Source organism: Aphelocoma coerulescens, chromosome 1A (assembly GCF_041296385.1).
Source record: "Aphelocoma coerulescens isolate FSJ_1873_10779 chromosome 1A, UR_Acoe_1.0, whole genome shotgun sequence".
Classification (NCBI taxonomy): Eukaryota; Metazoa; Chordata; class Aves; order Passeriformes; family Corvidae; genus Aphelocoma; species Aphelocoma coerulescens.
This window is the reverse complement of record NC_091014.1, coordinates 71,796,834-71,941,012: the sequence shown is the minus strand read 5'-3', so window position 1 is coordinate 71,941,012 and position 144,179 is coordinate 71,796,834. Positions and strand designations below refer to the sequence as shown.

The 144,179-nt window shown below is 42.8% G+C and overlaps 1 protein-coding gene and 1 long non-coding RNA gene across 5 annotated transcripts; both read left to right on the top strand.

The window, feature by feature from the left end:
• The first annotated feature begins 32,645 nt into the window (after positions 1-32,645).
• Positions 32,646-135,383, top strand: PRR5 (proline rich 5). 4 transcript variants are annotated; one of them, XM_069003487.1, is made up of 10 exons: positions 32,646-32,752; positions 71,195-71,333; positions 86,431-86,544; positions 94,779-94,859; positions 100,333-100,381; positions 101,032-101,089; positions 106,207-106,298; positions 108,261-108,401; positions 131,367-131,505; positions 134,233-135,383. In XM_069003487.1, exons 3-10 carry the CDS (start codon positions 86,441-86,443, stop codon positions 134,781-134,783), a joined length of 1,215 nt encoding a protein of 404 aa, XP_068859588.1. In that variant the 5' UTR covers positions 32,646-32,752; positions 71,195-71,333; positions 86,431-86,440; the 3' UTR covers positions 134,784-135,383. The 4 variants fall into 4 exon arrangements, with proteins under 4 accessions (XP_068859588.1, XP_068859586.1, XP_068859587.1 ...); XM_069003485.1 differs by lacking the exons at positions 32,646-32,752; positions 71,195-71,333 and adding an exon at positions 86,193-86,220 and having other exon boundaries at positions 86,301-86,544; XM_069003486.1 differs by lacking the exons at positions 32,646-32,752; positions 71,195-71,333 and adding an exon at positions 86,234-86,354.
• LOC138104337 (uncharacterized) lies at positions 114,390-118,236 on the top strand. Its single transcript, XR_011148018.1, has 3 exons — positions 114,390-114,427; positions 114,809-114,841; positions 118,210-118,236. It is a non-coding gene; the product is annotated as an uncharacterized lncRNA (long non-coding RNA).
• Positions 135,384-144,179: the final 8,796 nt, after the last annotated feature.

Sequence of the window (144,179 nt, the reverse complement as noted above, 5' to 3'; positions counted from 1 at the left end):
CCCTTTTGTCTTCTCTTAAGTACGGCCATCTTCTCTTAAGTACGGCCATTTATCTCCTAGCAACATGCATATGGGAAAAATTCCTTTAACAGAAAAAAAACTAGGACTAAACTAAAACCCCAACACCAGAAAAAATACTTTTAAATTTAGGGAAACCAAAAAGTAAAGGCCTGGTTTCTTGAGGTATCCGATTTAACTAAGAAAAAATTGATTTTGGGCTTTCCAAAAGCACATTGCAGGGGTGAGGGCATGGCACAGCCTATGCTGGACTCAGCCTCACACCAGGCTGCTTCCTGAACCCTCAGGGTCCATCCTTGGACCAGGGACCATTAGTGTCTTTGGTCGTGAACTTCAAGATGGTAGGGGATGACCCTAAGCAAGAGTCCCTGACCCCCTCAAGGAGCCCGAGAGCACTTTTCTGCAGGAGCAGCCTTTCTGGAAGGTGCCATGGCCTAGGAGAAAGGTCCCCAGGAAAACAGCTGTCAGCCCCCACTCCCAGTGACGGGCACTCATTGGCCTTGAGCATGTTCCCATGGGGCAGAGTTCAGGAGGATCTCCCTGGAGCTGGGTGACCAAGCCAGGTATGACACACCCATGGCCTCCCTGTGTCACTGCTTTTCCAGAGCTTTTACCAGTGCCTGTAGTGAGAGAGGGCTACCAGTGTCCATTATTCTTAGCTTGTAGTTACTTAATGTGTTCTGAGAGCCTGCTTGCTCCGGTACTGGCAAGCCAGACTGTGTCCTGGAATTGGCTATGCACAATATGCATCTGACTTTAATGCTGTGCAAGGACAGATCTCCCCCTGTGGAAGAGTTAAGAGCATTAGAGTTAAAGGAAAAGGAACAGAAAATTTATGGAACAACTAAGGCTGCAAGTATAGTTTGATTCTTTTTGGAATCAGAATGACTGAACAGTGGTGTGAAATTGTTTATCCAGATCACAAGGCACATGTAAGAATGGAGAGAAAAGAGTGGGACTTCATGCACTGTAAGCAATTTTGTGTTTTCAGAGGAGTTGTTCAGATGTTTGCAAACACAAGAATAGGTTTTATTGTGGATTGCTCTGTTACTAAAAGTGAATAAGTGAGAAAGAATATCTTGTCTTTGTATTAATAGTGACAGAGGCTCAATTTATTTCCATTAGAGTTATGATCCTTTTTTTTCCCCAACTCGTTAATATGATTCCAGTCTGAATAACACAAATGTGCATTTACTTCCAGTGTTCAGTAAATAAAAATGCAATGAATATCACTGGGACAATTTGAAGTTAAGAGCCTTCATGTGTCACCTGGTCTGAATTAACACCATGTAAAAGCAAGGCTGCAGGAATGAGAGGGCTTCCCCAGACACAGTCGGTCATGGGAGGTCACCTCATTGAATCATTTCAGAAGGAGGGAAATTGGGAAAAGGACTTGAGCAATGAGTTAACTTTTACCTTTACTGGAAAAAGATAGTCACACCCTGGTGAGAATGGTGACCCAGACTGGCAGCCGTCCAAAGCCGAGCTGTTCCAGTTTCTGTCTCTTGCTCCAGCAGTCAAAGGGATTGGAAAGCAAGGGGGTCCTGCTAACCTGCATTTCCTTTGCCTCTGTCTGTTAGAAAAACAGCTGTGTGTGTGTGTCCCTGCCAAACACAGCCCAAATGCAAAAGACAGGCTGCCTTTGTCTCAGCATATCCTGAAAAATAAACCTGGGGCAGTAGGAGGGAGAAGGAGGAAGATTCAAAAGCACAGCCCTAAATGACAAAATTAAATGGCCTGGAGTAACATGGTGCTTTACACTGGAACTGGGCATCAGGGGAGGGAAGAAACATTCCACTCAGCATTTGCTGCTGTGGTGTACAGGAGTGAGGACACAGCAGTGTTCTCAACCAAGAGACATGGCCCAAGGACTCATCTGAAAAAAGACCTTCCTGTACCACCTCAGTGGGACTCAGAAAGAGGGACTGGAGCTCCTGGGTCTTTATGTGGGTCTGGTAAAGCAAAGAGCATCAATACCTCCATCAGGCTATGTGTGCAGTGCTTACCATTTTGTCTACCCTAACACTGAGACAAGTGTTTGGCATTCAGAGAATTTCCTTGTTTGGTTCTCGTATAATTTCACACTCGCCTCTTTTCCTCCAAACATTTGCACTGCTCCTGGATGCAGATGCAGCAAGTGAGGCATCTGTGCTGAGGCTTGTACCTGACAGACTCACAGTGTTTTTGCTTTGCAGGACAAAGCTACCTGTTCTTTGTTGGAGTTGTAGGCGGACATGGCCCAGGAGGGACCTGAAAGTAACCCAGCCAGTGTGTTGGGCTCATGTCGTGTGCCACCTCCCTGTGTAAACATCAGGGCTCCAACCTTAGTCTCAGTGTTGGTATGGCCATAAGGCCAGGTTGCTACATGAGGATAGATGGGCTTGTTGTGGCCATGGCTGGCAAATATTTCAAGCCACAGAGCTTGGCAGTCCCACAGGTCCCACAGGCAGTGCCAGCAGTGCATGTTGGGCCAAGGGAAGGTGATCCCCAACCAAAGGCAAGGGCTGAGGAGGGCAAGGCAGTAACAACAAAGAGTTACTTGGGAGAGCCTGGACAACCCCAATCATAAGTGTCCATGATGGCATTCACCTTGGGGTAGCAACTGATATGAGATGCTGCCTTGGTTTTTTTCAGAGCCCAGCAACTGCCTCACAGTACGGCAGCTTGTGCCTCGTATTCCCTTAGAGGGGAAAAATCAAAACTGGGTAGGATGCTGGCATGCTTTGGAGATAACAAAGAGGCCTGACTATGGGCTTAGAAAAAGAACTTGGCACAGATGAAGAAACTCGGTGACACCAGTTTTTTGTAAAAAATTCATCAATTTGGTAACCGATTTTGATTTGAAGCTTGGCAGTAGTGCAGAGAATAGGATTTATTATACTTCCAATCCCTGGAGAAAATGGGATAGGAATGTGTTATTTTGCTCTTTTTGTTGGAGTCTGGTAGTGACCAGTTCCCTTTGGCTGCTCTTTGATAGACTCTCATTTGCCAGCTATGGCAGCCTGTGGCTTTCACGCCTCTTTTTCTTCCTCTGCAGCAAGCAGTGTGTCTTCTAGCTCCCTGCTACTACCCTGCAGTTCCTGTTTTTTTTTTTTTTGTTCAGTGGCTGTGGGTTTATTCTGACACTGGAAGGGATTTCAAAATGTCCAAGGCCTCCTGCCAGAAAGCTGTAAAGCTTTTCCCTACTGGCCCTATTCCAGTATTTCATCCTAAAGACAATTATGACACCCCTGTTGACAGAGGCAGGGTTTTCTCAGCTGGATAGACTGGTATGAGCTTGAACCTTACACATTATGGGATCAAGAAGGAGTTTAGACTACTGCAAAATGTACCTCTGTAAACTCACAATGACAATAGCTCATATTTTTGTTCTCAGCAGTAACACTTGCTTTTCTTCTGTATATGTTGTAATAGCTTGTGCAGGTGAGTTATCCCAAGGCAAATACAGCTAAGACAATCCTGAGTTTATTCAGCAATGCTTCCAGAATAGGAGAATCCAGGAAGATACACAGACCAATATCAAATACTTGTCCTACAGCAGTGAGGCAATGGAAGGATGATTTTTTGTGATCACAATTACTTCTGAACCCTCTGAGCCATCATATAAAGTGATGCAAGGAGCCATGGCAAAAGCCAAACTGCTTCACATTTATGCTCAACTTTCTGGTCATTTCAATTTGGTATTGTGTGAGAACATGATAAACAAGACTGACCACATTTAAAAGCATACACATGATTTGGACACTTGTTTGGGATTTAAGGAAAATACAGAAAGAATTTAACATTCCTGTGTGTCTTTCAAAGCCTATAATGACTCTTGCTTCCTAAATACTTGTTTTAATATTTTCACTTCTAAATGAAAAGCATTTCTGTGCCCATGGCTAGATTACCCATCTTTCCCTGGAAATCATCTTTATCTCCATTTTCAGAGTGGTACCTTCAGTCATGTGTTGCTGTTTGTTTAGTACATGGCTTGAGCTCTATGACTTTATCTTTCTGGCATCCTTTTTCAAGCATGGTCAATGTTCCTAGGGCTAAAACCATACCTTCTCTTCAACATCTTTCTCATATATTTGCTTTTTCCCTGTTTGCTGAAACACTTCAGTTTGGACTAAAGACTGACTTTCTTACTTTTATGCCCTATTTTTGTGTTCAAGTGTGGCTGTGCCTCTTTTGGTCAAACACAGACTGTACAAAATCTGGAAAAATAACTTAGCAACTATGATGTCTTTGATGTCTTTCTCCTTCCCTTTTCTCACTTCCAGTAATCCTTTCACTTGTCCTGAAAGGACAGGCATCCACTTGTGCATCCACTGTTTCACTGTCTCCAGAAGAAGAACCAGCTGAGAAACCTAGATCTCAGCAACTAAGGGGAGGTAGATCATAGCTTATCAAGATAGGAAAAGTAAGTTGTTTAGGACAGAACCATGAAGCCAGTATCACAGAAGAAAATACTGGAGTATATCAATTGAATGCACCAGAATCACATCTGATGGCTGAAGATGAGCAGACCTAGATCTTGAATGAAAGACCCTCCTTAATCTTTGGGACCCAGGGCAGTAGTTAAAAACTTGCAGACAAACATGGCAAATGCCACTCCACACAAATCAAATCTGTTGAATCAACATGGAGCTGCTGTGGGAAAAGGGAGAAGGAATTGCATACCTCCAGCTGGGAAAAATATCCAATTCTGAGTTGTCTAATGATATGCATCCATTTTTGTCACAGCCAAGTGTCCTTGGCTACTTTGCATGTAAGCTGCTTTCCCCACCTGTAGGAATTCATTTGGTGCTTCTCATGGCTTGTGCCTACACAAAAAATACACTCAGCCTTTTGATGCCTGTTAAAATGTTGTCTCAAATTTGGTTTAAATATAGCAATTGTAGTTAAACAAAAATTTGAATTAGAACTCAAATGAGACTGAAAAACCAGAGCAATCCTTTTAGTAAGGAAAAGAATACATTTGTTTACTCTGCTGCTCCGTTTAGCTTCAATTAGCTTTCATTCCAAAGCCTTTTATGCAATTCTGTATGAATGGCAGTAATCCATGTTAAAAGGTCTCAGCCACACACATTAAATTTCAGATGTTCCGTTGCTGTTCCAGTAGTAATGGCAGTGTCAGGCAAACCTGCTCTGCAGTTTCTCAGCAGATTAGCTTGGACTTGCCTACTGTTCAGGTGGCTTCTTTTTCATTTACAAGCTCAGGAGAGTCCAGTTTTCATTCCTTTATCCCTGGAAGCCTCCCTTCTCAGAAGACCATAATAATTTAGGGACCAATTGATGCTATTTGTTATACCATTTAATATCTTTTGTGTTGAAAGGTCCTGAAGCACACAGAAGGCAGGACTGTCACAACTGACCATAGAGCTCAGACCTGTGGATAATCCTGTGTCAACTGGGATGAGTCAGTAGGGCTACAAATAAAGGCAAAAGTGCATCTGTGCAGAGCCCTGTGCACATTTCCTTACCCTCACCTGACACCAGCAGGACTATGACATGTGTGCAGCAAAATGTGACTTTAATTATTGACATCAGATACATTTTTAACAACAGAGTTAAATACAGCAGGAGACTCAGTGTAAGGTGACAGGGGTCACAGTGGTTTGGCTCACACCTGACTTCTTAATAAATGTCCTGAGGAATGTTTAAGGAGCACAAACCACAGGAACTTTATTTCATGTGTCTTCAGAAGATTTGGAAGTCCTGAATCACAGCGTAGCTCTTTGTGCAGAAATATGACAACATGCTAGAACTGCAGACAGAAAATTTCAGCTTATTCATTCTTCATAAAAATACTGGTCACACAGTCTGTGATAAGATCTGACACAACTCCGTTTATTGCAAGGATGCAGCTCTATTTATGCTGCTTGAGGCTCTAGGCCTTTTAAACAAGTTTCATGTGTCAAAGATTCTTTGAACATGCCTTGATGCAAAGAGAAGAAATATATACTTGGTATTCATGGTGTAACTCTGCATGATAATATTGATTTCCATCGTAATATAACTCATACTGCTTTCATGTACCTTAATGCTGGTTTATTAAAAAAATGTAACTGCCTTCATGGTACCCCTTCTTTACTTGTTGCAACGCAGTATTTCACATGAATTGGTTATATTCAAAAGTAACCAAGTGATTATTTCACCTCCTTTACTATTCTTGTATTTCACACCCTGTAAGACTTGATCTGAGACATGTTTATTAAAAGTGACAGCTGGGAACATAAGAACTGGAGCACAATGAAGACATTATCTACCTTTCTCAGAAGTTCTGATAAGATGAGGCTGCTTCTCACAGGATTTTATCACTTGAAAAGTCATTATTACACAAATGCATCCCTGGAAACATTGGTAACAAAATTGGTAGAAAATAATAAATATTTTTAAAATGAGGTATTTTTAAAGTCCTGTTCAGTCTACAGATTTTGAAAGGAAGTAATTTTGTGGGTCCATCACACTTGGCAAAAATTTTCATGTGAAACGGTCTTTTGTCTTCTGTCTAGTATTCCCTCTCTCATATGCTTTGTATCTCTCCATATATCTTTTCCCTATCTTAGCACACTGCTAAACAAAGGGAAAAAATAAGGGGAGAAAAACTTAAAAGGTGTAGAAAAACTTAAAAGGTACAGAAAACAGGGTTTTAAAGGAAAGGAATGATGACAAAAACTGCACATTTTTCTCCTCTCCTGCTACAGAAAAGGCAGAAAATTGAGATGGAAAAGAGATAAACCACTTCTTTTTAAAAGGTCTTTAACCAATAATCTGCACAATAATGGTAATTAGTTCCTCCCAGCACCACCGCTGTCTTACAGGCACACTATCTTTCATCTCAGCATTAGAGTTAAACTCTTCTTCCCCATTCACAGTGGTCAGGAAGGCAGATTAGGGATTGGTAGCATTTTCAGCTGAGGGACATCCTTCACCTGCTGCCCTGTTTTCCCACCAGTGACAGTACCAGCAGTTCTGTGGCCAGAGGGACTCCTGCCCAAATGTCAGCTTTTTAGGTACAAAGGCAGTCACAACAGAGGGACTACTACTACTGGACTACTACTGCATCCAGGGACAGGCTATGTCTGGAGGAGATGAAGGGGATCATCAAGGGGATCCCACAGGGATGCACCAAGGACATGGGTTGTCCTGCTGCATTAGGAAGGGACAAAGTGATTCATGCTCTAAATGCAAATGCTTCAGTCATGTTTTGGATGGTGCTGTACTCTGACTAGTCCTGGTGACAGAAGTAGGTCTAAATCTGAAACAGAGCAGCAGCCCATAGGAAAAGGACTAATGCTTCTCATCCAGTTAGAATTGGGCACTAGCAGTACAGTCCATCTGCTCCTGTACTCCATGTCCAGCAGCACTCTCTTTGCAGCACTTCAGAGGAGAAAGAAATGTACCTTAGAGCTGGTTGCTTTGGAATTACATGTCAGCATATGGGGAACATTTTCAATTTCACCTTCTCTCAATGAGAATTACTAGTCCATTGCTAAGCACTACCAATAATTTCTAAAACATATGAACACAGATCTATGGATGGTAGGATGGACAAAAATGTGAATATTCCTCAGCGGACGCCTAAACTAGAAGTGATGTCCTCTTCATGCGCCCAAAATTGAACAGGTTTCCAGTTGAAGGAAGATAGGAAAATCTGAAATGTTACTGTACTGGAGAAGATTTCTGTAAGGGCACTGGAGACAGAAATAGACCTTAATTACGCTGATCAGTCTCCCCTAGGGCCTCCACCTACTCCCTTGGGTGCTATTTAAACTCAGCTCTGAGGCCTTTGTTCCCACCTGAACTATACTGGAGAAGTGCTGATCCACAGTTACTGCTACAGCCACCCCAAGTCTGGATCTCAACTCATGAACTGAATTCCTGGCCTGGTCTGGGACCTGCTTTTTCTCTGTGGATATGCAGCTGGTGGTGCTCCTGGGAGAGATGGGCTAGCAGAATAAGGAGTGAGTAACACAGGAGAAATAGCTCACGCCACCAGACCAGTGGTATCTTGGATCAGGTCTCGATACCAAGTGCCTGTTGATAGCCCCAAACAATAGAGCACTTAGTTCCCACAGGTGAGGTTGGGAAAAGGAAACAGCCTGATCCCAACAGCTGTCTCTCCAGAGGAGAGAAGTGTGGGATGCTTACAGCTGTACTCGAGGAATTAGGTGTTCTATATCAGGCTGTTTGGTCTCCTTGGGGGCATGGAGGCTGGGACTGGCTCTCAAGTAAAACATGAAAGCATTAGAACTAGAATGCTCAGCTGAACTTTTCCAGATCTCTGGGTGAGACTTGAACCACTGTTGTATTAGTGATGCTTTAAAACTTGATCTACAGCTGTTGTCTCAAATGAAGTCCTGGCAAAAACTTGTGTTAAGTGTGTTAAGAGTACAGCTTACAAAGCTTATTCTACAAATTATTTTCCTTCAGGGGAAGGCTTTCAACAGTGACTGTGGCAAGTTTTTAAACAATTTATCGAGAAAAGAATGGTCACAGGTGTTAAGGGTGGTTAGGAGCTGTTGGGGTTTTAGTTTTGTCCTAGTTTTTTTTTCTCTTAGAGGAATTTTCTCCCATATGCATGTTGCTAGGGGACAAATGACTGTACTTAAGAAAGACAAAAGCAGCAGAGCAGCCCGTTTTGGGGGTGGGGTGGGCCTGGCTACTCTTTGTTTCACCTGGGCATGTTGGGAGTTCGCTCTCAGCATCTGGAGAGAGAAGCCACGGAGAGAAGAGCTGCTGGTTCCCGTTTTCGGCTTCTTTCCTTTCTGCTGGAAACAACATCGGGATCCCAAGGCTGCTTTCCCTGCCCTGCTGGAGGCTGGGGCTGTGGCCGCCCTGCACCGCTGCTGTTTCGAGCCTTCGCTACGCTGTAGCCGTGCTCACCCTGCCTGCCTGGAGCCCCGGGGGGTTCCCCTTTTGGATACATCTCGTCTGCCACCCGGGATTTGTGTTTGTGCCTGCTGCTCCAGCCTGCCATTCCAGCCCGCTGTTCCGGGAGTCCAGGACCGGCTGCCCAGCGGTTTGTGAAGTTTTTTTTGTTCCATCCTTCCCCGGGATCCCAGGGCACCAGAGCAGCTGCGTGCTCCCTGAGCTCGCTCCGGAGCGCCCCCTGCAGCCGCGGGGGAACCATCGCACCTGCCCTGCTCACCGGGAGCCACCAGCGATCCCTGCCGGCTGCGAGCGGAACTGCACCCGAGGGGAAAGGGCCTGACAGCCGAGAAGGCTGGGACTGGGTTTGTGTTTGCTGTTACTGTCATAGTTGTTGTTGTTTTGTTCGACTGGTTATCTATCTATCTATCTATCTATCTAGTAAAGAACTGTTATTCCTATTTCCCACATCTTTGCCTAAAGACCCTTGATTTCAAAATCATAATAACTCAGAGGGAAAGGGGTTATATCTGCCACTTCAAGGGGGGCTTCTGCCTTCCTTAGCAGACACCTGTCTTTCAAACCGAGACAGGAGCCAAGCACCTCATGAACAATGAAGCATTTGCAAACTGGTTATGTTGATCATTATTAGCTCCCACTTTTCTCCTATAAACTCGCCAGCTTCAGTCATGTTTAGTACTGTTTACTCCGGTTTCAGTCATCTTTAGTACTGTGGCCTAACCAGCCTGCATTCCCTCTGCAACCAATTCCTCCTTACAGAGAGGCTCTGGAGAATCAGTCCATGTAATACTCCTAATTTTTATTTGAAGATGGTATGTCATGGTGAGCTTGGCTGTGAACACCAGCAACTTCTGTAAATGTTAACTCGTGGCATGATGAAACTTCAAAGCATCTTACATTTACTATCATGTTAGAAAAAAGATTAATGCCTGAGTGATGGACTTGTCAGCTGTTTTCACTGTGATAGCTCCCTTCCCACACTTATTTCTACTCAAGTCATCTCTGCTGAGTATTGCTGACTAACTCTTACAAAGGTGACTCAGAAGAACTCATCCTGGTTCAATATTTAAGGGTACCAATGTTGTTATTAATGTTGATGCAATGCAAAAATACTCTCTCCATTCTCCATATTCAGCTAGAACAAATGTTATTGCTACAAATGACATTACTGTACCAAGTCACACAACCACAGTGTTTCTCATGCCACTGCTGTTCATTTTTGTCTTCCAAGTAACTGTTTACACTTTAGAAGATGGAATGAATCCATCTGTGTGTTGCAAGTAACAGGCCCGTGTGTGGTGGAGGTCAGCCATAGGTATGATGTGAAACCATGGGAGTCAAGATGAGCAGTGAAAGCAGCAGCCACTGTGCTGTCTCAGTGATGGCAGACACTAAATCTGATGTATAGCCAAATGCTTTTCCAGATATTTTTTTGGAGGAAGCGACAATGACTGTTGGAGACATTGTCCGAAAGGCAGAATGCTCCACTCAAATGAATGCTGGGAATACTTCATTACTTGCTGTAAATATAGGAATAAAGGGAGTGTTAGAGAAGGGAAGTGTGATGATGTACTGAAATGAACAAAAGGGTGAGGCAGAGCCACACTTGTGCTAGCTTGCAGGATTCTAAATTTCATACAAACAAAATCCAGGTTTTCTTCTCCCTTATGCAGACTGAAGTCTACTTTCACTCAGTAGGGCTGTAACTGAAATAGTTTTTACCTCCTGAACTTCTCTATTCCTCACTTTCTCCACTGAGTCAAGCAGTGTGGTCATCACTTACAATCCCTTCATCATCCAAGTGTTGCATTTTATTTGGCTTTTGTCTTGGGGAGCTTACTGAGCCTATGGCCAGACTTTCTGTCCTGACATCTTTGTTTTTTGCCATTGAAGAGATGGACTAAATGATTTCTAGTCCACTGTTCCTCTACACAGTATAAAGTAACATTCACAAATTCAACAGAGAGCTATGTCCCGTCAGCCAACTCCAAAACTTTCATCCATAGCCTGATCACCCTCACAGAGCACAGGAAGCTGGAAAATGTGTGAGCACCCTCACAGAAACTGGAAAATGTTTGAGGGAAAAATGAGAATTTGAGGTCTCCCAGATACTTATCACCAGTCAAAAATTCAATGAAATAGATTTACCCTTGGAGCATATATTTTGTAGATAATCTACAGGCTTTGCATATTGGCCCAGTGGTTCTCACAGTGCTAGTGTTCATTCCTTCTCATGGGTACAGATACAGGAAAATACAGGAAAGAAATCTGATGTAGTTGATGCAATCACAGCCATACTAGCATGCCATTCATACCTTTCTATGTCCTGGGAATACTTTTCTTATGATGAAGTATCATCATTCTGTGGGATGCAGCCAGGCCACCCATTCAGAATCATCTGAATTTCAGCCAAGGCAGTAAACTTGAATTATTGATGAATGCAAGTTACCAGGCTTGCTTTGTTTTTTTTAAAGAAAAGTGGATAAAATCTCTTTGCTTTCTTCAGCACTCTAACTTTGGACAGCTGGAAATCTCCAGTGCAAATCAGCAATAATTAATGCAAGTCACAGACTAGACAATCATGTGGAATTTATCAGGTACATATGGGTGTCTATTGTCAGGGTGTCTTTGTGCTTTATATGGGAGTTTTCAGAATGTCCGTGGTCAGCAATAATGAACAGAAAAATCAGTCTGAAAAGAAAAAGGCATTTCCAGAAAGTTGTTTTTTTTTTTTTTTTTTTTTTTAATAAAAGAAAAAACTGCATATATTGCATTCAGGTCATTCATAAAACCAATGTAGCAATTCACTTTTAATGCAACTCTTCTGAAATGCACTGGACCCATAATTATATTTCAATTTATAAATGAATGACATTGGAATTCATCATCAATATTATGGATTTATTATAACCATCATTTCTGTGACCCAAACCAGGGTATTTAATACTTTTATTATAAGTCACAGTCTCTATTAGTGTATTTCCTAGGTGTGTTGTAGCTCAGAGTGGCAGCCAGATGAATATAGGTTTGGATCACAGATTGCAGTTCAAAAACCTTCAGAATATGTGTATTGGTAAATATATGCATAAAGGCATCCCTATTAACCCTGCCAAATTAAGGCCTATCAGATTTGCTATTCCTCAGCAGTTACATATTACTGTGAATAAAATAGGCTATTTATTCAATCTCATTAATTTCAATTTCATAGTGTTTTAAAACATGTTGGCATTTTACATGGGAGACATGCCTGTCTTTGAGTTGTCCCTGACAACCTACCTGCAGTTATTTCATTTTTTATTTCTTTGCAATTACAGTTGTTATTCCAGTCTAGTTTACTCATAGCTTTAATGTCATGCTCATCATTTAGGTATTGTTGAAAGCTAATAGCATGATCACCACTCTCTTGTAAATAGGACAAGACATATGAGATGTCTTAAGGAATTTATAATTGAAAATAGGTTGACAATCATAGTCACTGTGTTGCATGCCAAAGTAATCCTCCCTGGCTTTGGTTTTTTTTTTTTCTCTTCTGGCTTCCAAATATTTCACAAACTGAATTCAGTTTAGAGTGCTGGCTCTGTGGTTCATAACTGCTCACCAAATCCCTTCTGCAGCTTTTGCTGCCTTGCCTTTACTGGGTGTTGATGGAAGGTTTGTACCTGGGTTTTACGTTGCTACTTTCATGGGGATAAAAAAATGTGATAACCAGGCCACATAATTTCCATTCCCTCCCTGGATGTCCACCCTCTAATTTGATGTGCTGAGGAGAAGGGCAGCCTTGTCCTCATTGGCCTCTCTACATCCCATGTGCTGGTCAGCAGCCTCACTGGCAGGACATCACTTATCTCAAAGACAATGAGGTTTTTTCTTGTTTCTGCAAACTGATCTGATTCAGCTCATGGACACAAAATCTGTATTAGATCCAATTAAAATAGTGCGAGGATACAGCCAAGAGAGGAAAGACAAGGTGAGGAATAGTATTAAACTACACCACTGAGTCCCAGAGAAATCATTGGTAGGCTTAAAGGCAGTTGTTCTGAGGAGTTGCTCCTAAATCCTTGAATAGGGGACTAGAATATGGAAAAAGAATTAATTACAAGTGACTAATGTAATTATTTACTTACAAGTTTTCCAGAATGCAAGTTGAAGTCAAAGACACAAGTAGACAATAACAGGAAAGACTGTGTAAAGTGTATGCCATTTCTTTTGGAGAGCTCATTGTATGAAAAATGTATATTTTATAATTTTAATTTCAAACAGGGAACGTAATACTTTCTTCATTTTGTAAAAAGCAATACTTTCTTGTGGAATTTTTGGAAGTTTTGTATCAGCCAGTATTTTTATTGCTATCTAGATTTCATTTATCTCAAACTTGCCTCTCTTCAGGTAAGGACGCATGTCCTCAGGTCATGTCTGCATCCCAAGGCATGAACAGTACAATTATGCAAGCAGATCAATGTCAGTATTCCCATTCATGATCGTATTTCTTTTTTGCTTTTCTCAGTTTGTTTTTTTTGCCTAATCTAATGCCAAACAGCTTAGATGAAGAATGCATTGACTTGAGAGCTTGGAGGAGCCCTGCATGAAGTGATGTAGGTCTCTTAAAAATATATATCCTGTTTCTTTCATCTGCAAATCTGTCTGAAAGAGGGCTGCCTCAGAGAATGTCTGTGAATAGAGCAAAAAGCAAAACCTGGCACATGTAAAGAACTGGTAAGTGTGGCAAAGATTTAGGATTGTCACTTGCCATATGGGCATGCCAAGTAAAGAAATGCAGCGAAGTGTTTCTGCCTTCTTTGCTGTGGGGGAGGCTTAGGACAAATACCTTAATTGGTTTTTCTTCTGTTGCATTTGAGTTTTCAAGCATGAAGATTCATTTATTTATTGATTTGTTTGTGTTAGAAAATTATTTCTGAAGCCCCACCACCCTCACTATTTACTTGTCTCCTTCTTTAAGAGAGAGAAATGCAGGTAAATATGGAGCAAATGATTATTTCACTGGGATATCATTAGAATTTCCACCCTGGCTGCAGATGGCTTAAGTTCTTGTAGCCTGATTTTTGGCAGCAAGAGAATGGATCAAAAGGCCTCTTCTTTCACATCCACAGCTAATACTTCAATAGTCTAAGCAGCTTCTCCCATGTGATTTTTTTTCAGTTTGTGATGAGCATCATATCCTCAGACTAGCAGAAGGAAAAAAACTAGAAAAGTATCCTGTATGTTCAATGCAATTCTTTCTGAGGCCAAAGAGATGTAAAGATTAGACATATATGAGGAATGCCAGCAGGAATCTGTCTTCATCTTGTGCCCAAAATTGCCTGAAGAGAAATGAAATGGAACACCATAGATTCTCTCTTCAACTTCTTCTTTGCTTGGAATTGTAAATGCAAGCTAAGATAAACAGAATTGCCCAATCAAAATTTATAAAGAAATGACATTTATTATGCGACTGAAATATCGGTTTCAAAAGCCATGATCGAGAAAAGCAGCACCGAGCCCAGGGTCGGAGCTGGGTGAACACGCATAGATCTGATCTCTATCGCACCAGACCTCCCAAGTTCATGAATGCTGCTTTGGCTGGTCCTTTCTTGTACAGTTTTTGGGCAGAGTCCAAATTAATTCTATTCTTCTCGTATTCATGAAGTTTTCTTGTCCCGGAGTTGGGCTGCACAAAGCCTTTCCTGGGTCCAATGAATTGTCCATCCTGGGTGATGAGTGGGTCATTTCTGCTGATGGATGGGCCATCTCTGGTTCCTGGGACAGTTATTTTTAGTTCCCAGAATGTCCGATTCCTTATCAGATGAGATGTAGATACCAGAAGGTGGTGATCAAGTCATCATGGTGCAAATGTCCCGGTGATAAGATCCAACCCCACCTAGGTGGAATCCTCACTTACTGTGAAAGAAATACTTTTAGTGTTGTGAAATTTTTCTCTCAGCCAGGCCGGTGAAGGGATTTTGAAACTTGGTCTCTGTAGGGTCTGATTACATTCTAGTTTTATACATAATAGCACGAATTACATACTTTATTTATAACACAATTGCATTTCTAGTATTTTTGTACAGAATTGTGTAGATTCTTGAAGAGGGAGAGGGTATGATGAAGGAAGAGAAAAAGCCCTGCAGAATTTAAGAGGCGAGAGTTAAGGAATCGCAAGTGATGGGACAAGGTGAGATCTCAGTTAATGCTACAGTACATGGAGGAAGCTCCAGGAGAGCTGGATCCTTCTGTGCATCATTTTACTCCCCAAAAGGGGAAAGGTTCATGTTTATCAAGTGCACGATATTCACCATCCCCTTAGGCCCTGGACAAAGCCCTGTTTGGTTTACAGATGTATCTCTTGCAGTTATACTAATCTTTGAAGTAAACTTGTATTTTTTATGCTAAGGTTTAATGAGTAGTTTATATTGGTATGATGTTTTTGCTTGTGCGTTTTACAGGGCCAAAGTGCAAAGTCTGCAGCAGGTATTATGATAACATTAGGACCAGCGAATGTGGCAGGGCATATCACCCCTCTCCCTACCACAGGTGGCCAGTGCAGATAGAAGAGATAACCCAGGTGGGCAAGGCCCAGTAGGTATCATCTCCTGGTGCCAAAAGGTCTGCCAGCTTAACAGATGTGGGAAGAGATAAAAAAGCAGAGGTGACCAAAGGGCCTGTTTTACACTATAAAAGATTATCACAGATTATCACTACAGATTATCACAGAGACAGAAGCCTTCTACCCACACACCCTGAAAGTGTGCAAGACTTCTACCTGGAGGCTGGACGCAGGTTCCATGGTTACTTTCCTGGGAATTGAGGGAAAGGATTTCTATGTGTGCTCCATCAGGAATTGGATGTTAAGAAACACTGGTCCTAAATTATATTATTTCTTTGCTAGCTGTAAAATTAATAGGTACATTTAACCCCGTGTGTATAATACTAGTATTCCCTTTTGTCTTATTCCTGTGTAGTAATAGTCTGTTTTAAGTCTTATATCTGTCAGTTTTGTGTCTATTAAATAAATAATTCATTCTATAATAGACTGAATCAGCCTATTAAAGAACTTATGAATGCGAGTGGGTCTTGGGGTGCTGGCTGCCTCAAAAAAGCTACTGCATGCTGCCAGAGGCCTGGGCAAAAGGCAGTGACTTATTTAAACCCACATCATCCATTCATAGCAGTGAATCAGCTGATGGGAGCAAGGTGTGGAATGTGTAATCGATTTATGTTCAGATTGCTACAATGCCCACCCTTAGAAAGATGAAAAGGTCTCCAGTGTTTGTACTCTTTCCCGTCAAATTAATGACCTCAATGATCAGAAATTTGTGTCAACAGACAATACATTGAATAAAATAAAAATTCCCTGGGTTGAATTCCCTGGCTTTTGCCACTGATTTTGCCAGAGGACCTGGAATACTCAGATGAAAGAGAAGAACAAAGGGTCAAAAGAAAACATTTGAATAGGAGATCCTGGGTCCCAACTAAAGAACAAGAGAGAGCAAGGAAATGAGGCAAGGGTAGTTATGGGGTTTATTACTTTGTCTAGACCATTTATTTCTTGGCTAGAGCTAGACCAGGAGTCTTGCAAGGTTCATGTGGCAGTTCTGGGTATGTACTTATGTGACTGCACTCATATATTTACGCCTACAATGCATCCAAAAAGGTAACTAAGCCAAAAAAACCAGTTGTGTGTCTGGGCTTGCAGTGTGTTTAGGTCACTGCAGAGCTGGACCTGGGAAGTGTTGCTAGTGTAGTAGCTCCCTTATTGGTCACCATTTTAATGGTGTGATACCTCAAAAAAAGAGATGTCTTTCATCTAGCTATGAACTTTTTCAACTTCCAATCAATGTGTTTTGTAGAACTATTTGCAAATAGCTTAATTATCCATTTAGTATCACAGATCTCCTCTGTTGGAGATTGGTAGAGCTCTATCAGGTCTGCTCAAGTGTTTATCTTTTGTGATGGAATGAGGACAGGCTTTCCAGTCCTCAAGTTATACATTTCATCGTTACACCTTATTTTGGCTTCTTTGAAACGTGGTCACTGGGAGATATACTGCTGCCTTGTAAATGGGAAAGGGAAAAGTTGAGAGACCATGATCTTTGAGCCTTTTCAGTTTCGCTATTGAATTTGTCTTTTCCTGGAGTCTGGGTATTTGGAAAATACCAGACTTAGACTAGAAATATCCATGGTTCTTAGACTTGTGTCTAAGAACCACATACATACAATGCAGGTATGTTTTTCTAAGAAGATTTTTTTCTACAAAAAGTAGGAACTTTCTAGGTCTATTTAGTGCCTTAAAAGTTCCTGGTCTTTCACAGCACTTTAGATGAATGTTTCTAGGAAAGTTTAATCAAATTGGCTGCTTTTGGCACGAAAAGTCAGTGCTTTGAGTCATCCCTTCCCCACCAGGAAATGCAGCCTCTGTTACTCACTAGCTGCATAGGCAATATAAAGATTACTCTGAATAGGGAAGCAGCTTAAGCTGAATGCTTGAGGAAGCTGGTGTGAATTTTCCTTTCTGGATATGGAATGATGCAGTGCTGTGTAAATATTCTTATTTCAATGCAGAGTCCCACTGTAGTCAGTGGGTTTGTATTAACACACTGTTTGAAACATCAGGTCCCAAGCTTTGGCTGTTAAAAGCATGGATATTCATTATAGGCTAGGCTGAAGCATTTATTAATATTTTTATATGTGCACAATAATGCAGCTGGACTTCATTCTTCTGAGTTCTTCTACATGTACGCATTTCTCTGTCAATATAAACTACAACAGAAACCCACTGGAGCAGCTGCAGAGCATGAAAATATTAGAAATACGTCAAACTATACATTTCTATCCTAAAGCTTTAATATATGATGTGCTGTATGTTCTAAATAAAGTATGTAATTCCTGCTATTATGTATAAAACTAGAATATAATCAGACCATGTAGAGACAGTTTCAAAATCCCTCCACCAGCCTGGCTGAGAGAACAATTTCACAACACTAAAAGAAGTTGTCTCACAATAAGTGAGGATTTCACCTAGGTGGGGCTGGATCTTATCACCGGGACATTTGCACCATGATGACTTGATTACCACCTTCTGGTATCTACATCTCATCTGATAAGGAATCGGACATTCTGGGAACTAAAAATAACTGTTCCAGGAACCAGAGATGGCCCATTCATCATCAGAGATGGCCTTTCCATCACCAGAAATGACCCACTCATCACCCAGGATGGACAATTCATTGGACCCAGGAAAGGCTTTGTGCAGCCCAACTCCGGGACAAGAAAACTTCATGAATATGCTAAAATTACGAGAAGAATAGAATTAATTCGGACTCTGCCCAAAAACTGTATAAGAAAGGACCAGCCAAAGCAGCATTCATGAACTTGGGAGGTCTGGTGCGATAGAGATCAGATCTATGCGTGTTCACCCAGCTCCGACCCTGGGCTCGGTGCTGCTTTTCTCGATCATGGCTTTCTGTGTGACCGATCTTTCGGTCGCAGAATAAAATCTATTTATTTATTAAATTTAATTTGGCTGAATTTCTTTACCTCACTGTGTATTTGGAAAATGAGGTATTGTGATTTAAGGCCTATCCTCCTTAAGTTAAATTGCTGTGAGAAAGAAAAAACAAGAACTGAGAATGAAGAATTAAAATTGGCTTTTCTGAAGCACTTCTGAGCTGGAATGTGCATCAGCAATATGATACCTGGAGTAGAGAATTGCCAGGATCTGCCTTATTGGAGTAGAGGAACTTCACAAAAAAATCTCTCATGAATTTCACAAAAGTTATATTTACTATTCTGGTATATTGTCATGATTGTGCCTTAGATGCAAAAATCCTATTTGTTCTCTCCATTTTCTCTGCAGAGTCACTGTGGTGGGAGTAGGATCAGGCATTCGTCAGATATTTTGTTCTGTGCTCTGTCTGTCTGCACCTCCCTCTCTCATGTTCCCTTTAATCTTTCTAAACAATTTTCTCTCTTCTTGCAGGGGTGATTGAAATGATCCTTTGAAGCAACCAGCTTTGAAGTTTGGAAAAAAAATTCAAAAACAAAATAATGCTATAATTAAGGAAAACATCAATTAAAACTCAAGCAGAAATCTAAGATTTTGATCAGTTCTTTCATGTATGCCTGAGAACTGCACAGCATTAGCCGAGAGGCTCATTAGAGGGTGCTTACCCAAAGTCCAGATCAAGGAGCAGAAACACCCATGAGTGATATGCAAGACTGCTGTGTGGAGGACAATTAAATATTTGCCGCCCTTCGCATAACTCAGGTTGTGATCTACTGCTTAAGTAGTTCAGGAAAAGAGAACTTCTCTTTACAGTGGGGCTATTAAACACTGTTTCAGAAGTGAAAATGGGCTCAAAAGGGTGTGTATGTTCTCCACTGTTGATTTCACTGAGAATCAAACCCTCTGCGTCCATGTGCTTGCCCATGTGTGTGCTTAATTGTACCTGCGTGACTTAACAAATATATAGCAAGATTAAGAAAAAGGTTTTTCTTCTTTGTTCAAGTTTTTTGTTCTTCCCCAGTGTTATCCCTGTTGTAGAGGCTAATACTGATACCTTGATGCTCACAGTGTGATAGGCTAAGGAAGTTCTGAAAATACAAACTTCACCTTGTGTCTCCGTGTTTTGTGGCCACCTGCCACAAAATGCTGAATTTGGATGTCGTGAGAGCTGAGTCAGCACTTCTGCACACAGGATTCCCTAAACGCATTGCTCCAGCTGTGGTGCCATTGTGGATAAGCAATCACTTTTATTATGAAAATTATACACATTGTAATGAGATTTTGTGAAGGGTCTCTGCAGGGCTGGGGAAGATATCAGGGGCCAGCAGTGCCTCAGCCAGACAGTTCACAAAATTCATAACAGTAGTGAGATAGTTAAAAAATGAATAATTGTGGCATGCCCACACACCGCCCTTTGAAAAGCTGTTCAAGTGGAATGATATAAATAACTTGTATTGTTTTACTCACTTTACTTTTTTCTGCTGAGTGAGGAATAATTTTCTGCAGTGAGATTGTGTGCTGCTGAGGCTTTTTTCAGATACTTTCTTAATTTAGTGGTGTTGGGTGAAAATGCTAGCAAGATGGGTGGAACTCACAGAAGACCCTGGTTTCAGCCAATTTTGGGGGTGTCCAGTTCCTGGCATGAATGGTCTTCATTAAGTTATAGGGTTTCTTGCTCTGGGCCTGTAGACAGTTAACTGCATCTTTAAAAATACAACCACAAGCCCTCCTACTGGAAAGCTGCACACCCACAGGAGGCACAGTGCGTTAAATGAACACAGAGGCAGAAGGTGGCAGCACTTTGGCAGTCAGAGGAGTTTATTGCCTGCATTAATAATGTGCCTGTGCAGAAGAAATAAATTTTGAGAAGTGATGGCTTGTGAGGGTGGTACTATGGTGTGAAGTCTTTTCCTGCGAGAATCCATAGGCTTTATCATTCAGTGGCTGTCATCAAACAGCATCCCTGTTGTCAAACAGCATGTCCTGTTGACAGCTTTTGCCTGGCTGCTTCAGGTGCTTCTCTTCAGATTTTGCTGACCTTGCCTGGTTTGCACATGGTTGTAACATGCTCTCCCCATGGACTGCAGAAGGAGCCTCCTCAGTGTGGAAAGACTCTTGACTGTTGGGGGAGCATTGACGAGTTCTGGTGTCTTCCTGCTCCTTCAAGGGCACCTTGCAGAAGTAGCACTGCTGGGGTTGAGCAAGAACATTTTCCCCTGGGCAGAAAGATCTTTTTATGGACGATATTGCTTTTCTGGGGACAACAGATGAGAGAATTCCTGACCACTCTGGTCATGAGACAACAGTGCGTGTGCAAGTGCAACAGCTTCTACCCACTTTGCACTTATCATGGTGGTGCTCCAGAGATCTCCATAGTGTGGTTGAGATGTGGATGCCTGCATGGGAATTATTTTCTCATGCACAACTACAGCATAGGTTAAATAAAGGTGCTTTCTAGAAAAAAATGTGCTCTGAAGTACTGAAATCCTGACCTGCTAGCAGAACAAGGAAGAGCCTGTTCTTTACTCCTTCAGTCATCAGGCTTTTGCTGACAATTATTTTGTCATGCATAACACACACACACACACAGAGACACACACACACACACACACACTGACTGACCATACATTTATGCAACCTCCTGAAAAGATGAGGATTGGTGCTGGTGTGTGATTCTGCAGCCTTATCTGATGCCCACTGTGATAGAAAATAAGATCTAATAGAATAAGTCGTTTTTGTTTTATAGCACTCTCCCAGAAAATTTACTGGCAGCAGATATGGTGATACCATTTTGAAGTTGACTCCTTTGATATCTTCCATCAGATCTGAAAAAGAAGTCTGTTCCCAACAGATATTTGTTGGGGCTTCTTGGCTGAAGAATCTTCCAATCTTGACAACTTCAGTGTCTCAACACTCTGAATCTAACACCCACCACCCCTAAAATACTTTCAAAGCAAGCAGCTTTCTTTAGAAATGCCCTTTTTCCAAGTTTGTGATGCTGTAAAATCCTCTTCAGATGCATTAAGTCTAGCTTGTGGGAGGATCTGATGCTGTCCTCTCTTTTTATCTTCATCTGTAGCATATCAATTGTTCCTGCCATGTAGTCTTGATGGCTGATCCCCCTCTGCACACATCCCTCTGGCCTGCCTATGGGTATTAATGAGGCTGGAAAATGAGTTTCTTGGTGTTGGAGCTGGTCCTGGAAGCTGCCGCAAGCAAAGGCTGGAAAGCCAAGTCATGTCACCTATTACCGCAGGCCTGGGCCCTAGGGTATATCACCGCGTCCCGCAGCCATAGGGAGGAGGAGGAGAGAAGATCCAGCAGGCAGGAATTGTGCAGCAAGATTGATTTATTTAATTATTTTACAAACTCTTTTATAGACTTTTTTCTTCATAGTCTAATTGGACAAAGGATCAGGATTGGCTAAAACCCTAAAACATCCATTGTCAAAATATTTTTCTAGTATACCATAAACAAGACTTTTCAAGGTTGCAGGTGGCTTGGTTGTTTACCTTCCCTGCTACCTTTTCTGTGAGAGAGAAAAGTCTCTCACAGACTTAGAAAATAGCAAGAGAATCCTCGCTAGCAGCATTTTTCTATCTACAGTCACCAGATCACATGGTGATCAGAGAGTAACAAATATTATTACCATCTGCTGACTAAGTGTGACAGTTCTGTAGACAGTATCTACTTTGATTGTCCTTGCTTTGTAGACTATATTGCTGTAAGAGGAGAGTAGGTGGGTAAAGAGGTCTTTGAAAAAGAAAGGATGCTCCTTCCCTTGGGGAGCAATTGAATCTGGCCAAGGGAGAGAGATATTTGGAACCTGGGATAGATCAGAGGAAGCAGCAGCAAAGCAGCAATTTGCAGCACAGTGGGGAAATGAAAGGCTGCTGAGTGTAGCTGTGAGTACACTCCAAGCTCTGCTTATGTAAGAGAAAATGTCTTAATGAGCTGAGTGTTCATAGCTGCAACCCACCAAAAGACCCTAAAAGACAGTTTGAGAACAATTGTCTGTTTCTAGGACAGAATGGACACGGAGAGATTTGTTTATAAACCTCTTAAATTATTCCTCTGTCCAAGTGACTCCTAGACACTTGGCATTGTCTGATCTAAAAAGTCAACAAGTCAGGTTTTTGGTGTACTGAAGGCTAAATTTGAACACCTTCTAGCTTGTCTTTGAGGAACTCCCTATGAAAGAAAAAGTCAACGGATTTGTATAAAAGCTAGGTCTTGTCTGGAATTCCATCACACAACCCGGTGGTTTTCATAAAATGAATTAGCAATCTGACCAAATTGACAGTCATTTTTAGTAGTAAATGACACTTTGTTCTCATGTTACCAAACTTGTTGGAAAATCCTGGGACTGAATCATCAGCTGATCACAAAGATAAGGTGCTTTTCCATCCTCTGTGCCTGGGCTCTGAAGATCTGCTTGATCTTTGCACAGCAGTTGACATCTAATTATCTCCTCCATCACAGTATTGTACACCTCAAACACTGAGAATCTGCCTCCCCAAAATCTTTCGTCTCATTTTACAATATTTTGGGGGAGGGTTATGCTTTCCTCTGTCCTGGGGGTAGAGGGCACTGGCAAGTGCCTGGAGAAGTGGTCACATTAAGTGTGTGAACCTTTCCTTGTATGGCTTTTCTCCTCTCTATCTCTGTTCCACTGGCACTTCTTGGGGCAAGAACTGTCTTGCACTGTGAGAAAGAACCACAGTAAAGGGAAAATAGGTACTTCCCAGAGGAAAAAAACCCAACATTAATAGTACACAGCTGAACTTGAAAAATATTATACAAATCACTTTGAAACACTTCGGTGGATATGTAGCTGTTCCAATCAGTCTTCTAAATAATGGAATCTTCCCTTACATACTGTTCATTAACAAAGGTCTTAATTAGAGCAGCATGTGGCACATGTGTAGAGGAAAAAAGCTCTAACTAAAGAGTCTTTAGAACACACCTAGCTTTTGTGTGAATGGCAGGTACAACATACATCTGAGGAGTAGGTACAGAATTCCCACCATGGGAGCAGGTAGGAGCCAGCAAATGCCCTACATCTGCTCCCACCCACCTAATTAATTTCTGGCTGTTGTTCTTGGGATGCTTTTCTACCTTGTTTTTCTTGGATGCTCTATGCAGCAAAGTTCCAGCTGCTCCTCGAGGACAGCTTTTTAAATCAGTGCCTTTCACTTCTTTTCTTGAGGGCTCCTGACTGTCTCTGATTTTCAGGGGTCCACCCAAAGGTACAAACACAAAAGCCATCCTCCTGGCAGGTAGGTTTATGTTCAGCTGTAGGAGGCTGTAGAGTCACTTGGAAGATGTTTCAATTGGAAAGCTGAAAGGAGGTCGAAAAACCCAGTTTAGATAAGAGCAGGAAGGTTATACTCGTAATCTTGCATGTTTTGGCTGCCAGAAAATGGTCATATTGGAGCAAAGGCCTCCTCCAAAGAAACAGAATTACACAGGCAGCATTTCTGATGACACACAGGCCTTTCCTTCAGATATTTGCATAGGTTGTTCATTTTTCAGTACTGATAAGCATTTTTCTCTCTTAAATTTCTTTGAACTATCTGTCCTCAGGATATCAGCATGAAAAAATGCCTTAAGGACTGTACCTTGCTCCATGATGAAGGATGTTTCTCTCACACAATGATGTTCTTTGCAAATGTTCTGATGTTTTGACCAGGGAGCTGAGTTGCTCATGATGGCGAAGTTGTCCTTTAGGCAGGAATGCTACATTCCTATCTCTGTATGCACTTATCTGCATGGATATGACTTGGCCTTTTGAAAATATAAAACCTATAGACTTTCGATCTTGATCGAGTATTAAGCTACTTACTGACATTTTGTTTTGTACAACTTCCAAAGTATTCAGCTGTTTCCGGAAGGAAGTAATGCTCATGAACAGCTGGAATTTTCTCCATCTTCCATTATTGCTCCTCTCCCTCACAGTGAGTTGTTCAAAGGTGTCTGTGCTCATGCCTCACTGCTTTATGAAGCCAGTAGTGGCCAGCAGCTTAAACTCGAAAAACTTCACCTACAAATATGTAAGATTTGTATTTGCTGTTGGAGAAAGGTCAGCTACAGGTGCTGCTGCAAACAAGTGTTAGCCAAAGGATAAATGAGGTGGAACAGATCTGAACAGTCCTGGGCAGCCAGTCATTATGGGAGCAATATATCTGGATACATTGAGAGATCAAACACTATATATTTTTTTTTTAATTTGGAAAAAGTGGTGGATGTTCAAAGACAAACAGGATATGCTGTTGAAGTCTTAAAGAAATTTCAGATCTTTTATGCTAATTTTTTGAAAAAAATGTTTCAACAAACAGCAAATATGTAAGGATTTATGATTTCATTGCTTTTAGTTTAGCATTAGAGTCATAATGTTATTTATTAAGGTCATTTTGGTGAATGGATTTTAAAGAAGATACTATTATTCCCTACACCATTACTAGCATGCTGCTATTAATATTTAAAATATATTATATAGGGCTACTGTGAGTTTGTTCTTCAGGGCATTAGAAACAATACTTAAAAAAAAACCAGACTCCCTTAAGGAAGAACCCCAGCAGCAATAAACAAATTGTTCAAAAAACAAATCAGAAAATATAAAATGAAAAACATTAAAATTAAAGTATTTTGTAGAAACTTGAAATCCCTGCCTGTGTGTCATCAGAAATGCTGCCTGTGTAATTCTGTTTCTTTGGAGGAGGCCTTTGCTCCAATATGACCATTTTCTGGCAGCCAAAACATGCAAGATTACGAGTATAACCTTCCTGCTCTTATCTAAACTGGGTTTTTCGACCTCCTTTCAGCTTTCCAATTGAAACATCTTCCAAGTGACTCTACAGCCTCCTACAGCTGAACATAAACCTACCTGCCAGGAGGATGGCTTTTGTGTTTGTACCTTTGGGTGGACCCCTGAAAATCAGAGACAGTCAGGAGCCCTCAAGAAAAGAAGTGAAAGGCACTGATTTAAAAAGCTGTCCTCGAGGAGCAGCTGGAACTTTGCTGCATAGAGCATCCAAGAAAAACAAGGTAGAAAAGCATCCCAAGAACAACAGCCAGAAATTAATTAGGTGGGTGGGAGCAGATGTAGGGCATTTGCTGGCTCCTACCTGCTCCCATGGTGGGAATTCTGTACCTACTCCTCAGATGTATGTTGTACCTGCTATTCACACAAAAGCTAGGTGTGTTCTAAAGACTCTTTAGTTAGAGCTTAGTGGCAAATCCCTGCAAATGATACATGTGGGCTCTTTAGCTGAAGAGACCACTAGCACTTAAACTTTTAATGATACGAGATGTAAGAATCCCTTTTTGTAATCAGGGAAATGCAGCCAACACTGGCATGGAATGTGGCAGCCCCTTAGTAGCAAGGCAAACAGCAGTCCCAATTTATTAATCACCTAAAATCTTAGGAAGATGCCCAGAGAAATTCTATAACCAATTCCCTGGACCAGAGTAAGTGCTTCAGAAGGGCAAGAGTATGACAGCAAGAAACTACCTGCATCAGTACATGAAGCAGAGAACTGCAGAAATGGCTCTTACTTCCTGCAACACTTCAAGATTCAAATGCTTATCTTTTGTTAGTTTTGATTGGGGATTTTTTTTTTTGTTTGTTTGTTTGTTTTTGTTAGAGCTACTCTGCTTTTGAGGAGATTGTGAGACAGTGCCTTGGCGGCAGAGCCCCAGTACCTGCTGACCAGGGAGAGGCAAGGACAGTGTAGACCTATGTGGAACACGAGGGAGGTTTGGGAAATGAAAGGACAAGGAGACAGTGGTATGTGCAGCCCTATTGCAGGGTGAGGGAGAGTGACTCTTTCTCCACAGGCCCTGCCAGAATGGGTGGGAATGGGGTGAGAGGGCAGCAATAGCTTCTTTGGTACATTCCTTTCACTGATGGATCTTGTGCTAGGGATTGTCCCAGGATTCATGTTGTCACTGTGCAGTTTCCTCATGTAACGCAGTACTTGTGTTCGAGGCACGAGCTCTGGCATGCCCTAGGTCAGAGAGAGTCCAGCTGTGTTACCTCTGTGCATCGCTGGAGCGACTTTGGCATCAAGAAAAGGTGCTGCTGGCTGAGCTAGCTAGCTGGCTTCTTTGCACAGGAAACACGGCAGGAGCCCTTAGTACAGGCTCGTGTTAGCTCAGATACAAAGGAAGAATGAGGCTGTTCTGGTCTGGCTCCTAACAGGCTTATTGTCAGAAGTTTCGCAACCCGAACAAGCTTGGAAGGGATGGAATGCGATGGGACCCTCCCCTGAGGCTTCTCCTCAGTTTTATAGGGAATTTGAAAACCGTAGGGAAAGGGTAAAACAACCAATGAGTTACAAGCCAGGGGGAGGATACAATTTAAAAAGAACCACTGGGGGAAACTGAGAGGCGGGAGTTATAACAAAGAACCAGTGAACAACCGAGTAACCGAGAATTTTCCCGAACCAGGGAAGGCAGCTTGTACCCGGGCACCGCCCAGGGGGGGTGTGGCTTAGGCTTCTGAGCCACCCCTCGACCCACCCTCTGAGTCTGCCTTTTCGGGAAACTTGATCCAGGGGATGGGCTGGGATTGATTGGCATCACGCTGCCCCAGCCCCGCAGTGGGCTGGGTCACAGCAACACTCATGTCCCCCTTTTTTATTACCTTGAAATGAGGGGGAAGGCTTAAGGGATTTCAAAACCAAACACTTAAAAATGGGAAGGGCTAATAAAATTTACAACACTATAAACAAAACCCAAACAATGTCCTTTAGTGTAGTGGTTTGGTCCACAATACTCATTACTGTTTACCTTCTGTGAGATAAGAATTAGGAGAAATGCAAAGCAGGCACCAATCTTGAAAGAATATAAAGAAGTTTATTAACAGACTAAAAGAAGAAAAAAAAAAATCATACCACACGTTCAGAACTCTTCTCCTCCCCCCACCTTCCTCCCTCCTCCCACTGACAATGTAAAAAGACAACCCTCAAGATGTTCAGTCTGTTTATCACTTCCATAACAATCTTGTTCAGTCCATTTAGGAAGAGTGTCTCTGCTCGCATGTGAGTCCCTTCCCCCAACTTGCAGCTTTTCCCACAACTGCTTTCGAGGGTCCACTCTTGAAGTTTTTTGGGGTACCATTTTAAGGTTGAGCCGTTCAGAAACAAAGGTTCTCTTCACCCATCTCTGGGAGCATTTCACCTCTAAGAAATCTTTGGGAGCATCTCTAGGAACTGAGGTTTTCTCCTTTCCCATTTGGAGCAAAAGTCCTCATCGCTTCCATCTCTCCCTGTTCAACTTCTCATGAAATTACAGCTGCGTCAGCATCTGCCTATCTCAGCGCAGGTGCTTTTGCTTACAAGTTGAACACTCCACCCCCCATATCTTCATGAAATTACAACGGATACTCTGATATATCATAGCTTTACAACAGAATTTCAGCTTTAAGCATCTCCTCTTTCTCTTCCCTCAGGTTTTCAGCTCTTCACAACACTAAAAGGGTTAATCTACCCCGTCGGAAACCCCAGGAGAATTCCTAAAACCCCAACATTCCTACACACACTGTGTGAGACCTGGCTGCAAACTCAGCAGTTGAATCAAAGCAGGACCTTGGTTCCCTGGCATTCTCGACAGGCATTTTCAGTCCTCAGGTGCACTGTGTATTCTCAAGGCACTGACTGGGATCAAAAATTTCAGATTTTCCTAATGAATGCTTCACTCAAAAATTACCCAATCCTGACAAGACAAGATTGAACACAAGGAGGAGCTCTCTCCCCACTGTGGTTCATAGTCAACTCCTCTCTGGGATGGTGGGCTTGTGGCTGTGGGCCCCTGCCAGACTTCACCCAAGGGGGTGTTTAAGCAACACTAAATGCAAAAATAGCAGAGATCCCAGCGAGCATCTCTGCAGAGCACTACAGTGCTGTTACAAGGAGTTTTGCTCAGGCTGACACTGCACTGAATTGCATCGTCTACGGTGCTGGGTTTTGAAATGTTAGCTGAACCGCAGTTTCTTTTCCTTTTCTGCTGACTCTCAAGTTGAAACTTCTGGCTTATTTCATATAGCCTCCAATGCTGGCCAAAACAACTCAAAAATAAAAAGTGTTTCTAATGTTCAAACCTGTTTGTGCTGAACCCTTGGTGGCAGCCATCTACTGCTATACTTATGCATAACTTGCCAGGACACCTGGAGATACTTTGACACTGGAAAGTTCTTGGACCTCTGAGAAGCAATATGAGATGCAATATAGGATGTCTCAGACACATCAGTGGTACATCACTGATTTGCTACATACCCTTCAGCAAGTCATGCCATCTCTTCTGTTTTAAGTAACGGTACATGCATTTTGGTGTTTTAGCTATTGCAGCTATTTTGCAAAATAGTTATCAGCATCTCAGCTAGATGCTATGACAGAGCCAATTAATTAATGTTAGTGAAGCATTTGATATTATTGGATAAAAGACACTACAGAAAAACAAGTTATTATCCCTTTGCAAATCAAAATCCCACTCTATTCCTAAATACTTCTATTATCTTTAGCTGATTGCAAAAACCGACAAGCTCATAAAGAAAAAAAATTAAGACAGAGTTGCCTGAAGGCATCCTTAATCAGAGATTTTTCCTTTTCAGATGAAAAAAACAGACTTCTGAAGTGAACAGTTTCACTAGCCAAGAAACAATAGAGAGGGTTCCATGCTAAGGTGGTAATTACTTTCTGGCTAGAGAAGGGAAGAAGCCTGAGACAAGCATCCAACTTCTAAGATATTCAGGCTGTGGAAGAAACCAAAGGCCTACAGCTCCATTAAGAACTAGAAGTTAGAGGTTGTCCTACAGCTGAGAAAGTTATTTAACCACTTATTTGGGCCTTGGTTGCCTCGGTGAGTTCCCTTTTCCAACTCATTGTCACTGTACCTTTGTACTACAAGCCCTATTTAAAACATTGTGATTATAGTTCGTCATGATATCCCTTGAGCTTCCCATCTTCAACTTCCCTGACAACAATCCCTTTGGTCATTTGAGGAGATGCAACAGTAGGGACATGTAGAACAAGTATGCACACCAACATTGTAACTGTGTCCAATAAAATAAATTTGGCCTCATATTAATTTTAACCAGCTGGTGGAAAATGAGCTGTCTCTGCTTTTACTTCAGGAGTTTAAAAAAATGACTGGTTGTGAGTTATTGTTCTTGCAGATGGAGGGAAATATCTGTCTCCAGTAATACCTGTGGAATGAAGTTGCCTGGAGTGGGCATGCTATGGCTTAACTGAGGCCACTCTGGCAGTCATATTCTTCCACAGTGTGAGATGGCACTTTTCCACAGCCTTTCCCCAGTATCAGGACATCAAACTTTTTTCCATTAATTCATCCTTTCTGCAGGTCTGTGGTTTCCTGTGCTTGTTCTGGTGTGAATTTCCTTCCATCCACAACTTTGTTAGGCAGCTTTTACTTCAGGAGGCAAGACATTTGTCTTTGTTTTCATAGTTGGGAACTGCTGAGGACACAAAAATCGCCTCCCAGCTATCACCCTTCATTTCCCAAAGCCCTAAAAACTCTTCCTGATGCCATAGCTGAGACATCTGAAAAATGTGCACCTCAGCATACGAGGCATCAGGAAACATTTGCTTAAAATTAACTTTACCAATCTCCTGTCTCTTTGGCAGCCTGAGAATATGAGCACCAAGGTCTCCAACAATGCATGGATGACCATGTTTCTTGAAGAGCGGCCTTGAGCTTGGCAGTCCAACCCAGCATGACTTCTACAGATGTTCTCACTGCTCACCTTGGACTTTACTGCTGCCACTCAGGCTGCCCTGGTGATGAACATGGTTGGCAGGGGAAGAATTAATATTTGGTTCCTATGTACAGATAACTCTCCACCAGGCAGTTTTGCGGTCCTGGGAACTGGGTCTGACTGCAGTTACAGCACTCCTAGTCTGCTTCCTGATGCACTTATACCTGTGTGGAACTGACAGGGAGCAACAAAATCGGTTGATGTTTTCTCTGAACCATGCTCTCTGTGTTAGAACTGTTTCTGGTGTAGCTCTGCTGTACTAAACTCTGCCCATCATCTCCTGCACTTACACTACCAAGAAGTGTAAACATGCAGATTAGACTCAAGTAGGAAGATGTTGCTAGTGATGCGTTTTTTCTAATGCAGCTGGATTCATTTGACTGTTAGCAAAGTACTCTGACGGATGTGACTCCATCTGGCAACAAGATTTATTTGAATTCTTTAGTGTTTTTTCCTGCTGTGAAAACTAAATATTTCTCACACCAAGATACCATATTGGGGTGGTATTTCACCCACCTAGCATAATCACAAATTAATCCAGCAAAGTGAGGCTCTGATCCCATAAGAGGTTCCTAACAGAAGTTTAGTGACCATGCTAGTTTTGATGGAAGCCAGCTGAGCTGCGGAAAAGTACAGAGCTCATTCAGCTCTAGCTATGATCCTCTAGTCATCACTAAAGTTCATTGTAAGCACCAATTTCTCTTGGGTTTTTGTTTACTTGTAGTTTTTAAAGCAAAGCTTTTGGAAAACTTCCAGAAAGAATGTAACCTGTGCATTTTTGATTTGTTGAATAAACAAATGAATGTATTTGGGGCTTCTGATGGCAAATTCAGATACCCTTTCCTACCAAAAAAGGATGAACCAATAGCGATTCTGTAACACTTGGATCAAAGACCCAACTCAGGTTCCTTTGCATGATACATAATTGTGTTTTAATCATTTGGTTTAGATTTTATTAAACAGAGATAACTTAAAAGAAAACAGACAGTGATGAAAATGTCTCTTCCACGGGCTTCAGTTTGTCCTAGGGGCCTACTGTTTGAAAAAAATGCCAGATTTGGAGAAGAAACTGCTACCCAATTCTAAGATTAACTCTTCCTTGCATTCAGGGACAAGGGCAACTGGGGAAATTCCTCTCATTCCTCCACTGAAGATTTAGAAGGGCAAAGCTGTCTTTCTCAGATTTTTGGGTCACTTAAGATGATGAAAAACCATAGCTTACTTTTATGCTGGATTGTAGCTTTATGGCTTACATGACTCTTGGACTACGTAGTCATGAACTTGGTTGTTTCATAATTTAATCATGAAAGACATAATTAATTTGGCTGGTATATATGACAATATAACTCATACACTGCTGCTGTTTTTTTTGCAGTCAGGAAATAGACAAAAATTGCTTTTAAAGTGTAATAATTTGCCCAGAACATTGCCAAGGAGGACTTCTTTGTATGATCCTTACTTCTCCTCTATTAGATTCCTTCATATACTGTCACTGTTTAAAGTCGTTCTAGTTCAAATGCAAACTGGATTAAATTGTTACAGTAAGTGGTGATGTCCAGCTTCCACTGAAGTGGAAAACTGTGAAGCACTAGCAGTCCCTAAGACCACGTAGGTTGAAACCTATGGTACTGTGACATGGCACTAATACGCAAACACAGGTGTCATTTGAACTTGCTTTTTGGCACTGTCATTCCCTCAAGGAGGACAGCTGAAGTGGGTATGAGTGCCTGCTAGATACCCCAACCAAGCTATGATTTGATGTGGGTGAAAGTCAAGCTGGAATTGATTTTATAAAAACTCCTTTGGTTCAAATCCCTGCAAGGTTCACCTACAATCCCATAATTCAGATCAAAACTACCCCTTCCAGCCCTGGCGAAACCACCAGTTTTGGCTGATCAGGGGCCGCGAAGCACACTCAGTCCCAAGCTGCACCACATGCTCCAGCAAAACTCCCACAAGGACCGCTGCACACCCTGGTCTGTGTGTCAGTGGAAAAAGGTGTGATGCTTTCCAAGTGGCTTTCCAGCTCCTCCAACACTGGAGCACCGTGAGCAGCATAATTTCTCCTTGACACGCGTGAATGTGCTGCTGCCTCCACGTGCACCTTTCTCCTAGGCACGAAGTGTCGGTGTCGCTGCCTGGCCGCTACTCCCTTGTTTCTCTGTGGCTGGAGCAGGGAAGGGGCCCATTGGCCGGGCTTATTCCGCAGGACAACCCGGGGACTGCACAACAAGCCCAGCGGTGCCTGGCCGGCCGAAGCACAGGACCCGCGGTGACCCCCCGGAGTGGGGGGTGGTGCCCCAGACGGCCCTGCCGGGCTGAGGTTGGGTGGGTCTAGTGGTTCTGAGGTCCTGGTGTATAGCCGGGTTTCTCCCTGCCGCCCCTCCCGGCGGCGCGGGGCCGTCCCCCAGCCCTCCCGTCCCCGCCCCGCCGGCGTGGCTGCCGCGGCCGCGCATTGTGCGCCAGCCGCTGCCCCAGGCGGAGCTCGGGGAGTGGCTGCGGCAGCTCAGCACCCCTGACCCTCTTGGGCTTGGCCTCGACTCTGGCTCTTCTCTCGGGGGCACCGTCCGAGGCTGACGGTGAGTGGGGTCGTGCGGTCCGGGGTAACCGGGTGATGCCGCCGCCGAGTCTTATCAGCCCGGGGCTCTCCCCAGAGAGCTGGGCGAAGGGAGAGTAGGTCTGTGCCCGGCCCCTACTGCGGCGGGCGTGGGGTGCGGTGCCGGGGGCTCGGGGAGGGGCTCCGAGCACCCCCCGGGCCGGGCGGCGGCGGAAGGTCGGGGGCTCTTATAGAGAGCAGTAGGCTCGGGAGGCTCCTGGCTTTGTTTATGGCTGTGAGCTGCGGTGAGACATAGCCCTGGTAGTCGTTCGGATGGTCCCTGGGACTGCTGGAGCTCGGGCTCGCAGATTTTACTCCCTGCGTGAATATTCAGTGTTTTTGCAGACACTGCTCTCCTTCTCTTCCAGTCTGGAATAGGGATCTCAGGTAACTGGAGTTGGCTGTAAATGTGATTCCTGTAGGCTGACTGCTGTAAGCTTTATTCACACAAGTAAGACCTCCATGCATGGGTAGAACACTTTTTGCAGAATGATTTTGCATGTTTCCACCCTCAAGTACACAGTCTCCGATGGCTCCTGCAGGAGATGAGCTTGTCCCTTTCTCTGTGTGTGTGTGTGTGTGTGTGTGTGCGGTTGCTGTTAGTTTTGGCAGCTCGTAAGTGATCATTGGTAAAGGTCGGGTGTCTTCATGTTCTTCAGGAATGCATTAGGCTGGATGTGTGCCTGTGTTTTGATACTGCAGAAGCAACAAGAGAGAGCAGCCTTAAAAAAAGGTTAAAGGAAATTGTTTATATTTCGTAATGCTTATAATTTCCAGCTAGCATACTTGTAAGCAAGTCACAGTAAATTGCAGGAAACAATCAGGTTTCGTGTTTACTAGCATGTTGATGAATAATGAAAAGATAGGTCTAAAGCTGAATTTTGATGCTTCATTCAAAAAAAATTCTTGTAATTTCTTCCATCTCTTGCACCTGTTAGCTTTTAGGAAAAGACAACTATTACATGATTATTAGGCACCTTTCTTACAACTTTATTTAAAGGAATAGTTTGCTATAGGCCAGCTATAGAATAATGGACCCACTTGTCATCTAGTACATAGTTTAATGTAGAGCTGTGGTACTGCCTGGCAAAACTGTTCTTTGCCTGTAACTTCTCCCATAGCCAAAGCAGAGCTAAAACTTCATTCTGGGAGTCAGGTGAATACAGTGTGTAAATCTAGTTTTTCTGTGGTAGGCTACTGAGAAGTGGCTTACTATGAAACATGTATTGACAGGGATTTCATATCTGTAATATACATTGTTGATTGAGTGACTGAATGCTTCATTTCTCTGTTTCTTATTAATAATCTAATTAGGGGAAATCTCTAGAAGGAATATGGAATTAAGACACAGTCCCAGTGGAACTCAGTAAAAAAGACATTGCAGAAAAGACTGAGCGTAAGAGGAATTTCCAGAAGTACTTACTCATCACCCAAGACAGAGACAGATTTTGAACACTTCTAGCTTGTCTTTAGGCTCCAGAGTTAATTGCTAGATGTTCAGGTATTTCTTTTCAGTATTCAAACTTTTATATCCAGAGTGCTTTGGGGGACAGTGAGGGAGATGTGTCTGTGTAAGCCAAATTCTCAATCTTCAGTGCATAATAAAATCACACTTGGAGCACTTAAAAAAATCTGATCCTTGGGTTGCAGTCATAACTCCTACTACTTCCATTCTGAAGGCACTTCCATTTAATTTTTACAACAGATGGAATTACAGCTGTAAAATCTAGCAACGATAAGGCACGCCAGTAAAATACTTCGGTTTTTTTGTAATGTAGAAACCATCGGGGTTGATGAAAAGCTCTGTAAATACAGTAATAAACTGTATGTGGCACTTAATCTCTGAACAAAATAATAGGTAACAGTTAAAAATAGTATTTTCTCTTTCAACAGTAGAGTTAAATATGGATATTAACTGCAGCATGGTAGAGTGGTCCAGAGCTGGAGACTCAGATCATTCATGCTTGCTGACCTGTCCTATTTCTTTGTTTTCCTTTAAAGTATCACTTTTGTGTGTATGATAATAAATCCCAAATGCAAATCAAAAGCTGTTCTTTAAAGCAAAAATTGGAGCTTGTTTTGCTGCACCATAAAGGCACTGCAATTTCTAGAATGTGTTCTGATCCCTTGTAGCTTAGCACAAGCTACTGAGCTGTGTTGAGGCTGTGCCTCTGTTTACACAAGTGGCTGTTCTCACAAGTGAGCAAAAACATCTTTGCACTAGGGGAGAACTATTAGGTCTGGTTCTGATCATTTAACACTCTTTGAAGTGGTTCAATGTCACTGCTCAATAAATGCCTTCATAAAAAGGTCACTTAAAATTTTGCCTCTCTAATAGCCCTGTCACAGCCTCTGAAGGAAGTGTTGAATTATGAGAGCTGGTGATTATCTGCCTACGTCTGTGGCCCAGGACTCATTGACACTGAGCACAAAGAAGAGAAAAAAGATGACAAATGCTTGTCCAGGCAGCACATCCTCTTGGAGATGTTTGCTTTCCCCTGGTTTCTTAGGATAAGACCGGTGAGTTTGAGGTGTGGCTAAAAGAGATCAATTAGCTAGTGCATATTTAGCCCTTGGAAGATGGAAAATAACGTATGGGGATGATTTGAATTAAGTGCTGTTATTCCCTGCTATTAAAGAAGTTTCTTGCCTTCTCTGTGTCTCAGGTTGGAGCTGTAGGCAATTTTAAAGCTTTATTTAAGCTGTGGTTTAGGTTTGTTTAAATACAAGGGTGAGGGAAAGCCTTTCAATAGGAAAAAATAGTAGGTAAAAATTTTCTTGTTTAAGCCTTTTTTTTCCAGTAGCAGCAAATCTGTGTATATGGGAACGAGGAAAAGGGAGTTGAATGGAACTGAGCAAGGAGCTGTCATGTGAGGTGAAATTCTGGTATTGTTTTCTTATGCCATCCTGGAAATACATTTGCATTTAAAATTTCCAGGTGAACCAAGCTGTAGGACTACTGCAGAATGCTAAATGAAACCTGACAGCTAACTGAAAATGCCACACAGTGGTGCTCGGCATTCCTCTGCTCAGACAATTGAGTTGAAGATGGTTTCTTTTAATGATTATGGATCTGAAATGAAGACTGGTTCTGAAAACAAATGGGATGTCAATTTTATTATGAGATATTTTCACTTGAAAGATGTTTACTTTCTGTCACGTTACCCCAGGAGTGCTTGAAAACTCACAGAAACTGTAAAGCCCAAATCCCTTTCTGTCCATCAGATGGCCACAATATACTCCTTTGTGTTGCTCAGGCTGAAATTCAGTCTCCTTGGGGGGCTGATGAGTGGTCTGGGGCACAGTTGTGATCCCAAAGATACTGGGTTATCACCACAGATGTACCTTTATGTTGCTTGTTGGAGCAGGCAAAGTAGTAGTTCTTTCAGGGAATGTGGTAATGCATTTCCTGTACAAGAGTAAAACATGTTTCTGCTCAGGAGCAGTGTGATGTAGAAGCCAGGATGATGGCAACTGGGGAAGGAACATGAAAGGCACCGTGAAATGCATCAGAAGAGACTGGTGGGTTTTACGTTTTCATGTGTCAAACTTGGGTGCCTGCAGTTATTGGCAATAAACTGTACCTGTGCAGACAGACCAATGATGCAGAACAATCTGAGGAGACTGAGGGTTGGAAAGGGAGAAGAAAATGAGTGATAGGTTAATGTGTGTATTGGGTGTGAAAGTGCACCTGCAGTCACAGGGCAGGAACAAATCAAGGGCCCATGCTTGGCTGTGGCTGCTGCACTGCAGCAGTAGTAGGAGACAGCACAGTGGTCTGTGATATCCCAGTTATGAATGGAAGAATAACAGGCTTTGCACATGCAGTGTGGATGCATTTGGCTCTCTGACATAAACGTAAGGTACTTGCCCTTGGAAAGTTTCTGAGGAAAGAGAAAGAGCTGATCAGGAGAGCAAAGGGACTGATTTCTGAGGAATGATTAAAAATGCTTAATATAGATTATCTGAGAAGCAAAGACTTCATTGATTTAAGGTATGATTACTCAAGAGACATAATCCCTTAGCGTTTGCAAGAGGGTGTGATTAGACATAATGGGCTGCAAAAGGTGACTTGATCATCAAGAAAAGCGGCTTGCAATGAAGCTAAATAATCTTCCATGAAAAGTGGCAGTAGCATTTTTGTTTGGTGTTGTGTAATGCTGACATAGAGCTGGCAAAAATGTTCTGCAGGGCTGGTGACTTGGAGTCACATCTTCCCTGTCTGAGCTGTGTCTGGGGATTAGGGTGGAGATTTTGGAAACACAACTCTCTAGTCTGCCAGGTCAGCTCCTCTGCTGGGAGTCGGATGCTAAGCCCTGCTCTGTAGTCTGCTGGAAGGGCAGTCATTCTGTGGTAGCTTGGATTTGTAAGGATGAATTAATAGGTTTCATTCTATATTTAGCCTCTGATCCAGGAAATACATAAACATTTGCTGGCAGCTGACATGTCTGCTGTTATTCTGTAAAACAAACACTAGAGCATCTTGAATGCTGTTCTGATCATGCGGTGAGGGAATATGGAAGGAGGAAAGTGATGAAAGGTGCTCCAGTGCTGAGCACAGCAGGCTGGGCTAGAAATCTTACTGGGTTTGCATTGACTTTGTTAAATTGTGTTCTTAATTTTTCTCTTAAATAAAAGCTGAAAACCAACAGGCTTGGGGTGTTTTCCTGTTTTAAGTTTCAGCCATTACTGGCAAAAAAACCTAATGGATAGTTGTCGGGGTCTCCTCCCCCCCGCCATGTAGCCCTGGGAGAGGGGCCCTGAGGGGACAGACACGGGATTTCCCTGCCCCTGGTTAGCCTCGTTCCTCATTGGTTGGTTTGTGTTTCCCTGTGCGGGCAAGGACCCTTGGGCCCGGGATGGTGAGGGTTCCTCGGCAGAGCTCCGGCCATGTGGCTGGGGAAATAAACATCTCTGAAACATCTACCAAGAATCCATCCATATATATTTCTTTTCCACGGGACTCCTGGTTTGATATATGCGTGTTACAGTAATCCCCGCTGTAACAAATGGTGGAGAATTGTGAGCAGAACGATCCCCGATCCCTAAGCGACTTATGTGTGTGTGAGTAAACCCTAGAAACTTTGGATTCCTCCTCTTGGTTTTGTTTTGCTATTCCATATCTAAACTATGGAGGAACCGTGGGAAGACTCTTGGCTCTCAGAGCCTCATATCGACATCTGTCTTAAAATGATTCTTGAACAACAATTTGTAAATTTTAGCTTGATTCAAGCTCAAAAAGAACTGAAGCACTTCCTGGCATGGTTGTTTAAGAACTTTTTCTCTGTTTCTTGGGACTTAATTCTTACCAAAGACTTTTGGAACACCATTTGGACACAATTACATTTTGAGTCAAAAAATATGCCAATGGAAGAATATTTTCGTGAATATTATTTAATTACCGAGACTGTTGAGCAATGTCAGCTGTGTCCTGGTGAAGGGAAGCCTGGCTCAGAGACTGTGTGGGTTCGGCCACGTGCACCAAGCGCTCTGCAAGCAGCAGCGAGGCAGTTTCCGTGCACGGGCAGAGCTACGCAAGCTGCAGTGTCAGCGGCAGAGCCAGGTGTGGCGGGAGCGGCCCAACCCGGCGGTGCCCGCCTGGCCCCGCGCAGCATGTGGTGGAGCAAGCCCCGTGAATGCCCGACCGAGAGGGGCGGCGCGCGGGCGGCAGCTGGCGGCGGTTGCGGTGAAGCGGAGCCACGCCCAGCCGAAACGTGTGCTGGAGCAGGGTCCAGGGGAGTCATCGCTTGGGAGACCGGCTGAGACGTGGCTGCAGCATCTGGCATCAGCAGTGAAGCTGCGACCAGAGGAGGCGACGCATGGAGAACTGAGTGGCGCGGCCCGGCCCGGCCCGCGTGGCCATGAATGCAACCCCGGGAAGAGCGCGCAGGCAGGAGCAGCCCTGACAATTCCAACATGGGAGCGACCGAAAGAGAGAGCAAAGACTCAGCGAGACAGAAAACAGCAGCCATTTGAAAAAAGGAAAATACCATTGTAGCTAAGATTTTAGGAATAGTAAAATGGTATAATGTTAAACAAAATTATGGTTTTATAATGAGATGTGACAACCAGGAAGACATATTCGTGCATAGAACTGCTATTAAAAAGAATAACCCTGAAAAATGCATCCCAAGCTTGGGAGATGGAGAGGTGGTGGAATTCAAAATTATACAAGGTAGAAAAGGGTTACAAGCATCGCAGGTCACTGGGCCTGATGGTGTTATATATAAGGCAGTATATATGCAAAAAATAGTAGTCATGTTAGACAATATCTCCATTATAAGCCCCCCCCTACAGTCTCCCTTTCCTAATCCCACCTTTCCCTTTTACCCTATGTCCTATTACCCCCAGTGTATTCCCAATCTGTTTTTTCATCCATGGTTTCCCTCACAAAACCATACCTTTGCCAATTGTTTCCCCCAAAATCCCTTTCCAATGCTGAGTGGGGATGAAAAGAGGGAGGGAAGAAATTAAACCCTCTCCTGCCTCAGTTTCCTCACAAAACATGCTCAGAGAGTTCTGTCTCCCTTCTGTCAGCCTTAAGATGTTCCACAGAATCTGTTTGGACATTCAAAGACTCAGGAGGATGGCTTGTTTTGTTTTGAAACTGTCCTTCTTGTTTTCAATGTTAAGTTTTACATCTCTTTTGTTAAAAATAAACGGGTGAAATGTTGGGGTCTCCTCCCCTCTGCCGTGTAGCCCTGGGAGAGGGGCCCTGAGGGGACAGACACGGGGTTTCCCTGCCCCTGGTCAGCCTCGTTCCTCATTGGTTGGTTTGTGTTTCCCTGTGCGGGCAAGGACCCTTGGGCCCGGGATGGTGAGGGTTCCTCGGCAGAGCTCCGGCCATGTGGCTGGGGAAATAAACATCTCTGAAACATCTACCAAGAATCCATCCATATATATTTCTTTTCCACGGGACTCCTGGTTTGATATATGCGTGTTACAGTAATCCCCGCTGTAACAGATAGTCTTGCCAGTAGTTGCCTCTTCCTTTGCTGAGCCCAGTAATAGGCACAACTCTATTCTTGCAAAAATGTGAAGAGCCATTTCAGAGGGTTGTGCAGCTCTGGGTTTTATGATACTGTAGTATCATACTGTAGTGTAGTAGTGATACTGTTCTGTTTCTCTCTTCAGATACAAGGTGGATTGGTTAATGAAAAGCTTGATCAGACCACTGAGAAGTACAATGTATGATAACTTATGTCTCCTGAGTGGTTTGATATTGTAACAGGCAATCTTTCCTACACTAAATTTTTTGTATCTCACAATGAACTAGAGTTTATATAAATTAGACATGCTTTTCCTGCAGAACAGGTGGAGTTATAGGGGCTTCAAGATAGTATGTTGTTGCTAGATAGGGAGGAGTATGTTTATTCTGATTCATAGTGCCTGCTTTAAAAATTGGAGACAATTTGTCTGTCTTCAGCATGAATGGTTTATTGGAGGGCATGCAGGAAATATACAGACAAGCATTTACAACGCTGGTTTAAGAATGTGCTTCTTTTAATTAAGTGCAACTTGAGTCACAAAAGTTCCTCACCCGGTGACCTGGTGTAAGTCACTTCCTGCATCATCCATTTGTAGTGAAGATTTAGAAGAAAAGAAACTCTGAAATGTCATTGTTTTGGTTGCAAAGGAAATCAGAAAGGTGAGAGAAGTTAAGCAACTTCCAGAAAGTGTGTTAACCCAGCTTGGATGTGCTCATCCAGCCCCTCTGAAAGCCAGTACTGCTGGTTTTCCTGTCATCACTATATTAACTTTTCCTTCTGTAAAATACTGTTAAGGCTTTCTTCAGGAAGAGCGGAGGGCCACTTCTTATCCTTTGTTTAACTACTGTATCCCGATCTAGAGAAATATCAGAAAACTGATTGGATTTGGCGATTATCAGTGATTCCAACACTGTAAATAAATTTTGCTTCCAAATTTCCCTTTAAAAGGAATACCCATTGTTGTCTGCATAGGTATGACTTGGGTTTATAATACCAGTTAGTTTTTAAAACAAGGGCCGTAAGAACTTCAATGCAGAGTTGAAATGAACGGTCAGTCACCTGAACAGGTTTAACTGATTTGTTAAACAAAACACAAACAACAACTGGAAGTGGGGACCCAGGATAGACCCAGGACCCCAATGACAAAGCAGAAAGGATCAGCACTCTCGGGGGCTGGGTGCTCCCTGTATGCAAAGGTAATGGAAGGAGGATGTGGGGTGAAAGCCCACAAGAGTTCTTACAGTCTCTGGTTCACCATGATTGGTTCATTTTTCAATCCGCTTTCCCATCGGTCCTTTTAGAGTCTTCTCATTGGCTCATTTTGGGAAGGCTTCTTGTCTAATCATTTCCTTCATTCTCCTTCCCGTTGGTTGAGTCCACCAATCATGTCCCAGGATGTTAGGGTGATGTAAGACACTTCATAGGCTATTGCCATCTAGTGGTTACATGGGAGCATTACACCCGTACACCTTGAATGCTGACATTAATTAACTCTTATAATTAACTGGTTAGAAAATCCAGCCCCAACATAACCAATTAACAATATAACATTTAACAACTGCGAATGCGTTTATTACTATTCCCCCCTCTAATCCTTTGATTGGGTTGTTTTAACCATCATCAACCATCGTACTCTTCATAATCCTGTACAACTTTCTTAACCTTTGGTACTTTTTGTATGTTTCCTTGTCTGTATCAGGAGTCTACTTCTGTTTGTCAGTTTTCAGCATCATTATCTTTTCTTCTGTTAATTTTTCCAGGGAACTTTGCACAATTCTCGTAATCAATTGAATTAAACAAGGTAAAACACAGGGGAGAAAAATGATGCCTGTTAATGCACACAAACCAAAAAATAAAATCTTATTCCACCAATTCCCTCCAAATAAATTGTCCCACCAATTGGCCTTAAAATGTGGGGTCCACCTCTGGGCAGGTACATGGGCTAATTTTCTAGTGTTGTTAGTGATGTTTTTTATGGCCTTGCCATGATCATCAATTCCCACACAATATTGTGATGAGTTGAACTTCCTGCAAACACCTCCCTCCTCTGCGAGAAGATAATCAAGGGCCAGTCTGTTTTGATAAATTGCTGCGCTCAAGTGCCTCTGTTGAGAAGAAATCAAGTTCAAGGCGAGGGCTGTCTGATTTGTTATTATCTCCAGGACAGCTTGTAATCTAATAACTCTGTTTAACATATAAATTTGAGTTCTGTCCCCCCATGAGATGTCCTGGGCCCAGGTGGCAGGGCCATAAGTCTCGATGATCCTCTCAGGGGGCCACTCATCATCCTGCCATTTCTGGGTTCCCCCAATCAAATTTCATTTTTTTTCATACCAGTTCATCATATAGGGGCACCCCTAGTTCTTGACCCAAGTTCTGGGGAAGTAAAAAGAAAGAGGGGCAAATAATCCCCAGGGTATACAACTCCCAGCCCATTCCCCAGGTAGAGTAACATAAGCTGTTTCCCCTCATAACCAAAATAAACCCTCGGGACCCTCCCAAAAATTTGGTCCCCTCTATCCAATTTGTCGCCACAACTTAGAGATTCCAGGGATACCTAAGAATGGGTTGGTATTTTGGGTGATACATTCTTGTTCTCCATCCCAACTCTTACCAACCCAGTTATCTCCTTTTCTTTGATTATGCCTAGTTCTGAGATCTTTCCTTTTATAACTTTGTCACCGGGATCTTGCTCGGCGCGTATCCATGCTGCCTTAATAGGGCATTCCTCTTCTAATTTTTGCTTAAAATTTCCTATATTTTGTACTAGCCAGTAAGTTTTCCCATCTTCAGTGCAAGTTTGAACTTTACTGGGTTGATACACTTACTATTCAGATTAGCGTGAATTCTAGAGTCTCCCACATAACGGGGTAATAGTACCTATTGCAGGGGCCAGCCTGGTTCCTCTGGATACAGAATATTCACAGTATCCACCACAGTATCCACAGGGGTCCTGTACCATATACTCTCCCAGCTCTTATAGCTGCATAAGTATTACACATGGTAAGAGTAGAACCTGGCCCGGTCTTTCCCCCTGTGATGCCCCTTCCTCCAGTCTGCCACGGCAATTCATCTTTCTAGTCCCTTGCATATTGACCTTGGATGTTTCTTTTGGAGCCAGATTACTAAACAGATGAGGAATGTTCTACCTTTCCCAAGGTGTGGACTTTTAAACGTATCTAAAATAGGATAGAAAATATACCAAAGGTTAAGATTATTAATTAATAACAATTAAATAAAATAACATTTAAACAATAACTCATAGATGTCAAACTTTATCTTAAATTGAGCCTGGGCCACTGTGAGGTAGATTAATTGTGATGATGAGGTCTCTTTCTGAGGGTTATTTTTGTGTCAGCTCGGTCTACTACTGTCCATTCTGTTGGCTCCGGTACAGGTCCTTTGACTCTGGTGAAATGGGTCCACCCTTTTTCCTGAGTTCTTACTGCAGTCTCGGTGGTGAGGAGGACCTGGAAGGGGCCCTCCCATTTTGAGGTTAATGGGGTTTCCTTCTATACCCTGATCAACACCCAGTCTCTTGGTTGGAAAGGATGGATTTTAAAGTCTGTGGGTGTGCTCTGAGGGAGGTACCCCTTCTTTCTGAGGTCTTCCAAGGTTTTGGCTATGGTTTGCATATAAGTTCTGATACCTTGCTCCCCTTCTTCATAGGATCCTGATTGGTTCATGGTGGTTAAAAATGGTAGGCCAAACATAGTCTCGTAGGGTGACACTCCCATATCTGATCTTGGTTTTGTTCTGATTCTTAGCAAGGCTAAAGGGAGACATTTTATCCAGTTCAACTTGGTTTCAAGCACTAATTTGGAGAGTACTGATTTCAGGGTTTGGTTCATTTGTTCGACCTTACCCGAACTTTGTGATCGCCATGGCGTGTGGAACCTCCACCTTATATCCAGTACTGTCATTGTCTGTTGTAGTACTTTTGCTGTGAAGTGGGAGCCTCGATCTGAATCTATGGTGTTGACAATGCCATACTGGGTATGATCTGCTCCAACAGTGTTTTACTGACTATGTTGCCTGTAGCACTTACAGTTGGAAATGCCTCCACCCACTGGGTCAAAGGGTCTATGATGACCAACAAATATTTAAATCTTTTTACTGGGGGAAGCTCTGTAAAATTGAAAGTTTTGAAATGGTCTTCTCACCAATTCTCTCCCCCCTTGTGTAGTTTTCCTCATTCCCTTTTTATTTATTTTCTGGCAGATCATACAGTTTTTAGTTATGGCCCGGGCAATTTCGAAGGCCCCCACACACCTGTAGCTATGCATATAGCCTGCATCCCCCAATGTGTAGACTGATGGAGGTTTTCCAGAATCCGTTTTGTCAGTATCTTATTTAAGACCTGTTTCCCATCCGGTAGTATCCATTGGCCTTTTTCATTTTCTTTCCCCCACCATTTTTTGAGTTCCTCCTGTTCTTTTTCATTGAAGATCGGGATATCTTCCTGTTTCTCATCCTTGTCTTGTCCTTTTCCAAAGCTGCCTGCTTTGCTTGTCTATCGGCCAGATTATTACCATCTATTTCAACTAAGATCCCTTTTTGATGTCCTTTTATATGCACTACTGCGATACCTTCTGGTCTCATCAATGCCTCCAGAACTTCTCTTACCAACTTCTCCTGCGCTCAGGTTTTTCCCTTTGAATTTAGGTAGCCTCTTTCACTCCAAATCTTTCCAAATGTATATACTATGCCATATGCCTACCTTGAATCTGTATACATGGTCCCCTTTTTTCCTTCTAGTAACTCAAGTCCTCTTTTCAATGCGTAGCCCTCGCAGCACTGGGCAGACCATTTTGCGGGTAATTTTCCTTTTCCAGGACCTGCATATGTTTGCCATCCACTACAGCGTAGCCTGAAGCTTGTTTTCCAGCTGTTACCCTGGAGGAGCCATCCACAAAAATTCTCTCTCCATCAGGCAAAGGTTGCTCCTGGAGGTCTTCTCTCACCTTTGTCTGTAAATCAATTATTTCTAGACAATGATGCTCTAGATCTCCTGCCGGTTCACCATATAAAAATTGGGCAGAGTTCTGGGTCTTTGCAGTATTTAGTTCAAGGTTCTCAGTTCCCATCAAGACCAGTTCATATTTTAATATTCGGCTGTCAGAGAGCCACTGGCCGGCTTTTTGGCTTAATATTGTTTTCATGTCATGCGGGGTGTGTACTCTTATTTTCGCCCCAAAAATCAACTTAAAGCCTTCTTCTATTAGTGCCACTGTGGCTGCTATAGGCTGCAGACAAGTTGGCCAGCCTCTGACCACCGGGTCTAGTAGTTTTGATAGGTGTGCTATGGGCTTCCTGATCCCACCCCAGTCCTGGGTGAGAACCCTGCAAGCCACTCCCTCTCCAACATCGGTGAACATACCAAAAAGTTTCTCCAAATTTGGTAAACTTAAAACCGGGGCTCTAATTAATTCCTCTTTCAGATTTGTGAGCTGTTTTTATCTTCATCACTCCGATTAAAAGGCTCTGATTCCCCTAACTTATTGTTTAAGAATTTAACCAATTTAGTGTATTCCCGTATCCACAATTTACAATATCCAGTTAATCCCAATAATTTTCTTATATCCCTTTTTGGTTTTGGTGCTGGCGAGGATATTATTCCCTGAATGCGGTCTGGGCTTAGTCTTTTATATTCACTCCCAATTATGTGTCCTAGATAGGTGACCTCTTTCTCTACAAATTGTAATTTTTCCTTCGACACTCTCCAAAAAGTTCAACAATCCAATAGTCATTCTCCTAACTGGTTCTTCCCTCTCTCCAGATATTAACAAATCATCTACATACTGTAGGATCTGCACATTGTCTGATGGTTGAAATTGTTGTAATAGCTTTTCTATGGCCTGTCCAAATAGATTCAGGGATTCAGTGAACCCTCGCGGCAGACGGGTCCACCAAAGCTGTTGTTTTCTCCCTGAATCCGAATCTTCCCATTCGAAGACAAACCAATTTTGGCTGTCCTCTGCCAATGGACAGGCCCAAAAAGCGTCTTTAAAATCAATTACTGAGAACCAGTTATGATCAGATGGTAATTTACTTAATAGACTGTAGGGGTTTGCCACCACTGGATACCTGGATAAGGTGTGTTTATTTATTTCTTTCAGGTCTTGTACTAAACGGTAGTTCCATTTGGCTTTTTCATAGGTATTACTGGAGTGTTATAGGGTGACATGCAGGGTTCCAGTATCCCTTCCTGTATTAAGTTTCTTATTATTGGTGTTAGTCCCCTCCTCCTTTCAGCTAATATGGGATATTGCTTTACTCTAATCGGTGGAATCCCTGTCTCCATTTCCACCTTTATTGGCCGTATGTCTAACAAACCCCTATTTCCCTCTTCTGCCCATACACCTCCTTCTATCTCACTTTTGTTTTCTTCTCTCATTAACATTACTTCAGCCACCATTCTTCCTTCATGGAGTATCACCCCCACTCCCAGTTGGACCTGGAGGTCCCTCCCCAACAAATTGCAACCTAACCTTGGCATATAGAATAAATTGCAGTAGCCTTCTCTTGAATTCCCTTTTATGACCACCTCTTCTATTATCTTTACTTCAAAAAGTTCTGCCTTCGCCCCTTTTACTTTACAAGTTTTTTCACTTAATTTACAACCTATTGGTACTTTTAAAACACAAGTTCTAGCTGCCCTGGTATCCACTAAAAATTCAAACTTCTAATTTTATCAAGGGCTCTACAGGATGTTCAAAGGATTTCCTGAGGGGGTAGAGCCCCTGACACCCCTAATCTTCAATTGTTTCTCCTTGTGATTCTTTAAAAACCTTTTGATTCCTCTTCCATTTTTCACATTGCCTTTTGATATGTCCCTTTTTGCCACAGTAATAACAATAATAATCTTCCCCTCCATATGGGCCTCTCTGCACTTCCCATGATTTCAACTCCTCTCTACCTTCCTTTCCTTTCAAATTTTTTCTTCCTTCCTCTCTGCTTTCTTTAGCCACTGCTACCATGATCTTCGCCTTTGATTTTGCTTTCTCCTCCTCCTGCCTTAAATATACTTTCTGAGCCTCCCTTAACAACTCATTCAACCTTTTTTTCCTGCCAATCCTCTACCTATTCTAACTTCCTCCGTATATCTTGCCACAATCTGGTTACAAATTGTACCTCTAGGGTTACTTGACCCTCAGGACTTTCAGGGTCCACACTTGAATATAATTGAAAATTATGCTTTAGTCTAGCTAGCCAAACGCTAGGTGTTTCCTCTTTTTCCTGTTGACAGTCAAATGCCAGCTTAGCATTACTGGTCCTCAGAACCGCCTCTTGTATTCATTTAACTATCAAGGCCCTAAAATCCTTCATATTTCTTCATCCAATCTCATTATTCAGGTCCCAATTAGGTGTGTTTAGCAGCATTTTTTCCTCACCTGGGGATCCTGGCTGATTCTCCCTCTCCCAAATCTGCCTACCAGCTGTCCTTATTAATTGTATCTCCTAGGGGGCACACAGAATACCCATAATTGAGTTCAACTCTTCCCATGTATAAATGTTTGGCCCCAAAAACTAGTCTACCTGGTGGTTAATACCAACCGGATCCTCCAGCAATCTTTTAATTTCCTTTTTAAAAATTCTAACTTCGGAGGCGGTCAATGGTGCATTGACGAAGCCAACTCCCCCCCCCATCTCTCCCATAGGGACTTCTCTCAAGGGGAATAACCTTTCTTCCTTCTTTTCACTCGCCTCAAATTTTGCTGCCTTAAGTCTCATATTATATTGATGCCCTTCTACCTCAGTCGAGTTTCCCTGTGAATTATCCAATTTCTTACAATTACAGGCCGGTCTACTGGCCTCCTTCAGGGCGCTAGGACAGGTACTTCCTTCTAGAACTTTATCTTCAGGTGTGGGTGGGAGTTTAGGAGGGACAGTGGTTATGGATGATGACAAGAGTTCAGGAGAAGTGGGAGTTGCCAGTAGGGAAGAGGAAGAAGGGGATGTTGCAGCCTCCGAATGGGGAGAAGAGACTACGGAGGGGGCTGCTGGGGGTGCAGGTGGAGGAGGGATTATGAGAGTTGCAGGGAGTGGAAAAGGTGGGAGATAGTCAAGGGGGTCCCATTCTCTTCTAGGTATTTTCTTCTCTTCTTTAGCCTCTTTATTTACAACTTTTACACTGTTGCCCCTTCACCCCTAGACCCTTCATGCAAGCCAAGACCCTTAATTCAGCCAACAGGCCGCATATCTGATTTCCTCATCATTGGGACTTTGACGGGTGTTAACATACTTATTTAAAGCTTTACACAGCCACTTTAGAACCCTACCATGGGCAATGCACAGGTCCCTCCTGAATCACCTCTCTAGGCCATTCCTCCACACAGAATTGTACCATTTTTACTTTATCCAATTCTTTTGTTTTTCCCTCTTTCTCCCCATTTTCCAACATTCCTCCCAAAGGACTGTTAGGTGGAATATCCTTTCCTCTTGATTCGCCCTGCTTGCCCTTATGTGGGGCCTTGCCTGCACATTGTCCCACATCCACAACAGTAACAACCACTTTAACTATAACTTGTAACTTTTAACTCCCGGGGTGATATTTATACAAACTTACAATACAAAAAGAGAGGGTGGACGAAACAGAAATAAAAATTGGAAGCAAGTAACTGTTGTATGGTGCCATGGGAAAACTAATAAGGCTGTGGGAAAACAAAATCAATTGCTAATCAATAATAAAGAATGAAACTGAGAATGGATTGACGGAAAATGAAATGACAGCCTCCGGCAAATACAATAATCAAGAGAAATAACCAAAATTATAAACAGAAAAGAAATACTTACCTACAACATAGGTAATGAATTACTCACTTTAGTTATTTCTCACACAAGGCCTCTTCCCAGATGTCACTTAGAAGGAAATTATCACACAGTGCGCCTGAAACACAATCAATACGCAAACTGGCGCCCCAGTATAGATGTCCACTCAAGATTTAATAAACTACCCACACAGATACAGAAAAGATGATGCCCTGTCAGAACAGGACTCAAACTTATTGACAAAATGGCTTCAGCCACCAACCCAAATCTGATCACTCCTATAACGACCTCTCCCTTACATCAACACTCACTCTGGGTGAGGACCACCCCTCACCCAAAGTGATTGACATCAGCAGAACCAAATCACCACAAAATGACACCTAGCTAACCAAAGGAAGGCCAAAGGAAATGTGTTCAACACAAAATGGTGCTCTAATCTCAGAAATAAAATGGCTGCCTGAACATAATTGAATCAAAATGTCGGCAGTCTTCTGAACTCTTGCTCAACCGCCTCTCTTGGCGAGTGGTCCAAGGACTTTTGGCTTGCTCTGGCCTCACGCTGGAACGCACTCCACCCCGAACACAAACTAATTACACCAACCAAGAACTTAATATCACTTTATAAAAGAAAAAGAATGTAGTTTCTAGCTGGCAGGGTTCTAATTTCCCTCCCACTCCTAACGAGTGAGGGGTCTTCTCTCAGCTGGTGGCCCCATGCCCGAGTGGCACACCCCAGGAACTCCTAACCTGGAGTCCTGGGGACACCCTCTGGCCCTCGTCACCGCGCTGTGAGGCAATCTTTCCCTCAGTCAGCCTTCCCTTTGGCTCTTGCACACAGAGCCAGTAACTGAGGTCCTAAGTCTCCCTCGGTCTGGCCCTATCTTGTTTTCCCCACCCTGCCTAGTGAGGAGCACTCCCAACCAGTGGCCACACTTCAAGTGGGCCTCCCGTTGAAAGTTTTTATACCTCTGCCCTGAGGGTCCTAATTCCTCAGCTGTCTTTCCATGACTTGGGTCAGTCAGCTGCCCAGACCCTCATTGAGGAACCCTCTAACCTTCCAGGTGTCTACACCCTGTGACCACACTTCAACCTCTCCTCCTTTGCCCCGTGCACAGGCCTCCAGTAGGAGGATAGGTGGTGATCACGGACCCCCAATTGTTGGAAAGGATGAAAGTTTGGTAAGAAAGTTTCACAGATATGTAGGCTTGGCAGAAAGATCTCTGAATGTAGAAACTGAGGATGAGATAGAAATGAAAGCAAGTTTTGATATAGAGTAAAAGACGTTTTGCTGAAACATTGAGCACTGAATAACTGAGAAGGCAAAGGCTGGAGATGAGTTGGAAGGAGATTTTTATGATTAGGACAAAGGTATGTGACTACAAACAAAGACATGTTTTTCACCAAGTAAATAACTCTCAAGAAGAGCGTAAGTAAATAGAAAACACGTTTTTACCAAAAAGAGCTATCGCAGGTAAACAAGAAATGTCGATGTAGCAAGAAGAAGAGAGGTCTGAGACTTTTCCATTGTAAGCTTAAATTGGAACATACTTACTCTTGTGATTGGATAATAATGACTATAATATGGTAATGGTAGTAGCTATGATAGGCTATAGGCAAATGTAAAGATATTGTGTATGGTGCTTATTGGTTGTTATGTACTCTGCAAAGAAAGGCATATAATGCTTTGTAACTTGAACAGAAAGAAGCTTCAGGTATGCCTGCAAGCTGTAGCTGACAGCTGTAGGCTGGCTCTGGATACCCACTCCCTGAAATGCTGTAACTTCGCCTATGCAATAAACAGCTCTCAGGAGAGCCGCCTGAAGTCCAGACATCCTTCGTGAACCTTTCTCTTATACCCAATGTTGTGTGGCCTTAGGTAAGACAGCCCTAGGAGCTCCCACCTGGGTCTCCCGCTCCACAGGTACTTTTGGAGTATCCACTCACTCGCGCCCCCCCTTCGGAGTGCCACACTCGCTTGCACTTGCTTCCCCCTTTTCTGGCCAGGCTCCTTGCAGAGAACCGGAACCGTGGTACTCAGGGGTCTGCACTCACTTCGGGGGTCTGTACTGTACAGCCCGCATCTCATTCACATCACAGTCTCGCTCACACTCTCTTTACCATACCCTACTCATGATACTCACCACCTACCGCGAGCCCCGCTCTCTCTCGGAAGTTTGTCTGTCAACGGGGATATACCCCCCTGCCCGGTTTTGGTTTGCTGGGCTTCCAGCTGTCTCCTGGGTATTAGCCAGCGAACCTTCCATGGTCTCAGAGAAGTCCAAAGCCGGGCAGTTTAAATCAGCTGGGGGCCATCTCCCTGTCCTCATCCTTCTTTGGGACTGCCTCTGGGTGTGGCTTCCTGGGTTTTGGCACCAAGTTGAAATTAACAGTCAGTCATCTGAACAGGTTTAACTGATTTATTGAAACACAAACATCAGCTGCAAGCGGAGACCCAGGATAGGCCCAAGACCCCAGTGACAAAGCGGAAAAGATCAGCACTCTAAAGAGGCTGAGTGCTCCCCCTATGCTAAGTTAATGGTAGGAGGACGTGGGGGTGAAACCCCACAAGATTTCTTATAGTCTCTGGTTAACCATGATTGGTTCATTTTTCAATCCGCTTTCCTATTGGTCCTTTTAGAGTCTTCTCATTGGCTCATTTTGGGAAGCGTTCTTGTCCAATCATTTCCCCCCTTCTCCTTCCCATTGGTTCTTTGAGTCCACCAATCATGTCCCAGGATGTTAGGGTGATGTAAGACACTTCATAGGCTATTGCCATCTAGTGGTTACATGGGAGCATTACACCCGTACACTTTGAGTGCCGACATTAATTAACTCTTATAATTAACTGGTCACAAAATCCAGCCCCAACATAACCAATTAACAATATAACATTTAACAACTGTGAACGCATTTAGAGTCTCGTTGCACTCCTGACTGCTGCAGTGATGGTTAACATGACTTTGTTGGCATGGTTTTGCTTGTTTATTTTGCTGGGTTTTGTGGTGTTTTTTTTTTTTTTTTTTTTTTTTTTTTTTAAATTTTTTTTTTTTTAAATTTATTTTCGTATTTGCTATGGAGCACTAGGTAAAGGCTGCTGTCAGTGGGCTATCAGATGTAACAGATGATTTGTTTGGACTGGCACAAGAAAACCACTACTCCTAAATAAAGTTCCTGGTATAAATTATCCCGTAGTGTATCCTGTTGTTGGAGGCTAGGATTTTTCCTTCTTTTTTCTTTCTCTCAGGGAATTTTGTCCCATCTGTTGCCTAAGAGATGATAATGGCTGGTACTGAAGAGAGAGGAAAAGAAGTGGCCAAGGTAGGGGAAGGGTGCAGCTGGCTGCAGCTGGTTAGCTGGGAGCTTTCTCTTGGAAGGGCAGAGATACCACGAGATTTTGGCTGGGGGGTGAGGGGCTGGGCTCAGCTCCTTGCTCTCTTGCTCTTGGATTGGAGGGGAGATGGCCAGTCTATGGTTGCTGTGGGAAGAATTTGCTACCACCGCAGAGCTCTGTCTTTTACTGCTTCTACTGTGGGTGGGGCTTTGCTTGTAAGAGCAGCCAGTGAACTGGGACCTTATTGAACACCCGATTGCACTGTGAAATACCATCTACTCAGGTGCCTCGGGAAAACCTGGGACCCCTCCCCCCTTCAAGGGAGCGCCTCTAGGCTGTTTGCGGGAGCCTGGCTGCGGCTGCCCAGCTCTGTTTTTCTGCCACTGCTCCAGGTTTTTTGCTACATTCTAACCCAGCACCCCCTGCCTGCTGGGACGCCCCACTGCTCGGGGTACAGCTGTGGAGTTTCTGCTACATTTTGTTTGCTACCCTGGGTGTGCCTGCCTCTGCCCTTCCAGCTGCTGCTCCAAGGCTCCTGCTAGAGCCCATCTTGCCATCACGAGGGGCACTGGGCCCAGATGCCCCTGGGGGTTTTTAAAGGAAGCCCCTTTTCTGTCCCTTCCGCTGGCTTGCCTGCCATTACCACATGAGGGAGATGTGACTGAACTCGCACCACTGCGCCCCCTGCAGGCACGGGGGAACCATCACACAGGCCCTGCCTGGCTGGGAGCCACCAGCGCCCCTGCTGGCTGTGAGAGGAACTGCACCAAAGGGGTAAAGGCCTGCAGCCGAGAGAGGGCTGTCACTGGGTTTGTGGTTCTGTTTGTTGTTGCTGCGTATTGCTTGTTGCCTTGTAATATGTATGTATATATATATTTATTCTAGCAAAGAACTGTTATTCCTTTTCCCATATCTTTGCCTGAAAGCCCCTTAATTTCAAAGTTATAATAATTCAGAGGGAAGGGGGGTGTCACTTTTCCATTCCAATGGAGGTTCCTGCCTTCCTTGGCAGATACCTATCCTTCAAACCAGGACACCTATCAGTGAAGTCTGAATCAGTCCAGTTGACAGTGCCAGGAAATATACAGTTTTGTGGTAATTCTGGCATCCCTGAAAACAGAAAGTATTAGAAAATTTGAGAGAGACTTTGTTCTTCTAAAATATCTAAGCCAGTTTTGTATGACTGAGAAGCAGTTTGGAAAGTTCAGATAAGAAGCCAGATGTTGTTCCAAATGGGTGAAATTTGCCTGCATGGATCAAATTTGGCATTACAGCATGCTTCCCAAATTAGTTCTGTCATGTATAATTCCAGTGTGAGTCGATTTTCTATTTTATTCTGCATGACTTCTGTTCTTTTATCTTTATTAAGCTGTTTTCTAGAGATACTCAGGCTTAAGTGTGTGCTTGTATGACTCCCAGAATTGTCTGCAGTTACACTGATATATGGAAAAGACTCCACTACTGGAAGAAGTAGTAAAGTAGGTATGTTTATTCCAGCTCTGGGACGCATGGGGGATAATTCCTCCAAAGTAATGTGTGCCGACAGCTGCATTCAGCTTGGTATATATCGGATTATAAACTCTATATTGATTAAATTTCCCAATACACCTGTACATATTCATTACCTAGCCCCGCCTAGCATCACCTCGTATTACAGTGAGCCCAAAAGTAAAGTAATTTACATCCGCGTTGCACTTGTGCACTTGTGCAATGTCATCTGGTGGTTGTGGGCAGGGGTCTCCGGGATGAAGTAAGAGACCTCCTAAAGAGTCTTCCTCATTCTGAACTTTTCACCTTGCTTACCTGTGCATGCTCTTTATGTCCCTGACCCAAGTCCAAACTTAAAGGCTGGTTTAAGTTAGTTTTAGGTTTGAAAACAGGATCTTTGGTCAAGATTCCTTCCCTTTATCAGTAGTCTTCTCATTCTGCTTTGGTAGGCACAACAAGTGTTGAGCAAGCTGTATGCATTGTTTTTAACAAACAGCTTCTTAGCAAATCATTTAACCTCTGCTTCCCCCTCCTCCCCCTGATTCAACACAGACTGCAGAAAATATTAATCCAAGTTAAAAGGTAAATTTTTTCCATCTACAGTATTGTGTATGCTTTGTTCAGTCACCATTTCTCAGTTTACCTGAATATTTGATTTGAAGAATGATCCCATCTGCGAATAAGATGCAAGGTTTATGCTTAGCTGATTGTAGTCATGTACAGTAAATTCTTTCTTTTGCTGTTTTTAGGGTCAAGTTTTTAGCATTGGTAATACACATCATCTCTCTTTTTTTTTTTTTTTTTTTGCTTGGAAAGGAGTATGCAAAAGAATATTTATTAGATGATTTAAATTCAATTAACTTCATTTCCCTTTTCATGGAGTTTTTAACATGCTTAATGAGAGATGTAACTGAATTGCAGAGCTGTTATTTCCCTCTGAATACATTGGGGTCTTTCCTGAATTCTCATGAAAGTTTCTTGGTCATTCACATTTTAATCCTGGCCTTCATAATAATTTTGTAGCATATGGAAAGTCCCATAGATGCTAATTCTATTAGCCTTTGTCATGCTTGTTTAACAAATAGTTCCAGCTCCTCATTTATCTGCCTTAGTATCTGTTGTTTATTGGTGATTTTTTTTCTGCCTTTAAACTCCTGGGTTGAGGCACTAAGACCACCTGTGCTAGGCAGAATATAAACACAAAGCAAAGTGCAGTCCATGCCTTGCACATTAAGACTTTCATTTTATGGCTAAATGAGGGAGATTCCTCTTAACTGCCTTGTACTCAGACCTCTACATACACTCAGTTGTCACTTCAGCAGCATTTAGAAAGTAAATCTCCACTTGAGGAAAAAAAAAATTAAAACTGAGCACCGTTGTTGCTGAAAAAATCCTTGTGCTTGTTGGAATATACAAGAATTTAAGTCTATAAAGACTACCTATCATCTATGTGCTTAGACAAAAGTGTGATACTCTTTCTCTCTGCCTTGCTTTTCCTCTCATTCAAGCAAATTGGCTGATAAATGCTTGAGAGGTGTGTGTTCCTCCTGTTATCCTACTTGTTTGCTTGCGTTCTTTCAACAGCTTCTCCATTCACAGTGTTAAACAACAGGAGAAGAAAAACACTTTAAAAAATGAAGATACTCTAGTATCATGTAATCCTGTGAAGAAGGGTGTCCTGCTTCCCTCACAGATGGTCATACTAGAAAGGTTCCTTTCTTGTCCTAAAATATGTGATGGCAAGAAGAATGATAAAAGCACACTGAAATTGCAAATTATTGCATTGCTGAACACAAACTTCTGTGTGTGGAGCACTCTGAACCTTTTAAAGACTTCAACATGGAGTGCGATTTTGTGGGCTGCAGGGGTTCAGAGGCAGAAGTGGATGTCACAGGGTAGTTAACTGAGCTAGGCTCTTTCCTAAGCATTCCTTGTTTCTCCTTTGGTTTTCCATGCAGATGTTTGTATGTACACAGATGTACATGGATAAACATGCAGACACATGGTATTTACAGATTGAGCACGATAGCTGAGCCACTACTCTTAAACCAGCGGCTGCCACACTGCCTGGTGTGCAGTGTCCTCTGTAGGGCCTGGTGTAACCTTGTTTGGGGAATTAAGTCGAATATGATTCCCAGAAAGACATATTGGGTAGCTAGATGATGTATTTCTTGTACTGACACAGCTGGTGGAAAAAGTGCATGAGGCTTGCCATTCTTTTGAGCTGGGAGAAGGCATGTCCAGCCGGACCCTGGATTGCCTCTCTGTGGTGATCCCATAAGCTGCTGGGAAGGTTGGATTTAGCTTTAAACTCAGGGACCTACCCTTGGATGCTCCTTGTTTCATGCTGTTATAGGGAATGCAGAGAATGGTGCATAGCCATGGAGGCCAATGGAATAGCTTCCATATATATTGGATTTCCTGCTTGATCCACCTCAGCTTTGCAAAACCTGGTGAGATACATCTGGTAGCGCCCTGAAGAGCTCAGAATGGCTTTCTATCCACAAGCCCTACTGAGCAGTATATACATAACGTGGGGCAGTGATCTGATCTTTGGGTATGACCCAACTCCTTATGTGATCCTGTGTAAAGTCTGGGGGCAGGTTGTGGTTTGGGATGGCCACAGTGAATAGGAGACCTCCTGGAGAGGCGTGAGAGAGCTTAGGTAGTTATTGCTACTGCTTTGGCTGGCAGCAGAGCTCCATGCATGCATTCTAAGACCCCAGATATAAGCAAATAAAAGCTTTTGCTTTGGTTCCCCTCCTACCTTTTTTTTTTTTTTTTTTGTTTAAACTCCTGTGTCTGCTATAATGCACAATCTCCTGCCTGCCTCTACAAATGAGACAGCAGTGGAGCAGATTTATTAAGCTGATAAAGAACAGGAAAAAACAGTGGGTTTAGTGGAATTTGCAGGCAGTTCACATCACTGAGCAGCACAGTATGCTGTGCTGGAATAAAGTGCTGCAAGATGGTGCCTTTGGTCAGGATGTGCAAAGTCACGGGGGTTATTTGAAGTGTTCAAGAGAGATTTGCTTTGATTATGCTTTAAAAACACTTTCTCTTGCTGACTACAGCAAAGTCCTTATCTTCCTGCTTTGGGGTTGCAGATCCTGCTCAGACCAACATTCATTTTTTTTCTTAATTTATGATGGTTTTGGCTTACTGTGAGGAAATTAAATGGATTGTGGCTCTGGGTGGTAACAGGAGATGTCTGGGAACAGGGACTCCAGCCCCTATGCAAACAGATCTCAGTGCTCTTGTCTTGCTTTGTAGCTGCTGAGGGAGTGTGATGGACTGGGGCTTGCACTATCCTTTTGCAGACTTGGGTGAATTCTGGAAGAGTGCTTGGGTAAGAAGTCAGTGAGTGTGGAGAAGTTGAGTGATGCTTGTGCATTTAGAATAGCCAAAGGTGTTGATTATTCAGCACTGAGTTTTTAGGTACAGCAGTACCATGTGCCCTCTTTCTTGGAGCTTTTCCATGCTTGCAGTGCTATCTTGTGCTTTAGCTGAATCCTGCAGCACTGACAACCACATCTTGGCGCTGTCCTGCTTCCCATCCCTCCTTCTTCCCTACTCTCTGATTATGTTTCGGTGTCTTCTACGAAAGAACTGTAAATTTCTACAGTAAACGTATTACTCTCTGTTTGTCTGTTGCCCATTTTAATGAATGGAACTGTGCAACAGTCCAAAAGATAAAATCATGTGAATTAGAGTACTAGGTCATGTATCTAGGCTTTTACTTTCTGCTAGATATAAGAGCAAATATTGTAAGCCTGAAGAAATACAGGGGAAATATTTACTATGTTTTTTATGCATAGAATAATTTAGGGAGGGATGCAGATTGGCTAGCCATGCTGTATCTCACCTAAGTGATGTGCAGTGCAGCTCTCTGGTACCTTAGTGGAAGATGGATACCAGCACAGTGCAGCTGGGTGCAGCAATGACCTTGTGCCTTGTCCCAGCAAGGTTGTGCAGTGGGGGACAGTGGCAGCAGGAAACAAGGACAGAAAGGATTCCCAGGAAAACCTGAGTCTTCTGAAGTCACACTGAAGCTTAAGCAGTTTAAAAAGTCACTGATTCAACCCACCACCTTTGCTGGAGAACAGAAATCTGGCCTTTGTTTCAGTTATTTCTGGTTCAGCCACCAAAATGCCTTTGTGTTTGGGCCTGAAGCCAGTCTGGCATAATGCCATCTTGGGGGAAGAATCTTCCTCTTATGGGAATACCAAGTCTGGAGGTCCTCTGGTTCCACACAGAATATTTGTGCTCCAATAGAAACAAGCAGAGCTTTTTACTGAATCAAAACCCCTTGCCTCCCTCCGGTGTGTTTGCCTATTGCCTCCTGCAGTCTGCTGGTAGCTGTGCTTTCACGGCTCCCTGGCAGTGTCTCCCGTCACATTTCTTTATATGTTTTCCATGAACACAAAGGCATCTGTGTTAATCTCTCATTTTACAGGTGATTTCACATTCTTTTCCAGCCTTTATCTGTCTCCTTTTTCTCATCTTTGTCCCAAGGTGGAAGTCAAATTTGGTAAAGATTAGAAACAAATATGTACTAAGAAGAATTGACCCAAGTTTTCAAGGCTTGAAGATGACTATGAAGGGAAATAAAGTGCACTTACATCCTTCTTTTTTAATATCAAGCCAGATTCAGCCCAGCTTGTTTCTGTGACTGTAGTAGGACAGGCAGGGCAAGAGGGGCTCTTGCATTTTTTTCTTTAGCAAAACTTGAAAATGTCTGGTCAAATCCCACCACGTTAGAAAGGCAGCATATTAAATCATCTCTTGAAAGCCTGCCTACAGACTGCTCCATGCCTGAAGAAAATGGACTTGGAGAGCTGGGAGGGAGGGAGTGTTCCCTTGGCTTTGATTTTGTCTTTCACTTGTGAGGGCTCCTTTTGTTTGTCTGGGTTTTTTTTTTTTTTCATTTCCTTGCGCATCACTGTTGTGACAGAAATGAAACCTTTTAGAAAGACTGCCTCTCTTCTCCTGCCCTTTAATTAGAAGGTGAGAACTACCAAATATCATCCCATGAATATTTCTGTAAAATCAGGGTATTTCTGGTGTATATATAGAGGAAACAAATGGAAGGAAAACCCAGGATTTTATAGTATTATACAGTATTCATAGTAGTCTTTCAGCTTCTTCTGAGGCTTCAGAATTAACTTTGAGGTAGGGAACTAATTTTTTTAATTACCTGTCTCAGTTTGAGACAAAATAGGAAGAAGTCCTGAGATGAACGTGTCCTCTAATGGAAGGCAGGTTTCGGCAGCCCCTCCCCCCCAGGTTCGAAAGGAATTTCTTGGAGGAAAGTAAAAAAAAAACCCCGTTTATTTAACGATCAGGGTGCACGCAGGCATGAGGAAAAAAAAAAAGAATACTGTTAGATAATAAACCTTCTCATTGTGAAGAAAGATGGTGGATGTTTTTAGAGTCCTGCTCAGCTTCTCCTGAGGTCCTCCAGAGTTGGGGTGTGGCATCCCAGGGCCTCCCCTGTGGCCTGGGGCTCCTGGCGATGTTCTGGTGTTTTGGACCAGAGCAAAGCTGAACAGTTCCAGAAGAAGAAGAAGAAGAAGCAGAAGAAGCAGAAGAAGCAGAAGAAGACGAAGAAGAAGAAGAAGAAGAAGAAGAAGACGAAGAAGAAGAAGAAGAAGAAGAAGAAGAAGAAGAAGAAGAAGAAGAAGAAGAAGAAGAAGAAGAAGAAGAAGAAGAAGAAGACGAAGAAGAAGACGAAGAAGACGAAGAAGACGAAGAAGAAGAAGAAGAAGAAGAAGAAGAAGAAAAAGAAGAAAAAGAAGAAAAAGAAGAAAAAGAAGAAAAAGAAAAGAAAAAGAAAAAGCCACAGTCCTGGGAAGAATTTCTTGCCTCAGCTAACAGGCTAGCTAAAAAGCAGGAAGGTGCTGTGGCAGTGAGAACGTGGGGGAGTGTGTGAGTCCTTGAACACAAACTGCACTGAAGAATTTGCCTGGGTTCTCCTGCCCCCTCTCTTGGACCCAGTTAAAGCTGTGGGACCCATTTCTGGGCAATAAACAGATGATAGAGAAATACAGTATTATCATTAAATCAGCCCAAGACATTACCTTTGAGTAAAGTGCTGCCGAGGAGTAAAAAAAGCTGCGTTGACCCTGTGTGGGGAATGTAGCACCAAGGATCTGGCCCTTATTTCCTTGGGAACCACTGCCTTATCATCGTCTCAGTGACATCTTTGGTATTCAGTGAGATGCTGACTCAGCATGGTATAAATGGAGTCTACCAGCCTTTTGTGACATCTTGTAATGCCTTTTTCTCCCTCATTGTTTGAAAATGAAGGGATATAGGAGTTTTGAGGTTTGTTTTTGAGTCATCTGGCTTGCTGCTGTGAGATTTTGTGGAAACACTTTCACTGTTCTTTAGTTACCCATATATGATTGTGTCTAGAATGTATCCTGGGAGAACATGTGCTTCTCTTTTTCTTAATTCTTAATTATCTTTTTTTTGTGCTGCCTTCCCACAGCTGCCTTCTACAGCACCTACCGCTGTCATATTTTGGTCTGTGAGTCTGTGACTGAGGTTCCACAGTTTGAATAATGCAAAAAAACCCCAAGAAATAAGGATTCTAAGTCTTTCAATACAGCTACTTTTAAGCTATCTTGTAAATGCTTAGGAGCCTGTTCAATCAAGCCTGGGGTAAAAATTTCCTGACTTGCAGTTAATTTTTATTGAAGTATGATTGCCCTTGAAGGTCAGAGAGAGTTTTCCCTGAGTTTAAGAAATGATGCTTAGGTTTGTGCAGGCTTTTGAGCATCTTTCAGGTTTGGGGTTAGTTTTTTGGGGTTTTCCCCTCTTAGTTTGTTTTGCCTGGACACTTGGCAGCTTCCTAGCATTGTTTCCTGACCTGCTGGGAAGGAGTGGAGGAACAGTGCACTCTAATTCAACAGAGGTTGGGCGATAGCATTTGGTGAAGGTTAGAGCTCTTACTGGTTGTTATTGTCCACCATCACAGATTCAACAAGCTGCATAGTATGCCCTGATACCCAGATTCTTCCTCTTTTTCAGTTATCACCTAATTTTTGCTATTGTAATTTTGTAAGATTTTCCAGAGTTTGGTTTCATACGTAGCAAGATCTGGTTGGGTTGTGCCACTGGATCTAAAATCTTAATCGTGTTGCTCTTCAGTTACTTGTCATATTGGATCTTCACTGGAAGCTGGAACACTCTTTAACTGTATCATCTTTTGTTGAAGAAGCAGTTTTGTTCAGGTTTAAAATGACTCCTACTACTTGCACAGGGTTGTCACCTGCTTGCAACAGGGCTGAGGAGCTAGTGTTTAAAAAGCTTGTAGGTTTGTGTTCTTGACCCATCAGAAAATAGCATTGAGGCTCTTGATGTATGACTCAGATAAAGCACAGCAAAGGTGCTGCACTGCCACTGACTTTTCAAACTACTGCTTCCAGTTAAAATAGGAAGAGTCCCTTTTGCCTTGGCTGTTTGGTAGTGCCTCTTTGCCAGCAGTTAGTCTTGCATGTGTCTGCTTAGCAGAACAGAACCAGTTGAGGTAAAATCAGAAAACTCAGGTTAACCCATGGATGGGAGATGCTTCAGTGAGGGTGGCTGTCTTAGTTCTGCTGTGGCTGCTGCTCTTCTGTGTTGGGGTCTCTCTCCCCCCCCCGCCATGTAGCCCTGGGAGAGGGGCCCTGAGGGGAGACACGGGGTTTCCCGAGCCCCTGGTCAGCCTCGTTCCCCATTGGTTGGTTTGTGTTTCCCCTGCGCAGGCAAGGACCCTTGGGTCCCGTGACTGGAACAGTTCCTCAGCAGAGCTCCGGCCATGCGGCTGGGGAAATAAAAATTTCTGAAACATCTACCAAGAATCTGTCCATATATATTTCTTTTCCAGGGGACTCCTGGTTCGATATAGGCGTGTTACAGTATCCCCGCTGTAACACTTCTGCCCAGGCAGGAGGGATCCCCAGGCTGGTGACTGCTTTAACCCTCCTGCTTGCACCCACTAAGGGATCTGTTTGCATAGGTTGACAGTGTCCAAGCAGAAGCTTAGATTAGTTAAATGGATTTAACTGTTTTGGCAGAGCTGGAGGGTTCCTGTGAGCTTGGATAATGTGTTAGTCTGCAAAATGTTCACCTTTAAATTGCTCAGTATTGTTTTTCTATCAGCTCTTTTCCTCTATTTTGCCTGGTGAGAGGCTGATGCTTGAGGCTGAGTGTCTTTTTTGCTCTGTGCCTTCGTACAGGCTTCCAAAGCTCACAGAGTGCCGTGTTAGTAGCAGGAGGCCTATGTACTCTCAGGAGGTCATAACTCTTCCTTTGCTGGAAACAAACTTATCCATCCATTTGTGTGTGAAAATTTCAGTGGTCTTGGAAATTTTGGTAGGAATGACAACATGACAGTGAAAGTCTCTGAGGCCAACCTGGCAAATGAAAATGGGTAAGCAAAAGACACCACCACCCAGACTGAAAAGGGTTTTATTTTAAAAAGCTGTAAGTTTGTGGAACAAGTTGGCAACCTGTTGGTTGGTCCAAGATAACTTGTTGCTTTATCAAGTGAAGCAGAAGGAGAATGAGGAAGAAGTCTCAGGTTGTTCTTTATATTGATGAATTCCTTTTATTACCTTCTTTTTGTGGTAAGGTTATTTATCTTTAATTCATCTAATATCAGTCTTGCCCTCAAGATGATCCTGAGGCATTCGCGTTTGTATGCCCACAACCATGGCAGCTAGATGCCAATGAGGATCTGAGAGCCTCCTTCAGTCCTCTGATAAATGCCTGGTGCCAATTGGCACAATCCAAGAATTAGTGGACTTGTCCATTAGGCTTTTCTCTGATTAAACCACCACCCACTCTGCAGGAACACTCCAAATCACACTCCCCTCTGCAATAGGCAGAGATTTCTTCCTTGATTTCTTTGCAGCTGGTGAGCCAAACTGACATCACACCTGCCTGCTGTTCATCTGCCAGCACTGCTGATGCCAGACCAGCTGTGCAACAGCCGTTGCTTTCTGTCTGGGGTGAGGACAGATTGCTACTACAGAGACTCAGGAAGTAATTAGATCAAAAATATAATTTGCTCTTTAAGCACACTGAAGTGCACGTAGATCTTCCCCCCTCCAGAAGAACTGGTGGGGGAGAGGGGGGTTGGAGAAAAGAAGATACTAGGAGGGAAATAAAGGGAGGAAAGAATTGAGCTGCATCCTTGCCATCTGTCTGCTTGGAGTGGTGCAGCTTCTCTGCCATTGACAGGTTGCTGTCTCTCCACTCAGTGCAGACAGCCAAATGACTTGTATTGTGAACACAAATTGCTAAAGATTAATACTACTAAATAGCCTGGTCACAAAATCGACCCCTAAGCAAAGCCTCTAACTGCTTGAAAACCTTAAGAATCCTCTCCCTCTCGTTTCACACTTCTCTTCAGAGACTTTCTTAGAACTTGGTTGCCAAACATTTCAGCACACATGCTTTTTCAGGATCAAATCCTGTATCTTTGCAGCACAGTCAGTTTAGGAACATTGATAGGTTATCTAGAAACCAAGGGGAATGGCCAGTTTGAGTTACAGTGGTACAGCTACTGCGTTTAAAATTAGTTAAGAATGTGTTTAAATGCTTCATTAGCTCAGGGTCTGTCTGCTACCCAGGGGTGCACAGTTTCTGACAGTCCCAGATCCAGGAATATGTGGAAGATGCCCTCCTTTCAATTGTAAAGCAAATGTTCTTTGCATCAAGTGACATGGAAAACAGGCAAGCATGAACTGCAAGGTAACAGACACAGCAGACACAGAACTAAACAAAAATTCCAAAGGTGTAGTGTGCTTTTGTGAATGGTTGTAAATACCTTTGTTGAAATCTCAACTGGGCACTTGAGGTATATGAGGGGTTCACCCAGTGCAAGGAATGTGGAATTTACTTCTCCTCTCCCAGAGCCACAGGCTCTTTTAGGTGGTCTCATGATAACCTGTGTCCTGATCCAGTACTGTTGACATCAGTAGAAGAATACCTTATGTACTCAATTAAAAAAAAAAAAATCCAGCATAACACAATTTTGGATACTCCTCTCCTGGTGTTACTAATGATGATACAGATTTTCCAGAGATGAGTCACTGGCAAGTGTCCCTTCCTGAGGCTGAAGGACCTGATTCAGGCAGTTGTTAATCCCTGAGAATAGCTCTGCAACTGAGTCATTACTGAGAATCTGAATATAGTTTAGGGGCTCAAGGGGTGTCTCATAACTTTTCAGAGAGGTCATGATGGGATGGCAGTCTTTACATCACATATATTTGCAATGTAGGAGTATAAATTAGTGATGGCACGAGCTCAAAAAGATAGCTGAGTTGAATCCAAGTCCTTTTTGTGATAGCCCTGTAATTGTTGCTACTTCTCTTTAGCTCTTCTTTTTTTGTTAGTTTATTTCCCACAAAACCATTCCCTACATACTGCCTCCAGCACACCAAGTCCCAACTTTGGTGCATGGCTTATCCAGCCTCTGGCTGGTTTCAGTTATGGAGGATCAATGGAGCCATGAACTTGCCAGCCTTGGTGGAAGTCCACATCCTGTACTCACATCTCCCCAGACTTTGTGAACTAAGAGACGAGAGACCTGCTCTGTCTCCTCCCACAGTAATATGTGCAGGCATATCATCCTCACTGGGGAGGAGGCAGAAACTTCTTTTATAGCCTTTTCTCCTATTATTCTCAAGGGGTTCAGGCAGCAGTGTGTGCTCTGAGAATGGCAGCAGATGCAGGCTGTGTTCTCATATTTCTGGGTTTCCTGGGGAAGCTTTTGTCTAAGTGGCTGCCATCTCGTGCAGAGTCAGAATCTGAGTCTGAGAATGTGGTAGAAATGTCAGAGGAAATATAAGAAGTTGCTGCCTCCAGCTATTTGCTGCCTTTCTTCAAAATCTGCAAGGCTGCTGAAGCAGAAAATATCATAGTAATGCATCTGGCAGCTTCAGCCAAGCTTCACCTCTCTTGGCAGCAGAGCTGACACCACTGCTGTTACACAGCAACAATAAAACACAGCCCGTCAGCCATCCTTGCTTTGGTAGGGCAGGAGAAGGGGCAGAAGGGATAATAGTGGCATCATTTATTTTATTTCTCTTTGCTTGAAAATCCTTGACTTGAAAAGCTGTCTCTGATGAGCTTCGGATGAACTGGAACTGCCTACTTAATGTTCATTTTTTTTCCTGTTTCCCTCATACTAATAAATGCAAGTGACTATTACTTCTGTTTTCAGGATTCATGACGGTGGAGTACTATCCATGTAACCCACTCACAGTTTTTGTTTGCCACTGGGGCCTTGTGAGCATCTCTTGTAAAACTTCACTACATATTCTGCGTATGCCTCTATCTGGTGCCATTGCTGGCACTGTCAGGCTTGTGATCCCCACCGAGGGAATAAGTAAGCCCAGCTCTGCTCTGAAATTAGAGACATGTGAGAGGTGTATTCCTGAAAGGTGCTGTGCCAGAAGCCTGGTGGTTTGAGTAGAGATGTTCATGATAACCTTGGTGATCCTTAGAGCATGTTCAGCAAAGTCTACAGAACTGTGAACAGAGACAGATAAAGTTGTCAAGGGGGTTTGTGGGTTATGACTGTAGTTACTTTTTGCCATGCAGACTATAAATTCCTGCTGCATGGGAAGTCACTCTTGGCTCTGCTCTGCAGTCAGATGCCTCTCTCCCCCTCTTCTCATGCTCCTTCCAAAGCTTGCTTGCTGTTGGCCAGGAGTGGTGGCTTGGATGAGAAGGGTGAGATTTGTTTCTCTTAGCTGGCTGTGAGTCCAAGTTGCCCAGGATCCATCATTGTCTTAATCTCCTTAGAGGGTTGCTATTGTTCTTAATAGGAAACTGCTATTCCTGAAGATGTTTTCCACATGTGGTGTGACACCTTGGCAGACAGGCTGAGCACTGGGCTCACTGAGTGAGGATGACTCTGGGCAGGACCTCCCCACTGTGAAGGAATTGAGGAATTGCTTATAAATAGGAGGACAAATTGACATGTTCCCTTTTTGTTTTCCCACCTCCCACAGTTCTTGGGAATGAGGAAGGAAACCAAAAAGAAATGTTGGCATTTCAGTCAAAAGCAAAGGAAGATGAAGCAGAATGCTGCCTTCTTTTTTTTTTTTTTTTCTTCTATTTTGTGGTGGGCAGAGAAGTGTTGCTGCAGAGCTAGTGCTAGGCTGCTGCACAAAATGTCCTCCCTGGATTTGTTCAGTTTTCAAATTCAGGGGTAAAGCAGTCGACAGTTCTTGTCTGCAAGATGCCTGAAGTGACTAGCCAGCAAAGGAGACTCAGCAGGTTCTCAAGTGAAATTCTTACAAAAGGACCTCGTTTACACTCACTGGATCCTCTAGCCGTAAAACCCTTCAAATGCTACTTCAAAAATTCATGAGTTCAAGTGCTTTAATGGAAGATAAGAAGAGACCTTTCTGTTTTGTCCTGAAAGAGCCCATGGAGAGTTCAAAGGGAACTTTCAGTGTCCAGTTATGCTGTGCCCACCCATCCAAGAACTCTTCTCCTTGAGTTAACCTGAAGCTTTAATGTTTTATTGAAATCACTGTGAGATATGGACTTTCATGTGAGACTTGTAAATGGACAGCCTGTAAACCAAGGCACTAACACATCAAAGGTGAATTTAACTTCAAATTATGCACACTATGAATAGGATTTTCTAGTCATTTCCTCCTGAAATGGTTCAATATTTTTCTATGATTTTCCTTAAGGCAGAGCTAAGGCAGTGGAGAAGGATTTAAAAATGTCTATAAAGACATGAATTTATGAATTTATGAATTTGAGGAACATTACCATCATGATGGTTTTTCTATCTGTTTTGTTAAATTGTAGTTCACCCCTTGAAAAATGTGTTGCTCTTCTACCTCCAGGATTAAATTCACAGCCTGGTTGCAGTGTGTGAAAATTCTGTCAGTGATGCAGTTGCATTGGGAAGCTTTGCTTGCAAGGTGTTTTCATTTAGCTGAATATGAATTAAACTTGGGGTGCTGTGAAATGCAGTCCACTAGGTGCTCTCTGCAAAGTGTCGCCACTCTCACCCATGTAAGCAGCTGGCAGAGATCTGTGCATGATTGTCCCTGTGATCAGTTAGTCCTTATGTTTAAGAGTCAGTTTATGAGAAGTGAAGAATGAAAGAGATTCTAAATATGAATTCCTGGAGCTGTGAGTGTGAAGAGAGGTTTTGAGTAGGAGCTTTGAGTATTGAAAAAGTCATAATCTGAGATAAGAAGGGAGATATTTTGATGCTTTTAGACCATGTTAATCCTGTAATCAGCCCCTTAAATTTTAGTTTTTGTTTTTAGTACATTCTTGCTTTCTCTTTGTCTCCAGAGTTAAATTTGACACTTTTTATTGCAGAGCTTTCTATAACTTTTTCATCTGGCTTCTTTTAAGAGTAGCACGAAGGGTTTTCAGGAGAATTATTTCCTTTAGGTTGCAATCTTCATTAGTTTATGTCCTCAGAGATATAAAAGCAGATTAAGTGTCACTAATGCAGCAGAAAAGAAAGTCAGCAATACATGCAACAGAAACAGGCTGTCAGCAAAAAAAATCCGCTATGAAATGTCAGCCTTAAAAACAATCTAATTATTTGTCTGAGGTACAATGTTGGCCCAGGGAAAGTCAACAGGGGCTTTTCTATCTTATTCTCTGGCCAGAACTCATTCATCCTTTAGTTATAATTTGATTTTATAGTAAGAACTTTATTCCATTAGAGTGAAATATAGAAAGATCAGGGATGTAAAACCCGGAAGACATACTGTCATCTTTTTATCTCTGGTAAAAACAGAGACGAAAAAGTCTTTCACAGGTTTGAAAGAAGAGTGAACCATGGTGCTTGGGAAGCCAATCAGAGGCTGAACTATGTGGTTCTTTGTGTTGATACCAGTTGTAGGCTGACTAGTTAAATGGGAGGGGAATGCCAGAAGTACAAGAGGCCATTGAAATAAAGCTGAGATAGCCCGAAGGAATAACTACATGCATGTAACTTGAAGAATAAAGCCAAGAGTATGGATGGTGCATTTTATATTGATGTCTTTTCATTTCACTCTTCATGCACTTTTTTCCACATTTGCGGTTGATTGAGCTGACCTGGCAGAATTTTCTAAGTAGTGACCAAGGCCTTTTCAGTCTCCAGCCATCAATACACTGCCCTGTCATTGCAGCCCCAGTTTAAAATTTTGCAGTAGGAAAAGGTCCATAATAGAGCCACAGTGGGTTTTAACACAACAGACCCTGATCACATCAGCCTGCCAGACTGATTAGAGTTTAATTGCAATCACCTTTTGCAGCCAGAGCTTTGATACTTGGCTTGCACCTTTGTGGAATGCAGTCACTGAAATGATAGGGCTTATTTGCCGGCCACTCATGCTGAATTGAAAGACATCCGCAGTAACAGCCAAAATTAGAGTCTGTGTGACCGATTTCTCAGGCTGTAGCTGGCTGAGCAATAGATGATAAGTGGGGCAGCTCTTGTCAGCTACACTGAAATACTGATTTACAGCAGCTCTTGTTGTCAGTACTGAGGAAGAACTGATATTCCCTTCACTGAGCAAGTTCATGTTGTATGTGAAATCAATTGCACCCACACAAATAAATTAATTTCAAAATGCAGTCACTTAGAAAAGGAGGGCAGTTGTATTACTTGTACTGCACTTGCAAGGAGTGGTCCTGTGGTTTGCCCTTTATTTTTGGATACATATAAAATTGTATGTCCAATAACATTTGGACTACTATCACCTCTACCAGGAGTAAAATTTTGGTTTTAAACAAATTCCCAAACAGCATCAGTAACCACACTACATCTTTTCCTCTGCCTCACATGTAGAATTTACCTGGAAACTGTACTGCCATGTGGCTCAGAACAATTTGAGATGACTCTGGATTTTGTGGCAGCTTTAGGGTCCAAAAACCCTGGGAGTCATGTTTCTTTATGTGCTGGTCAGGAGGTCTCCAAAGCTACAGCCTGATGGTAATTTTGGGTCATTAACAGGGATCCTTCTGAGAGCCTTGTGTTGCTGCTTTCCCTGGAGTAGAGAAGTGGGCCAGCATTGTGTGCCCGAGAAAACGGTCATGCAATTCTGAAATTCTACTTCTGGGAAATGCTGGTTTAAGGGATGGTATCAATGCTTGATGAGAAATGAATTCTTCATTTGCTTTATCTGCCAAAGAATGCACCGATTGCTCAGCTGGAGAAAGGAATATTTAGTTACAGTCTCCTGGAACTTCTGTACAACAGCATCATGGGTTGGGTTTTTTTTAGGCATTCTCTTTTTCTGCTGAACCTATATGTTGTTTAGGATATACTGAATATTAGATGAAAGCAAGATAAATGTATTTCACAAATTAAAAAAACCTGATAATTTATACTTCATTCTTGCATTGATGGAATAGCTGAGCTTTAGTTGTCAAATTTAGGTCAGTTTAAGTGAAAAAGGCAGTGGAGTTTTATTCTGAAATGACCCCCTCAAATCCTAAAGAATAGCACTATGATGTAGGTTTATTATCCTGACTGATCAAATTATCACTGGTTATAGGCAAAATGGAGGATTTTTTTTAATCTGCTAGCATAGAAATGTCAAAGCGGGTTCTCCAAGCAAAACACTGTTTTCATATGCATAAGCACGTCATTTTTTGAGAACCAATTAGCTATTATTGTGCTCCTTGTCAATAATATCTGTCTGAAATCAGTGGGTGTTCTGCCAGTTGGTGGGGCAATTTAAAGGACACAGACACCAATGGAAAGAATGGTCTTATTTTACTATGAATATTAAGGCAACACAAAAGTAAAATGATACATCCAGTAAAACTACACACTTGGCTTTAGCAACAAGCAAAAATAAGCAAGGTAATGCACCTAATCATTACTATACAAGAGAAAGGATAGTGATTGAGAAAGATATATCACCACTTGCCTAAATACTTTACCATCATCCAGAGTCGGCAGTCGCTGCTGGAGGCAGTTTCACAGCAAGGACCTGCAGAACCCTTCTTGGCAATTGGGAAAATCCTACACAGTGTGTCCACCCATAGGTGAAGTCTCCAAATTCACCCCGAAAGCGGGCCCAGCTTTTATAGGCCCAAATCAGTAAGTCGAAGTGACTTGATTATATTTTTAGCACAGAGACTCCTGGATCTGAGGGCACGCTTCCTGACCAGCAGGGGCCAAGGCTTGGCCAGACAGAGCCCAGGCCTCGGCTGGGAGGGTTTCCTGTAAAATATTGTAGCAACAAGTCTCTATTCATGTCGGTTTTGAAATTTCTTAAAATGTTTCATTTCTTGCAGATAATTAACTACTATGTGAAAGTTTCTAAAGGAGCCAGCTAGCATAAGCGTCTTAGTCATCTATTTTTAGCTAAATGATACTGATGGTGTTAGTCACATATTGCCCAGGGTCATCTTGTAAGTCAACTTGGGTTGAGGCCTGCTTCTCAGGCCTAAACACATCAGTGGGATTTCTCATACAATTAGAGCAGTTTTTCATATACTCATGCAATGTCCAGCTGTGTCCACAGGAGTTGTTGCTCTGGTGTGACTATGTTTGTACCTTGTGTTTTTGCACCACATCCCTCATGCCGATTTTGTTTATCGATTTTGTGTTATCTCCCACATGCTCCTGAGAGGTTGCTTTCCCTATCTTGGCCCAGGTGCTCAGGACACCAGTTCAAGGCTCTGCAGCCTCCAACCAAGAGTGATTTCTCCAGTTCTGCAGCTCTCTGCTGAGCTGCTTGTGTTTGTGGTCCTGAATCCATTGCAGGCAAAATGCCCAGCTTTGCCCAATGCTCTGACTTAAGCTAACATCTCTAAGTTCACCTAAAATAAGTGCTAACAGAATGAAGCTGATACCCATGGAGCAGACAAAGGTAGGAGTATAAGGGGATTGTTTAGTTCTCTCCAGTGCAGGAAAGGTTAACCTTAAAATACATATTTTTAAACATGTGCAGCCACATCCTTGCAAAGTGGGTATGAATGTCATAAAACAAGAGTGGTTTATACCCAGGATGAACTAAGCCATAAAGGACATCTATATATGTTTAGTTAAATTTAGCAGTGTGTTAGAGCTGGTACTAATGACTGTGCAAAGTGCAAGGCATGAAGAACTGTACTCAGAATGTGTATGCATGTGAATACCACTGTGTATCTGTGTGTATGGTATATATATGTATGTGTGTGTGTCCATATACACACACACACACACACATATGATTTTCCTAATAGTGTTCTATATTTATTGACCAGTTATTTGCAAAAATAATCTTTAAATTATGAAAGTGTTTATATTGGGGTTAGAAGTCAAATAATTCTTAATTCTGTGTTGCACCAGTCTATCCACTCTGGAGTTGTTAACTATGTTAATAGTCACCTCAGAGGGGCACTTCAAGACTGGACCAGGGCAGGCAGTGATATTACACCCATCATTTGAAGCCCTAAAGTAAGAATTCTCAGTATTTCTAAATGATGCATTTAAGACTTTCCTGGGCATCCAGGACATCTGCTTTTCAAAGCTGATCACAGTAGATCATGCAGCATGTTTCAAACCTTTTTCTATCACCTCCATAATGCTGGGACACAGAACTGCTTGCACTGTCTGTGCCCCTGGAAACTCTCTTGCCTTCTTTAGAGGTAAGTGTAGCTTAATGTTGGTGCCAATGAATTGCTCCCCATGAAGAAAAAAAACAGAAAAGGGAAAAGTGCAAGAAGAAATATTTGAGTCACCAATGAGGCAGAACAGCACTGGTTATTGGGCTTATTTTACTTCCGTGTTTGTCATTATGGGTTTATTAGTGCACTCTTGAAACATATTGTAGAATAGCAATATTTACAACACTACTCTTTTGTTCATCTTTCATTGCAGAGCTGACTTTTTTGTAAGAGCCTGACTTTTTTCAACCAGTTTATATCACCTGTCAAGAATTTTCATGTTGGCTCTTGGACACCTGATGCAGAGTCTCCCCTGTTTACTATTCAGTCCTGTTTTCTTCTTCCTTTAGCAGGTAAGCACATGTTTCTGCAATACTAATTGCAACTGGAAAATGTTTCCAAATTCAGAGACCTGGAGAGTTCGTTTCATTGGAGTCAGCAGGGTTAGCATCCCTCCTTCAAAATTTCTGTGTTTTCTGCCACAGGAAAATACCTGAATAATAGCCCAGTACTTTGGAGTCTATAGCATCAGTGCGTGCCAGTCTGCATCTATCTAGCTTTAATGCAGCTTAAAAAATGCTATTCATGACCTTTCAGCTGGAAATCTATTTACAGCTGAATCAGGATTGTGAGTGAGCAATATAGAAAATTGCTTGAATTGTTGCTGTCTGAAAGGAGCCTCTAAATAACTTTATGTCCTTGAGGAAAAAACCCCTAAGGAGGAGTGCCAGAGTGGGTGATGGAAAAGCTGGGGTGTCACCCACCACAGCGCCCTCAAGCTGAATGAGAGCATTCAGCTGCTGTTCACCAAGATCACAGTCATGTTGCAGAAACAGATTTAGCCGCCCTGGCTGGCTGTGCACTAAATCAATGAGGGATTCTCAAATGACCCATATGTGATTGATGTATATATGGGTGTCGCAAGAAGGGACACTGAACGGCTGAGCTGTAGGAATGTCTTACACAGCTGCAGCTTTTCTGCAGGGGGCCTGGCCAAACCCATAATATTCATTGTTAGAATTGGATTTGTGTGTTTGAGATTCAAGATTTTTAGGAAGAAGAACATTTTTAATGTTTACTTGAAATCACTTTTGTTAAATGCTAGTCATCAAAGGAGTGTGTATGGTGGTGTGCAAGTGCATTTATGTGAAAGGAAAGAGTAAATGTGCTTACTCTGTCTTTGATGTTGTTCTGTTTTCCTTTTAACATTATCATCACATGTAGGAACTCTTGTTTTTTTCAAAACAACTTAGAAATTTGCTCAGAAAACAATTGTCAGTTTCATCCTACAAAAGAATTTTCTTTCTGAACATATAGAGATTTATTTACTTTATCACTAAAGTGCAGTCTAACCTCTGCTGTGGCTTCGGTGTGTTTTCTAAAAGGTTGGCTCTTGAAAACTTCTATTTCGATTTACTTGGTAGTAATGCATGCTTTCTTCCCAAACTGTATGGAGTGGCAATGGTGGGAATTCCTGTTCTATGCTACTTCATTGCAGTGGTAGCTGGATTTTCCTACAGTGTTACTTGGTCTCATCCCAGGCTTCAGGAGTAAATGGTCCCCTATAAACTACAGTTTGCCAGAACCTTGCATGGCTCTAATCATAGTCACAGTGTTGGGTTGGAAGGGACCTTGAGGACCATCTTGTTCCAGTTCCCCTGCCATGGGCAGGGACACTTTCCACTAGAGCAGGTTGCTTCAAGCCCTGTCCAACCCAGCCTTAAACACTTCAGGGACATATGCAAGGCTGAAACCTACAGCAGAATTTATCTTGTTCTGTAAACTGGACACAGATGTTTCAAACAGAGAAAAATGAGACCACTCATTTTTACTTGTCCTGTACCTTTTTTCGTTTAGGATTTCTAGGGTGCTGTTTAGGTACTGCCACTCTGGATTCCCTGACGTGTGAGTTAAGGATGTCAGTAGCAGAGAGGGGTATTGTACAATGGGAACTTGATAGTCTCAAGTCATGAGGAGTATGGGCATTGCTTTTCTCTTCACAAGTGATTCATCTGGAAAAGGTGAGGGAAGAATTACTCAGGCAGGAAATCCCTGCTACCTCTGCCTGCATTATTTCAAGCACACCCAGAAAATTTCTGCTCTTGAACTTTACAACCCTCCCTAAAACAAATACCCACATCTGCTCTTAGCTAAATTAACAGTCTAACAACTAATCTGCCATCAGACATGAGTTCTGCAGCTCCAAATACAGCTCCTAGGAGGATTCAGCCACTGCCAGCAGAACTAAAAGCTGCTTTAATGCTTCACTGAAATATTTTAAAAGTTCATTGTGTACAATCCATCTTTGGTTTGTTCATCATTAAACTTTTTATTCTTGGTATTCTAAATAACTCAGAGTTAAAAGAGACACGTGTAAGCTCCACTTTGTTTTTAGTGGAGCATTTGCAAACTATCCTATTATAAACTGTTTATAGATTGCCGTGTAATCTGTAATCTTATTGTGATGGACAGTCAGATCAGAGCTCCCACCATGCGAGGAGGCACTATTAAACATTATGCCTTGAGCAACTTACCACCACCCTGACAGAGTGTTTGCTGACTGGAAGTATCAAAGTCTTAAGAAAAATCACTGCCTTCCCACTATAAACCCAGTATTTTTATAACCACTTGGGTTTTTTTCTTTGCAAAAATGAATTACTTGGCTGGCAATATAGTAAACTTTAAGCAATGCTTACAGTTTGATTGTATTCAAGTTTTATATTCCAACATATTTTTATAGTTACAAGTATTGCTTGCTCTTCACTGTGTTATGCTATAATTTAAAGATCTTAGGAGTCTGGCTGTACTGTAACGGGGGCCATAGGAAACAGGTATTGAAGGCTTCAGGCCCCCATTAGTTTACATCTGCAGGCCACACAGCCTTTGTAAATGTTTGTACATAGGTTTTACTTTCTGGATGTGTCCTATGTTATTCCATGGAAATGTCACAGGTTTCAAATCTAACACATGCAGAAGCCTTGGCGTGTCAGGGCCAATGAGAAATGGCAAAGTGACATATTTGCTGTCCTCATGAGGAGACAGAAAAGTCAGTAGCAGAGTGTTGAGATAATAAAGGAGGTTAGCAGGGTTTACTGTGTCACAGCAGAGGAGCGCTCATTTTTATAGTAATTAGTATTATGGGAATTCCTGGCAAAATTGTAACTCTTTGTTTGTTCCCTTTTTCTCCTCCTCCAAATACAAAGAGGAGAACCTGACAGTATTTTCATTTATTGTTCAATTCTTGTTCACTGCTGGAGGGTGTTACTCTGAGCTGAAGTCTCCTTAAAATCCCCTAGCCAGAAGATGTTCTTAGCCAGTCTTTCTATTGTGGCTGTCTCATGAAAGTCTTTGTCCTTTTTCTCTCAATCTCTCAATGCCTTTGGTCAGCAGCAGTTTCTCCTAGAAATCCTAATTTAGTATCTCCCAGCTTGAAATACCAGCTGACCTTGTAAACCAGTGATAGCTTTTGAAGATTTCTTCATCCCGGGTTAGAGTATGTATTTGAGGAAATTAAGCATTCTTTAATTGGATGCCAGACTATTTACACTTGTGTTGTGATCAATCAGGCAAAAAGAGACTGGGGATGACATTCATGTCATCTAATTTTAGGTATTTACAGCTTGGAATACCATATCCATATCTGAACTCCTCACATTATAGTCTCCTTATAGCTGGTGGAGAGAACAGGCACATCCCCAGCATGACTTTCCTGACCAGACTGAAATATCCTTTAAAGGATGCAATGCTTTGCACCCTGAATGTGCCCAGTTTTCTCCAGCAGTTACAGAACGAGATCTGGATTTTCCTGTACATTTTCTAGTAGCTAGAGCTGAATGAGCTTAAAAAGAATGGAAGACCAAACCGGAATGACAGAACTTTATTTCAAGAGTGTCTTAAATGCACCTTCCAGTTTAGGCCTCCCAGGCCACTATACTGCTGTTGCTGTGGTCATGAGTGTCTTGTCTCTCTTCACAGCTCTTACGGAGAATGTAATTAAAAGGAAGAAAGTAATTCAAATGCTATTTCCAGTTTTTGCTCCTTTACTTATTTCCCATCTCATGAATACAGGTAGTAGTAAAGTGTAGATACAAGCATAAATATTCTATCTATAGATCTACCTGTTAATACTATGTGAAGTAATTCTACCATATAACAGCTTAAGTCTTATATTTATTACATTTAATTTTGCAGTAGTTAAAGAAAGATAAATGTAGTACCTTTCATTCCTCTTCCATTTCCTCCAGGAGGACAAGTCACGTCACTGAGGTCTGAATAATCCTCCAGAAGTTAAATGATGAGGATTACCAAAATAAGGCTTCAAAATCAAAATTGTGATATGGGCTTGAAAATTGATTGGGTTTTTTATAATGTCTTTAGAACTTGTGTTCTGCATTTGAACTGAAATGGGACTTTAAGCTGTTTCAATGCCTGACATTCATAACTAGATAGCATTTCTTGATAAAGGTCTAAGAAAAGTGTGAAATGCAAGTGGGTCCTGGTTATATTTTCGTTAGAACTTTCAGCTAGGTCTTAAAGTATGTAATAGTTTCGGATGCCTTTGGTTTTGACTACAAAAGTTTAGTCCCTCTCATAGGGAAGGACAGTTACACACTGGTAAGAATTCAGCCTTTAAAATAAAGGCTTCTATACTGTTTTTATTGGTTTGTTATTTTATTATTTTTTTTTAAACTACTGGGTACCAGCAATAAGTTGGAAAGCCTTTTGCCTTTTTATAAGGCATGCTTCAAAACATTTGAATCAAGAAGATGTTTTGTTGAAAGCATTAGATAGGAAGCAATACACTACCATAAAAAAACACTGAAACTTTCTATTTTATTCCAGCAGAATAAGTTTAGATGTGTATATGTTTCAACTGACATGCTAAATTCTTGTATGAAACAAATCAAGGAAATCCAAATTCAGTCAATGAACCAAAAACCTGGATTCAAATTATCTTTATGCCAGTTGTAATCAAAAGTTCAATTCTGAATACTCTCCTTCCTCGGAGAGTTCAGATCTGGTTCTGAAACTTTCTCTTGGAACCAATCTCTGTAATAGATGACTCATAAAACCATCATAATGACATGGGCATATATACATGCACATATCTCCTTTTTAACTTGGAGTATTAGATGAGGGCCAGGATCATTTTAGATTTATTTTACGAAAAAGTAAGACACCTCAGGTGTCAAGTCCTTTCCCTGTCCTCCTACCTGATTCCTCCAGTCTGCTCAAATGTTTGTGCTGCATAGACAAACACTACAGAAAGCACGACTGCTTTATTTATTTTTTTTATTTTTAGCAAGAAGATAAAAGTTTTGGTTAATTTTTTCCCCGTGTTCATCAACCAAATTAAACAGATGACCTAAAAATTGATGCAAACAAATGGCATCCGAAGTCCCCTTGAGCGTTTTGTAATTGCATGCAGCTATGATTACAGTCCCACAGAAGGTACTTTTTTGCATTTTCTTTTCTTTCCATACACTGGTGATTCACTCCCTAGAAGGAATTCACACCTTTTAGGAGAGAGTGAATTGACTGGTTGCATGACCTTTTATTTCTGCAGGTAGAAATGCGTGAACTCACTTGGAATAAATATGAACCAAGCCAAAACATTATGCAGGGTAAAATTAATTCTAATTCTGACCACTCTGAGACCGAGGGGAAAAAAGAAACTTTGACTGACGCCCCTACAATTTGAAAGCAACAAAATATCACAGCAGTGACTAGAGCTTTAAAGATGCGGCAACACTGGAAGACTTACAGTGGTGCAACCACTGTTCAAGTACATACAAGGAGTGTGGTGAAGAAACCCTGTGTTCCATATTTGGAGGACAGAGCAAAAGTACAAGGCAAGGAGGTTCTGTTTGTTTGCCAGGGTCACAGAGTGTCCCGTGGGAAGCATCTCACACCAAGGAGGGGTGCTGGCTCCAGGTTTTTCTCCTCTCTAAAGAGGGGATGACACTGGGCTGCTCCCTCAAGCTGCCTAGGGGAGGAGGATACCAGGGATTCCTGTTGTGTTTGCCCTGCAGCCACTGCCCCTTCCATGCCAGCTGTAAAACCCAAAGAGGGGCATCTTTTATTAAAAAATCTGCATATGATGAACAGCTGTTGATTTATAAACCTTTGTGTTTTGCCCTCTGAAGGGCTCAGTCAAAGAGTTAAAATGTAGTTAGAAGCAATATCCTAGAGAGCATGTGTTCACAGACAGATGCATGTTATATTGGATTTTTTTGTCTTGTACATGGCTGTTTTCAGGGCTCCCTCCCCACTCACCTGGAGGGGACACAGCCCCAGCTCAGCTGCCCTTCCAGGTGGCCTCAACACCTCAGGTGTCATTGTGTTAATACCTTGCACAGATGGGCCTGAAATAAAATTTTAGAAAAATTAGGTTGACACAAATGGTTTTGCCAGATTTTAAGGGTCAGGGTGAGCAAAGGCTGTAGTTTTTCCACAGAACCAAGCTTTGTCCATCGTCCCATGATCCTTACCTCACTGTGAAGATGTCAAGGTGGTGAAGTTTGGTGTAAACATCTTTATAAAGACCGAAGTATCTCAAAGGGACTTGGGCCAGAGATTTGAATGTGGAGCTTACAACACTCCAGGCTTCCCCACTCTTCAGAGGTTTTCAGTTTATTTTCTTTTCCAATGATATTCCCAAAACAGAGCATGCTCCCCAGGAAGCAGTTCACACAAGTGCTGGCTGCAAGCCTGGGGCTACCTGGCCTATAGCTGTCTCTTTGGAGGAGTTGTGCATTCTAGAAACATTGCTTTTTGCACCAGGATCCCAGCAGAATAACTGGGAGTGTTGCTCAAGTCCCTCAGCTTTTCTCTTTTCTATTTCAGAGTGTGGGAGCTCAGTCTGAGGGGTCTTTACAACTGCTGGCCCTAGAGCAGCCAGCCTGGAAGACCCTGGATGGCTCAGAGCTCCCAGAAGCCTAAAACGTTTATGGTTCCAGCAGTTTTGTGAGGGGAGCACTCCCCCCCCCCCAAAAAAAAAAAAAGAAAAGAAAAAACATGCCTTTAGAGAGCTTGAACTGTTTTGCAATGTAAAGCTACTATACCCCAAGTTTGGAGACTAGGTCATTTGAAGTGATTAAATGGAGTCTGATGAACATAAAAGCAGGACTCATCAGGAGAGAGACAAGGGAGATACTGTAACACTGATGAGGACACACAGATCTTCTGAATGACTCCTCTGTTCTTCCGCTGCATCCTCCAGTAGCTTGAGGAGGCTGGTGTCCATGCTGACTTTAGAGAAGGAGTACCTCGATGAACTAGTATCTAGTTGCTACTACCTTGTGGGGAAAAAAATGTTTTCTGTAAGGAAATGTAATGGAACATGCTTTACCTCCTTCATAATGAGGCATTCCTCCTAGATAATAACTCAAGTGTTGGTGTCATATTGTGTCCAGTTGAAGACTGAGAGTGGCTAATGAGCTGCAGTGACAGTGAAGAGTTTTTCCGAACTTTGCTGTGGAGTCTAAAAAATTCCATCACTCTGCCCTTTGAGATAAGTTATTTCCCAGAGCATCCTGAGAAAACACTTAGAATGTGATACATACTAAGAGGTCATAGTACTGGAAGTTGCTGACCTGGTGAAATGAAGATTTAAAGGTACAAGTGTAAAATAATTTGTGCAATTAAGGCTTTTCATACTCTTGCTGTTTCCACTGCCCAATATCTCAGTCTGCAGGGACTGTCTCAGCATAAGTGTGTGAAGGATGTCAAAAAGTCCCCATTTGTAAGTTCCTATGAAAGTTCCACCACACTGAGTGCTGCAGAGTCCAAGTGCACAGATAGATATTCCAATTTTGGACTCTTAAATGTGTCTGGCAATTTTTCCATTCAGAAAGATATCCTTGTGAGGCAAAGGAAGAATGATGAATTTTCTGACAGAATCCATTTCTATTGAACACCAGGGTTTTGTGATTGATTCTTGCAGGGTTACAGTATTTCTTCCAAAAAGCTATAGTACCAAGCAAGTAACAGCAGTGTAATACCATCATAGTCAAAGATTCCCCAAGTTTCAGAGCTGGCTCCTGCATTCCTCAGGTCTGAAGTGACCTCCCTGACTTAGGCACAGGAGGGAAAAGTGATCTCAAGGCACAATTCATGTTTGTAGCCATGCTCAGAGAGAACATTAGACAAGCGATATCATGACTTTGAGAGAAAGACAGGATATTACTTTTAACTAACAGCTGGCCACCAGTGCAGTTCATTAGAAACTCAGTGAGTTACTGAAGTGGGTTCTTTATCTTGGTGACCTTCCAGGGCAATCAGAGCCTTCTTGGAAGACCTTGAATCAGAAATGTTTGGATATAAGAAAAATAGCACTGTGCAGCACACGCTTCTGATCTCTCAGGGTTCAGATTTGGAAGGTGCTGTACCATATATAACTGTAGAAGACAGCACTGAGATACTGTAGCTGCTGCATCAAGGTCATGGTGTTCTGGGATCCAATTAAAATTATGCAAGATGCAGTTTAGGAAAGAATTCACATAGAGCTCAGGAAGGGAAAAAAGTCATGTGTATTATAAGTTCAGTTACTTTGTAAGATTAATTTTCCACTATCTTGTGATCTCGTAATAAGAGCACAAAGTATTTTAAATGTTTGATTTACTTATTGATCAGAACTCTTGAGACCCTTTCTAAATCAAAATTAAAGATTTGGCTTCCATTTAAGAGCAAAGTTCTGAGCTTGTCTTGGACTATACACTGGTTACAGTGGATTGTTTAATTCACTGGGTGGGCAACAGTAATACCTGAAACAGGTACATTTGGCACTCAGAACCCCATCTCCTTTCCTGGGAGCATGTGAGTGGAAGGTGGTAATGCCACAGGTCCTATAATCAAGAGCATTGGTCCTCACTTCCTCCAGTAGAACCACTGTGGTTTTTTGGACCACTGCACTGTCTTTAATTCCCAGAACCTTTACAGAGAGAACTAGGAGCAACACTACTACTACAACAACTACTCCTAGCAACAACTAGGAGCCAGGAGAATTGACGTATCATGGAAAGCTTGATATTTTGGATGGGGGTGTAACAGGCCTATTCCTGTCCTAATTCTCTCCTAACGCCTTTCTCCTGAAGAACAAGAAAAAAAAGATTTGGCTGTGTACTGTACATTAAGAACTGCTTATATTGCTATGCTCTGTAAAACCAAAAACTACTGCTGACAAAGGGGTTGGGATTTCATGGATGCTTTCAGCAGGTATTGCTCAGTTCATGACCTGTGTTAGATTATGCTGGGGACTGGGGTCTGTATCTGACCTCAGAGCCCTGTTTTGCTGGCTGAAGAATGAAGTGAACCGCCAAAGTGGAAAGGGTAAAGAAGAGCTCACAGTCCAAACAGGCAAATTGAAGCCTTAATTCCCTGAGAGCTAGCTGAAAAGTGGTTTGAAAATATTGTGGTAATACCAACTAACTATTTTCCTTTCCCTTTATAGTTAAAAACTGCCTGAGGAAGAATTAGCTAGCCAAGAAAGACAAAAAACGAAGAGGGAATACAAAAGCAAAGGGTGAAGGAGAAGCAGGAAGGGAGCAAGGTGGGGAGGCTGAGGAGCTCAGTGTAAAGGTAATAAATATCATCCATCAGCAGACTGTGGAAAGAAACTGGAATTGGATGGTTGCTGCAGTCTGAATGATTCTTTGCTCAGATGCAGGTCTCTCTGCTGAGAAAATCTTGTAGGCACACTCATGCTGCTCTGCCTCACACTGAAAAACTTCTGGAAGGGAAGGTCCAGGAAGTGGACCTGCAGGTTGCCATGACATGGATGGCCATGTTTGGTGGAACCCAGTGTATCTCTGAGGCAGGCAGTGGAGCTGCAGCAGCTTTGGGTTGCCTGAAGGTCAAGTCTGAAACTTTGCTGGATGGATTATTAACTGCAGAGGTGGTGACAGGGGCAGAGCATCCCTTTCTAGCCCTAGTCTTCTTGGGTGTCACCTTGTGATTGCTTAGGAAGGAGATACTGTCACAAGCATTTCTTTGTCACAACCTAAAAGACAAATGCCATGTGTCAATCCCACGTGGAGGTGAAGAGGCAGAAAGCCCAGCTCTGTCTAAAGGGAGGCAGCTGTGGTCATGCAGGCATGGTTGGTCACAGGATGCAGAAGTACAGGAAGTGTTCCAAAGGTTGGGAAGATGTCTAAGTAGAGGCCAAGTCCTCTCTTACAAATCAGTGCTTGGCTGTGGTGAGGGCAGAAATAAGATAAAGGACTAGCAAAACCAAGGCTGTCCTAGGACTAACCTCAATAAACCAAAAGGCATCCTTGAGAATGCCTTTATCTCCAGAGGTTGGCAGCAAGTCAGTGGGATGGAGGAGTAAGGGTGTAAATAGACCCTGTTTGGTTTCATACTTTCTTTACTCTTTGTTCTTTGTTTTCTGATGATAAAGGAGCTTTATGTAGATCCCGTAGCAAAGGAATTGATGAGTCGTAAGGTTTATGACTTCATTTCCCCCTGGCACTTTTTATTTTTTCCTGATGTTTGTGTCTCCTTCCTTTCACTTCGCCCCTTGTCTGCTGGTATGGCAGGATGTGCTGTACCTTTAAGAAGTGTTCTGTCAGAAGACTAGTTCCTGAGCTCTGGCATGTGTCAAGGCATGCCTTAAGTTTTGTGGTATAGTTTATGAAAAACTAAAATGCATTTGTGTAGGGAGGTTTTTAACTCCTTTCTGCCACAGAGACACTTTACCATTCTCTTCTTTGATTGCAGAGTGTATACCACTCAGCATCACTATAGGAAGTTCTGCTCTCTTCTCTAAAAGAAATAGGGAGATAAAGTAAAGTAGTGGCCTAGCCTTTTTTTTTTCCAATTTGTGGGGTATTCCTAGCCCCTGCCCTGGAGGGATCTCTGCTGAGATAAGAGATTTCGCAATCGCCCAGCAGGACCCCCTGGAAAGGCAACCACTTCTCTGGTCACGGCGAGAATAGACAGACCCACAATCCCTTAGAGACACTATGCAGATTTCTTCGTAACCCATTGGCCTGTACCCATCCCAGATCCTCTGTAATCCATTGGTCCTTTACTGATCCCCTGTATCCCTATAAAAGCAAGCCCTCTGGGCCCCTGTGGCTCAGAGAGGGTTCTCATCCCTGGCTCTCCCCTTCGCCGGAGGGGACCCACAATAAAGCTACCTCTGTGCGGAACCAGTCACACGAGCCTTCTCGTCTCTCTCTCTGGTCTGGCTTGGCCTGGAGGCTGTCCTGCAGAGCTGAGCTGGAATCACGAGCTGATAATCACGAGCTGATAATCACTAAAGAGCTGACAGTCTCTGCAAGGGCCCTCCTGCCATCAGTTGAGGGAAGACACTGGGCCTCAGGAAGGCGATTCCTTTCGGGACCATCTCCCTGGACTGGTCACCTCTTCTGGGGTCAGAGCCGCTGACCCCCATCGCCAGCTGTAATACCAATTAAAATTTTTATTTATTGAGTTGTTTTGTTTCATGGCAAAGCTCTGAATGGTGAATAAAGCTGAGATAGCAAATTCTCTTACTGTTTATATCCTCCCACTGGTACCAGTACCACTGCAGTGCTCACCTGTCATTGCAGTAGCAGAGTGGTGTAGTCCATGTTGACCCATAGCAGTCACAGCTTTATTATGAATTTTATATGTTGTGAATTTCTTAATGTTCCCCATTGTGAACGTTACTTTTTTATTCTTTTTCCCTCTCATCATGGTCAGAAAGAAACTTGTAAGTGAACAGTACATTTATACTGTAAAAATGAACATAACATTAGGTAAATAAAGCGTAAGGTTCTTTCTTTTTCTTTTTTTTTTTCAGCAAATCTCATTCTTTTGAAACCAAGTGTATGCTTGGGGAGGACTGCCTGGATTTTTTTTCTAATGTTTTCTAGGGACAGCAATACAGTCTTTAAACCACAGGTCCCAGCAAGAATGTTGCAGACATCACTGGCATATCAGGAGGTAACTACGGAGTTACTCTTGTGGTTTTAAAAGTAGTGTTTGATACAAGGTCCTGGATCTGTATGTTAACATGGTTTTCTAGTAAAAGCATAAATCCTCTTCAACTTCCAGCCTGTATTTATCTACTTATATATTGTTTTAGGCCTTGAGATAGAAGTAAGTCCAGGTGAGCAGAAATTCCCCTATGAGTCTGGCACTGTGGCAGGTCTGGGACTTGCTGTGCAGTCACCCGCAGGATGTGGGCCCCACAGATCAAAGAATTCTTTCTAGTAGAGACAGGCCTGTTTTTACAAGGGGAAATACTGGAGGGGAAGAGAAAGAGCTAGGGCTGGTAGTGCCTTCCTCACTGAGGTGGTTGTGTGGCTCTGATTAAACTACTTAACCTTTGAGCTGCAGGTTTTGTGTGAGCTAAATAGTGGTATTAGCACCCTGTATGGCATTCTGGGTTTAAATGAATTAACCTACCAGTACTTTACAGTCTCAGCTCTGTGATTGTGCTGAGTGCAGTTGTTCTATTAAAGAAGCTTGTAGTGCTCCTTATTGAGCCTACAGGAGGGCTCCTCCCAATCCCCAGTCCTCCCCTCCCTCCCGGTTAGTCCGACAGTGCTGTCATCCCTCTCCGTGGCCAGTGGCGAGCAGTCTGTGCTGCCGAGCCACTCTGGGAGCAGTGCTGTATTGTGACAACTCTTTACCAGGGGTTGCAGAAGCACAGCTGCAGCACAAGCCCTTCTGAGGATCTCTCTCTCCTGCATTGCCCTCTGCCCACTCAGGCCCCAGGAATGCCCAGCTGCCTCTTCCCTGCAGCATCCACTCATTCCTTTGCTGGAATGAGAAACAGAGGTCCAGGATCTCCTGATGTCTCTGCCACCTGCTCATGGGGTGGCCTGGGCAAGTCACACCACCTCTCTCTTCTTCATTCTTAATGCTGAAGTGCAGATTTGTCTTCTGCCTTCATACCCAAGAGCTGCCTAGGCCAAGTTAATGAATGACATGAAGTCAAGTATGTCTGTGGACTCACAGCACGGTACAAATATGAGCTATTACTCTGCAATTGTGGGTGGAGGTAGCCCTTGTTGAAAGTTATTTATTTTATCATAAATCAACATTTGATTGTGTGTAATCATAGGAAGGAGAAAGGAGTGTAGAGAAAGCCTGTCTCCATTACAAATTTTTCAGGAGATTGGAATGCTGGCTCACCCATGTTTTTGGTGCATGCATTGACTCTGAGTCTGTTACTGGTTACTGAGATTGATGGGGTAGCATATAAATAGAATGGCGTCTACAGGTGTAGTATTTCACCGTACAGACGGAACCAAAAAGTTAAAAATCCAAGGATTCAATCCAGTATAATAACATTTTGCAAAACCTATCAAATTCAAAGAAAGTGAGAAGCTGAAAAGCAACTGAGCTAGGTGGAAAATGAAATTAGAGGGAATTATATTGCCACTTGTTTATCTAACTAGTTGTTTCACTTAACAGGGCAGACAAACATTTTGTCTGAGCCCTTAGCAGAAGCTTAGACCAAGTTGTGTTCCCCTGATCTCCCCAGCTGTATTGTCCACAGAAATGGACTGCCCTTCATCCTGTTTGGACAAAGCAGTGTTCTGCTGGAGTTGTGTTTGCTCCCTCATTTGTATGCTGTAGAAGACATCTCATCCCTTAAAATACGGCTACATATATATATATATATGTAGCTGTGTTTGTTTTCCTTTTGCTGCCATATATATTGTGGATTGTTGTTTGTTTGAAGGATTTAAACATCTGGAAGAACTGGGGATAGCAGTGTCTTTGTCCATAGGTTAGATGGGGAGCTGCAGGTCCCTTCCAAAGTGAAATATTATACGCCATCTACTGTGATGCTCATTTGTACACTTGAGAATTTTGGTGTGGGAAGGTCAATTAATACAATGCTAATTAATACAATGCTAACAGCTGGATAAAACCACTATGGCTAAAACTGGCACAAGGTAAAAATAGATTTATTTCTCTAAGTAGTTCTGCAATTGGTTCCCATGGAGGTAACACCAAATAGAAATTTTGGAAGTAAATATTTGTATGCAATAATCTTATCTGATCTCAGTTGAATAGTGAGAGGAATTGTTTTTTACTAAAATTATGTCAGTATATGATGCGCATAGGGCAGAGCTCTCTGTGAGAAATTGAGTTTTCCTATAATGCAAGCTTTGCCATGTTATTTGGACACCAGCAAATCCAGTTACAGCCTGACTGTAGACAACAGGCTATCACAGATGAAAAGAGTAAGTAGAAAACAGGAAGAAAAAAAAAAAGAAAGGATAAGTTCTATTGCAGCCCCTTTGCAGTGAGTGGGAGGTTACTCTGCAAGGAGCCTTTGTGGCTTTTACCAGACTATTTGCAGACCAATGCTGTAACAACAGAAGAGCAGTTCTTATGTTCTGGCTGCAAACTATCCCAGAAGATTAGCCAGGCACTCCTCGATTTAAAACAGAACTGCAAATGAGTGACAGCAAAACTAAGCATGGGGTGGAGTCTTGTAGCAGCATATCCTTCAGCTCCACTGCTGCAGTCGGAGAGAGAAAGAAGATTTTTCCTTTGAAGATAAGACACCTGGGGCTTTTGTAGAAACTAAGGATGCTTTGAGTTGTGCAGCTGTTATCTCAATTTAAAAATAAAACAAAACCCATACAAGGCAGAGAAAGGCAAAGCATCTGGCTCTTCTGCGCACCACCAAAAATTCCTTAAAATGCTAAACCCCAGACCAGCACTTTTAATTCTGCAGTTATGTTGCTCGTGAATCCTTTGTGTGAGGCTTTGAGCTGGAGCAGCCTCTGAGGGTGTGGATGTGGATGTATGAATGAGAGTGCGTGTGTTCAGTGTTGTAATGTGGCAGGGCACAGGCACTTATGAAACTTTCCAGTAAAGTCTCTCAGTGTGTCAGTATTGGTTACTTGGGTTTGTTGTTTGTTTTTTTTCCTGTCCGTTGCCCTCCAGTTTTATTTCCAAGTGCAGTAAGAGGGGAGAGAGGTTGGGAAATGCTGCAAGACCCGCCCCCCCCCTCCCCCCCCTCCCCCCCCTCCCCCCCCCTCCCCCAAGCTGCTGGAGGAGCCAAGCAGTTTCTATGACAGGTGGAGCACCGCAGTGCTGAGCGAGATTCCTGGGACATGGTGCCCAGGGACATGGGGAGGGGAAGCCCTCACACTTGGGGCAGCTGTGGTTTTGAAGGGCCCCTTCAATGTGCTGTAGCAGGAGCCAAAAGTTTGACTTGCTTTTTGAAAGGACTGGAGAAAATATTAACCTCAGTTGATGACGTCAGAGTTGATCTGATTAAAGGTTTGTTTTCTTGCTGGCAGAGGTGTGCTCTGTAGAGACTGGTTCTCTCTTCTTTTTTTTTAAGTTTCTTTTTTGAACAGCAAACGGAGGGAACTGCTCGCACTGCTGCTGCTGCCGCTGCTCCAGCTGCGTGTGTATGTGTGTAAACAGGATGGTGTATCTGTAGCTGCCACGCGCAAACACACATTTGACCATGAGGACTCTTCGCAGGTTGAAGTTCATGAGTTCGCCCAGCCTCAGTGATCTGGGCAAGAGAGAGCAGGCAGCCTTGGATGAGCGGGGGACCCAGCAGCGCCGGGCCTGCTCCAACGCTACCTGGAACAGGTAAGATCACACAGTGTGCTGGCTCCTGGCAGTCTCCCCATGCTCCTGCAATGGGATTGACATGTGAGTGGCTGTTCCGCAGGCTGCAGGCTGGGCTACCTGGCTCCCACCTTGGCAGGCTCACAGGCACTGGAGCTCCTGCTCAGATAAACACAGCAGTGGCTTTTTTTCCCTTGCTCTTGATCTTTCTCTGAAGGCTGATAACAGAGCCTTCCCTGCCTTCCCTTCAGCCTTCTTTGTGACAGACAACAACTTGTTTCACAGGGTCCACCTACAAATATATCTTTGTGTCTATCTAGATATTCTCATTCAGAGTTTATTTGGCTTAGGTTATTTTTAAAAAAAATTACATATGCACAACTATTAAAATACATACTTTTTATCTGCATATCTATGGTTGTTGCTGGTAGTTGATACAGTTATGATAAAGTCTATTAAATTTACTCATGTAAGTACCAATAGATATGTGCGTGTGTGTATGTGCACATGCAAGCACCTGCACTTTGGACAGGGAAAATAAACCCTGGTTGTTTTCTTTATTGTGTTTATACATTTGAATTCTGTGGCTGTTTTACAAGAAATCCTATGCAAACATTTTGTTGTGAATGTGTCAATTAGCTCAGCTATTCAGAAACCATCTTGATGTCCATTTTGGTGACAATCTTAAAAGATTAATCTAAGTCTCTTAAATTTTCAGGAATTAAATTCTTAGGTAATTTTTTAAATGAAATGTCCCCTTCTGGATCACAGCTTGGAAAGTGTCATTTGTAGTATTTTATAATTGAATGGCGGTACAACTGTAGGAAGAAAAGTACCAGTGAACTACAGACACATTTGCTAAAGTTCTGAGAAAACTAAAATGTATAAAATATCATATCTTCTGTCCTTCTCACCACTCAATTTGTGGTTTCATGTCTGTATTAAGAATTTGTTGTTGAATGCCAACAGTGCACTAAACTCTGAAACTCTGCTGATCACAAAAGAGACTGAGTTTCTGGTCAAATATCATGCTGTTTGTATGACCCTGAGTTGTACGTGATGTGTGGATAGATGGTGATGGTAGTTCAAGGATAGATTGGACCACCTTGAGTTGTGCCAGTTGGGACTTTATTTGGCCAGTAGCTCTAAAGGAAGCAGCAGGGAGTGAGAGACTCCCGGGTGTGGACCAGGGTGACAGAATACAGTCCCCAGAGCCTTTTTGTGATTGTGTGGTGACAGCTTTTGTTGGCAGGGGTTAGCTTTTCCAGGTCTTGCATGTGGGGAGGGAGCTGTGGAAACAGATGCGAATGGAGAGCAGGTCAGGCACCTGGCTTGCTGGGAGGCAGAGAGTTCCAGGCTTGGGGCTGCTGATACTCAAACTAGAGGATTTTCCTAATTGAGATGAAGCAAGAGTTTGTTCCTTTTAACTTGGACAGGACAGGTACAGCTCTGGCCAGAAGTGCTTGCCAGTCAATGAGCTGGACATCTGCATGTTTCATCCAAACAATTACTCAACTGTCCCGTTGCCTGTTCCTTGAATAGGTGTTCGTGATTTGTCCTGTCACTGCTTTCTATGAACTCAGACCTAACTGTGCTTTCCCCCCCTGGGCTGCCTTTTCCCAGTGTGTGGATTGCCAGGCTGTCCTTTTTGGTGGCATGTTCCCCTGAAATGCCTGGGAGCACTGGTGGAGCTGTTGTGTGGGTGCAAGTCAAGTGGGTGTCGTGTGCCTACATTAACAGCTGCCTAGAGCTATGGCAAGTATTGCAGATATGAGATGGTTGCACTGCATGAGCTAAGGGAAGGTCCTTTATTTCTTTTTTAACAGTGCAAGGCTTTTGGCTTTCTTCTGAGTGAAAGAGAGAGTGAGGGTAATTCTTTTTTTAGGCTCAGAAGGACTTGTATCATCTGTTGCTTTTAAGAAAGTCAGATATTCTACAGGCTGTAAAATTGGGTCTTTATCCTGAGGAAGGAAAGGTCTTAAATTGTATTGAATTAGATGGATTAAGAAATTATCCACTGTAGCTTCTGCCTATCACCAGTGCATGCCCATCTTGACATATATAGCAGGGTCTGGTCTGGAGGGAATCTGTATTCATCTCTCCTGGGGAGACTGTAATGTTGCTGGACATCTAAAGTTTGACTCACCAGAAATCTTGTCTGGATTTTTAAAATCTTGGGCTGTGGAATTTCTTTTATTTTTCTGCTGCAAAATTGAAACAACCCAACATAGGACACTTTGCATACTTTGGTTTACAGGAATAGTTTTCCTTCCAAATGAAAGGATTGCTTGTGGTGTTTCATTCTGTGTAAGCATAAGAGCATACTGATCAAGGAAGTCAAGATGCACCAGCAGAGCACTCCCCTCTCACCAAGCCTGGCTGTTCTATATTTAAATGTCTGCTGTTTTCTTGCCTGAAGTTAGCAGCTGTGCCTGGGTGTGGCATGTGTGTACTTGCTTTACAAAAAGCTTTGAATCAAGTTCATGAGAACTGAAGTGGGGAAAGTTGAAGCACACCCCACAGCAGGTTTGTCCCCACACAGACTGGCCAATCCTGTGCTGAAAGGCAGATCTTTGAGGCAGAGCAAGGATGCTGCTCTGGACATGCTAGGGACTGAAAAGCTGAAGTGCTGCTAGTGGGGTCTTTTGCAGGACATCAGCTCTGTCATTACAGGTATTTTTGAGGAGGGGGAGGGTGCATGGCTGCCCCTCTGCACGTCTTGTGTGTGGCCACCGTGGCCCAGGGATGTCCCCTCTGCCACCTCTGCCCCCTTCACACCAGTCTCAGCTCAGACTGTTCAAGCCTGAGAATTCTTTCTGCATTGTGACACCAGGGGAGGACAACCTGAAGGAGCCTAATTCAGCATATTGGGGGAACACAGCACTCTGGTAGCAAGGAAGGTCACTTCCTCCCTGATGACTTCCCTTCAGCTCTGAACTAAAATGCAGTGAAACTTCTCAGCACTGTTACATCAAAGAGAAATTGGTGCCAAGCTGCTGTCTGCTACTAGGCAAATGAGACTTTATATCATGGCTTTTTCAGAGCTTGCTTTCCCATGAACCCCAGATCTGTGCAGCAAAGCACTGTAAGTGCAGTTAACTAGCAACCAACAGCAACATAGCAGAACAATACACTTCATTACGGCTAACAGTATTTGCACTGGATTAAAATAGTTTAGATTTTTTCACTAGCACTGTCTTCAGTTTTTTTTCTCCCCCCACTACCCCCATTTCTGCTTCAGGCAAAAAATGAGGGCTGAATGCTGACTAAACCAATTGTACTGAGAAACCCAGGGGTTTTAATCTTGAGCTCACAAGCCGGGGGGGGGGGGGGGGCGCACTCAGGCCAAATAAAATCAATGGTGAGGTTTTCATTCTGACTAAGCTAGCACAGACTGCCTAATCAGGAGCTGATACTGTCTGAGTTGTGCTCTGGGAAAGCCTCTAGTCGAAGGCTCTTAGATCCTCTTTGATGTAAGAACATAGGGAAAATTCACAGAGATATGAAGGAGAGGGATAGCAAAGAATGGGTGAAGAAAACTGGTAAGTTTCTTGTGACATTAGTGAGATCAGTAGTAAATCCAAGGAGACATACTGAATCAGAAGGGATTTTATGGCCTGGGCTAATTTTTTACAGGGTTGTAATAAGCACAACTACTTGCTGTAAAATAACTTTTACAGCCATGAAAACCATATTTCATCTTCTAATTTAAGATGAAAGTTTTTTCAGACCACAGGAAGGCTTTTCCAGTGGAGAAAATATTCCAGACCAGCATATTTTTCTATGACTTCTACTTGGAAATTTTATTTCTTCTGTTATTCAGTGTCTATTTAGAAATATTTTGAAATATTTCTGCCTGTCTAAGAATCACCCTTTTGTTCCTGACCCTTTAGTTGAAGCCCTCTGTGGAGTGCTTGGCACTCTGTGTGCACAGGGGAGCAGAGAGAGTCTCAGTGTGGGGTGGGAGGGAGGACAGAGCTGATGAAGGGGACTTCCCACTGACCCAACCACCATGCTCCATGGAGCATTTTCCAGCTGTGACTACAGTAACAGGAGGTGGTGGTGGTAGTGGGGAATTGCTGCTCCCTGTAGCCCTCCAGAATAACTTATACTTCCTTGAATGCAGGAAACCAGTCTTCTTTGTCCTACAGTCCATAGAGATATTAACTCTCAGTAACACCTCTGGGAAGTCCCCTCACCTGTCTGTCTCAATTTCTTGGTGTGAGCAGTGATTATAGTTGGTGAAGTGAGTAAACTAATGCCTCCCAAACTCTTTGAAGAGGGAGTTTTCCAGACCAGTTTATTTTCATTTATATGACCAAGTGCTTAATTGCAGCCTATTCTGCTTTGTTGGTTACCTTACCTTGGGTAGAAATTCCAGGAATGTAAGTGAACTAGCATCTGCAAGCTTATTTTGGAAGTGTCAAGGCCTCATGGAAAGGTGGTGGAGTTGCAGCTGGACTGAACCTGTGCTGAAAATGGGCACTTCCCAATTGGATTAAGATAATTCAGAAAAATGATGTTTTACTCTGGAGCAAGGGTGTCTTCAAGAAGGTTTTGATGTAAGTATATCAGGTTAATTATTGTTAATTAGCTGTTCATGTAACTGTGCAGAGGAAATTTGCCCTAACTAATTTAGTCCCTTTTGGAAATGTAAATGTTGTCTTTAACTGCCGGGTAGTCACAGGGTGCGATTATTCACACAGCATTGTTTTTTTCTTATGGACTTCACCTGGAGCTCTGGGATGAGGAGAATTTGCAAACACTATATAAAAATCATTGTAGTATTTTCACCTATGCTGTTTGCACACAAAGGCAGTGACTGCTTTAGAGAACTAAAATTATCTGTGTGATGTTTATGGAATGTCGACGTTGGCTAGTCCTGCTGCTTTGCCAGGAAATGCTGAGCTGGGAGGGCCATGGTTGAAACACACAGAAGGTCAGGACTTAAAAGACTTGCAAGCCCAGCTTTGGAGTTGTTCATCATCTCCGTGGCCAAACTGATTCTGATCTGGCAGAATGTTTTAATCGCAATAGTTTTTCCTTCTTGGCTTCCAGATGTCAGTAAAAGAACAGGGTGTTACTGGAGGGAGCCAGGCTCCGCCCCCAGTGCTGTCTGGGCGGACAAATAGCAACTCAGGAGAAATGTATGTTTTGGTGGTATCAGGCTCTATGGGTAGTAGCCTATAATAGATTGATACTATACAAAAATCAGAATTATCCACCAAATCCTGCCCACCTTGACCCTGGCACTGTTGGGCTGTTTGGGAGTGCTGTCAGCAAGCATCCAGCTCTGTGCTCCAGGGATTTACACCTTCCAGATCCCTTCATGCTGAAGCTAATGGTGGGGAAAGTCTGTGCTGTGTGTGCTGGAGCTGCCATTCCCCACATTTTAGACAGCTGGAGCCACCTCCTCCTCAGGTGGTTCAGTGAAATGTGGAATGAGTTGTTGTTTGAAAGAGGTAAAGTTTCTTAGGCTGCTGAGTTGATTTTTGTGGCTGTGAGTCCTGCCTTGGTTGTAGGTAGTTTGCCTTTGGCAATCTGTAGCTACCATGGGATAGATAAATACAATACATTGCTGGAACTATCTGACATTTTGTTGTCATTCTAAAGACAAAACCCCAAAAATCTGGTCTCTTCAGTTTTCTCATCCTGATTTCCCCTCATCCAGCGAGCCTGCTCTGTTGAGTTTTTTGAGCTCTATTGGGCTGTTTCCTGCAGTACCGTTTTCTGTGCACACACTTACACACAAAGCAACTACAGGGAAGGTGTTTACAATAATATTAGTGCATGAGTGCATCCATTATTAACTTTCATGTTGTAAAAGAGTTATAGAAGGGAGTTTACAAGGCATTTTCAGTTTAGGTTAACTAATGCAATATAAGTTTAATTATGTACATTACTGACTTAAGCCTCAATGAAAGCTGGTTGCAGGCACAGATAAAGTGATCCACCCACCTCAAGCATCTTGCAGGACTTCTGTGTGTAAGCAGCAGCCCAGATTTTCTTTACACCAAAAGGTTTAACCATTCTGACCACATCTTTTTAAACAATCACTTGTTATAGAAACCCATTGATTTAAGCAAGGTCTGGGTGTGTTTTTTCATTAGCTTAAGGTAACTGAGAAGATTTAAGCCAACTTTTCATCATCCTGACACCAACTGAGGCCACCAACAAGCATCCCGGTTATTCTGACTCTTCTGTGTTTGCTCTTAAGGAAGTGTGGATGGCCAGTTCCAGTGCCATCCTCACATAACCTGCAGTCAGGGGCTGTAATCCTGCACCTTCCATACAAGCACTGCTATCTGTGATGGGAAGAAAAGGCAAGTGGTCAACTTTATGAGGCCAAGACTTGTTTTCCAGACTATGACATTGTCCCTCACTACAAGGGAGATCCCAGGCAGATTAAAAGCTCACTGCTAGCATGTTTTATGTAGATGCTGTTCTCCTGTATAGACAATAACTTAAATCCTCACAACCTGTCCCCCTTAGTTCTGGTTAAAAAAGCTTGCTCTCTCTTATTTCTTTGAGGAATAAGAGCTGGAGAGAGAAGACCTCTCCCTCATTTAGAAAGGGGTGCCAGAGAGAAAGAAAGAGAGCCCGTTGCCTTTTAGGAGAGATAGTCATTCTTTGCAAAAGACTGGCAGGGAACATCGAAAAGTTAATTTCTGAGTCAGAGCATGTAAAGGCTGCTTGTGTTATTCACTACACTAATCTTATTTCCCATATTACTCATAGTATTAAAATACCCAAGTCATTTCACTGTATACCAGAGACATTTATCTGCTAATTTTCAAGGAGTCATTAATTGAGTGTGTCTGTATGAGCCAGCCAAAATAATCTGGGTTAGATCATGAATGTATGCCTGTGCTTGTGGGTGTAGGGGAGGAGGGATTGCTGGGGCAGTAGTAGTGTGTAAGGCCTCAGAAACATCTTCAAAGGAACAAAAGAGAGAAGAGGATAATGGTTCTTATTTCTGTCTGCATCTGTATTTCTCCACAGCAGGTCAGACCCTTCACCTGCCACTTTTAGTTTCCTTTTTCATTAGATGAAGATGGCCGAGCTTTTCTGATAGTGCATCTCTTTGCTATTGTATGCCTGCATTTTGAATCTCTCAGTGAACAGTGTTGAGTTTACCTTCCAGCCAGTCCTCTGCTCCCAGCAGGCATTGAAAGGAGCTGTCTTATGGGCCTGGGAAAGTTTAGTGTGGGCACTGGCATTCCCGAGGCACTCTTTGCTGCTGCCTGGCATAGCTCCTGCAATGACATCCCCTTGCAATGGGAGCAGCCCCATGCAGCTGGATCTGGCCCTGGATCAGGCCAGAGCTGACCAAGTCTTCCAACAGCTGAAGGGAGCCTACAAGAAAGAAGGAGAGAGACTTTCTACGAGGACATGTGGTGACAGGACAAGGGGGAATGGCTTCAAATTGACAGAGAGTAGGTTTAGACTGGATGTTAGGAAGAAATTCCTCTGTGTGAGGGTGGTGAGGCCCTGGCATAGGGTGCCCAGAGAAGCTGTGGCTGCTCCATCCCTGGAAGCACTCAAGGCCAGGTTGGATGGGCCTTGGAGCAATCTGCTTTAATGGAAGGTGTCCCTGCCAATGCGGGGGGTGGGACAGGATGATCTTTAGGTCCTTTCCAACCCAGGACATCCTGGGATTCTATGATAAGCTCTTCCACCAGTAGGAATCAAGCTTCCTCCCCCTGGACACCTTATGAACAGATACCAACCACCTTTAGCTCTTCTTCACAAGACACAGCCCCACATCCTTGTACCTCCAGGAGGGGCAAATCTGGTCCTGGTCCTGCTTTCCAGAGCTGTAAAGCTGATTGCTGCTCCCTTGCACAGACTCTAGTGCAGGGGATGCTGTTAATTGTCTCTGCAGTGAGTCACAGAGATAAAAAACTATACTTCTAAATACTTCAAATATACTTAATATGTGAATGTATTAAAAGTTATAGTTGACATACTTAAAGTACTTAAAAATATAGGCCTAAGTTTTTGAAATTACTGATTTCAAATGTGCAGCTATTGAATTTACTGAGTTGGAACAAATCAAATGAACTGATTTTCAAAGATGTTATCTATTTTCTAGGCAGTTCCTTTAAGGCATCTGGGATGGATGGACTACCAGAAGTCATCTATGACTTTTAAAAGGTCCTGAAGTGTCTAGAGAGAAATGCTGGGCTAATTGTGGAGGTGATACTCTTCTTGAATCTTACTGGGTGCTAATGACTCCTCATGTCCTCTTTCAGTATCCACAATGGAGTGATAGCAGTATTCCAGCGTAAGGGTCTCCCAGACCATGAACTTTACAACCTCAATGAAGGAGTCAGGTAAGAGACTCTGCCGCGCAAGATGTTCTCAGCCAGATGCTCAGTACTGTTTGCCAGCCCTCGCACTTCAGAGCTTCTGCAGAGTGTTAAGGTTTTTCTCCCAGCGTCAGTTTCGACCAGCACAGTCCATTTTCCCTCAGTAATCGCTGCTGCTGATGTGTATCAGCACCTCACTGTGGGCAAGAGCTGATCCCTCCTTCTGCAGGAGGAATTCACCCTGAGCAGTAGGATTTATTTAGAGTCTGTCTTGATGTGCTGGTTTAAAACTAAGGAAGGGAAAACCTGCACCCCTCTAGTGATTCAGCCCTATTTCTCGGTAGTGATACTGCCATTTCCAGAGGTGCCACTCTCAGGTGCTTCCCTTGCATCTGTGGAGGAGATAAAGCCTCCAAGCACTCAGTGAGACATGGCAAGGAAAGATGTCCTGCCTGGTGATCCCTTAGATCTACTGCTCCTTCCACACAGCATGAGTGTATGTGAAGTAACAAAGCTGTCCTGTTAACACCATAGCCTGAGTAATACTGAGCAACAGACTAACTATAGGCCAGTGAGATGTATAATGGAAACTTTCTTCCCTTTTAAAAAAAGTGAAAATCCTACTATTTGAGTTATTTAAGTTACAATTGAAAAGAAAATTAACCAAGATATAAGCTGATATCTGGATTTACAGCACTTCACATTTTACTACTTTTTCAGCACTTATTATTACTTACCAAACCCTCTCAGTGGTAAGGGCAAGGTAGTAGATTTCCTTTTAGAAGTTTGTCCACTGCTTTACAAAATAAATGGTGGAAAAGAATCTGCACTTAAAAAAGACAGACAGCTTATTACATTCCCTGGCTGTCTTCAGATATGATCCTTAGTTATTCCCTTTCCCTTACCACTTACTCTGTCTGGACACTGAAGTCTGACAAAATCTCCAGAATACCCAGAAATTCTGGGTTTATCTGTTCCTGTCTGGTTCCCAGTCTGGGATAGTTGGCCCAGTCTGGTTCCTTTAATTGTGAAAATATCTTCAGAAAAGTCCAGCCAGATGGTATTGGGCCTGTGTTTGCTCTTTTTGAAATTAAAATAAACTTACTCTCCAGTTATTTCTTACTTCTCTGGGGAGAAAATTACATACAAAGAATAGCTTTTCTAGGATGTCTGTCAGTTAGCATGATCCATCAATCATGTTGAGTTACTTACTGGAATAATGGTTAATTATTATTATTGTACTTCTGGGCTGAGATTTCTTTGCCCCATGCATTTCCCTTAATAGGCTCATCTACTGGTGGGGGACAGGAGAAGAAAAATTTTCTGCTGATGTGTCATACAAATATAATCTTGTATGAACCAACAAACAGATAGAAATGTGCCCAAATTTTGCTTTAATTTACCTTGCTATAAACCCTGCACCACAATGATGCTTGGTAACGCAGTTGAGTTGAATTTATTGCAGCATCTCATTGTGTCTGAACAGACAAACTGACTAGAAATACACTGGGTTTTTTTTTCCATTTTATGAAGGGCTTTGCTGCCACCTGATAGGCCCATTTCTTTTTGTTCGGGTAGGGATAATGCTGCTTTGTTGGTATCTCAGCTGATAGCTCACTTCAGGGAGAATGCCTGGTGCCTCATACCTGAGCTGATGATGAAATTACTGATTTGACACGTGCCAAAAATACCTTACTGCTTTTGCTATTTATTTCAAAATAACTTCTTTGGGTTAATGTTATTATTGAGTGCAAAAATACCTGATTCATATGACCTCAGAAGTGGAACAAGTGTATATTTTCCTTACGATTGTTTTAGATGCATTTTCCCATGAGTACAAAATGAGAAAGAAATACATTATTTCCACTGAGTAGAATTCAAATGTGGAAGCGTTCAGGTAAATGGTTAATACTAGTTAGTTACTTTTTTGAATAGTTACAGGACAGTAAAAGAAGTTATTTTACTTTACCGCTTTAATTAGAGCAGATTCTGGAATATTTTTCATAATAAACCCCTGAATATCCAAGTTGACTCATAGATCAAGTGTAAATATTTGAACAATATTTGCACACCATTGTTTTTGACTCAGGAATGTCATGTATATTCAACTACCATGTGTCACATACATGCAAACAAATACGTAAAACTTGTGAACACACATCTGGAGGCTTCGAACCCTGATTATTTAAGAAAACATCAGTGGATACAAATCTGTGCAGTACCATTTACTTTTCTTCTAGGTTTGGCTCATAAGAGCTGCCGCTTATTTATACCAATACCTTTTGACACCATTCTTGTGTTCCTGTGGCATTAGAAAGTGGCCTTACATACAGAATTACATACACAGCCCTCAGAACCCCTATTGCAATAAAACCAGTGTGTCTCTCACACTGCTGGAACTCCTGAATTCCTCTGCTAAAGCTGATGAAGCACAGTAAAGTCCCAACAACTGAGAGCACCACCAGTATGTGGCCTGTGCCTTCCTTCTTCTGGGCCCTTACTAAGTAATTTAGTAGGAGATTGAGTCAAAATCTGGTAATAAAAATCTCCATGCATATACGTACTGTTTAGTTTTCTCTTGGTCTATGTCTGCAATATTAATAATAATAATCAAATAGCGTTTTCTCCTTTTTCATTTCATGTACCATATGTCATTTCAAAGTGTTTATTTTGACCACTTTTAAAACAAGGAAGAAAAAGAAGGAAAGGGAAACAGTGGAAGCAGGATGTCCTGTATTAAAGCTAATACATATTTATAGCTGCCCCTTTTCTGAGTTTCAGGATACCGATGTGATGCAAACAAAGCACATTTTAGTGGCATTTCCTCTTTTGCAGACAGAGTTCAAACCCAGTAAAATCATTTGTTTGCTTCATTTAACTTTAATTAACATCTATTATGCAGTATTACACTTTCCATTCTGAGTAATGTTGCAAGAGTTAATTTTAAAATGAACCAATGAAGCAGCAGCAGGGGAAAAAAAAAGTCAGGAGCTATTTTAGCACATTTAAAGGGAATTTATATTACCATCTTAATTTATTAAGTCATTAAATGGGCAATGAAGGCGTCATATCAATGATAGAGAAGCTTTATGAGTGCAAAGTGCCTGGCTTAAAAATCAGATGTACTTGAAATAAGATCTGCTGTCTGGTCAGGGATCTCTTTTAAGGCTGGTCAGATTTTTTCCCGGATTCCACCCTGATGTCCACATGTCTAGGTAAGGTTGGTCAGTAATTGAAGTTATCCAGGATCTGAAAGCCTAACTGTTTTTTGTTAAAGGAAATTAAGCAAGGGTGAAAAAGAAATTCCAAGCAATGTCTTGGATCCAGTTTTGTTGTGGGTCTCTTTTAAATGAACATATAAAAAGAATATCAAACACCAGTGTTCTGATCTGGCCTGAGGGCCTCACTGTTTCACTAGAAATTCATTAAGTAGCTTGAAGTATCTGTATTATTAGGGATTCAAAAAGCAAGATGCTTGAATTGTGTTGTCAGTTCTTCTGTCCTGTAAAAAGAGATGTTAATGTAGGCATAGTGCTGCCTGGTGTGGTGCAGTCCAGTGCATATAACTACCTACAAGCTGGCTGTTTGATTTCAGCTGAAGAAATGGAAATGTGGTGGCATCTTGTTTTATCAGAGAGCTGGCTATTGGATAAACAGAACATACATTTTTATTTCTGGCCCTAAATACCAGAATTTATCAGTAGAACCTAAAATATTCAAAGAGAAGGTAGTTGCACATCACCTTTTCAAGACTGTGAGGAATCCATCTGGAGCTGCTAGCTTGAGGAGAGGGTAGAAAATTAAGCAGAATCTGTCAGCCATAAAGTACCAGTATTTTTTTGAAACAGTGGCACAAAGATACATGAGAATTAATTGTCACTCTCATAGGAAAATTCAAACCTGCAACTTTCTTGTTAGTTCAACCTAAAAATGGTCTGTCTATCCACGTTCAAAGTAAGATGAACCTTTAGTGTCATCACTTGTGATCTAGAAAAACGTCACCTCACTGGACAGTAAATCTCCACTTGGAGTGAACATGCTACAATTTGACTGTCACAACTTTGTTCCCCTTGACTTCTCTTAAGGCACTGGAACTTGAGCAGCCTTTGAGAGAGGTGGCTTTTAAACCCTGCCAAGGGCTTGTCAGTATTACTGTTGAGGGCAGAGTTTCAGGGTGCTGCCAGGGCTGTCTTCTCCCACATGTTGCAGCCACATGCTGAGGGGGCTGGTGATCCAACAGCTCTTCATGACAACGGGAGACCTATGGATAATGCCTCAGCTGGCTTTCAGAACTTTTGTCCATAAATAGTTTGTCCAAATTAATCAAGTTTCTAGCTGAAAAGGACTTTGATGCTTAGGAGCATCTGAAAATGCTCTTCCTTCTGTTTATTTTTTATTTAATTTCTGCCTCGACCTTCCAGAACTATGAGGTCAGTGTGGACATGTGCTTAAGGATAAATAAACCAAGATACCATATTTCAGCCTCCTCAAGACTGAAATGCTCCTCTCTTCCCTGAGCTTTTGGGAGATCTCAAGAGGCTGTGCTGAAACATGCATTGTAAAAACATCAGAATCAAGTCCTGTAGACTTTCATGGAATATGGGGCTATTCTGGATTTGGTTTGATGTCCCTGTTTAATAGTTAAATGATTTGATTAATCAGTTGTCAGTTAAAGATATAACAAAAAGAGATAGATGATGTGCTATTGAGTATATAATTCGTATAATTAATCAAAGGTGGTGTTTAGATTTTAAGTCACATTTGACCTCACGTCTTCATGGGACCTGACATGGTCACACAGACAAGTTTTCAAAAGAGATATAGGCCAGATTACATGTGTTCAGAAAACCCAGCTGGGGCTATCTATGTTTCTATAAGGTCTGAGCTGTCGTTTATGCATTTAAATAGTGACCTGACTGATGAGAAGTGTTATCTAGCATCCAGCGTGTGAGATTTAAATAACACAGCTTTTTAGCCATGTAGTGAATTTTACCTGGATACAAACAGGCTTATGGACTGGGTTAAATTCAGTTTCTGAATCTGAGAGTTGTTTGTGGGATTTTGTTTTGCATGGGAGCTTCAATTGCTCTCTGAGATTGCTTTGTAGGTTTTAGTGTAGAGGAATCATGAAAGGCAGAGCTAAACTGTTAAATTCCTACCTGCCTTTTCATTGAAACCATATGCAACTTCAGTTGTCTTGAGTCTCCTGAGTGGATGTAGGATGGAAAGCATCCTCTTTTCATCAAATCTTATTTTCCTTTCATATGTGCAGTTGAGCCATCTAAAATGACAGCAGATATTCTTCAACACACAAAAGTGCTGGTTTGAGTCTTGGTATTGTTGACTCTGTTTGCTCTCTTTGTAGTTAGTCATTAATGACTGTCTCTGTGCTCATACTAAAGTAATTTGCTATTAGTGACTTCCCCTCTTTCATGCAGTGCACAGCTAATGTGATTTACTGATTACACAGATTCTTTTCTTGCTCTTTTTAATACAGGCAATTACTGAAAACAGAACTGGGATCCTTTTTCACTGAGTATCTGCAGGTAGGCCTGTGTTTTCTTTATTTAAATCCAAATCTGTTATATGCTACTGAGAAAAATAATTTTGCCCACTCTAAATGATGACTTGGAGACCCTTGAAATCATTCAGAGATGTCCACTGACTTCTCTGTGATTTTGAAATTAAGGGATTAATGGGATTCGGATTTTATACACATACATATAGTTAGATTGTGAAAGCCCAACCTGTGACTTTGTTTCTGTAGGTCATTTCTGTCTTTCATGAGGTTTCAGACATTCTTTTTTAGCTTAAAATAGAAGTCCCTGAGTAAACCAGTGAAGATAATTGCAGTAGAGTTACTAGGAAAGACTTTTAGAAGTAAGTACCACTGTCTGTTGAAGCAATATTCTTTCTGCTTCTCTAAGTACATGTTTTGTAGGTCAGTCATTTGAAGTTTGAGAAGCACTTTGTACTGCACAAAATACATCCTTTATCCTAAAAAACAGCAGGCGATTATAGCATTTCACAAGTGTTCCAAGTGATTTAAGTAAGATGGACACAGCAAGAGTCCTCTGAGGATTAATTTTTAAAATAAAAAAACCCCTTCACTGTCTAAAGAATGAACAAAATGTGAAATATGATGGCTGTAGGGAAGCACAGAATTGAGTAAAGGTAGTCTATATTTTATTTACAGAATCAGCTGCTCACAAAAGGCATGGTGATCCTGAGGGACAAGATCCGGTTTTATGAAGGTAACTTGGATTTTTAGCATGGCTATATATGTCACAGGAGTTTTAGCAAATGCACTCTAGAGGCACTGGCATGCTTTCCACTATCTTCCTGCGAGTATGGATTAGCATGTCTCAATCCATTCCTACAGTATGTTGTTGGGTCCCGCCTTGGTGTTCTCACTAACCTTCATAAAAGGGAGGTGATTGCCTAGAGCAACATTGAGGGAGTCAGGGAAGGATTGCCTCCAGCAAGGACACTTCCTTCTCCTTCAGTTATATCCTGCTCAGGAAAGTGAAAATAGACTGAGATATGTAATAAACAAAAAACTAAGCACAAAGATCCCAGTTAGTTTAAGTATCTAAGTCCAAAATAATGCTGTAGCTTGTTTTAAGAGTTATTCTGGAGTCATGCTGACATAAATGAGGTCAGGCACTGTCTCTCTGGTTTTAAAGTCAAGGCCCCATGTAACTGTCTACACCTTCTGGAGGTACCACCTTATGGAAGTAACACCAAGGATAAATCTCCACCTGGTGTGTTGCTTTATAGTCACCCATATTTTGTCTTATGCTATTACATGGCATTTAGATGTATTGTTAAATATGCTGTCTTGTCCTAGATTTGGCATTCAAGTTGTGCCAGGGGAGGTTTAGATTGCATGTTAGAAAAATTTTCTTCACCAAAAGAGTTGTTCAGGCATTGGAACAGGCTGCCCAGGGCACTGGTTGGAGTCACCAACCCTGGAGGTATTTAAAAGTCATGTAGATGCAGCACTTGGGGACATGGCTTAGAGGTGGCCTTGGCAATGCTGGATTAATGGTTGGACTTGATGATCTTGGAGGTGTTTTCCAACCTAAATGATCTGTGATTCTATACATCAGATGGTGAAATGGTTTTGTAATAGCTTCAAGAATTATTGCCCATGTAAACATTCTAAAGATCTTTGGGGAGTGAAGGCAGTTTTAAAGAAATGCATCTTTCCTTTTCCAAAGCTGTAGTCACAAGGTCACTTAGTCTAAATGTACTGCTTAAGCAGAAGCTTGGAGACAACTGTTTCCATTAGTCTCAGATATCTATAAATCCTGGATGTGACCGTTCATTACTGACAGTACAGTTGATCAGATTAGGGTGGTGCTATGGAATCAAGCTTTTCTGATGAAAAGACAGTAGCCCTGAACACCGCAAAAAGAGAACCAATTTCACATTAAAAACCCCAAAGTCCACAAAAAAAGTACTGAAACTCCTTAAGCTGAACACCAAATTCCACAGTTATATAAAATAACAGCTTGGAGAGCACAAAGGGAGCTGTAGGGATCTCAAGGCCTTCATAACTGCTTTGTAAATCACAAAGGAAGTTGTTTTATAAGTATCAAATCAGCAGATGAGATACAGACCTAGCAAAGTCCAATCTTTTTTTTTTTTCCTGGTATTACCAGCTTGAAAATCAAAAATAATGCATCTGATGTTTGAGACCAAAGCTTAGATGAAAACCTAAAATGTGAGACCACTAAAGGGCTTTCAAATACAGGACCATGTTTAGGAAATACCTAATTTCAGCAAGCCGTTGATTTAAATCTTATTTTGGTTTTTGATTTAGTGTGTCATTTTATGGTTTCCCCTTAAGATATAGTCAGAAATTCTGGTGACAATTAAACTGGTCATGTTTTTTCCAAGTCTATGCTCAGAAATGTTATCTCTCTAAAACTGGCAAGTTACAGGAGGGTAGCAGTAATTCAGGCATCTCATTCAGAGGCAGAGGTATTTCTGACACACAGCTTTCTTGGGGAGTTGCTGGTGGACTTGAGTTTCCAAGGCTGGAATTTGTGTTTCTTGGCAGCAAATGCAGCCCTGCCCGAGAATCCATCCTGTAGTCAGTGACCCCATGGCTCTCAAAACACCCAAGACAGAGCTGGAAGCATGGAAGTCTTGGAGATCCCATTCTGAGCAGGGTTTGCTTCCTGGGTCTGCAGCAGCAGCAGTCCTGCCCTCAAATCTCAGGTTGCTCCCATCCCATGGTTTGAGTTTCCCTCTCCACTTGGTGTTCAAGTTTTCATAAGAGAAAAAACCCCACACTTTGTCCTGCAGAAGGTTTTGAAAATCACAGAATCACAGAATGGTTTGGGTTGGAAGGAACCTTAAAGATCATCCTGATTCACTCACCTGCCATGGGCAGGGACACCTTCCACTAGACCAGGTCGCTCCAAGACCCGTCCAGCCCAGCCTCGGACACTTCCAGGGGTGGGGCAGCCACAGCTTCTCTGAGCACCCTGTTTCAGGGCCTCACCACCCTCAAAGGGAAGAATTTCTTCCTAATACCTAATTATTTATTCTTATATTTATTTAATGAGTTTCAATTAACTTTTAGAATCCCTGTGAAAAGTACCAAATGCATTTTTATGCCATACAAAATTGACTATATTGTGCTTCATTAAAATAAGCATTTAGAGTAACCCAGTTTCCTGGAATCCAGCAAATGTTTATGCTAAATGTAGCGATTTTTGCCTGACAGTAAAAAAAGGATATGTCCTTGATAACACATGTAAGTCACATTCCTTCATGTGGAAGATGGTCATTATCAACAAATCATAGGAATTATTCCACAGCCCTCAGTAAAGGCCTGCCTACCTGTGTCATTTAACTCTGCAGCCTTTCTGAGCTGCTGTGCAGAAATTAAGTCTCAAAACAAGCTGTCCACAAGATTGAATAAGTACTTGATGGTAAAGGCATGTTTACCTCAACAGAGTAATTTAACTTCATACTATTCTAGCAGCAAGATTGATAAGGGCTTTTAACCTCACCTTGTGGGAACTAACATATTTAACTCTTTAAAACTCTGCCTTCAGGGTGTAGTGGTTGGGCTTTTCCTTCATGATTGGATTTTTATCTTGGAAGCACTTCGGTATTTCAGACACTAGTATTGGATTTGGTTATTTGGTTATATATGCAAGGTTATTTTCGTGATTTAACCCCAGCCAGCAGCTCTGCCCCATGGAGCCACTCATTCACTTCCCTCCGTGGTTTGGGGGGGAGAGTTGGAGGGGTAAAGTGAAAAAACTGGTGTGTTGAAATAATGACAAGTTCATAGGTAAAGCAAAAATTATGCATGCAAGCAAAGCAAAACAGCATTCATTCCCCACTTTTCACGGGCAGGCAGGTGTTCAGCCATCCCAGGAAAGTTGGGCTCAGTGACGCGCAATGGTGACTTGGGAAGACAAACACAATCACTCCAAATGTCCTGCTTTCCTCTGTCTTCCCCCAGCTCTGTATGCTGACCATGACACCATATGGTCTAGGATGTCCCTGTGGCCAGTTGCGAAAAGCTGTCCCAGCCATGTCCCTTCCCAACTCCTTGTTCGCCCCCAAGCCCTCACTGGTGGGGTGGGAAAGGAGCAGAAAAGGCCTTGGCTCTGTGCACGCCCTGCTCAGCACTAACTAAAACATCCCTGTGTTATCACAGTGTTCCAGTCACTACCAGATACTGGGAAGAAAATTAAACTTATCCCAGCAAAAACCAGCACATGTTTTTTATTATTATTATTAATAACAATAATAATATTAATAATTACTAATACTACTATAATTGTTATTATTACTACTACTACTGCTACAGCTGCTAGAAATTTTTGGACTTGGTTCCCTGCTGTATTTCATTAGAACTAATGCAAAACAGATTTCTTTTAAAAGTTTTAAAAATGGAAACAGGGAACACCCTTTTCAGTCTTGTGCATGACTATGCAGGATAGAGAGAACTCCTGCCTGGTGGTGCTGAAAATAAGACCTTGGTGTGTTCCATAAGCCAGCAGCTGCAGTATAGCAAGGTGATCCACACTTGTCACTGAAACCACTTAAAGTCATCAACCTGGAAGTAATTCAGGAGTTGCAGATTCACCAGAGCTATTCATTATGTGCTTAAAAGGCAGGGGGATCAAGTATCCCATAGTAAACATTGGCACTTGGCTAACTTTGAATGTGGTTAGCAGTGTTGATGCTTTCATGCATAATTGCTTTGTGATTTGTCTGTAATTCTGGGCAAAATATTCTCTGGCTGAGGCTCAAAGTAATGCTCTAATACAAAAATTAAGAATAGTATCAGATTCTGACACCATTAGTAATATTGACTGATTGCTACTGAATTTGCATCCTGGTGAGTCATACTGTCTTCTATGAATTCCTCAGAATCTCTGATGTGTTTATCTCCATAACACTTGTTGGTGGAGGTGCAGGGGCATTGCTCTCCTCTCACAGTTGGGTTGGGGGCATAGGGATGGTAAAGAGCTTGTCCAAGGTCACACGGGCCATTTTGGGGAACAGGGATCTGAAGCCAGAACCCACCTATTGAACCAGGTTTCCTCTATGGATCTCCGCTCCTGTATTTGCTTCTGTGTTGTGTAAAATGTTCTGTGAGGAGCTCAATGTCCAACTTGGTTGCACAACCTGGCCAGAGCTTATCCAGATTCCACTGGGGAGGATTCCAGGTAGCTGCAGCTGGGGAACGAATGGACATGGAGGTGGCCTTGCTGTGAGGACCACAGGGAACTCGCCCCATAGCAAATTCTAACTGCATCGCTTGAAAGTTACAGTAAAAATTAGAGTCCTAACACCATTGTTCCTTTCCATAGATCTTGGGTGAGTTTTTCTGTGTAAGTGGAAAAGGGAACAGTGGAAAAGCTACTCTTGTAGCTTCTGTAGATCAGTTTGAGGGGATGCTTTATGGAGCATCTCCACAGAGTGTGGTTTGCTCTGCTGCCCTGCAGCTTGAAAGGCAGGCGGGAGAATGGTGGGGTAAATTCCTCTGCTTCCACATTCAACCTGCTCTCCTCCACAGTCCTGTCCAGCAAGTATTACTACAAGAGGAGGATGTAACCTGGGCTATTAGTCTTTGTTCTTCACAGGGTTTTCCTGAGTAACCTCAGAGTCTCTGAGTTTATTAAGAACATTAGATGAGTCACCTGAAAAGACACAAATATGGAAGGATCTGATACACCAAAAGGAATACTAATTCCATACTGCTGATAGTAGCTCCTGCATAATTCATCTTAGCATATAATAGCAGATTCACATTGTTTCCTGCATGTTTTACTTTTTGCAGTTAGCTGGTTACAACCAAAACTGTTCACTAGTTTGTTTTGTGTTTTTGCAGGGCAGAAACTACTGGATACCTTAGCTGAAACGTGGGATTTTTTCTTCAGTGATGTCCTGCCCATGCTGCAGGCTATTTTCTATCCTGTGCAGGTGAAAAAGTTACTCTATTACCATAGAATCTTGAAAAACTGGGGAAAGCAACTTTACAGGTTCATCAGCAGATTGATGCAATCCTTAATTCTCTCTCCTTGGGCCAACCTCCCAGTGCAGCTGTTCTGTATGGTCACGTCATGCAAATGAATTACTTATGCAAATGGTTTGAAGTGCTTGGGTGGAAAAGATGAAGGGGAACTTGGAAAACAAAAGTGGAATGCAGGGAGGCTGGTTAGTCCTTCTGCCAATCATACTAAAAGTCAAAAAATGTTATGAATGATAAACTGAAATGTTGCACAGTGAAATAAGTGGAGCTGTGTTGATTTAAATATATGCATTTCCTTCTCTGCAATGTGAATTTTGTCTTTGAAGTATCTCCGCTTTTGAAAGTTGTATTTCTGAGATCAAATTCTATGCTATGGTAAGTGGACAGCAACAGTCAGTGGAGTTTGACCAGTTTAGATGAGCACAGATTTTGACTCCAGTAATTTTAAATACACAATAGATACTTGATCTTCTAATGTAATGATGGCCAGAGAGTATTGTTTATCATTGAAGTCTCATGGAAATCTGTACCAGATAGGTGTGAGTGATCTTTGCAACTGCTCAGAGATGCCTACAGATTTTAGTGGGAACTTGGTGCCTGAATATATTTGGGGAAACTTCAGAAACCTTCTCCCAATTTTTCAAGTGGACTTTATCCCTAAAATGATTGCCCAAATGTTTATGATATTACCATTTGCATCTTCAGACATTTACAGGCATGAAGTCTGAATTTAAAAGAAAAGCTGCTATTTCACACTGAATTTTATTCTGAAAGGGAAGAGCTCCGAAAACATACAGGGCTACTTCACCCATAGACTTGTGTCTTACCAGTAGAAACACTAAGACAGTAGAAATAAGATATTATTAAAAACATACTAGAACACAATGGGAGATTTTTCCAAGTGTCCTGTAATTTAAATCCAAGATATTTGTACACTTAGAGATATAGGTAGGCTCTAAGCCTTTTTTATACAGCACTTGACTAAATTAGAACTCACTCAGTTGTTTTTGAGAATTGCACCAAACATCCCTATTCTCTGTTGTGTTTCTGAGGCCTTTGAAAATATTTTAGTAACACAAGTCTTCTCCCCTATCAGATGGAAATAATACTTGAATTTCCAAAGGAACCTTGAGGGTTTAAGAGCCCTAAGTCCCATGTAAATTCAAATAGATCTAGTTGCTCATGTTCTGAGGTTTCTTCCAAAAGCCCAATTGGTGCTTATGTACTCTTGTAAATTCTATTAATTATCAGCTGAAGCAGATTTGGGGCCTTCTTTACTTCAGTTTAAATAATTTAGAAAGTGAAAAGGAATGGGTAGGGTCAGGTTAGGCTTCTTTATTCCAGACATAAGTCAACACCAGTTGAATACCAAACCTTCCATGTGTGTACAGCCATATATACCCAAGGGAAAACCCCTAATGCCAGAAACAGTTTTACAGTTCTACATGAGGCAGGTGCTGTTAACCTCTGCAGACAGAGCTGGAGTTGTATTCTTCAACTGGGAGTTCTCCTCAGTGAGAAGGTATTGTTGAACTGAAAACAGATGGCTTTGAAAATGCAATATGAAACTTCAGCTCTGCTTTTTTTTTTTTTTTTTTTAACTTATGATACATTTAATTTGTGATGTACTGTTAAAATACAAAATATTCATATATCATCCAGGTCTCATCCCACCTCAGCCCTTCATCCTCTCCACATGCAGTCAGACTCAGTCACCGTCTGTTCCTTACTGCCAAATCAAAGTTACTGTGCAGACTTGGGGGCTGCTCTCTGTCCTTTGTTATGTTTCCTTCATGTTTCACTTAGGTTTACCATTCTTGTAATCCCTCAGGAGGGGAGGATTTTGAACAGAGGATTTCGAAACTCATTTTCATACTGCTCATAATCCAAATTGATTTCTTTCTGTTTCCAAGGGAAAGGAGCCCTCGGTTCGGCAATTGGCTCTTCTGCATTTTAGGAATATAATTACCCTCAATATAAAATTGGAAGATGCATTATCCCGTTCCAGAGCCAGAGTTCCACCATCTATTATTCAGATGCTGTTAATACTTCAGGTAAATTGGTTACTTTTCTCAGCCTGTCTTTCTGTACTGCGTTGCTGAAGTCTTCTTAAACAGTCTCTGATTTTGCTCATTCATTGAAAACTTCTTATCCAGAATGCCAGAGCTTCTGTGTTCCTGTGGTCATAATATCTAAATCCTAATATTCTAGTATCTAAATATCCTAATGTCTAGTGTCTATAAAATCTAATTACCTAATATCTAAATTATCCAGTATAATAATAATAATAATATATTCTATAGTAATATGCAATATAGTATATAATATCTAATAATATAATAATAAATAATGTGACATATAAGGGTATAATAAAATAATATAATAATTGCAATGTAATAATTAAACGATCTAATTATTTAATATCTAAACATCCTAATATCTAAAAGTAAGGACTGTAGAGATGCCATAAGAGCCAGAGGGTGTGACAGTACAGACTTGTTTTGAATCTAGGCCTTGAAACATGAAGTTTTGCAAGCTGACAAGTGCATGGTGATAACATGATTTCCATTAGATGCTGTGTGTTGCTGCATTAGCAGTTCAGGATACGAAGCTTCACATCTGGAATAGGCATCAAAGTGAATATACAATTTATGGTTGAATCATGGTCATATTTGGTCACTGGAACCAAATTCTATCAAAATTGGTGATACAAAAACATTAGGACCAGATACTGGTATTTGCCTTGAGTGTTAGATTTTTTCTGTGTGTGTGTAGTAGTAGGAGAAACAAAATGAGGAATTCCCGGCAAAAGGCAATTTTAAGATATTTTTATTTGCTTAGTTAAAGAAAAGCACAAGGTATGATGAGGAGAAAGGGAATGAGGCAGAAGGGAAGGAGAGACCCAGGGGTGGATTCTTAAAGGGTGATGTCTTGGGGTGACCTTATGATGTGTATCCCATATCGCTGCCTATGCCCAGAAATTAATTTCTGTGCCTTTCTATACCTCTAAACTGAGCCTGAGAGGGGGAAGGAAAAACTGAGCAAAACGTCTTCAAAGCAGTTTGCAGCTTGCTCAAGGTCACACACAGATAGCATTTGGTTTCCCAGCTGTGGCAGGGGAGGGAGGAAGCACCTGGCTTGCTGTTTTCCTAAGGACAGTTTTCTTGGCCAGTGGTTCAGCTGCTTTTTCTCTGGAGAGAGACTAAGAGTTGAATTTTTCCTTCCCTGGAATTTCGGATTTTCTCCCTTTTCTGCTGGACTGCTTGATTGCTTTAACATCAGAGCACATCGGGAGGACTTTCCACCGGGCACAAAGGGCCTGGCCCGGGGCCAAGCCCCAGCTCCAAGGAGACCAAAGGGAGGACTCCTGACACTTTCCCAGGTTTTTTCTCCACAGCGAGAGATTTTATTATTTAGCATTATTATCCTTTTCCCGTGTGTTTGTTAAATAAGTAGCTTTTATCTCTTTCACTTTCCTTTGAGGAAAATATATTTTTCCTGAACCTGGTGGGGGAGGGGTGGTTGTGCCTTCTCTCAGAGGATATATTTCTAAATTTGGCCAAACCGGAACAGGTGATGAAATTGAGATTCTCATGGCTTCTGATTTTTTTATAAACGTTTCTTTGCTCTTCATCACAGTATGAATTAGTTCTGTATCTGAAATTGTTTGAAGAGCAGGATAATCTAATGAGGCCAGTTTTGAAAATGGAGGAAAGGAGTAAGATTCTGTCTCCAGGATCAATAAATGGGATTCCACCTCTCAGTGAAATCAGTGATATCTCAGCTATCTCAGCATCCATTTGTTGGAATGTTTAATGGTGTGTTTAACCTGGTTGTCTCAGAGAAAGATCCTTATCCCACAGGAATGTCTGCTTGGTCTTGTCTCCCTTCTCATAGCCTCCACCTTCCAAAAGCTTCTTGGAACTGCTGGCTGTTTGTGACACAATAACAGCAGTATGGGAGTTTCATGGAAACTAGTGTCTGGAGAGAGGAGAGGAGCCTCAGGGAAAAGCTGGAGCATGGACTTAACTGTGTAATGAGGCATCAAGGAATTCACAGTGATGGAACCATGAACCCAGCTGTGTTAGCAAACACCAGAGACTCCACATGTGACAGTACCATTGCAAAAACCTTCTTCACAGGAATGTTCCTTCTTTAGGCCTCAGCCCTTCCGAGGTGTGAGGTAAACTGCCCATTCTAAATCAGGCTTCAGCAGCATTGTTGCTAACAGGTCTGCAAGCTTTTTGTGGTTACTTTAGGGAGTCTATGTTGGCTGTGGACAGGAACTGGCTTTGAATGTATTCAGTGGTGAGCTGGGAACTGAGTAACATCCTGATTTTTTCTTTGCAAATCTGCTTTCTTCAGCAACCTGAAGTGTTAACACCGTGGATGCCTGTTTAGGGCAAAGGGTCAAATCCATTCTTGTTGCAAAGCTGTTGATGGAAATCAATAACCCAGTGAGAGGGAATTTGCCCCATGGCGTTTATTTCTGCATACTTTGCCTATGGTTGTGTGGTGGGGATGGTGAAAGTCTTTTCTTGGTAATAGCTGGTTTAAAATCTAATGGAAATTGTGGGAAAAGGTCAGAAGAAGTTATGGGAATTAACTATTTATGCTCTGAATTCCAACTACTAACTAACACTGCTAAGACTTTTTTCTGAACTCAAATGTCATGTTAAACAAAAGCAAATTTTATACATCAGTCACATAATGGAATTTTTTCAATTTAGTTTAACTCCATGTGTTAATAGGGCAAGAGAGCAATTTAGCTGTCCAACGAGCACATGGTGGTCATGTGGGCTTTGATTTCCTCGACTGAGAGATGGTGTGTTGATGGGGATGTTGTCTAGTCCCTATTTGTGTCCACTGTGAATATCTCTTCCATAAGAAACTTGACACTGGAGCAGACTCTCATGGATAGAAGATGATGCCAGTGATGTTGGCTCTGGACCAAGTATTGAACTTAGTGCTAAGATTCCCTGTTTCTGTTCTTGACAGCCTCACGCAGCTGTGTGATGTAGTTAAGGAATAGCTCATGTTCTTTAAGACAGCAGTTGTAGTGTAATGTCAGAGGTTGAAATGCTCCACTCTGTTCTGTTAGACTGGATTAAAGTGGCAGAGCTTTAGGAACTAATGCAGGGTGCATGTGGTATTATGTTTTAGCTTATCATGGTGTAGGGGAAAAGCTCTGTTACTTTGTAAGGAGAAGACACTTTCCTTACTGGACGGAAAGGAAAATTTTTTAAAGAGGAAATGGAACTGCTCCATTTAAAGGAGCAGAAATCAGTCCTCAGGTTAATTATCAGACTTGGGTTCCTCAGTTCAATAGAGCTACTTCTCACCAATGCTATAACCTGGAGTAATTACAAACCAGCAATCTTTCAGGAAAGAGAGAACTCTGAGAGGCATGATATTCGTGTTCTGCCAGTCAGTGGTAGTTCTATCACAGCTTCGAAGAAGGGCCGTGTATCACTCAAACTGTGAGTTGCCAGCATAGCCTGACTCAGTTACAAAGCACAAATGGAAACGTTAATCCTTTGTGGCTGCTTACAGGCAGCATAAGCTGAAGTGCCTCCAGGATGCTCCTGTTTAAATTGCAGAGAGTTCAAGAGCAGAGTCATGGCTGAAGGAAGTAAAAGAACTAAAACTGCTTTTCAGTAAAGAATGATGCACAGGAGCTCAGTTTGGGTGAAATGAAGGTACTGGAGGGAGTGGGGTAAACAGAGGAAGAGTTTAGAAAAGAACTTTCTGAACTAAAGAGAGCAAAACTGCCACAATCTGACTTGCTTCCCAAAGTATGTTGTTAAAGATTACCCTGGCTGCTGAAACAGGAACATCTTATCTCCAGGTATCTCTCCTGAGGTCTGAGAAAGCTGGAAGAGAAGAATTAAAGAGTGCTCATCTGCATCTTTCAGTTAACGTCAGGATTATTTGAATTCACAGAATCTCTCAGGGTGACCTGACGTATTTGAAAAACCGAGAAGAGCACAACACGGTATCTCTTGTGCTGAGGGAGGAGGCCTCATGAAACATAACACAGTATCTCTCATGCTGGGGATGAGGCCTCACTAAATGTAAGCTCTGAAGAGAAGAATAAAACCTGTGGTTTCCTCTTTGGCTCTCTGTGCCTCATTTGAACTCCCTTGTCTGTTGTATCTCTCTGTAAAGGAAGACAAAATAAATACATAAAGCTGCCTAGTATGACCTTTTTGTTATTTCTGCAAAGTTCTTTCCATTTTAAAGGAGTGGAAAAGTACATTGCAAGATTTGAAAGCGAAATGCAGAGAGTGCTATTTTTCCATCTCAGCAGCCACACATCAAACCAAGGACAGCATAGTGGTTAAAAACAAAATACCCTTTGCTATCAGAAAACTGCAGCTACAGATGTGCTGTAACACTGTGATGCCAGTTGCAGTCAATTCTTTATGGCCATAGGTTTTCACAAGTGGTGGTTGCTTTTGGGAGGTTTTCTTACTAAGTCTCTTAGACCTGAAGCATAGGTTGAACAAAGTGGTGTGAGGTTTCCACATGCTTTTAATGTCTCTTTACCTTTGTCTGAGTTCCTGGTTTAGAAGACACAAAAAGAGGAAAACAATAAATAAATGTATTGTAGGCCTTATTTAAATATAAATCACCGTATCAAAAATCTGTGCTTTCTCTGGGTTTTGCATAAACTTGTTTTTTTTCTTCCTTCCTGGTGAAAGGGTGGTTTGTCTGTGTTGTTTGCATCAGGTAAGAAATCTTGCAGCCAGGACACAAAGGTAAGAGCCATCTGTTGCTTTGTGTTCACACATGCAAAACTGAGAATCTGGCCCTCAAGATTCACACTTCAGAGTATCTTGTAGATACCTTTGTTTCTGTGCAATATTCTCTCTTATTCTAGTTTATTTATTGTCTCTATCAGCAAGTACAGTTTGCAGTAGTTAAATTGACACAGGTTTATTATCCTGGAATGAATTTGTATTGCTGGGATTTTAAACAAGGCATAACATTCATCTGTTATAGGAAAAAGATTTTTTGTCTATTACAATCAGTACAAGTACATTGGTAGGCAAATCCTTAATCCTTATCAAAATAGAGTGAAATCAGTAAAATCATTCTTAACTTGAATTAGTATGTAGTTGCAGACCCTATAACTTTGTTGAGTAAGAGAGGGAGAAGGTTTTAACTAATTGCATTCATCTGTACAGATGTCTTTTGTGGACCCATTTGGGCTAGTAGACCAAATCTGGCATAAAAGATAGCATAGAAATTTTGACTGTTGAAAAACTGAGCAGGAAGAGTTCCCATGGTGCAAGAATCCTTTGAGTCAGGGTGCTTTAATACTGTAATTCATGAGTTGTCTACGGGAGGAATAGCAGAAAGTTAATCTAAGCTACCTATTAAGGAAAATAAATTAAACCCCATTAGAACTCTGTATGGACACTCATTCTGAGAATTAGAGTAGGAAGGGAGGCAACTAATGACGCTTCAATTCTCCATCAGAGGCCTAAGCATGATTTATCTTAACAGATTTCTGTTCTTAACTCAGTTAGTATAATTTAATTTCCCTGAATGCCCCTAGGTAGATGAGGGCAGGAGGGAATAGTGGCTTTTGAATTGCCCAGGGCACTACAGGTAGAGTCCTCAGGAGGTGGCACACACTTTTTGACTGTTAGCACAGACCACAGAGCTTTGAGCCATCTCAGGTGCCACCAGCACCCTGGGTGGTGTTTACCAGTACCTGGCATAAAAGGTTTGCTCTCTGTGACTGAGCTGTGTCAATGCAGGTGGCAGGGGTAGCCAAGCCTGTGGTCGGGGTCGCTGCTGCAGCACCTCCCATTCTGTCCTGCTGGGATTCACTGGGCACTGTTCACAAGAAGAATGTCAGAAGTGATTTCTAACAGAAAAGTTGCATGGGGTCATTTTCTAGTGTTGCAAACATGGTCTTTCCTGTGGTTTTCAGAGCCAGGTCACCATCGGTTCCCAGTCAAATGTGCACTGAACTGGGACAGGGTGTGCAGTAGCTTGGCTAGTTCCTGAACAGGTGCCACCATGCCTCTACCTTCTCACTGCCCAAAGCTTTCTGTCTGGGCACAAGGTGAGAAGCTTCCTGCCAGGAGATTGAGGCAGCCCGTATGCTCATTATTTTGCTTTGTGAACCTTTCCTGTGGCAGAGAAGGGGCTGCACAGTGCTCGCTGCATTTTGAACACTGGTACTTTTTGATAATACAGCTTCCTCTCCCATCATCTTGCTGTATGCATTGTCACCTTTTACCTTCCCGTATGTTGACTTCTGACTCTTTTCCTCTCTAACTCAATCTTATTTTCCCACGAGAGTGACTTTGGGGTTTTGGTGCTTGCCTGTTTCTCTCTGTATGTTACAGAATTTTATTATTATGGGAAGACATGTTTCTATTTAAGCTAACAGAGTGATTAAAACAAATTATATAAAATGTCTTATCTTCTTCCTTCTCCGCAGAAGGTGCACTGAGAAAGGAAAGAGTTGTGAAAGGTATGGAACTACCTTCTCTGGCATACCACCAAGCCCCATTCCCAAGCTTTTCCTCTCCCGGTCTGTGGTTGCCAGTGCCAGAATCAGCAGCCCATGCATACAGCATGGTGACACCACACTGGTGGCACAGGGACTTCTGCAAAGGGCAACTGCTTTGTGGTGTATTTCTCCCAAAAATAAAAAGGCTAATTTGTTGTAATTTGCTAAAGATTAGGGAATGATGGAGTGAGTCTCTTGAAGGCATATTTTCTCCCATGGTGAGTAGACACTGTTAATTGCCTTCTATCAGTAATTTCACAGTCTTACCCTTAGTTTTGTTACAGCTGCAAAAGAAACAATTATGTGACAGGGTGATATGTGACACGTACTGTGAAATTCATTAACTTGGCACTACCCAATTATTACAAGCAATTAAAAGGTAAATGGATAATCATATAATAAAGCAGGATTCAGGTTACATTATTTCATTTAAACTGTTACCAGTTGCGAATCTTGTTCTGTTTCCAGTGAGCTACATGGCAGTGGCAGCAAAACTTCTGTAGCACAAGGTTACAGTGATGTGACAGGTCGTGCCAGGTGGGTGGACAGCTGTGCCGAGTGCCCCCAGTTATGGCTTTGGCATGCACAAAATGGCCAGACATGGCTGTGGTTTGGCTGAGAATGACCATCCATGAGGAAGAGGGTGGAAGTTGTGGTGGGACAAGGCAGGTACACAGAGAGGGAACATGCTCTTGAGAGTGGATCCAGAGGCCTTTGATTAGGCATTAGGCAGGGCCTTGTGCTTTAGTGCTTTCTGATCCAAATGCAAAGCAAAAACCAAGGATACTTTCTCTGGCAAGAGGAAGAACCATCATTTAGCCTGGCTGAAATCTGTCAGAAAAGTACTTTGCAAAATGCAGTTGTACTTGGAGTGGCTGTTGCATAAAACCAATTACATTTCTTCTGAGGAAGCTAAGAGCTGTCAGCTGCTTCTGTTACTGGACACCAGGTATCTCCAAGCGTCCTTTATTGCTAGAGAAGAGTCTTCATGCACTGGGCACTGTATAAACACAAGGAAAACATGGTCTCTGCACTACAGATTGTGCAGCCTGATGCATGAGAGAGTTGATGTATATGGATGGACAAACGGGGAATGGAAAGAAACAAGGAAAGAAATATCATAAAAGTGATACAACACTGACCTCAGTGGTAAGAGGTCCCCTAGAGGCCTCCTTGTCCTCTTGTTGTAGGTTGATTGTTGGGCTCCAAGAAAAAAATGCATCCCTCATTCCTCCTGTATCACTCATGAGCCTTGTTTAGTTGAAGAGAACAAAACATTGGAGCAAGCAGTGGGATAGTTCTGTTGTTTCTCCTCTGGACCACATGAGAACAGATGTCTAGGCAGTATGAAGTTAATGCAGCTTGGCTAAAGCCCTTGTGTAGTAGAGGTGGAATTAGGCAATAGTTGCCTGAAAAGCTCTAGAATATGGTTGTACGTATAGCCGTGCTGATAACATTTAAAACAGAAGCAAGGAGAAGACTTGCTCCTTGGAGGTGGCTATGTGATATTATGTGGGTTAAATTAAAGCACTAGCCAGCACTGAGGGGAAAAAATGAAATTTTGTTTCAGTAGTTTTCATATTGCCAAGAGGTAGGTCAGGGCATCTCTTGGTTTCCATTGCATGTAGCTCTCTACGGTTGTAAGAATTCTGAATACTGCTGAATTTTGCCAGAAATGTGGAGTTGCCACGTCCTTGTCAGATGATGGACGAGGGAAGGTCAGCCCTTCAGAGCCACTCCTGTGACCACATTGCTGATCCACAGACTGTTTGTGTTTGGGGACTGCAATGGCTCTGAACTCAGATTTCGTATGTTCGTATTTCTTTGCTTTCTCTACCCATTGGGCTGCTGAGAGAGGGTATTGGCTCTAGATCCAATCAGTTACTTTCCAAGTATTTTGAATCGGCAAAGACTTTTTTGTTGAATTAAACTGTTATGTAGGAATGTGTTGTTTTCAGTGAGGCTTTTGCTACAAGCCAGGAGGGCTGCCTCAAGCCCAGGCTTCCAGGCTCCTGGACTCCTAAACTTATGTGTCCTGGGATTGATGGAAGCTCAGCCTCCTCAAGAGTAACTGCAAAGTGTCAGGATAGACAGGTGATCTGCTGCTTTCTGGGTCACAGGGATGAGTACTGGTGATGAAAATGGTGTTGATACCAGAAACAGGAAAAATTTAAAAAAATCCAGAAGGCACAGCTGACATGTCTGCTCAGTCTATTCAAGTGTATTTCAGAAAAGAAGAAAATTCCTGGAGTAGTAGTCACCTTTGAAGGGTGAAGCAGCTTGGAGGATGCTCATTAATGATTTAAAAGGGGAGTGTGACTTAAAGGCAATGTCAGAAATCCTCACAAGTGGGTAACAGCAGTCAAGCCAATGTTTGTGCCTCTTCAAAACCTTTACTTGGATGTCTCTTCACAACAGTCTGGATCCACTGAGGGAGAGCTCTGCCATCCTTTTTTCTCTTTGAGTAGCTGCCTGAAAATAAATGTAAGATGGATTTTCTTAAAATAAATGAGAAAACTGGTTAAAAGTCTTGAATGCTCAGACTTAAAAGTCATCAATTCCCCAGCAAGGTTAGATGAGCTTAAAGTGTATACATCAGCAACAACTTCAGGAGGGAGCCAAAAAAAATGAGAAGATTTATTCTCTTGGACATTAAACATCACATCTTATTATGTGGCGACTCACAGATTATCTCTGTGTGGGGCTGCACAGGCACTTCCGTGCACATGTGTATTTGCCTGTGAGTGTAATGTGACAGTCCTGAAGCATATGTGAATGCAGATAAACTAACTCCAGCTCAAATGTATTCCATAAACAGCTCTTCAGATATACTCATCTTTGTATTGATTCATTTGTTCAGTTGTTGGAAAGTCACAGGAGCTTATTGACTGCTCTGGCCTGTTACCAGGGGAGTCACTTAGGTGAGAATCGGACAACCTCTAGCCCTAAACCTGTAAAAGGAAGAAATGCATACCATTATTTTCATTGGATCTTTATTAACAAACTGGTTGCTCAGCTTCTGCAGAATCCTAAGCACTGTATTTAAAGCCTCAAAGTAATTTCCTCACTTTCAATCATTACTATCTTTTACTGGTCCTTATCTTCTGCTTTTTCTTTTGCAGTCCTATATAAAATGTTTAATGACAGTTTAAAGAAACATAAGACATTGGATATCTGTAGGTCAGATGAAGAATAGCCTTTAGTGTTTGGTTCTTTCTGGAAAGAAAAATCCTATTGCTAGCTATCCTTGTGCAGCCAAGCTGTTTGAAAAACTCACCAGCTGAACACAAACCATGGCTGGGTGTTTTGTCTTCCTTGTCTTTTGTCAGTGCCACCAGTGAAAGGAAGGAAGAGACAAAGCAGCTTCTCACACTGACGTTGACATAATTTGGCACTTGCTGGAGATTAAAGTGAATATGACAAGATCTTTCTTTCTGAGGCAGTAACAGGGATCTGAAGCGCTGACTTCTGTCAATACGCCAATGGCAAACTCCTCTGCTGCTCCCTCCTGTGACTGCTGTTGCTATGAGAAAAGCAAGAGGTAAGGCTTTACCAATATGCCAGTACTTTAGGATAAAATGAAGAGAGGAAAAAATAATGTGAGGCAATGCTATCTAGAGCTTATAACAATACAACCATGAATTATGCAGTTGCATCTGTCCAACGTATGCAAAAAGGATACCACTGCCTAGGAATGAACATGTAATGCATAGGACACAGCTTCCCATGGTTGTAAACTGGTATAAAATTATTAACCTAACAGGGGTTATTCTGACTTAGAGCATATAAGAATGTGATGTACAAGTCCTGCTTTCCCACTTCATTCTGCCATGAGGTAATACCTGTTCGCAAACACATATAATATAGTCTGAGAGGTTTATTGAAAGTGAGTCCATTGTGAATTCTCAGCCCCCTCCACTGGGCTCAGAGAGCCCTCTCAGAGGGCAAACTACATTCTTCCAGCTTGTTCCAGTCTGCAAAGGTGTGACTTCCGTTCCCTCCCAGCCCAGGCACATTTTCTTGTTTTGCCTTTGGACTGTGGCAGAGGAACCCCCATGGGGCACACATACTTCCAGCAGATCAGGTCAGCTTAGTCAACACAGGCTTCAACAAAGCAGAAGCAGTTTTGATTCTGTTTTGAATCTGTTTCCTAAAGGGTAAAAATTGTAAGAATTGTTTGCTTGGGATGAAAGTACCATGAGTCATCAGGGAAACCCAGGAGGAAGTACCCAAAATTTTCTAGCCTGGCAAACATGGACAAGTGGGCTAGAAGCAGGAGCAGGTACATTAAACTCTCAGTCCTTGTCCCTTGCTCCCAGTTACTTGGATGCAGGGCATTTCATTACTCAGATGTCTCTCCAAAATGGATCAGTTGAGCTTGTAATCCCTCACAGCGAATTTACTCAGCACTTTTATGGGACTTAAAGCTCTCAGATGTAGAGTCCTCCAGAAATGCTGAGCCCTGTTGAAACTAGTAGAAGAACATATGCCAGCACTGTGCCCTGGCTACAAGGAATGCCAGTGGTATCCTGGGCTGCGTTAGACAAAGTACTGTTAGCAGGTCAGGGAGGTGATTCTGCCCCTCTGCTCTGCACTTGTGAGGCCACACCTGGAGTGCTCTGTGCAGCTCTGGGCTCCTCAGGACAGGAGAGACATGGATGTCCTTGAGAGAGTCCAACAAAGCACCATGAAGATGGTAAAGGGACAGGAGGAAAGACTGAGAGAGCTGGGGCTGTTCAGCCTGGAGAAGGGATGTCTTGTGGGCATCCTATCAATTGTTACAAATACTTGAAGAGAGAATGCAAAGAAGATGAAACCAAGCTCTTCATAGTGGTGCTCAGTGTCAGTGAGCACAAACTGAAGCACAGGAAGGTCCCCTGAACATCAGGAAACATTGTCTTTGAGGGTGACTGAGCAGAAGGATTCAGCATTGTGTTCACCCACCTCCTAAATAGGGAAGCTGCAACCACACAAGAAAAGCACTTTGAAAAAATACCAAAGAGATCCATCCTCTCCTCTGTTCAGAGGACTCAGTAATTAAGCTGGCTCTTTATTTCTGGAAACTAGTTATTCTATCAGTTATTGATCATCTTGATGGTTAAATAATTTTTAGCACAGATTGTTTATGCTTAAGGCCTACTGCAAAGTCCCATGCAGCAAGTTTTTTACATCCCTGTTTGCTAGAAGCACCAGCATATTCTCTAAGAAAGCCTGCACTGTGCATGCCCTATGTCCTTTCTTTGCCTATGACATTTCTCCTGCTATCACTGTTAGCAAGAAAACGTTGAATTTAATTAACTTTTAGTCTGACACTGCATGACTGATTCTGTGCCGTGGTCAAGATTGCAAAGGCTGAGGAGAATCCATTATCACATCTCATACTTCCAGGAGTTTACTCATCAGTTTGCATTGACTGCATGTGTAAATGGAGGCCAGACGTTGCTACACAAATGTATTATAATACTGCTGTACAAATTTGTATATTACTGTGGGATTTGCTTTGCAGGACTGACATCCAGGGAACAAGGTGGGCATTGGAGGTGAGAGCCCAGTATCTCCTCCTACTTGTGAGTGAGTTCCTGCAGTGGCTGTAAGAGGGAGATCTTTGAGGTTTCCTTAGAGTGCTGTGCACGGTCACTGAAGATGGAGGGCATGTGAACAGGAGACTTCCAGGATGATGCTCTGTGGTGCAGTAAGAGCAGCAGCTCTGAACAGCTGTGCACTAGAGGAAGGCTTCAGCTTTTGGGCAACACTTGCTGCTCCAAGAACCACTGTGGTCTCCTCCAGAGCATTTGCTGGGTGGGTTTAGACAATGAAACAGTGCTGTTGAGCAAACAAAAGTTGTACATCTCAGCCAACTAAACCATAATGTAACTTTGCTGCCATAGGTTTGTCTGTGAGCAGTCTGTGACTTTGTCTGGAAGATCAGTACAAATTGGATGATTGGCTGTAAAGTATGTGCATCTGTCTCTTCTAAGGAAGATGTAAGACTGCAGCTCTCCATCCAGAATGTAACTAGGAGCATATGCTGTACCATTGGTGATGCATGTGGCAAGGACAGTGTAACTGGGAGCATATGCTGTGCCACTGGTGATGCATGTGGCAATGACTAATGACCCATTTGTCTCCAGTTCCTACCCATGGTGATTTCTTGCCTGCCCTGAGGCAGGGCTGGTCTGTGTTACTCAAGTTCCAGAAGGTTGTCATGCAGTGAAAGTGAGATAACGAGTAGTCCTGACCTGTAAGGGCACTGGTTTCCAAATGCCTCACAAGCAAGGCTGTTGCTCTCTCTTTGACTATACCAAGCAGAAGATCTTGCTGTTTATGTGGTCACCAGGGTGTGCACTGCAGTCTGCACACCCTTATCAATTCTCCACCAGCAGTGTTGGCTGAATAGTGTGTTTTCACTACAGATACTACTCTGTGTCTTGCCTTGTGACTTTTAATTTCAGTTTTCTCTGGGAGTGGTTGGGCAACAGTTTTTATCCGATATGTGTCAGATTATCACCATTGCCTGAGTGTTTCTTTCTGTCATATTCATCTCACCTGTTGTTGGTTAAGGAAAGAAATGTGATTGGGTTTTTCTTTTCTCCAAGGAATATGCTGCTTTTAAGCAGAAAATAGTTACATTTCTTAGCTGTTTGCCTGTGTGGTTAAGACAGGGCAGTACATGAGGCCAGGACCTCACTTTGCTCTCAGAACTGACCCTGTAAATGCTTCTGGTAGTGTTTCCTTTCACATAGCACCAGATCAGGACTGTTTCAGCATTTTGTTGGTAGATAAGGGTGAGTCCAGGCATCAAGGGTGCCCCTGTGTCCCCATATGGAGGATGTCCCAGCAGACTGAGGTTCAGAGTGTGTTGTGTGGCCATGAGCTGAGCCATATACAGTCACTTCTTGTCCATGGGCAGAGAACTTTGCTCTTCTGTTCCATTAAGTCACCAATAATGATCATTGCTGAAATGACTTTGCTAAATAATTCAGAAGTCTGCCTTTTCCTCCTTTCTTTCCTGAGTCCAGAAGTTGGTAACCTAAGCACCAAGACATGCTGTGTGTCCCTTGGTGCTGTGTCTGCTCCTGGCAGGGCCTGGGGCTTGAGTCTGGAAGGTCTGCTTTGTTTGTTCCCCGAGGTCTGGAGGAACACAGATTTTGTTTCATTTTATTCTTTTTTATTTAAAAGCTATGCAGCAGTTTGTCAGTTGAAGCAGAAGACAATCCTTTGCACCAATACTTACTCATGTACACATGCTGATCAGCTGAAGTGTAAAAGCTCAAGGTGAGTGCTCCAGCCTTTAATCAATGACCAGTCATTGATTTAGCACATCCACAAGTTTCAGGTGGTCATAAAGTAGTTCCTCCATTGTGTCCAGTTTTCAGGGTACCTTTAGCCACTAGAGATACTATTCAGTGTATAAATTATTAAGTAAATGGTCTTTTAATAGTCTGTGCTAAAGAGGGAAATGAAAAGCAACTGAGCAGTACCACCATTTCTAGGTGTTACAGGTGGTGGGTACTATTAGTAAGAACTGGAAAACACAGAATCTGTGACCTTTTAGACCTTCAGCAAAACACTGAATTACTTCTGGTCAATTAAAATCAGTTTGGGTGTTTAATAGTTGTTTATGATGATTTTCATACACAGATGAATGAGGAGTTACTTGAGGCAACATGTGTGCAGTTGTCCAGCCAGAACTGAAGCAGCCTCTGGTAAAGGTGAATGCAGAGGGGCTCATGTGGCAGAGGAGCTCAGCAGATGACAGGGGGCTTGCCTGCTGAAAGAGGAGCTCGGGATGGATGTGGGGCCTTATGAAACAGCTGATGTCAAAGGGGACAAAGCAAAAGGTTGAAATGGAAGGAATCAGGCATGAGAGAGTGATGGCCAGATGGAGATCCAGCTAAGGCCCCGAAGTGGAATTACGTAAGTCAAACGTTAATGAAAAGCAGCTGGATAGCAGCCAGGCTTGTTTCTTGCCATATATGAGACATCCCTTTGGGGTGTGCCTGATGGCCAGAGGATGTGATAGCTTTAGCTGTAGCTCTTTTGTCTCCAGCTGTTGTGAGTTCTGTGCTTAGTTCTCTGGTCTGGTGCATTACAGGATTTTTAGGGTAAATCATTTTTCCATCAGTGTAACCCACCAATTACCAAGATTTCAAGGCAGTTGGATGGGGTGGTGAATATACCATTCTTCTGCTGGTGGCCACCAGAAATACTTGGGAAGAAAATTTCATCTTTGTTCTACATAGTGCTGTCCTAGCAAGCACTTGTGAATAGGCTGTAATTCCCCAGAGTAGTGAGGCAGAAGCTGCTCTGTGATCTAGGAGCAGGCTCCCATGTAGTGGATTGGATGCCAGGCACCCACCAAAGCCTTTCTTATCACTCACCTTCATAGCTAGACAGGGGAGGGAAAATGTGAAAAAGGGTTGAGATAAGGACCAGGAGAGATCAGTCATCAAATACCATTACAGGTAAAACAGAGTCTAATTAGAGACATTAATTGAATTTATGGCTAACAAAATCAGAGCAGGATAATGAGAAATAAAATAAAACCTTAAAATCACCTTCTTCCCACACCCCTCCTTCCCAGCTTTACCTCCTACCCCAGCAGCACAAGGAGACAGGGAATGGGAGTTAAGGTCAGTTCATCACCCACTGTTTCTCTTGCTACTCAGGGAAAGGAGTAGCACCGTGGGGTCCCTCCCACAGGAGACAGTTCTCCATGAACTTCTCCAATGTGAGTCCATCTCCCGAGCAACAGATCTCTGCAAAGTGCTGCACCATGAGTCCATCCCACAGGCAACACTCCCCCATCAAACTGCTGCAGTGTGGGTCACCCTACCATGTCTTTCAAAGACAGGCTGCTCCAGCATGGGCTCCTCTTTCCACAGGCCTCCCACAGGGTCACAGCCTCCTCTCAGGCATTCCCCCACTCTGGCATGGGTCACCTCCATGGGTTGCAGGTGGATCTCTGCATCCCCCATGGATCTCCATGGCTGCAGGAGCGGAGCTGCCTCACCATGGTCTGCACCATGGTCTGCAGAGGAATCCCAGCTTTGGTGCCTGGAACATCTCTCCACCTTCTTCTTCACTGACCTTGGTGTCTGCAGAGTTGTTCCTCTCACATATTCTCACTCTGCTCTTCTCTGGCTGCAATTACAACTGTGCAAAAACTTTTTTTTCCTTTTTCCTGAAATACGTTATCACAGAGGCATTACCACCATTTCTAATTGGCCCAGCCTTGTCCTGCAGCACATCTGTCTTTGGAGCTGCCTGGGACTGGCTCTGCCAGACATGGAGGAAGCTGCCAGCAGCTTCTTGCAGAAGCCACCCCTGTACCCCCCACCCTGCTACCAAAGTTTTTCCATGCAAACCCAATACAGTTTTATTTCATTATTGGTCTGTCTGTGCAGGCTGTTAATGGTAGGGATTTGTCACCTATTTGCTCCCTAATACAGGTAAAAAGGAGATCTGCAGCTTCACATCCAGTTTTTGGAGTAAGAAGTGAGAGGAATAAGCAGCAAAGGATGCACAAACCCAACTCGGATTCTGCCATGTGCCAGGTTTCCACGAGACAGGAACATAACACATCCTACCTCTGCTCACAAGAGCTTGGGAAGCCTAAAACTCTGCATCCAGTTTAATCAGGCTGTCTAATGACATATACCGAACTATCAGCAGCCTAAATAATTTTTCATGGCTGTCATTGTCTTTGGGGATTGCTTCATGTCTGGGTTTCTTACCAGAGCCTGAGGAAAGGAAGTAGCCAACACCAAGTGAGAAGTGGTGTAAGGCAGGTGATTAATTTCTGGATTCCTTTTCGACACACAGCCAAGAGCACCTCCCCAGTGGGCTGGGCTTGGGCAGCCTTGTTTACAGTCACTTGGAAGGGCTGATACTATCTGTTGAAATGTTAGGTGTCTTTTTCAAAACAAGAAGTATTTCTGTTATAATGGTAAATAAAGAACCCGGGGGATTGTGCAGCAATGACCACCTGGTTGCAGAGGGACAGAGGCTGCAGGCATGGTTGTATCCTCCACCAAGCAGGAGCAATGGCAGGATTACTTGCCTGCATGTTCACTGCTTTGAGGGAAGAATAGGGTGGGAAAAATTAATGTAATAGGAAACAGAAGTACAGATCTGTGACTGTGGTTATTTCATTGCCATGGTAAAAAAAACAAGGACATTTAATGATTTTTTTCTTTAAAAAATAAATATGATTTATTTATTTAAAGAAAAATTGTGGCAAATGTTTTCAAAATCAAAATAGAATTTATGTTTCTGGCAGCTTTACAAGTCAGGTAGCCTGTGCCGAGATACAATGTTCATAATGGCTTAGAAGTATTTTTTTCTTAAAACTCACGTTTATTAAAAAAATCTTCAAAGCACTCCATATTTGGTGAACAGCATATAAAAGGTTAAAGTAATGAACATTGAACATGTTTTAAGGTTATCTTTGAGAAGGCCTCTTCAGATCCTTAAATGCCTGAGGTGGCCTCCACTAAAGCTTAAAGAAATCCTATATACAGAAGAAATTCTTCCCTGTAAGGGTCTTGAGGCCCTGGCACAGGTTGCCGAGAGAAGCTGTGGCTACCCCACCTCTGGAAGTGTCCAAGGCCAGGTTGGATGGGGTTTGAACAATCTGATCTAGTGGAAGGTGTCCTTGCAGGGGATGGGATGAGATAAGCTTTAAGGTCCCTTCCAACCCAAACCATTCTCTGATTCTATGATTGTACATACTGAAAAAGGAGGCTGTGGCCTTTTGTAGTTAGGTACTAATCCCCCAGCTATTCTTCGGAACATACCTGCTTACTCATTTATTCTTTCCTTTGTGCTTTCACAAGAAGCCCCTGTGCTCTTCAAAAGCTCAGCAGGAGTTCATTGTTAATTTACAGAATTAACAGGGATGGAAGCCTGAGCATTTTGGTGCATCCATACTTGCTGGAATGATTGTGGATTTGATGATTATGGGGTTTTGTTTCCAAACACAAGAAAAGTTTTATTCCAGTGCCACACTTGAGTATAGCAGTGGAGACCATGCGTGTGGCTGGTGCTGCAGTTCAGCAGGTGGGGCAGTGTCTTCATAAAGTAGATAGATCAATAACCTGTAGTCTTTAAGGATGTAGCCCTTCTGGGAGTGTTTGCATGTTGACATATCAAAACCAGCCATGCGTAGGGCCCTTTTAATGCATTTGAACTATTATAGAAAAATTTTTGGTTTCAAAACCATTTAATTAATGTTAATGAACTTTGGGACTTGGGTACTGTATTTCATGCAGTAATACATGTGTCTGTTCTTGATAGATGTCTTCCATTTGCAACAGTATTCACATATTCAGGACTCAAATCCCCATTGTTCCCATGCCTTTAGAGTAGGGCAGATTCTTGTCATAATATTACATTATAATCCTTTCCAAATGCGAAGGTGGCAACTAAAAGATGCTGAAATGAAAAAGAGGTGGAGATTAGCACTGCTTTGAGAGAGCAGGAGTGAAGGTTGAGGGCAAGACTGAAGAAGAAGATGATGCAGGTGGTGAGGGAGTTGGGATTTTGAGAGAAGAATGTTTCTCAGGAGCAGAGAGCCAGTGGGCTCTCCAGGTACAGCAGCTGCAGGACAGCAGTGGTGGGGATGAGGCAAGTCTGTGCCCTGCACAGCTCCCTGGCCCCATCATGGAGGGTTGTCCCAGCGGCTGTAGCTTGGGGGTTGAGTCTCTCAGCTTACCACAGAAGCCTATCCCAGCCCAGCAGAGCTGCTGCAAGCCTCCTTGTATCCCTGCAAGAGCAGCAGTCCATACAGAATATTGCTCTGGCTTTTGAGGAGTTCATCAGGGAAAGAGGAGTGTAGAGCAGAACATATAATTAAAAACCAAAAGAACTCCTCAGTTCTGAAGGCTGATAGGAAATCAGACGGTGTTAAGGTGCCACTGGGCAAGGATGCTTCTGTTACTGATACTGTTCTGCTGGTGGTAGGAGTTTTTTCATGGGCAGCATGGCACTAGTGAGTTACTGGGGTTTGTGAAGAGCCAATTTAGTTTTGTCTCACCGCTTTGTCTCACATTGTCAGAGGCATGTGGAAGAGGGGTTGCACACATGCCATGTGCAGGAGGCAACTAGAAGAAGATGGGAGAAAGCCTTGTCTCCGGGGGTACTTTCCTTGGCAACCACTTCATGTCTCACATGGGACAGGCAGTCAACAGGTGAACACCAAAGACACTGTACAAGACCATACATGCCCAAGTTAAGGACAAACAACAACTCCGGTCAGATGGCAAAAGCACCAATGGACTGCAGGGGAAGGTTGGACTGGGCCAATGGTGTCCTGCCAGCAGGCAGACTTTGGGAGGAGCCAGAGGGCATAAAAAGTAACTGCATCACAAGTTCTGCGGGCTTTTTAAGACAGTTTTCATTTGGGCTTGGTGATTCTGGCGCTTTTTGAGTTGGGGCTTTTTGAGTCTGGGGACCTTTTGAGTCTTGTGTTTTTGCTTTGGCTCCAGCCTGCTGACGTCTGCTCCTTTGCCCTGTCTGTCCTTTTTGCCCTGGGTCCAGCCTACCTTTTGGCTCTCCTGCCCCTGCTGGTGCTTGCTCACCCTCTCATACCCGCCGTCCCTCTATGTGGGCACTTGGTGGGACACCAGCTGACCTCTGAGTCTTGTTTGTAGCCTGTGTCCTGCCCTACCCCTTCGCCCGTCCCAGTTGCCGCCTGTCCTGTCTCCCTGTGTCCCTGACTGCCGCCCTGGCAATTCGCCCCTGCATCCCTGCCTGAGCCACCTGCCTCCGATCCAGCCCGCTGCCGCGATCCCTGCTGCGACCCTGCATCCTGGGTCCTTCACCTCCTGCCCGAGCACTCACTAACTCACCGCATGTCTGGCCGCCTGTCGTTGCAGGAACCATGCCTGTGGAGCCGTGCCTTTCCAAGAGCTGCACAGGCTCCCCAGCAGGCAGCGTGCATACACCCCCTGCCGCGTGGATGTCAACGGCACTCCCCATCCTGCTGGTGGTAATGCCCGCTTTACCCCTCTGTGTCTCCCCTCTCCCTCTTGCTCTCTTCCCCCATTCCTTTTCCATTTTTCTTCCTTCTTCTCTGTCTTTTCTAGCCCTCTTTAGTAGGGCAACTTCTTTTTTTTGTTTGTTTCTTTTTTTTTTTTTGCTACCAATAAACGGTTCTCAGATAGAAGGTTGTCTCTGTTGACTTAATTTCGTTCAAGACCATCTGTTTTTAAAAGAACTCCTCACAGTTCTCCACAGTGGAACGCAACAGGGTTCTTTCTCCACAGCTGATATTTAGCTACTGTCTTTCACAAATATAAATACCAAAATGGTAGAAAAGTAAATAAAGCTCTACAGCAAAGTCTGGACATGAGCAATGCTAAGTACCACTGGCTTCTGCCACTCATATATGTCATGTTTAGGAGACCAGTTCCAGAGGTATTTAGTGTGGGAGCCTGGAGCAGGATGTCTGTAGTGGTTTGGTCTAAAATACTCATTACTGTTTATCTTCTGTGAGATAAGAATTAGGAGAAATGCAAAGCAGGCACCAAACTTGAAAGAATATAAAGAAGTTTATTAACAGACCTAAAAGGAGGAAAAAAAATTATACCACCTTCAGAACTCTCCTCCTCCCCCAACCTTCCTCCCTTCTCCCACTGACAATGTAAAAAGACAACCCTTAAGATGTTCAGTCTGTTTACCACTTCCATAATAACCTTGTTCAGTCCATTTAGAAAGAGAAGTCTCTTTTTGCTCATGCTATGAAAACAGTATCACAACGAGACAGCCGCCCACTTCCAAATATTGTTCAGTCCATTTAGGAAGAGGTCTCTCTGCTCGCGATGTGAGTCCCTGCCCCCAACTTGCAGCTTTTCCCACAACTGCTTTCGAGGGTCCACTCTTGAAGTTTTTTGGGGTACAATTTTAAGGTTGAGCCGTTCAGAAACAAAAAAACAGAGGCCCTTCTCCTTCCCTGGGAGCAAAGGGTCTTCCTCATCTTCATCGTTAGGACTATCTCTAGGAGCATCTCTAGGAACTGAGGTTTTCTCCTTTCCCATTTGGAGCAAAAGTCCTCATCTGGTTCATCTCTCCCTGTCTAGACTTCTCATGAAATTACAGCTGCGTCAGCATCTGCCTATTGCTTACGAGTTGAACACTCCACCCCCCATATTTTCACGAAATTACAACGGGATACTTTGATGTATCATAGCTTCACAACAGAGTTTCAGCTTTAAGCATCTCCTCTTTCTCTTCCCTCAGGTTTTCAGCTCTTCACAGCAATAAAAGGGTTAATCTCACCTCGGCCTTGCAGCTGTGTGGCTTATCGCTGTTGGTCACCTGACCTCTGCCGGACAGAGGTGCCGCTTTGCTGCTCTGGCTGCCCACAGCCCTGCTGGGGGGGGTCATCCTGGAGCCATGGCCCAGCCCGGCCTGGCCCGAGCAGGGCCTGGGCCGGGCCCACTGGGCCCCACTCGGGCCCGCAGCCACCTGTGCCAGCGCTGGAAATGAGAGAGAGCTTGGGGGGGAGTTTGTCTATTCTTAAGTGTGTATCACAGAGGCAGTCACAACTTTAAGTGGCTTAAAGAATTGTCCATATTCAAACTGGCCAGCTGATAGGTTCTATCAGGTCCCAGAGGAAGCTGTAAGCACCCCTTAGCAAGGACATCCCTTCCGGGACTATGCTTGCTAACCTATGACAATGTCTTAAACCCTGGCCTTTGCTTGATGTGATCATGATGGGATAGTGAATATGTATTAAGATAGCAGGCGTGTTGCCTTTCTGAGGGCTTGACTAAATCCCAGCAAGGAACACTGGAACAGATCTCAGTAGGCCAGTAATGACTTGGAAATAATACTTGCTCCTTCATTAAGTCTTCTGAATTATTCCAGTGTTATTTTTGCCTGGCTGTATAGCTGTGGGCTCATTCTGCTGTTCCTTTGATGTTTGCAAGCTTTTGGATCCACTGGATATGCCTTTGTGTTCAAATTTGTATTTGTGGCTGTCCCAGAGTTTTTCAGGGCATAGCACATCACCAAAGATTGTTATTTGTTATTTAAAGACTGCTGAACTGTGTTGCAGTGGGGATTTCTGCAACATATATAGACAGCAAGGCCCATGGAAAAGAAACAGGGACTGATTCTTGGTAGATGTTTTTCAAACATCTTTATTCTCCAGTGCATGGAGACTGCTGAAGAACTCTTAATCGCGGGACCGGCACGGCCCTTCCCGGGCAGGAGAACACAAAACAACCAATGGGGAACAGGATTCACCAGGGATTAGTGCCTCTACCCCAGGGTCCCCTCCCCTGGACCCCAACAGAACCCCAACAGAACTGGAATTCAAATTCTGTCCAAAATCAAATTTTGTCCTAATTTGAATTCTCTGTTGGCCATTACTAATTTTCCATTCATAAACTTTTTATCAAGTGATGAGGCAGCATTGAGGCAGCGCAGCAGCGGGGGTGGGGGGTGGTGGAGTCAGCCATTCAGAAACACATCTGAGAGTCACTCTAGACTCTGGTTGGTGAGTCATACTAAGCTGTGAACACATCTTGAACGTCAGGATCCTCTCACATGCTGAAGGAAGTGTTGCAATTTTGATCATCTGATCTTTATATTGCTCTCTGGAGCAGTGTGTTTCTTTTTACAATAACTCAGGAACACATAATGAAATTGCTAAATTCAAGCAGAGTTCTTGCTGAGTATGGCATTTAGGATATTAATTCTGTGACATGATATGTCAAGCACATGGCAACCGTGAATTTGCTCCATATGGCAAGAGGCATCCTACACAGAGTGTACAGGGCTCTGCTCAGACAACACAGGAGCACACACTCTGCAGTTAAAGGGAGAATACAACTCTGCAGGGTTTTTCTGTCACCTCTGCAGCCTAACAAAGCCTGCTTGTGGGTGGAAGTGCAGAGTAACAGCTAAAGGCTAAACATTTTGCCTGTGGGTGACTCTTACCATGCTAATTATAATGTGATTTTTGCCTGGAAAATGGTAAGTGCCAGGGGAGGGATGAGGAAAGAGAACAAACTTCTTTACTGTAAACATTGGTTGTTGAAAATATCCTGGAAGAAATATTTCTGAGGGTCTCAGTTTCACCTTTTTCTTAACGGTGGTGGTATTGCTGAGATGGCAGTGACACCCTGTGGTATCAGATGCTATCATTCAGGAAGTCACTGTAAAATTGCAATAGCAAAAAGTCCAGGGATGGTTTTAATTCCTCTTCACAGATCATGTCCTCTATCCTTCCCTGAGTGCTGTGCACAAAGTAGGATGTACCTTCCTGGATTTAAATGTCCTGGTAGCTCTGGTCTGATTCACATCTCTTGGCTTTACAGAAGAGGAATCAGCTGTACTAGCAAACCAGGATCACATTGCAGGGCACCTTTGCTTTCACTCAGTGAAAATGCTTGTTCTTCTCTGGTTGCCCTGGTGAGCAAGGGGAGGTTGTGATTGGAGGGGGCAGTGCTCATCTTGGGTATTTCCTCTTTTTCAGGGGGTTCATGAGTCGAAAGGTGTGACTGAAGATTATTTGAAACTGGAATCCCTGATCCAGAAAGTTGTTTCTCCTTACTTGGGCACATATGGTCTGTATTCCAGTGATGGACCCTTCACGCACTCTGCCTGTATCTTGGGTAAGAATAACACAGACTCCATTTGGCACAGCACAGAGGACTTCCCAAAACCTTGCTCCATGCAGGGTCAGGGCACACACAAGAGCTGACTGCCAGTGCTCACATGAGTACATCAGGCTTTTTTTCTAAGACTATGCTCTTTGCAAGGTGCAGAATCGCAGTGAAACTTGCAGCGGCAAAGATGAAAGCTGATCATCGTAAGAGTGCTCAGTAATAAAAATCAGTAAAATGAATCTAGTGTGTGTTCAGAATTTCTATTCTACCTTTTAATGAGAGAGCTTTAACACAGGATGCTTTATGGACAGTGAGAGGAAGAAGCAAGAAGCCACTTCTGAAGTGCTCAGTAGTTAATTTTCAATTGTGTTCATTAGTACACAAAGATCATACAAGGCTGTTAAAATTAGGGAAGAAAGTAGGAATTTGTCTTAGAGAAGACTAACACATAAGCCTTCAAGCATGTAAAAGCTTTCTGCAGAGTAGAATCTAATAAGCTGTTCTCCATCCCAATGGAGGTAAGAAATAAAGAGTGGATCTCACATAGCAGGGGAAATTCAAATTATATGGAAGGAAAAATCTCTTAATTTCACATGAATTGCCTCTGAAGGTTATTGAATCTTTACTGCTGAGGCACTTTGTACATCAGCATCCTTAAGGAGCAAGGGGGAAACGTGGGCTGGCCTGGTGTCAGCTTGAGTCCCCTTCAGCTTATTTTCTGATTGTTGGAGCTCTGAAGCTTTCGGTGACTTTTGTTATGGCAAGATTTAGCCAGGATGAAGGTGGAATATCCTATATAGCAATTAAATCTGTTGAAAATACAAGGGGGATACTACCAGCATAATGAAAAAGGAAATGTGGTAGTACCTGAGTCTTTTATTGTAAATATGGTGATGGCCTGATTGAATAGAACAGACAGAAGGGAAAATAAGCTCAATTGCACATTTTCTGTGCAGTCAATTCAATCTGTTTGCTTGTCAGAAATGGCCAATAAAGTAGTTGATTTTCCCTTGAAGCTAAAATGGCAAAACGTGTTACAGCAAGTGTTTAAGAAACAATGAGTTTCAAGTGAATAAATAGAGGCCAGTTATTTATGGAAAATGGTTCATGATTACTACTTTGTATTCATTTCTTGTCATTAAAAGGCCACAAGCATTTAAATGGAGCCCCAAATTGGCATTTTCTAAATACGAGCTTTTGTATGTCAAGATAGGAAAAATGCACCCAAAGAGAATAAAGCACCAGTGAAATGAATTTTTAGTAAATAAATGTCTTACTATGTGATTGCAGAAGATAGGAAGGTTTTGGTGGACCGGGCACTTCCTTTTGCTGTGGCCTGGGCTGTAGATGTAGCAATATCCCTGAAATGGGTCTTACTGTAATCACTGCACCTGGATCCAAGGAAGCTGAGTGTGTAAGCGGCTGCTTCTTTTAAACGAATGCATCTAATTCTCTTCAACTATTTTGCTAGCATGTGGCATGTTGTGACAAGAAACCAGAGTTCATAGCCCTAGGAACCTTTTCTGTTTGCCAGCTCAAACTCCTGACAAAGAAAAAGTCCAAAAATGAACTTGGATCAGATGATTTCATTGCTGAAGCAGACACAACTGCAAAATACAATCTTAAATACAGAAACTGGCTTTTTTAGTAGTACAGCATATGATTGGAATTTGTGTCCAGGTAAGCACATAATTACACAACAACATAATTTTAAGAGATTGGCATATGTAAAGGAAATTGCAGCATTTGCAGGGAACATATCCAGCATCCTGATTTAAAGCAGTTTATTTGCAGTGGCTGTGGTTGACTTCCAGAGGGTAATTTGATCTCCTGCTCCAGTTGTGTCCCTTTCATGGGATGGCAAAGTGAGAGTGGCAGAAAGAAAGCTTCAAAAGTGAGACCTATTATTCACACCACTTTTTTTTCTTATAGCACAAGTGAATCTGAGCATTGAGACCTGCACGGAGTTTGAATGGTAGTCGTTTTGCTCATGATGGTAATTCTGTTCACACTGCCAGGACACTCCAGCACTAAACCATTGCCAGAGAGGGAACTCCATGCTCACTTGCTGCCATCTGCTGCTTATTTTCTCGGAAAATCCCACTTGGTTAACAGCATTCAGGCAATCACTGCTGGATTGAATGCAGGTTTGCTCCCCTAAAAAGAGGTTTCTGTGAGCACTGCCCTCTAGTTAACATTTTCAAACACTCTTGGTGCTCTCTCCCGTGTGGTCTCTGAACAATGCTTTGAAAGTTTTTCCAGAATTAGTAGAAAAACTGCCTGTCTTAACCGTCATGCTCCAAATTTGAAGACTTTATTTTCCCAGGATGGGTGGAAAAGTTAAATTTCAACTACTAGAAATGAGTCATTACTTTTATAGCCTGAAAAAGAATAAAATTGCACTTTCTGTGCTTGTCTAAAGGAAGTATTTACAACTGTATATCACCACTCCTGCAGTATTTACTGTTTTACTCCAGCTGCTGAAGTTGTGTGAATATAAGGGAATCTCAGCTAGTATTTGTAAAGATAGATTTGGGGTCTTCAGTATGCTAAAGAAATCTAGGCAATCTGAAGCCTGTGAATCTACAATACAGCAAAATGTCTTCTTCTAGAAAAGTTTCATTCAAGAAAAGATTATGAATATGCAGAACTTCACATTTCTTTTGAACACTCATAATTATTATTACCGTAATAGGAGACTTTGCAGATATTACTCTGGATCTTTGTTTGCAGAGAAGCGGTTCTTCAGGCGTTCGAAGTCGGGTGACATCCTTGCCAAGAACCCTGTGGTGCGTTCGAAGAGCTACAACAATCCACTGCTGACGCCAGTGGCCGAGTATGAAACTGAGGGCATGGCTGCCAACGGAACCAGCATCCGAAGGCACTCTGTCTCAGAAATGACCTCCTGCCTGGAGCTCCAGGGGTACTCCAACCTCACCACCATCATGGACAACGGTTCCAAGAGCTCCATGACAACCATGAAAAGCTCACTGCCAGGAGACCAGGAGAGGCCCAGCACTGGGTCTGTGCAGTGCTCCAGCAAACTCAGCACAGCTGAGCAACAGAAAGGACTCTTCCACTCAATGGGCGACCCACACAGGTCTTTTGACCTAGACAGAGACACTTCCTTGATTCCAGTTCCCTCTTCCAGCCCTGAGAACATAGTGGATCAGATTTTGGAGTCGATCGACTCTGATTCTGAAGGCATTTTCATTGATTTCAGCCGAGGCTGTTCCAATTCATCAGTGTACAGTGTGGATGTGAACAGACGGAGCATCGTGTGAAGCATATTAGGAGACAAACTGTGGGTTTTAATATTATATATGAAAGTTACAAAGGTAGTGAGTTGGACTGTGGGCAAACTGTCTATGCCTGGGCAGAACCTCTGCCAGTACTGAACTGGCATAGTTGTACTGAACAAACACAAGTCTACAGCAGGTGGGAATATGCTGAGGCGGAAGCAACTCCAACCACTTTTCCCCATCCCTGTCACCCTGCAGACGGATTTCCTATTTCTTTATAAACTTAGGGGTTCACAAACTGACAAGTGTCTGGTAAAATGCTATTAGTGCAGCTTGTGGTGTTTGTTCAGTGAAACAGCCCGGCAAATAGCTGCGCTCTCTTCTAATTTGCTAAAGAGATTTCCTGCAGATGACCGGTTGTTCTCTGAACTGTAACACCTCAGCTAGAGTAGAAACATATCCTTAAACAAACAAGCAAACAAACAAATACAAAAGGCTGTGGGCTTTCATGCCACAGAATACAATAATAAAGAAGTCTCTTTTAATCTTTTTCTTGTACATCCTGTATGCACTCCTTTGCCTAACAGTGAGTTAGAGTTCTTGAAGAAAGGTGAATAAACAGAAATATGTGTCCTGATGTCACATGATGCCTGGTGTCTCATTTTCTGTTTCAGTGTTTCCTCAGCCAATACCTTGTGTCTGTGAGAGTTGTCTCGAAATCGGCTTTCAAGGCTATATTAATTTGCTCTGAATGTGGCACTTCTGAGAAATCTGTACTGTCAGCTCCTGAAGCATCTCTTGTATGGAGAGATTCCATCATAATTCAACTTACTTGTTTCCTAAATAAATGAAAATATGGCCTGTCAGGGAAAATCCTCATTGTATATTTATATTCTTAAAGAAATACCATAATGCATCTGCTGGCAGTTATGTATTTGGGCAGTGTGAACTTTGCAGCTCTTATCCCAAGCACTCCCAGCTCTTTGATTCTCCCTTGCAGTAACATGGTGGTCTAAGAGCTGGGTCAGTAGTTTTGCAGAGGATTGATGCATGTGATACTAAGGTGAAGTAGAAATCCTGCTGTGTGATATGGTTTTGATCAGGGGGTTTTGCAGTGAAGGCCACTCCATTTTGTGTCTGTGCTTTAGTTGAAGGAGTCAGTTGATACCTCCTGAGCTGCTCAGCAGACACTGGTCTTTGGTTTGGTCTGGGCAGTGCCTTGTGCTTTGCTCAGGGACTGTCCAGCTTTGCTCTGCACTTGCACTGCTGACCCCAGCATTTGCCACACTCTTCCCCCAGGCTTTGATTGTGTTTCTAGACTCAAAGCTGTGCTTCTGACACTCAATTTCCTTTGGCCTCATTATATGTTAGCTTAGTCTTTTGCTACCACTCTGCTTCCCTGTTTGAGATTTCAGCTGCTGGAGAGATGTGCAGGCTCCCTGTAACACAGAGATTTGAGAAGCTCAGAAGCCATCTGAGGAAGGAGGCCCATAAATGAGGCAGGGGTTTGGTGCCTGATTTGCTTCTCTGTGTTTGACAAGTTCAGCTGTGCAGCTGTGCAGCCTACAGGTAGGCACTTAAGTTAGATCATACTCAGAAGTTTCTCTTAGGCAGAGATAAATAATTGCTTCTACACTCAAAAGTCTCCCACCTCAGCCAGGGAACATAGGATGTGGGGCAGAATCAGTGAAGAGGGACTAAACACCAACTGCCTGAAATGCAGGTGTGGCACAATATGCCCTCAGAGAAAGCAGCTCCAGTGCCAGGGGGGATCTTTGAGGTCCAGTAAGTGAAATGGCTTAGGAAGCAGGCTATCAGACTATCCCTCTGGAATTGCAGCTAAATTTAAGTTGCAGATTATCGTATCATCCATTTGGTCTCTCCCTGGCCATGGAAACACCTGCACAATCCCACAGTGGTGCTCCACGGCATATTCAATAGTATGTTGGCAACTTGCTCAGTCTGAGGTTTATCTGTTTCCTAACAACGTGTCTTTGCCCACCCACTCCTTGCTGGAGGGCACGATGAGCCCTCAGTCTCAAGGAACACTTGCCTGTTTGGCCCTGTGGGAACCCCAGGAGAGAGTGGAACTCTTGCTGAAATTGGATCCAGTATATGACAAGAGTGATGATTTCCAAAAGTGTCCTAAAGTGGTACAAGCCACCATGCTGGCACCCTCAGTCTCCACCCTTGTTCTTTCTGACAAACACTGTTCTGTTTCCTAAATTATTATTTTATTTGGAGAAAAAGAGTTTTCACAGCCTTGTTCTGAGGAGACAGTGAGGGGGAGGAGAAGATTCAAACCTCTACATAAAAAATATAACCCCAAACATAAAAATACAGTGGATCAAGGCCTCTGCACACCTTCTTCACTTAAGGAACTTTAAATGTTTTAAGAGTCATAAGCATACTTAATTATTGGGGAATGTTTAAGCACAGCTTCAATGGAGGAAAGAAGAGGACTGCTAGAACCCTTCCCACTGGAGCTTTTGCATGGTTAGTGCCTTCTGCTCTGATGGAAGACCTTGAATCCTCTGGTGTGCTGGCAATTAACTAACTTCTCCCACCTTTCACACATGGAGATAGTGAATTAAAATCCTCCTCTGTTTGTTTTAGAAGGTTATTTAGAGTCTGGGTTCAAAAGAGTGACTGCATAAGAGAAGCTCTCCTAATAGCCACCTCAGAAAGCCTCAAGAAGGAAATAGCCTTGTTGTCAATGTTTCCACTTGTCCAAGACAGGCAGCCTGGCATGGGTTCACTTCACCTTCTCTGTTAGGGGAACTGGCTGTTCTGGGGTACTGGGGCATTGCAGCCCAGCACATCCAATTAGCTTTTACATTTCCAGCTCTTAGAGAGAGGTCTTCAGAGTCACAGCTCTAGGAGCAGCATGAGGGAGATCTCCTAGAGGCTTTCATTAGGAGCACTTAGGCTCTCCAGAAGATAGAGTCCAAGGCCACTTCACTAGGACTACCTTGGAGAAGGACAGAAAAGAGAACAGCCCAACCTCACCCCCAAAACTGTAATTACCAGCTGTGGTGGGGTTAAATGAGTATTTAAAGAGGTAGGGTTCACTCGCACCTACTGGGATTCATTATCTCTTGTTAGGATGACCTGTGAGTTCTGCTGAGCTGAAGTAAAAGGCTTATATTTGTCCTCTTTAGGATGAAGAGGCTCTCAGTTGGCTTCAGTTAACATAAGTTGCCCTGAGGATGTTGTAATGGAACCAGCTGACCTGTGGTTTAGAGCTTGATTAATTAAATTGGTCACAGGTAACACATGAGGTGTTCACAAAAGTGCTTTGTCTGCTGTACTGCAGATCTACTTCTGGGGTAATGAGTAAATAAGGAATAAATGTATTTTGACTTTCAGGGTGCGAGCTGCACTTCCAGGGCTCTTTTTAAATTAAATAAAATATTATAAACTCAGCAGGCTTGCTATGAAGACCCTGAAAATCACAGAATCATTAAGGTTGAAAGGGACCCACCAGTGGGGTCATCTGGTACAACCTCCCTGCTCAAGCAGGGTGAAAATACCTGAAGTCAGAGTTCAGTTCCCTATTGCAACAGTGATAGGGTGGAACTTTGTCTCTCCTTCAAGTGTATTTTAAAAGGTGTGGTCAGATATGATTGAAAATTGTAAAACTGGGTGTGGTGGTCTTACTGGCCAAACCCAGTGTTCCTTGACTTTAAATGCTGCACAGATATGAGACTAACTAAATTTGTGATCCTCCTACTAGTAATCCCAGTGCAAGCAGGTCAGGGATATGGTAGTCTTAGAGACAAACCATGGAGTCATTACAAAGGAGAAAGAGAACAGTGCAAGTTCTTGCCAAAATATATTTATAAAGTGATGGACTTTGAACTTTCAAATGCTGCTACAGGGCAGTGTCACTTGAGCTTTTCCCTAAAGGGGCATTCTGAATATGCCAGTTATTCCTCTCCACGCTTCCACTGTTACGATAAACTGTGGCACTTTATGCCCTAATCCAAGAATCAAAAGCTGTTCTTTCCCTGGTTGGGACACATTCCAAAGTCCTATGAGGGGTAATACAGAGCAACAGATAGCACTTAAATAGTCATCTGGCACTGCAGGGTGGAAATTATGCAAGCAAAAGGAACTGGGAGACTAAAAGAGACTAACCTAACGAACAGCTCCTATGCTCTGTGGAGAAGTAATACAGCTCCCTGGAGCACTGCTGGAAATAGCAGAATAATTGGCTGCAAATAATGCTGTCCAAATAGAGGGCTTTTCTGTCATAGAAATGGAGAAAATTACTTCCATTATTCAGTTAGCTCCTGGCACACTGGTTTTGACAGTGATTTTGACTCAATCTGAACCTCCGAGGTGTGGTAACAGAAGAGCTGTGGGCCACCTTCTCTTAAGGCCATTTTGCAGACGTGAGTTTGTGAAAGTAACTGATCTCTCTACAGTTCTGGTTAGAGATGTATGGATTGCTCCTTTACTAGGATAATATGCTGTAAGAATATCTTGAAAATGAAGATGTCAGAAAGTCTTAATTGTTATTTTTGAGCTCTGGTTTGCAGAGGTGTAACTGTCATTCCAGACCTTTGAGAAAAGTACCAAAATTTGGAGGCAGAGAGCAGAAACTCAGATATCAATTGAGCCAGCAGTGCTGCAAAGAACGTATGTAGCCATTTTAATAATACATAAATCCTTGCCATCATGCTCTCCAGGAGAACAAAATGCTTGGTTTGCAGTTGTAGTCTTGTTTGCACCTTTCCACAAAGTCAAAAATACACTTTTAAAAGGAGAATAAATATGTTTTGTGTTGAAGAGCACTGGAGGTATCCAAGGTGGATCCCAGTTGCTCCATATGGCCTGAAGGACTACAGGCTCTGTCTGTTCTCTGATGTTACTGATGGAATAGGGACCTCTGGGGGATTGAGATTATACCATGAGGTTGAACTCCCCTAGCTATTGAATGAAGTCCCAGAAGGAGGTTCAGATGTTTTGTGTGATCCCAGGATACCACAAACAAGTGGATTCAAACTCCCCCAGGTGCTGTGCTGTTGGCCTAGTTGCTCCATAAAAGCAAATGGTTAAAACTGGCTTCATCAATCAAACTAATGAGTCATCTCTCTGTACTCCCCTGCCTTGCTTAAAAGGTCCTGCTTACTCCTCTGTATCACCCTCAGAAGGCACCTCTTGGGGTGATCAGCAGAAAGGAGCTGACTTTGATGTGGTGTCTCAATGTCATAATTACACTGACATTTTAATATTCTCCAGGCAGATAAGTTGACTAGTAATTAAATAATGAGAACACCCCATTCTTTCCCAAATGATGCCCCTTGTGGTGTTGTGTTGCATCATTGGAGTAGCAAGTTGGCTGCTTGCCTGCCCATACCAGGATTGCCTACCTGAGAGAGGAGCTGCCAGGATGCTCTGCCAAAGCCACAGGAGAGGGGGAAGGGAAAACTGGATGTTCGAACAGCTGTGGAACTGCTGGGATAATAAACCTGTCAGAAATTTATTGTTACTTGCTCGCCTTGTAAGCTGAGGCATTGGAGGTTAAACCTCTTATTTCTCTTACTGACAGGGTCTCTGTCAGCATTTTCAGCTTAAGGTTGTGAACTCTTCACATATTTATTTATATATAAATATATTTATTTCCTAATTATTTCAGGATGATCTATTTTTTCACTTGCAAAAGTAAATAGTCTTAGGTAGAGTTTTAGCTATATTTCAAAATGCATTCCTTTAAAAATCCTAAGCCCCTGAACTCTGGATTTGGAAATGAGGATTTGAAGAGAATTCTTAGGGCACTGTTGTCGTTACAATGAAGATTAGTCAGGATCAGATTGCTGGGCTGGAACTCAGAGACTGAGGTGACTTAATTCCATGACCTCTGTGGGCTTTTTGCAAAGATTTAAGTCACTTAATAGCTCTATACATCTTCAGAACACAGGGATAACGTTCTTAGCTGTATTTCTTGCATTTCAAATTATTGAGTGGATTGTCTGTTGCTTGAAGGTTTGATGTGCGCAGCAAGAGGAGAGGAGGCAGTGTGTTGGGAGTATGATTGACTGAATGTAAATTAGCCATGCATCTCTAACACTTGTTTATTTAATTGTAGGGTCATCACATTCATTTAATGTAGCTGCACCACTGATTTAGGTCTATACATGTATCTTGGTTTTGAAAGACAGGTGTCTGCTAAGGAAGGCAGAAGCCTCCCTTGAAGTGGCAGATATAACCCCTTTCCCTCTGAGTTATTATAATTTTGAAATCAAGGGCCTTTAGGCAAAGATGTGGGAAATAGGGATAACAGTTCTTTACTATATATATATAGATATATAACCAGTCAAACAAAACAACAACAACTATGGCAGTAACAGCAAACACAAACCCAGTCCCAGCCTTCTCGGCTGTCACGCTATTTCCCCTTGGGTGCAGTTCCGCTCGCAGCCAGCAGGGATCGCTGGTGGCTCCCGGTGAGCAGGGCAGGTGCGATGGTTCCCCCGTGGCTGCAGGGGGCGCTCCGGAGCGAGCTCGGGGAGCACGCGGCACTGGTGCCCTGGGATCCTGGGAGGGGACGGAACAAAGGCTTCACAAACCGCTGGGCAGCCGATCCCGGACTCTCGGGAACAGCAGGCTGGAATGGCAGGCTGGAGCGGCAGGCACAAACACAAATCCCGGGTGGCAGACGAGATGTATCCGAAAGGGGAACCCCCCGGAGGTCCAGGTAGGCAGGGCGAGCACGGCTACAACGCAGCGAAGGCTCGAAGCAGCAGCGGGGCAGGGCGGCCACAGCCCAGCCTCCAGCAGGGCAGGGAAAGCAGCTCTGGGATCCCGGTGTTGTTTCCAGCAGAAAGAAAGACGGCTGAAAACAGGAACCAGCAGCTCCCCCCTCTGCAGCCTCTCTCACCGGGCGCCGAGAGCGAACTGAACTCACACCCAGGTGAAAACAAAAAGCCCGGGCGAGGCCCTTTTGTCTTCTCTTAAGTACAGCCATTTGTCCCCTAGCAACATGCATATGGGAAAAAATTCCTTTAACAGGAAAAAAAACTAGGACTAAACTAAAACCCCAACAACATGCTAATTGATTCTTATGTATCATCCATTCCCTATCTACGTCTTGTCTTTCCTTCTCAAGAGCAATCCTCACTGACACATTTACAGTGTCACTTGGCTTGCTTTCTTTAGCTTTTTCCTTAATACCCTATGAGCTCTGAGCACTTCCTGACTTTGTTTTCCTTCAGTCCATGTCCTCTTCTTACCAGCTTTGAGCTTTTTATTGCCCATTACTGTGGATAGTTTAGATCCCTCTGAAATTCCTCATGTTCAATCAGGCCTGAATATGCTCTGTAAACCCCCAAGAGCAAGTACCTCTGCTTCATGCTTCATTCATCTCTTCCAATCAAAAAACTGGAAGACATCAGGCTTGATTTCCTAAGAAGAAAATCTATCTTCCCACTTTCAGTAGTTCTGTGGAAATTTGAGATTATAATGTTCTGTTTTCATGATCATCTGGGTTTTTCCCAGATACAGATGTAAAGGTTGCTAGTTTGTGAGCTTTTGGATCTTACCCTCAGTCATATGTTAAAATACAGATATGGTATTTGTGCTCTCCAGTTCTCTACAGCAATGTCTGTCTGTCAGAAATACTGCACTGGCTGTGAATTATTAAGCCACTGCATTCTTAATCCTTATGGATACACAGTCATCTGTGAGGTAACACACTATAGGAAGCTGGAGAACTTGGTAACTCTTGGGGTATCCACAGGCAATCATTTTACATGGTAAAATAGAGTAGAAAAAGTAGAAATGGAAATGCTGCACCTCAAAACTGGAAGCAGGATGGCATGTGGGTGTTAAAGCAGACAAAAGATGCCAACCATTTAAAGGCAAAACTTAAACTGATTCAAATGCACTTTAGGTATCAGAAAAACGTCTTCCCTGTGAAGGTGGTGAGGCCCTGGCACAGGTTGCCCAGAGAAGCTGTGGCTGCTTCACTCCTGGAAGTGTTCAAGGCCTGTTTGGGTGGTGCTTGGAGTGACCTGGGATAGTGGAAGGTGTCCCTGACCATGGCAGAGGGTTGGAACTGGATGGTCTTTAATGTCCCTTCCAACCCAGGCTGTTCTGTGATTCTAAGGTCTCACCCCACATTTGTACCAGCAGCTTCGTAATTGACCCTATTCTTAAATCTTGTTCAAACCTCCTTGGGGAAAGAGGGTGAACAGAAATTACTCTGAAGCAAAAACTGTATACAGCTCTTGAGTGGAGAATTTTATAAAACTTTTGAGTGGAGGAATTATGTCAAGGTAAGGGAGGAAGACATTTTCAGTTTCACTGGTTCAATTTAAAACCTGATTTATCAAGCAAATGCTCTCAATCTTCTACCGTGAGTGGAGCCTGCTTGTTGGAGCGGCTGTTGCACTGGGACCCTAACACCCCACCTTACTAAAAGATCCCAAGCCCACCTTTCCCTGGGATCCCAAGCCCACCTTTCCCTGCCTTGCTGGGAGCTGGGCCACGGCCACCCTGCCCCTGCCATTTGCTTCGAGCCTTCGCCACTCTGTAGCCCTGCTCAGCCTGCCTGCGTCCAGCCCACCACAGCTACGGAGTTTGATACATCTCATCTGCCACCCGGGATTTGTGCTCGTCCCTGCTGTTCCAGCCTGCTGTTCCCGAGGGTCTGGCCGGACACGGGGATCGGCTGCCCAGGGGGTTTGTGAAGCCTTTGTTCCATCCCCTCCCAGGATCCCGGCCATTGCCGCGTGCTCCCCGAGCTCGCTCTGGAGCGCCCCCTGCAGCCATGGGGGAACCATCGCACCTGCCCTGCTCACCGGGAGCCACCAGTGCCCCTGCCGGCTGCGGCCGGAACTGCACTGAAGGGGAAAGGGCCTGACAGCCGAGAAGGCTGGGACTGGGTTTGTGGTTCTGTTTGTTGTTACTGCCATAATTATTGCTGTTTGTTTGCCTTGTCATACATATAAATATATATATATATAAGTAAAGAACTGTTACTCCTATTCCTCATATCTTTGTCTAAAAGCCCCTTAATTTCAAAATTATAATAATTCGGAGGGAAGAGGGTTGCATTTTCCATTTCAAGGGAGGCTCCAGCCTTCCTTGGCAGACACCTGTCTTTTAAACCAAGACACCAGATCATTCCATTCATCTCATGCATGGAGCATCAGGGAGCCTTCTGCAGTCAGAGACTGCAGCATCTGGCCCAGCTCAGGATCTGGCCCTGTCAGCCTGGGATTGGCAAATGATGCTGAAACAGAGTAAAACTGGTGCCACACTTATCAGGAGAAGAAACTGCATGTTGATGCCTCCTTTTCACATGTGCAGTTTCAAAAGGCCTTGCACATGGTTACTGCGCAGACTTGGGCAAACCTGACTTTTTGTCAGCAAGAATCACTTAATGGCTTGCTTGCACTGAAGAACAAATTTCATAGTCCACCTTTTGCA

Excerpts from the sequence above, each read along its gene's own strand:
- PRR5 (XM_069003485.1), top strand. The coding sequence starts at position 86,414 with ATGAGGACTCTTCGCAGGTTGAAGTTCATGAGTTCGCCCAGCCTCAGT. Across the intron at positions 86,545-94,778 it reads TCCAACGCTACCTGGAACAG|TATCCACAATGGAGTGATAG; the intron begins GTAAGATCACAC and ends GTCCTCTTTCAG. Across the intron at positions 94,860-100,332 it reads AACCTCAATGAAGGAGTCAG|GCAATTACTGAAAACAGAAC; the intron begins GTAAGAGACTCT and ends TTTTTAATACAG.